Below are 144,179 nucleotides of genomic sequence, written 5' to 3' on the forward strand. Positions count from 1 at the left end.
AGTCTGTGATTTGTGTCTGAAAACATTCGATTGTCCCCACTCGTGTTCTCACTCACTACAGTAGTAGTAGTAGTACTAATAGAAGTAGTAATAGTAGTAGTATTAGTAGTTAATTATCATTATAGTGAGATATAGTTTTGTGGGATCAGAATACACTATTTCATCTAAATGACATTTTTATTTAATTTAAATAAAATAACTTCATTAATTTTATTTTCGGTAACGCTATACATAACAGGAAACTTATGAAAGTTCCTTTTACTTAACTTGGTCTTAATTTTATTGAATAGAAGAGTGAGTAAAGTTCTTGTTTGAAATATTCACTGTTCTAGCAATTAAGAACCGAATGAGAACTCAACAGTGTGATAAAAATACTTAAATGTTGTAATAAGAATTTTGAATGCCACATGAAAGTAATGAATAGAATATATACAGCAGAGATGGATGGTAGCTAACAGTGATATCCAGGACGTGCTTTTCACCCTTTACGAGACTCATCAGCTGGATGTAACTGCATTCCAGAGTTGATGTTCACTCTGCTTATAATGCTTGTGATTTAAGGCAATATCGAGGGAATCAGCACAGGATGCATACATGCTAATAGGAGACTGCTCGATTGCACTCCAAAACATCAGTGGGAAGATTTAAACAAACAATGCAAAAAGAACATATACGGGATTATAAAAGTTAAAACAAGGTAATGGTCAGAATAACAAGAAAATTAAATAATTTCAAACTACCTAATTAATAACACAACATGGATCTATATTGATGTGAAAAACAGATTAATGTTTTCCAAGTGAATTGTTTCTTCGATTTATAATTCACAAAGTATAATATGAAAGAGATAAAAAAAGAGAACGGATTGCCATATTTTTAATGCATGATTACATTTAATAATCATTGTAATTACAATGACTCCCACAAAAATCATATTTGCATTCTATTAGCGTAAAAACATAGTCCTCTACTAGAAAAGTCTAACTAACCTAATATATGATTAATTGTTTATTGCTAGTATATCATTTAAATTTATCAGTATTTAACATGAAGTTCAATGAGTTTCATGTTCCTGTGAGCACGGAGAAATATGACGTCTAACATAAAATAAAATATAATTGAATATTATGTTCTTCCTCATGAACAATAATGTAGATATTAATGAAATTTGTACATTTTGCAGTCAAATGAATTTTTATTTATCACAAAAGTCTAACGCTAACATATCTAAAAATGATTTCGATAATGTTAGGATATTTATATCCATAAGTTAATGGCTTTAAAGAACAGCGAATCAAACATATAATAGTAACTGTTATATATAATAGAAGGATTGTGTCTATCAGTGAATTCCTGGACGCGCGTTTCTTACTGTTTGGGAGACATCATATGGATGTATCTGAACTCATGTTACTGCTCACTCCAGGTCTCGAACGCAGTATATTTCATTTCTAACAATTAATATGTTATTCACTGATCGAATTTCATCCACTAATATCAACAAAGAGATTCTCTGTTTAACAATTTAGTGGTTATCTGGGCTTAGTAACTCAGCGGACAACGAATTAGGCATTTGAAGCAAAGGGGACTGGACTCAATTGCCACTATGAGCATAAACACTGATGCCAGTACATCCAACTGACACATCCCAAATAACACGAAACGTGTGTCCTGAATTTCACTCCTAGCCACAATCCTTCTATCCTACGTAACTTTTATCACAATGTTTATATCAAGGCATGCCGAACAGTACACAAATATGCCAAGTTTCAGTCTCTATTATCAACAACTAAATAACTCAAACTCTTATTATTAATGATATATTAGTCATTGGCTGTGGATCGTTAGCTCCTAACAACAAAACATCAACTTTAAAACATTGATCGACTACCTAACAGTAAACAATTTGTTCTTTACTCTCCCTTTTTCAGTTGAAATTATCGTCATTTAGTTTCCGATTTGGACTCGGTCCAATCCACTATGGTCTAAGTTGGATGATATAATTCTTCCTAATTAGGGAATGATAACTTATAGCATATAAATTTTTCAAGTCAATAAACATAAAATATCAAACATCCTAATCTTGATTCCACTAATTAGCCAAAAAGTGTTTAAAAATTTCATTGCTGCTGGACAATAGTCACATCAGTCCCTACAAAATTAACGAAACCTGACAACAACAAAACTTAGGTCAATGACTTCCTCCTGATTGCCAGTGACCACATAGTTTCAGTAACTATGACTGAATATTTATCTGAATAGTGTAATGAAAAGACGAAGATCATCAAAATTATGTGATATATTGTCATAATATATTCCAAACAATTTGATCATGAATATTTTTGTTAATCACATTTAAATATAAAATAAACGATCAACTAGACAAATGGAGAGTAAGAGGAAACAGAGATCATAAAGAAACAAATGTGAAACACAATATAAAGCTCACAATGGAAGATTAATTAGTGGCATACTTAACAGAATGGACTGGAAATTAATTAACGTGATTATCATTAATGCATGATTTTTTCAAGCTTTTTTCTAATCTTTTCCTTTGTTTTAGAAATGATAGTATTACAAAAATTGGTGAATTTAATTAGTCTCCCATTGTATTGTCTGCTAATGAAAAGAAAACACTTTCTCTTGATTTAATTTTTCTCTCCCTATAATGCAAATGTCTGATTTGGAGATCACTGCCCAATTTGAAAATTCCTACTATCAACTGAGTACGCTAGCCCCTAAGTCTTTAAATAATCAAAGTTGGTGTGAAGCTAAACCGGTAGATATAGCGCGGAATGAAGGTTGATCAGTTTTTGTGATAGTGACCAAACTCAATGTTTTCTCACGTGGATTATTTTCCCTAAACAAAGATAAAATTGGTGAATGATTAATAGTGGTTCTGTAGAAAAAAGAATAATACCTATTTGTTTAGGATCGCTCTCCTATTAATATATCCATCGTGTCGATTTTAGTGTAAATAAAGATTGTCTCTTAATCTGAACTCAAGACTGTTAAAACAACAACAGTATTAGAAACCACTTAAACATGATAGTTTCATGATTTGTCAAGTAAATTTATTTTCATCTTTAATTATATGTTCACTAGGTATGAAGACTCAGGTTATAAATAAGATTATGTAAGACCCTTACGTTGCTGATATTGGACAGTTTTTTCCTTGTCTTTGCTTTTAGGAACAAAATCGCTTTCATAATTCATGTAGAAGTAAATGCAGTGTTATTATAATATAAATGGCCAAACAAGTTATTTATCCAATAGATATTTATACGACGTCACAAGTATCAGCTGGAGAACCATTACAAATCAGGGAGCAGTAGACAGCTATTTCGTTATAGTCAAGATTTCCTAAGCAATACATACGACTCCATATTGAGTTGAAAAATATAATTTCTTTAAGCTAATGAGTTAAGATCCAGAAGTTTATCTATTTGTTATGTAGCTCAGTCCCGGTCTAACGTCATTGTTACTATTCGAGTTTTGAATGTTTTCTCTCATGACTTTATTTCTAAACAGAAACTTAATTCAACGTCTATGAGGTATGTTCATGCACCTAGCAAAATTACAAATTGAGGGCTGTAAGATTAGTTGTTATCTGATTTATAAATCGCTCTCTGTACAGTCTTTTTGCTGCAGATAACTTTATAAAATAGAACATCGTTATTTAGTCGATGTAATTTGGTAAACAGAACCTTTTAGCACAATAATTACATGACATCATATTTTTTATTGTACGCAAAAGTTAGAAATTTAAAAATTCTTCAAATTCATAACAAAATCTGAATTATTAATCTCAAGTTACATCGCTCACAGTACATAACCCAAAAACATTTGATAAACAACGCCAACCGATATGAAGGTGCAATATGCATACTATAATGCTTTTTAAGAGATCTCAAGATCTTTCAAATTTGATATCAAAAACTATTTTGATTTTGTAACTTCATTAGGTGTACTCGAATTCAGTTGGTTTTGTGGAAATAATCATTTAAGGCGTATTGCTAGGCAACCAAAGGAAGGAGTTAGCGTACATCTCCTTTTATGATTTGAAAAGGGTTTTTCAAGGTCAATACACATTTCTTTTCTTACACGATCGATAGTGACCATATGTAAATAAAGTTAAAGTACTTAGAATATCTAATCTTATTCACTCACGCTTCTACGAAAGGATTAACTCTCACCTTTTACATTTAGCTACACTAAATTGGGCCTGCGACCCTAGCTTTTGTATTTAAAAGACTTTACATAACTTCTTTTACTCCCCTGACCAGAGAAAACTTGACAAATGAACTTACTAGCTCTTAATAATCTTTGTGTCTTTTTTCTCTATGTCCTTAATATAGCTTGCTTACTTGCTCTGCATCTCAACTGATTGGTTACTCACTTCATATCCCGTAATTTTTAACGGCTACTATTTTAATAAGTTAGCCTTCCAAATGTTGAATACTAGTTCATATCATTCGGTTGTTTTATAATTATTATTATCATCATCATCATTACAATACCTGTCACTTTACTACCAATATTCACTACATATAATCTGACTCTCTATTATCACTTACTTACAAGCTGTTTTTATCGATTCAATCGATTTCATATATTTATGCTGACATTACTAGATAGTAAGTTAAAGTCTAAGGAGCATCTAACTGTCAGCGGTATTGTTCGTGTATATGTTACAAAGTGATTCTATTATTTTTTGCTGTTTAGACCTAATTAAAATATTTTATGTAACTATTTCCAACTAATCTAATAACATTCATCTACACACTAATTATTACTGTATTTGTTGTTCGTAAATTTGTAACAATTTTATTGTATGCAGAAAAACAACGAAGAACAGTGTGCGATTTACAATTAAACGGAATATACCCATTGAGAAATAAAATAGAAAAGACTGGTCCAGTGAAGAGTTCTCTTTTCAGCGAATATTGTAGTAATATTATTGCAGTTATTATCTTCTTAAAAAATAAGTATATATTTGCCACTGAACGGCTTTGAAAATGAATTTGTCGAAAAAAGAACTCGCTAAACTAATCTCTCCTATTTGTAATCATCGTCAGTTTTTAGACGCAATTTGCTAATTAATGTTAAAATGATTTGTAAATGTAGTCCCATATAGGGGTTTTGTGGAGATTGTTAGATTTTATCGTTAACACCACCTAATGATTCCATTTACGCAACCACTGGGAACCAGGAGGCGCTTGACATTTTGGTCTCAGCATGAGACATCTCAGCAGTTCTCACCAGCGATATATATATTCATATACTTTGAACATTTGGCTACCAATGAGTAACATTTTGTCCAAGTGAACGCTTAGAATCGAATACTAGAATAAATAATAGAACATGATTTGTCATATTCTGTCTTTGATTCAATCTTTCGCTCCTAAAATTTGAAAATATACAATTAAGTAGTAATTTACCACCATAAATTATGCATTAGATCTAAGCTGATTTATCTTATTACTTATTGCGATCTCTATTAAATAGTTTGTACGAAATATGAATCTCCAAGTAACTTGATATAAGTGTTTGTGACGAAAAAAGAATAATATTTTCGAGCGAAATTAGTAGTAAATAGTAAGATAATCTGCACTTTATTATGAGTTATTTTTTCATTATTGAGTAAATAAGACGAGATTTATAGTTGAGTAAAGTTAATGTCTTTTAATGTTTCCTAACTATGCATTTATCAGATCTTATCACTTTGTGAAAACTATACTCCAAAAAAGTAATTGGATTTTGAAATTGAATCATAAGACTTTTGAACACAGAAATTTTCGAGATAATTTTTTGAATATCTTTCTCAGCTCATTTATCTTATCAGCTTATTTGAACTAATTGGTGTATATCTTTGAGATCCTAAGATCAGTTTAGTGTACCATTAAAACAACCGAATTCATCAGCAAATAAACTATTGAAAACTATGGAGAAAGGCTTTGTTTCTTATAAATAATGAATAAATCAACCTAAATGTTGCTGTGGATGTACTGTTTCATTCAGTAGCTGAGTTAACATTCAGATTTTTGAACACTAGATATTTTTATTCTGTGAATAATTAGATAGGTTTAAAGAAAAACTTTTTTCATATCTTCAATAAAAGCAATGTATTTCCCGTGCTTTTGATTGACGCAGAAACTCAGGAGACAAATCAAAAGTTTCCATTCACAAGCATCTTTTGCCACTGATTAGATTAGAGTCACATTTACATGACGGAAATTCATATTAACACTAGAAGAAATTAGCTATGCAGTTAAACATATCCCAGGCATCATAATGTGAAGAACTGAGTTTACTTTCATTTGATACCAGTGACACATTTACTACGAAAGTAAGTAAATCTGAAATTGGTGAACATAGCAAGCCTTTCTTCGTCTAATAGTGCATGGTGTCTGAATAAAAATGTTTTGTTGATGGAATCTTCCAATTTTGAAAACCAATTTACAAATAATTATGATTGTATCCTGTGACTAAACATAAATTCAACTCATACGTTAACTGATTATGTAAAAATACCGGCTTTTCTTGTTTACATTTTCACATATACAGCCAGGCAACTGACCTAACCAGTAGGAAACAGTATTTTTATTATAAGGAAAGATGGATGGTGGTTAGCAGTGGAATCCAGGACGCGCGTTTCGTCCTATTTGGGACTCTAGTAGTCTAGCCTATCAGACATTTACTGATCAAATCGTTACTTCATAATAATCAAAATTTTAGATTCATAAGATGGTATTAATAGATTGTTAACTGTTTATTTCATTGATTTCAACTCTTTACAAAATAAATATGTCCTGTGATACAACAATATTATCATATTTAAGAGCAAATGAACAAGAATTAAGCATTAGCTTGCTTGTTAAAAAATTATTCTATCACTTAGATAATGAAGTTCCCAATTATCAACAAAGTAATGGACAAAAAAATAGTTCCGATCAAGATTTAAAAGCTAGTAAAGTAGAACTCAGGAATCGCATCCAAATATCCATTGAATACGCAGATAAACTCAGTTGGACCAATGTCCCTTAAAAGAAACATATTTAAAATGAAAGTTATATAAGTATATAGCCATGGAAATTCCATTCAAAATTGTCAACACAATGTAATGGAAAACCATTTGTGAGTCAAATAGCATTGTAATCTGTTTTCTTTTGTGTTGAGACGACTCAACAGTGAACATTCGCGACCCTAATGAGTTTAGAAATTTGACTGATACATCTCCGAGTTATGAATTATTGCGTACATCAATACTGTTTTTTAAATAGATATTTGGAACTCGGTTGCACCCAGTTATTAAAAATCTTCCAAATAATTTATGTTCATTGTTATTACTTTATCATATATATCAAATAATGAGATGTTAATTAACTGTATTAGTGAATTATAGCCTACTTAAGGCAACCTAAATGAATAATAAATATGTAAATAAAGGTAATTGAAGTTATCATGCTAAAAGTCATCTAAACAATGTGCTTAATCAGTATAAGGAACTCCATTATTATGAATACTAGGAAAGAACAACTTACGATGAATGATCAAAAATAAAGACTAAATTCAGTGGAAAAATATATATTGGGATAAGATGCACATTATTGATGAAGCCGCAGTGGTGGTCGTGAGTTGACCAAGTCTGGAATTATAAATAGCTCCATTTCGACTCTAACTTCTAGATAAACGTGCTCACCACGAGACCTTAATGTTCTGTGTTCTGAGTGTACACTGTTAAAGTGTTCTATACTAGGAGAAAACAACTTTTCAATGGTTGTCTGGCTTAAAATCAAAAAAATTTATTCCCAATTAAAATATAGAATATCAATTTAGTAGTGTTAATAGAATGACTGTCAGCTTGGACTAAGTTGTGAATTAAACGCAGACACAAAACTAATAATCTGGTACTTATATTTTCTCCAAATGATCATCTCACAAATCTGTTCATTTCGACGTTTAGAAATGCTGAATGTCCCATTATATTTAAAATATCAAATTCATTTCCTGTAATTAAAACTGGAATGTACTGGCCTTTGAAAGGAATTAAATTGTATTCCTAATTTATAAGGGATATTTGTGATCTTCTCATTATAGTCATAGTTGAGATCACGAGTCAACTGAAGCTAGACCACTATAGAAAACCTGGAAGCACTGGACAGTCGTTTCGTCCTATTGTGAGACTTCGTGAACTGCTAACATCTAACTGGCGAACACTCAACATTTATCGCAAGGGTCGATCAAGAAATGAGAAAAAGAAACTTGTTGAAATACTTCGTGCTGGTAGTTCTATATTTTACCAGAAATATAATATTGAGTAAAGCCACTGATAATAATAATAATTATTATTATAATTATTTGGATTTCTTACAAGTTTTTTTTATTGCAGCCAAGTTACAGATCAAAGTGAAAAATAACTAGTTCATACTGTTATTTACTTGGTGATATTCTTCGCCACATCAATGAAGAGCAAACTCATTTATAACTGTGGCCTTTAACCAGGAAAATCGCTTTTGAACACTTTTGAAATAACAGAACATTTGTGCATTAGACATACATTGATGTAAACTTTAGATCTTAAAAATGTATTTGATTAATTGTTGAGAAACAGAATACAAAAAGCGAACTTATGTGTATAAAGACAGGTACTACCACATACAGATAAAACTATGCTTATAAACAATTTACAAAAAATAGGCATAAATGTTCTAGTGAGAAGCCTTGACCAGTGGAGTTTAACCGTGTCTGTTGTTAGGCAGTTACTCACCGAAGACAATGGTGGACGGTAGCGTAATATTGTTGATTGATTGAAGTTAAATGTTGACACCGTTGGATGCCGGCTCAGTGGTCTACAGGTTAAGCTAAGGGTGTGAGACTGATAGGTCCTGGGTTCGGGTTCTGTGTGCGGAATCAAGGATTTCCATATTAGGAGGAAACAGCCATCCACTACATCCAGATTTTTAATGGTAGTCTAACATTTATCAATTCATGATATCAATTTAAACTTAACAATCTCCGTAACTCTGTACTGATAAATACACATATCTCTCCGAACAACTAATCAGTAGAACATAAAAAACATATTTGAAGCCGTTTTCCATAGTCCATATAAAAATATCTATTCTTTTCAGTTTTCACAAATTAATTTTTAATGGATTGTGGTAATGTTCTATTCGAATGAGAATCAGTTAGACGATTTTATTGATCGTAACTAAAATACAAGATTGGTTGTTTTGGAAAACCTTTGTTCTTGTGAAAGAAACGTTTGATATTTATATCAACATTGGTAATTTATATCGAATAGTGAAATAGTGAGTAGGATTAATCTTCCCTTTGTTTTTAATTTAGTTAATAACATATTAATATTATCAAGATTTTAGAAGTACTATTTTAACAGCTGATAAATAGCTTTACAGTAATCTTCACCATTTTATTTAATTTATTTGACAGATATAGTGTTAGTTCGATAAGAATCTTCTGATTAGTTAGGCAGTTGAAACAAGTTTCATTTGTAATGTTTGGAGATAAATGCGAGACTTCTTCGACTCGATAAACTGTCAGCTTGCTTTCACTTAAGTCTATTTCACAACAAAATGAAATCATTGATTGAATCTGTAAAAACCAGGAAGCATTAGACATTTGTTTCGTTTTATTTCATGACTACCATACTCTGTACGCAAACAACGCCACACGTGATCAATTAAGGAATTTTACGATTCGCACTGTTTATAGTACTGTGGACCTATGGAGATGAAATCCAATATTCTATGTTTCTCACTTTCAATAGTTTTTTTCTAAAGAGATACTTCCATACAATATGATTTATTTCTACTTACAAGCACAAATTATCTTTCCAAACTATTTTTAATTGTTCATGACACTTATTAGTTGTAGTAAGACACAAATTCTTATTGTCATACATAATTCTAATTACATAATCTCGACTGAAATGTTTTTTTTAAATTTAGTAACACTGGTCCTTTGGTATATAACCTGCTTTCGTCTTAATTATTATATAGATATTCAGACAAATATAATGTATTGCTCCACTGTGTATACGTAATATGAGATATTTGCCCGTTATGAGTTGTTACTAATCATAATCTGAATAAATGCCTCATTGTCAAAATAAATTCAGCATATTAGGAAGCGTCAGAATAACAAATAGACGACTGTTTCATAAAATGTTATACTACATCCACAGAGAAATATGCCTTGTTGTACTCGTATTATTAACAGGAAGGATAAATTCCAAGTGTATTAGAATGTAAACGAGTATTCAATGAAATCATTGGATACAGGATCAGTGGTCTAAAGGTGAAGCCCTCACAACAATACCTGAAAATTTTGGGTTCAGTCCTCAATGGAGTCGTTGATTCGAGCTGCTGAAGTGACTCTTACTAAAGAAAATTAGTTGTTCGGTTCTTCAAGTTTTCAATTAATGTTTAACTAAGGTCGGTTCATGATCTCAGTAATATTCACTAATCTCCACATGATTCTGTACCGATAATTACATATTTTTGAGCCAAAACTGATCTTCAGCTGATATTGCTTTAAACGCATCTAGTATAACAGCTCATAGGACTTATCCTCAAAATCCGTCCAAAAATCATGCACCACTTAAGTTTTATTGGTTTTATATAAAAAGCAAGCATTTACCGCTATTCATGTATTGATAAATTTGGTTGCTCATAACAAAGTCATGTATTGACTAGTACCAGACAGCTTCTAAAAGAATAATAAAAATATCAGCACGAGAAAGAATATTACAGAAGGCAGTTTTTTTAAACTGGTATTAAGGTTAAAGTGGATTCTGTGGAAAACATATAGATTGTTGTTTAGTTATCAGACCAACTATAAGGTATTTTTTGTATTTCTACTGCAGCCGTCTCTGATGAAGAAATTTTATACAAATACACAGTCTAACCCTGAAAATCAGCAAGATATTTTTCACCAGTAAAGGGAAAATAGTATTCTCTGCTTATTTATATCAATGAATATCAAAAAAAAATAAAATATCTCTCAACAACTGATTAATGAACCTACGGATTCGTCATTTGTGTCGACGTAAAAAATAATTTATATGAACGTACAATACAAAACACCAGCAGTACTGTACAAAAATTAATTATTGTTTTAACTATTAGCAATTTTGGTGGGACTACAATTTATGGATGACCTTTGAGCGACGTTAAAATGACCTTGAAAATATCCGCCTACTTACTAAAGTTAAATGAGGGTTGTAAAGCAGTGTGAAGTATAAGGATTATGATATAATATCGATGGTTAGGGTTAGGAATTAGATGTTTTCATCACGAACTGACACTAGCTAAAATGCCGAAACGCCGTTTAGACAAATGGCGGAATTTCACACCAAAATCTGAGACATGTAATCTTAAATCTGATTGGTTCGTCCATAAATTATAGTCTCGCCGACAATATTATCATTTTGAGTGGGTACAATTTAGGCTAACGCTTGGATATTCAGTCAGTGGACATTTGATTTTCTATTACATAACATACAACTTAGCAAAAGAGCTTGTAGTTGGATAAGCCAAAACATAACCAAAAACCTAGCTTTAAAAACTATTAGTGGACATTCTTCTCCTTTCAGCTTTTCACTTTTACATTCTATAAGTAATTGTTTCAATTAAAATGTAAGACTTCAACCTTTTCAATAGATTACCGTAATTAGTAATCACACACATACAATTCGTGTCTCTTGTGACAGCGTAAGTCGCTGAAATTCATTCAGTTTAAACTTTAGGTGTAGCCGTTTTAAATTGCATTGAATTAAGTCATTATCAGACTAAATCAGTATGATTTTCCAACCAACTACTAATTTCAAAATTTTTCGTAATTTAATAACTTTATCTCATACTGACTACCAATAATCATGTTGACAAATATATTGCGTTACTGTTATGCAATATTTATTGTTGTCGTAAATTCAGCTAGTATCTTATAGTAATAGTATGTTAATGGAAAAAAAACAACGAATCAATCGAAAGAATTCACATACCAGATTATTTTATTTAAACCTCAATTTAATACTGTTAAGCTGTTTAAATATTTACTCAGCTGAACAAAAACGACACCAAATAAAATAAACAATTCTTAATAATAATTATATTTTTTGTTCTATCCCAATGAGTATAAAAATTGTATTTCTGACGTTTCGTGACTTAATGTAAGCCACTTCTTCAGTGTAAATAAATAACCCATATTAAATTAACACATGTTTGAATAGCACAAAGAAAACAATGCTCAATTTATTTGAAATTATCAAGTCCAACTTTGGGATTGATATCTGTAAATAACTTCTGTCTTTTAAATAAGTTTTATTCAATCAAAAGTTTATGTACTACCAATGTAATGAACGAAGAGTTGGACAGGTGAAACATCCCCTAAATTATGAAAACAATGCACATCTTTCTTGATTTTTCTCTTACAAACTACATCGTTATTTCATTCCCCTTGTTATTTTGATTCTTTTCAGTTTTACTTTCTCTTCTTTTCATCTCTCTCTCCTGTCAGTAAGAATTCTACTTCCAATCCCCGGTGCATACTACCTATATTAGTCCATATAAGTAGCATACACCATAGTAACACATAACTGTTAGTAAGAATTACACTAACCTGAAAATGACATTCTACTTATTTTGAGTAAGGTGTGGATGTTTACTAATCATTTATGAACTGCATTATTGGTATTTGTACGCATAATTAAAGTAGTTGTGAATCACATTCATAGCAAATAGCTTTAATGAATATGCTTTACAGGCAGATAACTACTATTATTAATTCAGTGAACACACATACACGCACAGTCCATCTAAGACCCAACCTCCACTGCTATTCATGACAGTAGGAAGAATACTAGTTATTTTCATCATCACTGGGGAATTCTTGTATCTTTGAAAATATTTCTTTTCAGTTGTACCACAATAATTCTAATTAGTTAGGATTAGGTTAACTCAAATGTTTTACTTAGCAATGTGAGTTATTCCTGAACGAACTTATATCTAAACCAGTATGAAAATTTCTTGTCTAGTTTTTTAGACATATTATTGTATTTAACGAATAGTAGACATTTTCAAAGTATCGACTAATTATCTCACTGAATAGAAATTTATCATCCCGTTCAAAACATAATTTTAGTTTTCATGTAGCTATGACAACTCTAGAAGTAGTAGTTGTCAAAAAAACCAATCATTAGGTTCTCCGAACTTCCCTATTTCTGAATTTAATACGTATAACAAGAATCCAACAGTACTATTACATCAAAAGTTGATAGTTTAGGAGCAGTACGTTTAATTGAAAAACAACGGCCGCCATTTGGTGTTATCAGCCAAGAATTATTGAAATAATTCAATGTCATGAGTAAAACCTTAAAAAAGATTACGTGAAATAGATAACAATATCAAAAGAATGAAATAAGACAGAAAAATATCATATTCTCACTTTCTAAGCAGGTATCATAAAATTGATCGATTTTTAAAAAAAAATATCTGTCAAATGTATACTACAGAAACAGTAAGTATTATGGAATACAGGATACATGTCCCATTCTAGTTCTATACTCCTATTTTACATCTCTTTTAATTAAGGTAACTAATTTACCACAGGTTTAAAATCCATTGAAATATCTTTCTAAAAATCTAACTTATCCATCTCATGAAATGGAAATAAAATCGAGGAGAAATTAGTGTAACAGCAATGAAAATAATAGATTTACACCAACAAGAACTCCTAAGCAAATAAAAAAAATTACATCTAACAAAGAAGTCATGTTTGTTGCAAGTATAATAATGTTCTATTTGTTAAATACACAATTCCAAAATAACAGTTCATAATGGAGATTTGCTACGCAATAGAATTAAACGTATGAAAACTTTTGAAAAAAAATACTACGTGACACTGTGATGAACTAGTTCTTAGGTGAAAAATATACAATACGAATTAGAAATGGTACGATTATTTCAAAAAGAATTTGTTTCTCCGATACTGACTACTAACTAGAACTTGTCCTCCTAATATATTTAGTTGGTTATTGGTTTTAAATGACTGAAATGTTACTTCCAGAATGCATTTTGAAAAACCAAATATTTAGTGATCGACATGCAGTAAATAAGTACTTTTTGAAATTTAACTTGTATCACAATTAGTGAATCAATGATTAGTAAATGTCGAGTCAAAAACCTGTTCTGTGAAATTGATAACATATGAAGTAACAATGGAATATACACGGAAATATTATATATCTTAGAACACACAGTAATTCATGATACTTGATTAACTATGTGCTTCCACTCGAAATATCTATATAAACATAACGATACGTATCACAGGAAAAGAGGCGAGTCATGAACGCATTCACATAATTTCTGTGTTTCAAATAAATTATAAAAGTAGATAGATACACGGACTATATCTGCAGATTATATGAAGAACATATAAATATGTATCCCGTGGACGTTCACGTAAGTCATCGCATCAAGATTTACTTTGTGTTTTTTAACATTCAATTGTTTGCATTATCATTACACTAATATCAAATTTTGTATTTCTTTAAAACACGTAACCAAAAACCAGTTTTATGTGTAATTTGATCTCCTATTTTGAAGATAGTTTCTAACTTGCTATATATCTTGGTTGCTAACTCACATGTACTTCATTTTAAGTATTTTAAATAGATGTTCCAATCTAAAAATCTCTCATATTATCTGAAATAATCCATTCTATTTACCCGCGTTCCCGTTAGTGGGTGAGTTCATTCTCTCATGAATTTCAGAATCACCTTTTACTGTACTCTAACATATTGCGTAATATTTCCACTAAGATGTTATGTGAAGACAACGTTAGAAGCTGGAAAATGAATATAAAGGTCTTATTTACGGAAGTTGGGAAGATCCAATTCAAAACGGATGATGTGACTGGGTTTTCGGCATCCATTAAGAGAAAATGGCATATGGATATCCTCTGGCGACCTGCTACCATGGGAGTAAACCTTTTGAAATCCTTCCATTGATAAATGGATTAAACTATTAGGTTGACGGCATAGTGGCAGTATTATGCGTTAATTATTTGTAACTAGACACTAGGACAATGTTAAACCATATACAAGTTATGAAAATCGTAAGCGAATATCATGGAGGATTCCGTTTACAAAGAAATGTGTTATACATCTAATCATCCAGTTATAATCAAGTTCATTTTTAATCATGACATCAATACCCTGTAATCAGACATGGTTTCGCTTTGAATTGTATTTCCTCAGAGGCTTGTATGTAAGAAGTTTTATCCTCTCTAAGCAACCTTAGAGTGCTAAGTAGTTGCTTTCAAAAATTAGCACTCATTGGGGGACATGGTTTCATCTTCATAGTAAGTTATTCCTTATGAATCACAGTTAGTGTCACTCATCGTATCTAACCGATTTTCCATTCCACTTCAATGGCTATAAAATTACTTGACATTTAATATATATATGAACATACGACAGTAGCACAGATCCACCTAATATTCATCACCTTGACATTTCTAATTTATTTCAGCTTCTTGTCAATCCTTAGTTCTTTTCTAGTGATGAGTGGAATTAATGAGACCGTATATGTAACTTCGAAATTCGAAGTTGCATTGTTCCTATTGATGTGATCAAAGGAATTACAACAGGGCTGTTAGAATCATTAATTGTCACTGGAGTTAATGATAGATTTTGTTATAACGATACGTAACAGTTGATATTCTTATTTAAAAGAAAAATATGCCTTGAAACAAACTGTATTTGTGCAAGAAGTCCCTTGTGAAAATAAGACAAGAGATCAAATTGAAAACCTTCTCAATAAAAAGAACAAAGCAGGTAATAAACAACACAAGTGAAATTGAAAGCACTGTTAAACATTGGGAGAAAAATTATGAACAGGAATTTTTCAAATGTTCGGGTGTGTATCCAACACCATTGCACGATATGATTGAAGATTCATCATTTAATGTGGTTACTTCGAATTTAACCTACATAGAAACAGAATATATTTTGAATCTTAAGCACAGAAATATAAAAATGAAAAACATATACGCCTGGATAACAAAATACAAGCTCTTAGGCAAAGTGGATCATCTCAAAATAGGTACGATGATATCAATATCAGTACTCAGGAATCAAGATCTTAGACGGCGATTTCGCAAGTCAGAAATGATGACGCGATTAGAATTTAGACGAAACTGAAGCATTATATCTTAGTTAGCCGTTCTAGCATAGAATTGTATTTCATTCTGTTTGAGAATAATAAACTGTTACAAGAAGTTGTAGTAAGTATTCCCTGATCACAAAAGAATGAAAATCCATAAAATAAGATCTATGGATAAAAAAATCTCGTGTTAATGACAAAATTTACTTGACTGGCAATAGTTCAATTAGAACAATCATAATAAACCATTATTATGCTTTAAGATAGTGCAACTATGAATGGCAGTCTAATCACAATAAAAAAAATTAATCACCATCTATTGTTTAGATAAATGCCTGAATACCGGGGTTAAATAATAGCCAACAAACAGAAGTTCTACTGGACAGCCATTTCGTCCTATTGTGGGACTCTCCAGCAATGCGCATCCACGATCCCGCCTCGCGAGATTCGAACCCAGGACCTATCGGTCTTGCGGGCGAGTGCTTAACCTCTAGATCATTGAGCCGGCATCCAACGGTGTTAATGTCTAACTTCAACCAATCCACGAAATCTCATGGTGGTCTACCTTCAATTGACTCGTGAATTCAACTATAAAATTACTTAAATCTCCACGAAACCCCTTCTGATAAAAGTTGTACTATTAGCTTTTAATATGGAAATTTTAAGCGTATTATTCACGATACAGTCCCTTTACTGAAAGCTTAGAAATTTATCAGTTAATACATATCGAAAAAAACTTCACATCTTAAGAAATGAAAGATAATAAATTTACGTGATCTTTCGAAAACGGAGTAGTTTATTGGTGAAAGTTAACTGAAGCTCGCCGAACGGGCTCAAATGTGATATTTTTGTTTAGTTCCTTTCTACTGTCAAAATAAATGGACCGTAAGGTTATGGTCTGTTTTTCAATATATCTTCATATGACAGTGGGTAAAAAAAGTATATTCCATACCCCCATCAAGCTAATAATGGTGTACTTCTGTAAGACAGATCTAGATTGATAGTAACTGGTATTGTATTCGAAGTTCGAACCCCGTTTTATCTGCTTCATCATTATGGGTTCCCGAATAGTAATGCTAGTTTGCACTCACTCAAAGTATCATTCAAAATTTAACACACAAATTTGGGCTTTGTAACGTTCGGAATTAATGCCACATTTAATTAGCCAACTAATACAAACCATATTCATAAGTGTATTATAAAAATAAAAGTACTTACAGTGAACACATATTCATTAACAAAATAAGTATTAGAAGTAAACTTCTATATAATTAGTGTGCAGTAGTACTAAATAACTCACACCAAGTAAGTGCTCTGCAACATATATTGCAGTCTTTGTATGCAATGTCAACGGCCCGCACCGTATTTGTGAGTTTCCCTTAGCTAATGCCATAGGCATTATAAGCTATAACAAAATAAGATACTGTTAAAATAATACATCTGCATTATTAATGAGAACTAACATAATATAGCAAGTCAATCTAATTCTTGTAATGAACAGTTAACAATTTTGTGGGAAATTTTCAGATTTGACTAATTCTATTAAAATAGTGCACTCACAATCGAAATGTTCAAGATAAGATTAGTTTTTTCCCTATATTTATATTCAACAGAATTTTCTATTCCGTTTCAGTCAGTCAGTCACAACGTAGAACATTTGTACATTGATTCAAGTTGTCATACCTTATTAGCACAGAGAGATAAAATTGTCAGGTCAAATCCCAGAATAGTAGAGGTAGTAACAGTATCCGTTGCAATAGTAATGATTAGGCACGGAAGATACGATTCCGTCAAAAAAGTTGATGAACTTAGAATCTCAGACTTTGAGGGAAGACAAAGAACGGATGCACCTGGGCCATTGAAAACGATTTTGATCTACACCAAAGTCTCTAACCATTGGTTATGATAATCATGCGGACTCCAACCAGGTATTCCACACCTATTAACATGGCATAGTCCGACTCTTAGTGACTTTATGGACTGTTGACATGTTTTAGTTTGGCCACCGCTAGCTTTCTTTCAACATATTACTACACCAGACAAAATCACCCGTCAAGGTAGGAGAAAGCTGGGCATATGAAGCACATGTCTCGAATACAGGTGAATATTTACTGGCTGACCAAGTGATTTGCTATCTTCGCACAGTACCCTATTCCTGAACCAGGCATTGTTTACTCCGTGGTTCCACAATACGCGAGCAGTGCTTCGAAGGCACCTACGGTTAAATATTATGAACCTACGAATATCCTCTACTCTTTATGACCATGTTTCATACCCATAAAGAGAAAACTGACAGGTAGTAAACTTGTTCTTTGGTTGGGAGACGAACATCTCACCTACACCACAAGTGATGCAGGTTGGGAAGTCAATTGAGTCTTCTGAATCTGTGCCGAGATTTCGTCAGACATCAGAACTGATGAGAGTCCCAAGATAAGTGAGGCGGTTGTTGCGTTTAGCTACATTCCTCTCTATCATTAATATAGGCGCTAACGCATGTCAATCCTGAAGCAACACTTTGCATTTGGAGGGATAGAGTAGCATCTCAAATATGCTGGCATTGTTCCTTAAAATGGTCAGAAGACTATTTCTTTGATTTCTTGATCAAGCAGAACTAGATCTATGTATTTTAAGTCAACAAGTGAAGCTCCTGGTAGACCAACCCCCAAATTCAGACGATAAATGTTCTCTTTAAAACCATGCATATGACACAGTTAGGTAACAATGGGGAATCAGGATAACACTGGCGAACACCACTTGAGGCAACCGATTCTGACAACAGTTCGCCATAAGCTATGACTCAACCAGTAGTGTTCGAGTAGAAAGCCTGTACAAAATTAATGTACTTCTTCGGTACACCTTTCAATGATAGACTGCCGCAGAACCTCCCAATCAACAGAGCCGAACCCCACCTTAACGTGGAGGAATACAAATATTCCCAGATGCTGTAATGTATGTTTATGTTCCAAAATCTGCAAAGCGTGGATATTTGGTGCATACATCCAAGTCCAGGTCTGAAACCAATCTGGTTTTCTTGGGTTTGCTCTTCACAAGCCCTATTCAGACATCAAAGTATTATTGAGGTTAATATTTTAGACACTGTATTAGTTAAACTGATACCTTTGTGATTGTCATGAGATTTTTGTCCTTTCAGAGATCGAGACCAGTCAGATGGGATTATGTCCAGATCTCAGGTTCTAGCTAAGATTACAGTTAATCTAACTGCTGAAACCGGACCACCATCCTTAAAACTCTCAGGGGTTAGTCCATAAGGCCTTGATGCTCTCCCTCATTTTAGACCTCCTGTAGCCATTGCAACCCTATTAAGAGTTGGAGGACACACATCTCATTCATATTGATTGCAGATAGTGGGTAACTGAGGTGTGGTTGAAGGCCAGTTGAACTATTCCCTAAAGTGTTCTGCTCATAGGTTCAATCTCCTGGGTTATGAGTGAATAATAGTTCCATATTTTTCCGAGATAGTTTCACCAACAGACCAATTTTTAATATCGTTTCCTTGATAAGTCTGAACAGTTGTCTACTGTTACCTATCGCCGTTGCCTGTTTCATCTCTTCTGCTTTCGCTAACCACCACAACCCATTTTATTTGCAATGAAACAACAAGAAAAGAGCGTTACACAACCGACGATTTGAAAGTGTGTACAATCACACTAAAAATATCTCGAAGCTTTTGTTTTTTCCATACATGTTACACATATATAATTTAACTAAATGTATCAATTGTTTCAAGTGGATTTATGAAGATCGCACTGGATGATAGCCAACGGAGTTCATATTTGCCAATGGAAGTTATTGTGACCCTCTCAAAGAATAACTCACTACATAGGTATCAGTGCCCACGCTGAACTTGATAGTTTCGAATAAATTGAGCATTAGGGTAGAAAATTTGTATTTCTAACGCTTCATGACTTCATGTAAGCCTCTTCTTCGGAGCGAAAAAATAGCCGAATTAAATTAACATAACAAAAAATATATTTTTTAGTAATTCATTACGGATATAAATCCTATTATAGGAACTCACATATACAAACATCAGAATAATGATGAACATCTGAAAACATACAGTCGGTAACCCTAACAGTACATAAGATATTGTTTTTATACATGGAGTTAGACTCAGGTGAAAACACAGATTCATTGTCAAAAATAAAAAAGCGTCAGTATTGATAACAGAATACATGATTCTGAAGTTTATGTATGATAAACGCACCTGGTCTTGCATATAATCATCACAACATATTCCAGTTTTGGAATAATTATAAAGCGACTGACAGGCTTCTGAGACCATGTGCCTGTAACGATGACCTCGAGGATTAATAATTCCAGAAACGGCCAGACGGCAATCTGTTGAAGTATGTATAACGAACCTAGTGTAGACAGACAAAATTTTACATGAATACAAAACAAGTGTACCTTAACGCTTGCACATAAACATATCCTAATAAGGACTAACAACTTATCCTGTGATATGTGCTGAAGAAGAACCTGTTAGGATCTATCTTTCTGTTCAACTATCAATATAGGGTTGTGGAGATTGTTGAGCTGTAGTTATAATCATTAACTGATTAACGTTAGACAACTGGAAACCTGGAAGAACTAGACGGGCTTTTCGTCCTAGTATACGACTCCTCAGCGGTGTGGCAAGCTAATGTAAATCCTCCAACTCTTTACGAGGTTGAAAAAGCTATAGGAAATCTAAAGCGAGAAAGAGCAGCAGGCACTGACAGGTTCACCCCCAAGATTTTTAGGGATGGTGGTCCAGTACTAGCAGCGAAATTGACTGAAGTCTTAGGTAGAATCTGGGAACTGGACGTAATTCCATCTGACTGGTCCCAGTCACTGATTGTGCCAGTCTATAAGAAAGGACAAAAAACCTCTTGTGACAATCACAGAGGAATCAGTTTGACTAATATAGTGTCTAAAATACTAGCTTCAATAATACTTGGACGCCTAATCAAAGCTTGTGAAGACAAGACTAGAGAAAATTGGGCTGGTTTTCGACCTGGACGTAGTTGCATAGACCAGATATTCACTCTACGTCAGGTCCTAGAACACAGACACACATTGAGACGCCCCACAATAGTAGTAGTTTTTGATTTTAAGGCGGCACTTGACTCCGTTGATCATGAGGTTCTATGGCAGTGTTTGTCACTGAAAGGAGTACCAAAGAAGTACATTAACCTCATAAAGGCTCTCTACTCGAACACAACTGGTCGAGTTAGAGCCTATGGCGAACTGTCATCAGAATTGGTTACCTCAAGTGGTGTTCGTCAGGGCTGTCCACTCTCCCCATTCTTGTTTAACTTTGTCGTTGACATGCCTTTAGCGATAACACTTTCATCATCTAAATTTCCAGTTGAACTTTTACCGGGAGACTCACTTGTTGACTTAGAATACGCCGACGACATAGTTTTATTCGGTGAAGACGCTGACAAAATGTAGAGTCTTCTGACCACTATAAGCAACGATGCAGGCATGTTCGGGATGCGATTCTCTCCCTCAAAGTGCAAATTGTTACTTCAGGATTGGGTTGCATCGACACCTGAACTAATGATAGGGAGCGAAGTGGTTGAGCGTGTTGACCGCTTCATTTATCTTTGGAGTCTCACCATCCTTTGTGGTCTGGTGTGTGACGACATCTTAGCATGGATACAGAAGGCTCGCCTAGCTTTCGCCAACTTGCGTCACTTATGGTGTAGGCGAGATATCTGTCTACCAGCCAAAGAACGGGTTTATTGCGCAGCGGTTCTTCCCCATAAGAATATAGAATATTCGTAAGTGTCTTCCAAGCATTGCTCGTATATCCTGGGACCACCGAGTAAGTAATGCAGTTGTTAGAAAATGGGTACTAGTTAAGGATGGAAAATCGATTGATGAAGTAGTGAAGCTTCATCAGTTGAGATGGCTGGGACACGTGTTACGTATGCCCAACCACCGACGTGCAATGCTTTATGGTGTAGGAGTAGGTTGGAAGGAAGCTAGGGGCGGCCAGACCAAAACGTGGCACAAGTCCATGAAGTCATTGAAAAGTGAACTGAGCCAAGTTGGTAGGTGTAGACTACCTGGTTGGGATCTACGAGATGATAACAACCGAAGGTTAGAGACCTTGAATGACATGGCTCAAAATCGTTTGCAATGGCGAAGGCGCATTCACTCTTTATGTTCTGCCGAATTCTAATCTTCCGAATTCTCCATGTCTCTATCTTTTCACTTTCCAAATTTATTTCACTGGATTATACTGCTTGAATAACATCTTCAAATCCTAATCTTTCGGATTATTGCTTATACTCTTACCACTTCTACCACTATGAGATTTAAATCGACAATTGTATCTCTGAGCTAATGTGGTATGGCGACTCGAACTGATGCACGTACGTTATTTTATTTAAACACATAAATATTGGTACAAAGGGGCACCAAATACATATGCGCCACACAAATCTCATTTGATTTGTGTGAGGACTGTGATACTGCCCGGGTGCCCAAACCGAAGCAGGTGGTTTTCTTAGGAGGCCACACCCGGAGCCTTTGACCTAAAGGTCTGATCCACAAGACAGTGGAGCATCGTAAAGAGATGCAGTTCCATGGTGGCCAGTGACCAACGATTGATTCGTACGCCATTTGTCCCCTCAGGATCCTGGAGCTCATGTGCACCATTGGTTTGGAATCAAGGTTTTCCAACTCCCCTAGGTGGATGCGCCGTGTCCAGCAACCTGGTTAAAGCGCCGGACATTCGCTTTTCATCCTCTCAATTTCGTAAACAACACCGCCACGAGAAGACAGTGAGTAGGACTTTCCTGGCAGAGACTATATACGCGTGGCCGTGTGAGAACATTTCGAGAGAGAGAGCGAACTCTCCCCACTCTCGGCCGTACCATGGCATTTGGGAACATGTACGTACGTACAAAGTTCTGCGCTGTGACTGACTGACCTAAATCAAACATTCACGTCCTGGTATGAAAATAGTCTGATTTTCTCAGGTGGGCTACTCACAAACCTCGGTCAACTGTTTGATGACTACTGAGGGTGACACTTTAGACAGAATATTAACTAAAATGATTTCTCTGTGGTTATCACAGGAAGGCTTTTGTCCTACTTTGTATTCTGGAACGATTAGCGACCGAGGATAGTCAGATGGGATTACATTCAATTTACATACTGTAGTTAATAGTGCGGTCAACAAACTACAAAAACTGAACCACTAACATCAAGTATAACTAGAGTTAAATTATCATGGTTTGTTAAACTATTTCGTCCCAAGATTACATTTACTCTTTTCAACCTTTTTAAGATCTGGTGGACTTGAGTCAATTTCTCACTCAGTTTGTTTGGGAACAGAGGCTAATTGGAGGACGATTGAATAGTTCCATTAAGTGTTCAGCACATCTTTGTTAACCCTTAAATTGACAGTGAATAATAACTCTCTTCTTTTTTGAGATAGTCTCACTGACATGTGCATTTAGTACCTGTTTTCTTGATCAGTAGACAGAGTTGTATAGTATTACCTATCGACTGTCTTTCCCATCAATCTTGGTTTCGTTGCTCAATGCTCCTCAACATCGTTGTATGAACTTCTCGTTAGTTTATGCTTTAGTCTCTTTTGTTCTTTATCACTCTCAGAGACTGTCGAGATTGGTTATCGATTCAGCGGATTTCTTCAGAACATATTGATTTCTCGTAACCTTTTGGTTTAAGTTGTTGATAGATGTTATTACTGTATTAACAGCTACCTAGATATCTTTTTAGGCTTCTTCAAGGTAAACTGGTTCTCTATGATAGAATAAGTGGTTACACAATGTTTCCTCAAATGGATCATTGACCTTTTCATCTTTGAGCCGATATCTGAGGAATCCTCCTGTTGTGAGTTTCTAACGTCTATTTAGATGTATAGAAATGCGCTTCATCATAAAGGTAAGATCGGTGTTCAGGATTGTATTCTAGTGGGAGCGCTAGTCATTTATTGGGCGTCTCCAACGATGCTTAGTGGAGATATGGTTCATTTGTGCCAGTTGTTACGCTGGTGTCAGCAGTCGCCAGGTAAAACACCGGCTTTCCTGATGCTTACTTACTAGGAATAATCGGTCGTATGAGCAAAATTGTAACGGACGGTTACCGTTATCTGTTCGTCAGGCTGTGACGCCGTAAGACCTGACTAAGTGTTTTCTAGTTTAACTTATGCGACTTACTTGGACTCTACAATCCCCTACCACGTTTGGGCATCTTGCTTTCCGAAAGAGAAAATGAAGTTTCCTGCAAAACTTGTATTTTGCTGAATCTGAGCTGCATTTAGTGAGGGCATAAACAAAAATGACAAAAAGGTCATGATATGTCAAAACCTTTCCCAATTTTTACTGCATACTTGAGACGGACATCACAAGAGATTTTCGACAGTAATCTAGTCGGGAACTGCTTGTCCTGTTTTCATACTTGGTGCTATACCTACAGAAGCATGACCAAGAGAAGTTGGTAGCGTCTCCAGACAGACGAAAGGTAAGTTTCGTGGGATCTTTATGTTGGCTAATTAGGGTTGGATGAATGGACATGCTGGGATTCTGTATGCATGCTTCTAGAACACGGTATATATTAATAGCACGAAATTGTACAGTCGCGGCTAGTAACCTCAGTTGTCCAATTCGACACAAGGTTCAGACATTACAAGTTCTTATATATGGTTTGAGGTGCAGTTTTAGGAGACCTGTGATAACATTTTGTGACAGTTAACATTGGTAGCGCATGTTGAAGTTGAAGATATGAAGATTGATAGTAGAAGTAGGAACAATATTTGATAGTGGGGTTTGATCATAAACGAAGTGGCCTTGTGTGTTGTCAGAGTCCACACTGGAATTATGATTATCATATTCAATAAGCAACATCAGCATAAAGCTTGTGAACGTGTTATTGTTGCTCTTACTAACTGCCATGTATTCATAATTGGTGGAAAACATAAGTAATAATAAAATTATTTAAAATGAATGTCTAGCAAATCACAAAATAAAATATTTAGTGACGCACATAAATGCCGCAACGTCGCCCTGACAACGATCACCGCTTTCTTGGAACGAATCAATATTTATAGGACATGAGAAACATTTGCTGAGACAACGCAACGCTTCATCTTTCACTTCATGAGCAATCTAAATTAATTTGATCAAAAACAATAAATGTTCAAAGGATGCTAATATCAAGGTGCAACCAAACTCCGTAAGATTAATTTTACTGAGTAAATAACGACAGAACATTTTATAACTCAGCTTTTATGTGATCTGAAATAGTAAACGATATTTTTCAGTAAAAGTCACACCACTAACATTGCCACTGAATACTTATGCAAATGTAGCAGAACAATGTTTTGGGAAGACGAACACCTAAACACCGTAAGTTACACAACTAATTTCACATTAAAAAGACGTAAAATGGTGATAATTTGAATGGCGAACAATTTCTAAGAATGAAAGTAACGCTGTAGACTGGTCTCAAAATGCAAATCAACTTGTTACGTGCCAAGGATTTCCAAAGAGTGGCATAAATGAATTAATATGTGCTACACATCCAATGTATTATTTATTGAACTATGTAAAATCCGCGCACACCAATAACGCTTAGAAAAGGCCAACAACCACTACTACGTCAATACCACCAGCTGTAGATCTCCAAGTCACATGTTACAATGCTAGATGGGAATTCTAGGTAATTTATAGTCACCACGAAACCTATGTGGGTCAGAACTTGAATACAACTTTTGAGAATTAACAGTTGTCACCAAGCATATGTAATACATCATACACGTAAGATCACAAATCTTATTATCTAGGGAATCAAGGGCCACTCACATGGTCGTTATTGCGGATAATACAGATATTTAGCAAAATATTTGAAAATGCTTATTTCACATGGACAAAAAATTAACCACACATGTACCAAATAGGTCATTTTGAAAGTACAAAGTAAATTTTAGATTTAACAACAAGTGACATTACCTTTAGTGGAACTTTACCTGCAACAAGAAAATAACCAGTGACCGTCTCCACGGTTCCTGCATTTAATAAAGAAATGGGGGAAAGTGGCTCTTTTAAAGGTGAAAGCAGCACTTTGACAATCCCTCCACCTAATGGATAAAAACCCCTGCCTTCATAATCAACGATTGATAAGCACTCACCGTCGAACGATTTTTACCTCACAAACCAAACCCATTTTCCTAAAATAATGTGATGTTACCTGTCAAAATTTAGTCTTCGTATTTTTGTAAGTTACTTCAACCATGTAGCTGATCGGAGGTGCGAACGATGTGTCTGTACCACCACGCAACAGTAGTTCACTCGGACTGGATGCAAACGCTAACACTGGCGCTACAGCTTGTAGCATCAGTGAGACTGACCTTACGTAAAGCTTGTACATAGTTTTATTGACATACCCTGCCGTTTTAGCATCAGCTTCATACGAACCGGGAGAAATCTGACCAGGTATTAACCGAATTTTCGTAGATCCAATTGCACATGACGATAAACGACCACAACACACTCTACTAACAAGTTCGAGAGCAGCTGCGTGTTGACTTCTGGGAACGAAATCTACCATTAACAAAAATAACCACCTGAGACCTGGGTTCTGTCGGCCAGCTCGAATATTGTACACCTCGATGGGTTTTTTCGTTATCGCTGCTATTGAAACAGCGTTACGTAGGATTTGGCCGCCCTAAACGAAAATGATTCTCAGACTTTAGGTGAACATACACTCTCCATCACAGACCCATCAACTAAGGTTACATGAAAGCTATCCAATTCAGCCATCCCACTTGCGAACAAACCTGTGACTTTCGGTCTTAAGCACTTTGCGTTTAGATTGACGGCACTTTGTGTGTTGGGGGATTGTGTGGAGCAGCGTGTGTGAGGAAAACTGGTAAAAAGATGCGAGCAGAAGAATTTGAAAGCACATAGCACGCGCTTACATTTAAGAGCGAAAGCAAGTAGTAATGGTAAGTAGTTGCTTAAAACTACAACAAAGTGATAGACACGTCACCGTATCATGAGATTTCGAATTCGTAGAAAACCGTTTTTGTACGCTGCGCGAGCAACAAAAATTCCAATATCACTCCGAGGAAAGCAGGAAACGAAATTCTTTCAACTCCAAGGTTATAAGAAAAAGTCACTGAAGGTTGATCAAGCTAGACTAATAAATATACGCCAAAATGGCAAAAGAAACCTCGTGGAGATGGCTAGGAATTATCGAACAGATATATTGTAGCGCTCAATGAATTCCCAAAACAAATAGTTGTGTAGGTCGTCTACATTTGATCCTGAGCTCATTAGTTTGACTGGACACATCTAGCTGGATGTGCTCGACCACACTTCCCAATTTAGACCACCTGTGGGTACGCCGTACTACGCATCTCTTACAACCGTTAACCAGCTTAGATTGAACACTTCCCGTATATCGATATCCTTTCAAGTATGTCTTCAAACCCCTTCATTCTTGAATTCTGATTAGACTGTATTGGCACACTTCGAGTATAAAGATGTTACGTGTAAAGATTATGTCAAACTCCGAACACCTATTGCATGTTTAATATATTTAACGTTATCACATCGGCAAATTGTAGCGTAGATCAAAGTCACTGAGGTTCTCCCGTTCATTAAGTTGATGACTTATGCTCATCACGTATTGGTTCCATTAGAGAATTGGTCGGAGCCATGAGTTACGGTATGTTTGTATATTTCGTCCTCCATGTACGGCAGCATTACTATGAACAATGTCTTACCATGTTGAAATGTCATTGCAGTTGCTGAAGGCTTGAGATTAGTCACAGTTTTAGTAGATGATAAAAGCGGAACTTTCGGTCTTTTTCTCTGTCTATTTATTGGTACTATAATTATGTATTTTTACTGAGAAAACAACGCCTTTTATCATTTATGGTTAAGTTGTAGTCACTCATAGTTGATTTATGAGATATTTCAGATTAATTACTCATACTTAGCTCTCTTAAGTACTAGGCCTACTCAGATGAAAAGATTACTAGGATAGTTCGTGCAAATACACTTGACTTTTGTGGGACTGAATTTGTTCAATATAACACTAGTCACTGAAGAAACTCGTTAACCATGAAAATTTATCAAGTTGGGTTGTTTAGTTCGTAGGGGTAGACAAATCCCCTAAAATAAATAGTTCTATAAGTTTTCAACATTGATGCTGACCTGATTAGTTTTACTAGATATACTTTAGCTGAAGGAGCTCGGTCACTCAACCGTGCCAGATCACGAGTAGGTACCTGGCACTACGCGCTTCTGACAACTACTGGCCAGCTAAGATTAAGCGCTTCTCAGCATACCGACAAGCTTACAAATATATCTTCTAACCCATTCATCGCTGACTTCTGACGTCACTGGGTTTTTATCCTTCAATCATAAAGGTGTTTCGGACAAATGCGCTGTTAAACCCTGAATATCTGTAATATTTTAGGACTTTTCTCCTCTTGTCGGCCTAAGCTTGAAAATAAGAAGCGAAACATTTTCTGGTGCTATAGTATAAATAACACCTGTAGGCTCTAAACTTGCAGCTTGTGTAGTACAAAAAATCGGAAGGGTATGTTCATGCTGGATAACGTCACTCAATAATCCCCCCACCATCAGGTGTCAATTCTTCATCTTACTACTAAATTGCACCTGTGAGAACATTCATTTGGTAAAGAGGACGAACGAGACTGGATGAACGCTTGACAAAATGTTTTGTGCCCGGCTTCGTTAAGTTATGGAACTGCTTACCAGAGGCGATGGTAACGACACTTTCTACAGAGTCCAATAAAAGACGGTTAGATTAAGTTCCAAGTCGGTATTAATGAACTTATCTATGCTACTAGAATAATAAACGTAGTCGAAAATTCTGGACTACACAGTCTATCTGACCTTACGTGGAAGTCACATTACCTATACCAACTCACCCTACATAGCAGTCCGTAACAAATAGTCTGCTATTCCTACCTAGCAAAGTCCACAAGTTTGTTGTGCAGTGGATATGCACAATGTATGCTATTATAATGCCTTCGCGGATGAACTGACGGAAAACATCCAACAAAAGAATGCGCAAACGGATGTCATGCAAGTAAGTCAGTGAGTATCCTTCTTAGTGTCCTTTGGAATTGTGTCTCACTACAATATGGAAGCTAATAACTGCTGGCAATAGCTTGATCACCGTAATATCGAGGAACGTAGACTATAAAGTGATTTGTAGTCAATAATAAGCAACCACGTACGAGGTTATTTTATTACTCGTCTAACACAAAAATGAAGAGTCTAAGCGACAACATAGTATGAATGTAAAATTGATATTCCTCCATCAACTAAAGTCTCAATGACCGAAACTGTATTTCTGATTTGCTTTCGACTTACTATTGTTAAGTTTTATCGTAAAATAATGACATAACTACGATCAGCCGACATATAAGCGACCCCACAGTACCTAGTCCATATTTAATAAGTGATACCTAGAGCTGGTAAAGAAGCTGCCTGCCCTCATTTTAGAACTTCCTCATGTCAGCTGGCAGTCTGTATTAGACATAGATAATCTACTAAAACCCCAACTACTGACCGCTAGTTCCAAGAAGCATATAGCTGTTGTAAGAGGTAAGGTGAATAGGTAGAATTAGGTAGGAACTAGATACAGATTTTCTAACTCACGACACAGACTCGGTGCCATGTGTATACTAAAAAACGATGCACAATGACGAGACTTGTTGTGATACATGAAAATATTTGTACTTGTAAAACAAACATGGACTTCCGTAGTAATAGTCCCTCGAAGAGTTCAAAAGATCATCTTTACTCAAGTATAAGTTTTTACTTCCATCTCAGATTGTTGAATCAAACGACCATGAATTACCTAAACACTAAGCTTCAATGAAGCGAGTTATTTTACATTTCTCTTCTAATTCTCTTCTTCATTTCTAATCTGGCACAGCCTAATGTTTTTCAAGTAACTCAAAAAGTTTGAGGTAAAAAATTATTAGCGGTATATCATTTGGAGCTGCATCGTAATTGACTTTTCGATTAATGCGTACATTCTGAATGTAGTTAGTCTTTGATGGGGGTATTAATTGGCTGTATGACGAATGTTAAATTATAAGAGACCCTCGTATTTGTTTTACCTAAGCTCTGAACTCGATTTAATTATAGTTTTGGTATTGAACGTTTAGTTTAAAATTTTGTTATTTGTCCTGCAATCTGAGACCGAAAATCTAAATGTTGAAGATATTTATTAGACTGACCTAGTAAGTCAATCAAAAGCAGTCTAATGGGAAGGTCAGTCAATGGCAATCAGAAGTGACCTAAATGACAAGTACATTTCACTTTCTAGGCAATGGGTTAACTTCCTGAAAATCACAGTGGTATATCTTAATAAATATTTCTGTTCGGTAACCCGATTTCGGTGAAAACACAAAAAATTTTGGAGAAATGGCACACAAACCCCAAAATCTCCCTAAAAACATTGAAATTTTTGGGAAATCCCCCAAATTGCTGTGGAAATTTTGGCTCTCCCTTAATACCTACATAAAATTTATTCAGAATTTTCGGAAAATTTGGGGAAATCAATCTATGTTCTTCGACTAAACCCCAGTGGTTTATCGCATTTCGGGCGCACTACTCACAAGTTTCCGTTCTCTCTAATACTTTCTAAAACCTCAGGGAAACTCATTTACGTTCTTTCTCTAAAAAAACTCAACATGACCCATTTTTCAGGAAAGCATACGGACTCCAACTAATCGGTTGCACTTCCTTCCGTGAAATTACAAGCAATAATGGACAACTACACTAAATAGTAGCCTGCTCATCAATCTACAAAATTAATAATAATTCTGATAGAGTTTTGTGGAGAATTTAGTATTTTCATAGTTGAAATCATGAGTCAATTGAAGCTAGACCACCATCGAAAACCTGAATGCAATGGACGGCCGTTTCGTCCTATTATGGGACTCCTCAGCAGTGCGCATCCGCGATCCCGCACTCGCGAGATTCGAACCCAGGACCTACCAGTCTCGAGCTGGAGCCCTTAACCGATAGACCACTGAGCCGGAATCCAACGGCGTTAATGTCTAACTTCAAAATCGTGGATTAATAATAATTTTCATAAAAAAGCTATCTGTGTCCAAAAAGTGTTTTCTTTACTAAATTTTAAAAGCACATCTCATCTTCCGAATTCAAGAAATTGTTTGCCAGTTTTTGAGAAATTTTGGGGAAGTCTCTTCAGACAATTTTGGGGAAGTGGCTCAAACACCCAAAACTTTTCCCGAAACTGATAAAAATTCCCTCACAATGGGAAACTAAGTAGTACCACAGTCTTTAGCTCTGTTATGAGATGTGGATTTTATGTTTTTAACCGTTTTATTTGCTCCAAGCATACTGAGATTCCTAGGTTTTTTAATACAGTAGGGTGGAATTTCCGTTGGAGTAAATCCCCAAATGAGATCATTATTATTCAAAAACATCTTATGGGTACATAAGTGTTGTGAAGAAACCATTTGGGATTTCTTCAGAAATGCAATAATACACAAGTTTCAGTAATGTTAGCACTACGTTTGCCATACTTGAAGAAGAGAAAAGAAAGAAAATAAAATGAAACGATAATAATAGAACAATAATAATAAATCAGGTTCTGTACAACTGAGGATAATCAATATGTATGAGTCGTGTATGTATAGTGAAGATAAAAAAGTCTGAGTTCATTTAAGCGTAACCCAAGTTGTGTATATTCTCAGACCAGTCGGCTTCTTACTAACACAAACTGCCTACTTGGAGGTATTGGTTCAATCAATCAACCAATGATTTCAAAACACAAGCCGTTTCCATCTTACCGTGTTGCCAATTTTACACACCGCTACCTCCGAAATGTGTACTAACTCCCATAGTGGACTATACAGTCTTACTAACAATAATTTTCTAAGGTATGAAAATATATCCCCTGTTTCTATGACCAATGTCCTGTATAACACATCAACCTAATCGACTAACTTGTTGAGGTAAAACACCTGGCATTTGTAATAATTTGATCTTGCCTGTGAACTGGAATGCTTCATGCAATACATTGTTACTTGAGAATATATATATATATATATAATTACAGGCATTAAATGGACTCGGGATAATTCGGGATTTTTCCAAAAGTGTTCTATCCATAGCTTTTGCTAGATGTTGATGAGTGAATGGAACTTCAAAGTCGAATGTGCAAGCTTAGTTTAAGTATCTCTGTATGTTCATGGTCATACACAAGCCTGCAAACCAAGGAGGTCTGTGGTCTGTAAAGGCCTGACAGTAGACATTTTGCCAACCCATAAATATAGGAATTCTGAAAAGCAGAATTCTACACTGAATTTAACGAGGAATTAAAAGCATGATAAACATTTCCACTCTGTTGCTAGTTGATAGTCTCTGTACTATCCATACAACTCATATTTGTATCAAGAAAAATAAAGTCCCTGTACCCACGAAAGTCAACAAGATGTGACAACATTCGCCCCGTAGTCATAAAACAATGCATCGTCGGTACACTGATAGTTTACCTGTTCATATTGTTACTAGGGTTGTATCAACTTCTAATGAAGTGGAAATAGGGTTCTCTCCCTCCCAACCATAATACTGTCAAAATCTGCCAAAGGACAGATTGACAAACAAATGAGGAAATACATGAACAAGTGAGGCGTCCTTTACAAAGATTAACTGAGGTTTAAAAGAGACATCTCTTGCGTGTTAACTCTTCAGCATGGTTAGTTCATATGGAGGCACTGTGAATCACTTTCCAGTCGTCAATAGCGGTATTATAGGTCAAGCCAGCTTATCGACCTTAATCTATCGTGTCGACGCAAAGATATGGAAGTCGATGAAATTTGTAGAGGATTCACTCAAAAGTCTAAAGAACCTCACAAAAATAAAGGATTTAACAGCGAGCGCTAACCTGTCAAAATGATTTTATGAGCAGTCAGTCTCATGGGGCACAAACAACACACATCCCTAGCAATGACCTTTTTCCAAATATCTCTCAAGAGTGTAATCTAGTACCGTTAAAGGAAAGGAGCTTAAGATTTAGTGCAAGAAGCGCTGATAGTTTAACCATGGTAAATGGAACTCTCCATCTTATACGAAGACAGCTTAGTGCAATCACCATTTATTTATCCCTAGGATACGCATGTTTTCACCCCAAAGTCCATGATGTCATACCACATTGTTCGAAAATTCACAAAAATATCCTCAAAAATATTCTGTTAAGTCTAATTCTGTCTTTGAACGTGAAATGATATGTTTTCATATGTTTTCAGACTTTGCAAATATTTGATATGTTGTTTCCTATTGGTCAATATTCACAATCATTCTGACTGCATAAATATGTATTGTCTGTAAATTATCATTCTTCTTCTAACCCCATAAACAATTTCCATCTGATGCAGATGCTTGCCCAGACGCACATCTCTTCTTGAGTCCCATTTACACCGACAATCCTCCGATCAGTCAATGCCATTGCCAGTGGTATTTCACAGTTTCTTTATAATCCTGGCGCCAACATTATGTTTGATACTTGGTTCAAGCGTTATGAAGACCTCAAAGTTGACTTTTCTGACAGAGATGTTTCAGGGAGAAGGCGTGCCTTCTCCATCAGAAACTTGGTTCCTTTGCACTGGACAAGTATCGCAGCTTCGTTCTACCGCAAAACCCATGGGACAGTTCCTTCGATGTCACTATTGAATCCCTCATCCAAAATTTTGGTGATCATCATTCACTTTCCGATACTCGCTCTGGCTGGTTAAAACTGTTCATGAATGAGTCCGACGACTTCTTGATCCATGTTAGCGTTGTCAACCGTGAGTGAGGACGGTTCAAGCTCAGATGCCTTACTGACAACAAGTTCAAGTCTCTCGTACTCATATGCAGTTTTTAATCACCCAATTTCTCCGATATCACAACTCAGTTGCTTAACTGCCTTGAACAAGACCCAATGCTAACACTCACTGCGACCACCGACGAGTAGTAACGCATTACCAACCTGCATCGTGACACCACTAGTTCAATCTGGGGGCTAGGGAGGTTCAGAAGTTAACGCTACTGAGCGTCACAATAAATCTCAGAGATCAACAACCTTTGGTCCTTCGAACGTCAGTGTTGTTTCCGTCTCCGAATCGGCCTAAAAGAAGTCCCCTCGCCATGTTGGCACTGAGGTGTTTTGTCCATTCAAACAGCATGTATGTGATCGCTGTCAGAAAGTTGGTCACCAAAGCGGTTTTTGCCAGTCCAATTTTTTCAGTAGCCGTTAAAATGTACAGACGCAGCTTCTTTTTACCAAAAACCCGGTTGTCTGATCAATGAGTTTAGCATTAGTTTTCCTTACCCATGCCGCTACTCAACGCAAATTTCTGACCCTCTCAATCAATGGTCAGCCAGTTCGGTTGCAGTTGGATGCTGGATCAGATATCACTATTCTGTCGATAAAGACTAAGCAAACCTTTGGCCAACCGCCCATCAAACTATCCTCGCAGACAGCCGTCAGCACCTGTGGTGATCATCTCCGCCTTCATGGTGAACTCGGTTGCTGCATTTCGTTCAGAGGTAAAACCTTCACTGGAACGTGCTACATCACCAAATCTGCTCTTAACCTTCTGAGTTTATATTGGCTCAAAGAACTTGGTCTCGTCGATCTTTCCATCAGCACTATCTGCAATTAGGTACACACTGCTGCCACCACACAACAGCATGCAGCAGACCTCCAAAAACGATTCGCTGAACTCTTTCAGCCTGGCCACGGTAGCTGTTTTGAGACTGAAGCCAGAAGCTACTCCAGTTTTTCGTCCAAAATGTCCAGCCCCGTACGCATTTCTACCTTTGATTGACGTTGAACTTCAACATTTGGAAACTGATGGTGTTCTTGTATCTGTTTCTTATTCATCTTAAACTGCATCAAATTTGGTTGTTAAAAAATCCAACGGTTCCATGCGCATCTGTGTGGACTTCTGTACAGGACTCAACGCGGTACCACAACAGCATCACTATCCGGTCTTATTTACCGTTTCAAATGGTGGTACCTACTTTGATAAGCTGGAACTGGCGGATGCTTGCCTTCAAATTCCTGTCGCTCTCGAATCGACAGAGTTGTTGACAATCAGCACTCACCGAGGAATTTTTCAGTAAACCCGGTCACACTTTGGCGTCAAAACTGCTCCAGCGATCTTCCAGAAGATTACGGATACTATCCTGGCAGGTGTTCCTGGTGTTGCTAAATACATTGACGATGTTCTCATTGTCAGCCCAACTGCTGATGAATTGCATACCAGGACACACTCGGTTCTAAAACGCCTCCAGGACAATGGTTTTCGCCTCCGTCCGAAGAAATGCCGATTCTTCTTACGTTCTGTTAAATACCTGAGGTTTATCTTTGATGCTTTCGGATGACATTCTGGTCCTCAAAATACTCATGCAATTCAAAAGATGCTTGCTCCCATTGATATATCCGCACTGTGATCATTTTTCGGAATGGTTAGCTACTATTCAGTATTTCTTCCATCACTGCATGACGTACGATACCCATGAAATCATCTGCTAGAAAAGAATGCTATTTAGAATTGATCCACGTAATGTGAGTCGGCTCTTTCGAAACTTAAAACCATGCTTAGTCCCAAACTACTGCCAACCCACTGCAATCCGAAACTACCCAATGTGGTTGCTGTTGACGCTTTAACATATGGACTGGGCGCCGTACTCTGGAATGTCTTTCAGGGAAGGCGGTGTTGCATGCTTCGAGAACATTAACACATGCTGAGAAACGCTACGGCCAGATTGAGAAGGAAGCGTTAGCCCTAATCTTCCTATCCGGCGATTCCACAAACTCATTTATGGGCGCCCTTTCACTTTGGTCACAGATCATAAGCCGTTGTTATCAATCTTTGGATCAATGGAAAGCATTTCCACCTATTCTGCTGATCGTCTTCAACTTTAGACGGCGTTTCTGGGGTACAACTTCGGCATGCAGTATCGACATTCCGAAGACTTTGATCAAACGGATGCACTATCCAGACTTGTCAGTAACCATTCTACCACTGATGAGGACAAACTCATCAACTTTAACGAAAGAGGATTCTGGTGCTACACTGTTAGCGAATGCCGTTTGAGCAATGCCTGTTACCATTGAAGATGTTCGGAAAGCTAGCAGAGACGACCCGAGTATCCAAGAAGCGATCAGTTACGTTCAGAGCCGGTGGTCAGTTAAGAAGCAGTGTTGTTATGCAACATCTAGCTGATCGTTACAGTTCCCTCTTTGTTTTTGACCATTGTCTGATGTTTGATGACAGCGTAGTAATTCCAGCAACCCGACGTCACGTGGTCCTTTGCCAACTTCACTCCGGACACCTGGGGATAAACCGTATGAAATCCATCGCTCGGAAATATGCATATTGGCCGAACATGGAAAAGCGGATAGCCGACCTCTTTGAAAGATGTTCGAATTGTCAAACATCTGCAAAAATCCCTCTAAGTTGTCACCTTAACCCTGACTAAAGTCAGAAAAACCCTGGTCACGAGTGCACATTGATTTCGCCGGACCCCTAGATGATCCTGATTGACTACTTCTCCAAATGACCGGAGATATTGCCGATTGCACCACCCTCTACAACTCGAACCACCAAACACCTTAATCAGATTCTCAATCGACAAAGTCTTCCAGAAACAATAGTAACAGACAACGGTTCGCGGTTCACATCCAGCCAATTCGGAGAATTTCACCCGCAAAATTCGATCAACCATATTCTTTCTCTGCCATATTACCCGCAATCTAATGGACAAGCTGAAAGGTTCGTTCATACATTTAATTGAGTCATACTTAAAGTACGAGGGGAGGAACCCATATACGATATCATAGAACAATTTCTAGTTGTGTACCGGACGACTACACATTTCTTATTAACAAACTTCAAAGTCCTTGCTGAGGTGCTTAGGGGACGAAAGCTATGAACAGTTCGCACCCAAATGATTGGCGTAACAAAACCCTCAGATGCAGAATACTCGAATACCTTACGAAGTTGGCTCAAATGTGATAGATGTGATAGATGTATAGAGGGTGAAGTCACAAAGAAGCATAGGAAAGTCATGTATGATGTCACAGTGATTCGAGATATCTGGACCAGGCACCACAATCAATTAAGGCCAATGGAAGCTAAGGAGAAGTGTGAAATTACTAAACGCGTCCCACTCGACTTGCTGCTGGATAATTTTCACCTTCCACCAATACCACTAACAGAGACAACTGAGTCATCTACTCAAGTACTACATTCTCCAGGTCCCGGATTGTTACCTCGAATGTGGTCGGATCGCAAACGATGACAACCAAAGGAATTTCAGACAAAACCCTTCGTTGAAATGCTATTAACTTTTTCGAAATGTAGGTGTTAGGATATTCATAAAAATATCCCAAAAATTATTCTGTTAAGTCTAATTCTATCTTTGAACGTGAAAATGGTATGTTCTCACGTTTTCAGATCTTTCACAAGTCGTCTGATATTGGTCGTCCTAACTATATAAATATACACTGCCTGTAAATTATTATCATTCCTCTAACCCCATAAACAATTTCCATCTAATGGTTTGCTTTGTGATATATTGGGGATTGGGGAACAGTATTGCGGTTGTACTGGGATATCTGGAGTCGGTCAGTCGGTAGAGTTTCGAGTAGCCACATCACGGTTGACAATATACATCTCTTCAAGAAAGATGTAAATCTCTTTAAAAATTCAGAGACTAGTAAAACACTTGTCAAAGAACTGAGAGATAAATCTTGCGAAGATAGAGACAGATACTTGGGATTATTCCCTCTGGGCTGTAGAAGGATCATAGATAAACCGAAAACGACCTTGGACACACAAAGTATACTAAGTCACCTCAACGCGAACATCATACCCAAAACTCAACACCCCGCTCGGTGAAAGAACTCGCGATAAGTTCCACACTGAAGACCACCTTCCCTCATGGTGAGTTCCCCATATGGAATTCTCTCAGAGCCGAGGCAGTCACAGATTTCTCACTGAATAGCTTCGAGAAGACGTTCAACAATATCGTACCTGCACATCGGAAACCATCTCCCTCTTCGGCCAGTTGTTCCTGATACATTTCTCGCAACTTATCTACTGTTATTACTATCACACAACCTTGGCTTATCTTTACCTCGCTTTTTATCTTCATGAACCTATCATTTCTACAGCACTTCATATCCTCATTGTTGAAGTGGCAAATCAATTGTTTATAATATTATTCGATCTGTCTATCATGCCCCTTTGGTTCTTCTGTACCCAAGTATTGTACGTTTTCTTGACTCTGAATCCAACCGACCACCAGTCTTGTGAAGTGAAGGGTGCTGGTTTCTGAGACCTCACTGATCGGAGACAAAACACTCATTCAGATCACAAGATGCCAAAAACAACAAACAGCTACTAAACTGACTAGAGTTAGTAATTCGATTGCCGTCTATTGGTTATTTTCGAAGATCTGAATCCGTACCGTTAAAAGAGGCAAGCTCGGGGGTAACCAGTTGTTTTACAGAAGTTCATCGCGAAGATGTCGGTTACTGAACAGATTTTTGAGCAGTAGATGTAGACGTTGTTTTCATACCATGATCTCTCAAAGTCATGGGTTTGAATAAATTTTCCAGATGAAGGTCAAATACGTGGTACTTCGCACACCCAACTGCCTTCTTTGCAGAAAAGATTAGAAATCCGCTAAGTCTTAAAGATGTAGCGTGCCGACGACCATGTGAGATCTTAAGGATCGATTTGATATTGGTCAATCAAGGATGGTTCATCAGAATGCAGCTTCTGTGAACACTTTCAATACATGGTCGAATGGTAAAATTACACTGAATTTGGCTTTTAAACACCGTGAATGAACTTACTGTGACAAAATATCGTTCATATTTCTAGCTTCTTTATATCGTTAGTTCTTGTTCCATTTTGAACCCACCTTCTTCAGTATACGATTGACTTTGCGAATTTAAATTAATTTCAAGCTCACTAGAACATACACTGCCGTTTCTACTTCAGTTTTTAAATAACGGCGGTTCACAGTTGTGATGTCAGATATAAGAAGTTCATAAAACTACTTTGATTGAGTCTAAGAAATTTATTGTACTCTACTATCCATTTCTTTTCTTCGGATTGCTGTATACTCCTATAGTCTTAGGAGCTTCGAATGGATGTTGTTTGAAGATAGAAAAACATCATCCAATAAGACGAGAACATTTCCTCGTCGGTGGTATGAAAACAGCGAAGACATATCTGTCCATTAACTGGTACTGCTAGAAAATACTTTGTCACTACAGAAGTTAAAAGCTGATAATGGGTCAATAGGTGATTTTTTAGGTATCAAAGATGAAAAATAAAGTAAACAACGTAAAATCTAGAACTCGTAATCTTATATTACTTTATGAACAAACTTCAGTAACCGAAGTTACCCTACAATGCTTAATAAAGTGTCACGAGGCATGGCATGAGGTTTAGACTCTGAGAAAGCCAGAAGTCGTATAGGGCAGACGTTTTAACGGTTATATTCGGTAATTATTCAGTTATCTTGCAATTTTTTTCGCTGAGTGTCATGTTCAACTCACTTTCATGTTTCCCATGAAGTCATCTAATTTGGATCTTCTTTCAGGCAACGTCTTAGTTGTCAGTGAGTTTTCTACTTCGTTTTTGGTGTTGTTCGCTGAAATTGTGAACTAGCCATACGAAATGACGTAACAGGATAATGTTCTTAGCCAGTAATTGCGGATGCACATACAGGCCGTCAGATCAACCCAGTTTACAGTACGAATACTGACAAAATTCCAATGTCCAGCTAACGTCAAGCATCTTATGCACTGTAGCTTCTATTAAACAAGTCTCAGAAAATTTCTGTGGTAGGCTATTGCCATAAATAGTAGTTTTTCTCTTCCAAATGGTCGACCGATGAGGAAAAAACGTGAAATAATTACAGTAGATGATAACTATCAATGCATAGCTACTTTTTAAGACTTTAAGTGTGCGTTATCTAGATTTTAGATCAGTTACCTCCCAGAACGTTTAGGACCTATTGTGAGACTGCGTCTACTCTAAGTACTTTCGATATATTATATTTCGTTGGAAAACCTTCTTGACATCCCAGGACCCACTTTTCAAACTCACAATTCCTTAATAGCATTTAGTTTGTGATTCATTTCTTCATAAAGGTTCAACTAATAACATAGGGTATTTAAAAGCGAAATACTTCGTCAGTTAGCTAAATTTATACTCACATTTTGAACAATTTGATTCTGTGTTAATCGGGTGAACTTGTAGAATTATGGTCTATTTCGTTATTATTATTGCTCTAATAATAGATCTTATCTTAAAATTATAGATTTGTCATGATTTAACTGCCTAATCGATAAGATCTTTCGTGAAAGTCACATCATTATCGACACCGACTGATCGTATCGTAACAAACACCAATGTTTGATGGAAAACACATCTAGGCTGAAGATAGGACAATATTTTTAGTATGAATAAAAGGTATAGGCTGCACGAGGACGATCACGCCTTCGAAGACGAGCTATGCAATTCGATGACTTTGGATTCATCGACTTCATTCCTCCCGCCTTCCCAATCGTTGGGTCTTTCTCCTCGTTAAAAATTGAATACCTATTTTCCCGGTTATCTCGTGTTCAGCTTTGAGGATTATATGGTCAGGACCAAATGACACTACAACTTTTCGGTAAATTTCAAGACATGATAATAATCCATTTTTCAGGGAAAGGAATATTTCATATTAAAAATAATTTAACCTATTTGTTATTATCGAGGAATAAAGGTTGGATTTATATAAAAAGGGTCAGACTATTGTTGGAAATCAGGATTTAAGCAACTAATTAACATCGGGTATGATTCAAACGGTCAGATTTAGGCATAAATAGCTAACAAGAGATGTGTATTAGGATGACTAATCAGGTGTAGGGTATTAATCGCAAACTGATATTATGTATAATATAGGGATATCGCACACGCTTTTTTTGTCTACAAAATTGAAAAGTTATGGTTAAATTGTTGAGTCTGGAGTTGTAGTAGCGATTTGCAACAGTAGCAGGTATTTCTAGTGACTTAGCTGAGGGGCCGTATCGTATTTTCGGCTTGCTTGCATGGGAGAAAATATCATTTTCAAGCATCTTATGAACTAGATATTGGTAGTTTTCACTTTAGTCATAACAATATACAAGTCATTTCCTATTGTACTTTCGATTACGGAAAAATTCTTAAGGCTCTGTTCTAATCTTGATAGGTTTGGTCAAGGCCGATAGTGCAGGATACTATAGCCATCATTCACATCAAAGCTGTTATTCCACTGTTATTTTGTAGTTTTCATTGCTAAACATGGCTTTCTGATTGACCCATAAGACCTTCATGGTCGACAGTATGAGGTAATTTTAATGATATGTACAGTGGAACCGATAGGGATGAAAACAAATAATGATGATGCTTTAAACGAACGACAATCATCACTTAGAGGACTCATTTAACAACGATCTGACTACATGCAGATGAGAAATGTTTGCATCTGACTCTAAATCAAGTCGTGATAGAAAACTGATAGGAATTCAAACAAAGATCTTCAGTTTTCAGTAATAAGGTTGATGGATCTGTGTTAATCCTTACAGTTTGTTTTCCAGTGAAGGTGGTGCCTTAAGTAAGGCACTTTTGACCAGCATCCATCCAGATAGTTTCCCATTCACTCCCACTCTTTGTCTTCGGTCACACAATAAGTTTTTCAACTGTTCGTGTACAGCACCTGTTATTCTGAAGCTCGAGAAATTCTGCATACGACCTAAGCGTGAAATCTTGTCCAAGCCTTTGCTAAAGTCTATGAATATCACATCGACAGACACATTGTTATCTAGGACTGCTGTCTAATCCTCTTCCGCACTAAGTTGGTCAAGCATGAATAGTTGTTTCGAAACCCGTTTTGCTCTGGAATTAGTAAATCATGCGGATCTATGTGGCTTAATACATTTACCCGAATTATCTTCTGAAGTAACTTAACTACTATGCTGGTTTGACTGACAGGTTGGTAATCAGATAAGATCTGTCTCTAACCATCTTTAAATATAAGACGAACTATAGCATCTTATCATTCCCTAGGGAGTGTGGGGAGACGACGCGTGTTGAAGAGCATCGTGAGTGGCCTTAAGGTAATGTCTGCAAGAGATAACAACAGTCGTGGATGCAACCCATCAGGGTAGGGTGTCCTAATAAGTTTGAGGTACGTGGTCGGTTGAAGAACAGTTTCCTCAGTCAGATGTCCAGGTGCTATAGCTGGTATCACAGTGGTGTGGTTATGATATATATCGTTAACAGTACCCGTGGAATATACTTTTCCGAAATAGTTTGATAAGGTCTCAGCTCCAGCTAGATCTGATTCAACAAGCATGTGTGAATTTTCGTGCAACAGCGATGAGGATGAATATACCACAGGTATTGTAGTTTGACTACACGTTACCAGTAACACCTTCTACAATCGAATCGCGCCCACTCTGTGAAATCAAAAGTAAGAAGTGAGGAGATTGGAAGATATATTTGATAGATTATTAATATATCGAGAAGCGACTGATCTAAACTGGCTAGTGATCGCAGGAGACGTTGAACACGCCGATACAACTTGTAATTTGGTGCGGATGCATGATAGAGCGCCTTCAGCTAAGTGAGTCGATTAAAACTAATAACGAACACTTACAGAGCTATTGATTTTGAGGATTTATTTACCGCTACAAAGAGAAACCACCACTATGCTTTGCTATCCGTTTAATGTACGAAAACAGTCGTTTCAGGCAAGCGTGACTATCATTTGCCAACTGTCTTACATAAGTGGTTCGGTGTCCAGCTATGGTCTTTTTGCATATATTGAGGATCTTTCGGCATTTACACTTAAATGATTCGTGGCCTGTCTACAAGTCTTAGAAATGCTTTCTACGCTTCAGCAGCTTTCAGGTTTTCTTGTCAATCCATGGAGGGGAATGTGACAGCCTACATGTTGACCATGGAATGTACAGTGATGTTACGGACTCGAATATGCCTTTAAACCTATTCCATTTGTCTTCGATCGACTCATCTGCACCGACCGATCAGTTTGCTGGGACAGCACGGTTTCTGGTCGCCAGATATTGGGACGAGCGCAGCAGACGCGTTTTGTAAGAGGAGATTTGATAACCACCTGCTGGTGATGGAATGTCCTGAATGTCAATGACATCGTCATAGACAAGGTTCAGGAATGACGATTCATGTTCCAAGTCAATATATGTCGGTTTTGCGATACACTGCACAAGTGCACATCAAATAATAATAGATAGGAGGTTGCTACCGAAACATTTACCAGAAGTTGTAAGCTCTATACAGTTGATATACAGGGCGTTGAAGCCTTCAAGGACAAGACGACATTCGGCCATATATGGCTGAGTATATCCAAGAACCGATATGACTGAAGATAAAGTCATCAGCAAGACAACGTGGACCACGGTATATTTCTCCTATAGTCACCAACCCATATCTAGAATTATTTACACGACAAACCACTTTATATGTGACATTGTCATGAGTCTCTGATGTGATCGATTGTACATGAAAGTGATTCTGATATACAGTATTTTGCCTGGCGCATTCTTCAACGGATAACTGTGTAACAGTTGTGTTGTTGTTTCAGATCGCTGTTGCTTCCAAGTAAACGCTAATAGTACGTTCTGCAACTGATTGCCAAAATTACGGGCGGGAGTTGGGTTTAATTCCACCCTAACGTAAGTGCTTCCTATGCGCTTGTCATAACGTACTATTTATCTCCCAAATCTAATCATTCCATATATGTTTTGGCAGAAGAGATATATGTGTATAAGTCGACCAAATTTTGACGAGAAATTCATTCTTGCGTCGTAACTGACGTCAATCCTTAGTGAAAACCTACCAATCCATACTATTAAGTTCTCATTTCATGTTAAAACTCTTTTGATCATTACTCTTCATAAATCATTTCATAACCAGACAACATCCTCATGGGCTAAAAATTTGTCCAAGGCTTTCCACATGCTTTATTCAATCAAAGTGCGATGTATGCCGTTAAACATGTCTATTAGGGGAGATAAAGCCGTTTATTACAATCCTCTGTCAAAATGCGTGATAACTTTTTTTCTGTTGGTTCAGCCTAATACAGGAAGTTGATATCCTTTGACAATGTAACTGAAGAAAGTACTGTTAAATGATAGTGTTTTGACAGTTACAAACTTCGTGCCAGCATTTTTCATGCCAATATTTTCAAACAATTCCTAGAAAGTTCTATCGAGGTATTGGTGATCCACCGCTACTAGACACGGAAGCCCGTTAAGCGAAAGCTTCTTCTTTTCCGTCCACAACCATTTGAACCATTTATCGAGCTGGATTTCACTGTATCGAAATAAACTCTGAATTGTGAGTACCTAGCTTTTATGCTTTGCTTTTTAGGATAACCAGATTTAATCAGCACCATCTTGTCATGCATCCTGGTCTAGCTGTAGCTTCTACTTTTACTGTTCTAGGAAATGGTTTAGTTTGACTAAAATAAGACTAATTCAGCCCATAAAGTCATAACTGTTACTATTTGACCTGAATAAAGTTTTTGTGATCAGGTCCAGTGAGACGACTGGTGTCGATAAGTTGAAATTCGAGCTTGATGGTCTGGAGCTAGTTTCACCAATATAGTTTCACTTGCGAGTCATCTTAAATATGTGTGTGTTTATTAACATCAAGTGATCTTTGTCGAAATCAGTTGCAACAAAGCAGTTGTATTTTCTCTTTGTCTTTCACTGAATATGGGGTTTGTTATCTCATGCTTTTTATTATTTATTCCCGCTCGACCTTTTTTTAGCCACGCTTCTCATTTGGTTTGCTCCTTTGTTCACACTTAATGTAAGGTGCCAGAAAACATTAATGGCTAACTAGACTCCACTACTTATCATCACCCAAAATAGGATTTAGTGTATTTATTTTATCCGTTGTTGATATTGTCTTGTTGAGCTGGTAACAAAATGCTACAAGCAAAATATGTTTTTGCTGTCATATTTTATTTGTCTGTTTGGGATGGTGAATCCTTCAATATTGAATTTAGGAAGAAACCAATTTTGAAGTTCATATTAATTTAAGATAAACTGCTTTGACTAACTGCCAATGGGTTTTCATTTGTATCGATTTATTTGGTTTAAAGTTAGTTAATTGGTTTCAAGGCATTTCTATTTGTTATGCCCCGATATGGGTAATAAATGGTAACTTTGGGATCTATTTATGAACCAACACTGCTTTTTTATGGTACAGTCGCTAAATAACTATTCATATTCGTGTCCCCCTTATTATAAGCTTTATTTTGAACCATAAACTATCGTTATATGATTTACTATTCCTGAGTTATGCCCTGTCTACTATTTACTAGCTCCCCTATTCACATCCATATTTGGCTAAATCTTGTACATATGTTAGTTTTTATTTTATGGTACGATGTGGTCTGATTGGTATATAAACTCAGTATGTTTGAAATATAATGATTCATGCCGCAGAAGCTATTATGGACTTAACTGGCTGGGCTAGGCAGAAGCAGGACCGATACGTACTCCAGACTGTTCGTACGGTTTCCATGTGTCACTGTTCCAGTCGATAATTCGCTGTACTCTCATTGGCGGTCTTATCACGTCATACGTTAACAAGGCATCCACTCGGCCACAAGTTATAACACTATTGTGTTCAAAAATTCACTAAATATTGTACAAAGTGACTTGCCCAGTTTGATAATTGTAGTTAATAATCATATATTCGATGTAGTTGGATACAGTTGGGCATTGAATGATACATCTTTACAAGGTTTATCTTCTCCCTTTCGTTGTACCATGGATTATTTTTCAATCATTGTGTATTAGTTGTCTGGTCCATCCAGTTCTCATGGATCCCGTTTCGTATTAGAATCCTGTTGTTAGTAATTCAGAAATACTGACGCCAAACAACTCACAACACTCATTCATACGTTTTACTAAAGGTAAATATAGTTAAAAGTGATCAGTTTAGTCACCAGCATTTTGATACAACTGATCTTTTAAATCCAAATTAACCTTCATAGTAGCTCCTGGTTTAACGTGCGATGATTCGTCGTAAAGAAATACAGTTATTAATTTTTCCAGACTATCTGAAATAGTATTTGCTTCTTTATTTTTCCATTGGCTTAATATTTTAAATGGTTATTCAATTTCGATCACTTTTATCGATGTTCATTCTGTTATTATTTCCCAGAATTTTCTGGTTTGTTTATCTTGAGCTGTCGCCTAGCACATAGTGGTCTCTTCAGTTCAGAAGTATTTGGTCTCGAAATAACAATACAATAAATCGGTTTGTTTCTCGATGGTTGGCGATTGCAGGATTTTTATCTCACCAATAATTCTACTCCGTGTTTTGTGGGGACATAATGATTCTTTTACTTTTGGGACCTTTAAGTTAAATAAACAACTTATACATTCTTCTGTATGAGGAGCAAAAAGAGCCGTCATAAATTGGTTGCTCTCAACTTTCTATCCAATATATCTCTTGATGGGAGACATGAACATAAACCTAATGGGATCGGCTATCACTCTTCTGTCCCGTACATTTCCAGCGCTGGTAAGTATTTACGTTACTCTTCAGGCTTCTTTTAGAGATATATCAACCGAGTTACGGTTCCATTTCACAGAACCGAGTTCCCAAACGGTTACCTAGTTTTTCTCCGTAAACCATGTATCAAGACATACAACTACACAGATGCTAATGGTGTGACTTAAAAGTATCATTTCGTTCATGTCTTGCTGTGCGAGCATTGAGGGTCCTCTGATGGGAGTATGTTAGTCTCCTCAGATACCATTGGTAAGATCCTCAAATGCTTAACTTTGATCTCAGCGACCGATAAATAGCTGGAAAATATTTATTTCGCAACCAACTAACTTTTGTTTTAACCTATTACCTAACCAATACTCAGTACATACCAACGTCCTGGTTTGAATAAATACCTAACTCTTCAAAAGGGTTACACTGTGTACTGTAAACGCATGATACGCTCCACAGGATCTCGGACAACATAATAAGAAATGATTCTTACCTTTTATAATGAACAAGATTTGCTTTGTAGGTTAACGTTTTATAGGATGCTTGTTAAATTGATTCGTAATTGGCTTTTTAACTGAATAACGTATTTGTCAATTACACGAGAACTGCTTCTTTTGGTTGATTCATAGTTAATAGTTGCATGTGTTGACAGGTGAGCAAGGGTATGTAAATTTTTATTTATTTCTTTTTAGGACAAAATGGCACAAAAATTTCTCCAAGTAACTCTTCTTATGAGCAGCAAGTTAATGATACATTTCATGAAATATCTAAAGAATCAGTATCAACCAATTTTTCGGGAGTACCTAAAAACATCTTAAGTTCGGTGAAATGTACCCAAAATTATGCTTTATGCAATAGTTTCGTGGATACGCATCTACAAAACAATATATCTCAAACATTTCCTAAGGTTTCCATTCCAAATGTTTCCTCTTCATATGTTACAGATGTACAACTGGGTAGTGAAAAGTATGTTGAATGTTAGCCACTTTTCTTTATCTATAAAATCTTCTAAGTCTTCGATACAGATTAATTTTTGTCATTTTTCTCAGTTATGTTTTAAACTGCTCCAAACTATGTGGCTATATTTTCACTTTTATCCCACCCTGAAAACTATATTTGCTGTTAATTAGTGTACTAATTATTCACCTAATTGTCATTAAATGTAATTACTTATAGGTGTATGTGATCGTTAATCTAATTCAACTAATCGTAATTTATCCCTATCATATTTGTTCAGTCAGTACATCAAATTGTGGTTCATTATTATAGGCTTTCAGTTCACAACCACTTGATCTTGGGTACATTTTCTCTTCGTTTAATTTTAACAGGCGCAATGAACATATAGTCCCCAAATAATCCTTATGACTCAATGACCAGTGCACATATATGTACTTGACCACTGAACTATATTACTTGTAGTTGCAACTAATAATGTTTGAAAACTACTGATCAATAATAGGTTGACGTACTTAACTTTTAACCACTCGTATTACATGAGCGGTTAATATTCTGTCTAGTTCCCCGGATAAGAATCCGTTGAGCGGAGGATGGATCTGCGTTTGTGTAGTCAGAAGTTGAGTATTAAAACTGCCGAGTCACACTTGCAGTTGCATTGTTGTCACTGTCACTACTTCCCTAAAATATATCTTAAGTCGTGAATTATGTATGCTGGAAGGTGAGTTAACCTTTTTTGTTTACAAATCTTTGGTGCTTTAGGCGGGGGTGGTTTTTAATGTTTGAAGATCATAGGGCGTTAAAATAAGATTTGCTGATACTGTACCCCATCTTTATCTCTTCCAGTTTTTACCCACCATTTGAGGTATAATTTGATTTCATATGTACAGGAGAGGATGCTGTATAGTATTTCATTGCTTGTTGTGCTGGAATGGTATTAGATATAGTAGGTTTTGATCAGCTCGAAAAAGCAATTTCCATTCTCTGATTTATGACAAACTCCCCCCCAACTATCCTCCTATATTACTAGGTGACTTGTATTTTTAGGTTTCCAGCTAGTGTCACTATGTTTACTGAATAGGCATGATTGCGATCACTTAATTGATTGATAAGATTAATAAAGGTTTACAATAATCCGGTTAAGCAGTGCGGCTCCTGTCTGAATGTATTGAAATTGAGTACTGGTTTAACAGATTCACTAGGTTTCCTCATAAGAAACAACAGATGAACTTCTTCGTAGTATGATATGTTGGACGAGAATTGTTATATCCTAGTGAAGATATAAGTACAAGTAACTTCCGCGACCTATGAATGGACTATTATTCTATATATATTCCTATGTATGACTATTCAGTAACTAGATTGTGTATATCTATATTCCTCTTATCATAAGCTTCATTTTGACCTATTGATTATTATTACGTTTATTTATTTAAGCACATAAATATTGGTACAAAGGGGCACCAAATACATATGCGCCACACAAATCTCATTTGATTTGTGTGAGGACTGTGATACTGCCCGGGTGCCCAAACCGAAGCAGGTGGTTTTCTTAGGAGGCCACACCCGGAGCCTTTGACCTAAAGGTCTGATCCACAAGACAGTGGAGCATCGTAAAGAGATGCAGTTCCATGGTGGCCAGTGACCAACGATTGATTTGTACGCCATTTGTTCCCTCAGGATCCTGGAGCTCATGTGCACGATTGGTTTGGAATCAAGGTTTTCCAACTCCCCTAGGTGGATGCGCCATGTCCAGCAACCTGGTTAAAGCGCCGGACATTCGCTTTTCATCCTCTCAATTTCGTAAACAACACCGCCACGAGAAGACAGTGAGTAGGACTTTCCTGGCAGAGACTATATACGCGTGGCCGTGTGAGAGCATTTTGAGAGAGAGAGCGGACTCTCTCCACTCTCGCCGTACCAGGGCACGATTTGCTGTTCCTGAATTATACTTAGTTTATTGATTACTGTCTCCCACGTTCACAGCCACATTTTGACTTGATCTTGTACAAATATTATTTTCTATTTTATGGTGTGATGCGGTCTGTCTGTCTGACGTATAAAGCGAGTATGCTTGAAATAAATAATTCGCATAACATTAGCTGTAATTGATGTTCTGGACTCAATTGGAAGGGATAGGCGGACAAAGGACCAATAAGGACGCTAGACTGCTCATACTGGTCGAACGTCATTGATTTGGCACAGTGTTAAAATTGGATAAGTCGTATTTCGATTGGTGGATGATTCACGTGGTAAAAAGCCGGACATGAAATCACAACAAATTGGAGACAGCTTTCTTTTTTAAATTCATAACAAGAATTGGGTCTGACAGTCAAGACATATTTTAACTGACACTCGAGTAACTTGAAATCTGTACCTTCCAATCACTTACTCTTCAGTTGACTTGCGATCATACTTATTTTCATGTACATTTTGTGTACCTAAGCAAGCCATTCTACTAACCTGAATACCATGATACTACTGAGGCATTGGTACCAAAACTAACTGTTATCCTAAGAAAGCTATCTTTTAGTAGTTAACTAGATTCTCCATAAAAACGTCCCAACTCAACACTGTTTACTAATAGGGATAATAACTGTAATTTATGGACAATCAACTTCTGTTCAACGGGCCAGTGTCGTAATTTTTTCTCCCAGCCTAAATATATCTTTAAAATGACGTAAATATTCCGTGTGTCGTCAGTTGTAACTAACTAATATTTCTTATTCGTTTCTCTAGTCTGTCACATATTTTTCAAAAAGTATTCATTTTCTATTCCAGGCAAGAAAGCTTCACTGATAAACCATCTTCAAACAAACTTTCAGTCAGTGAGTGGGACATGTTCTTTTAATGTCATATTTTTCAAGCTGGTATTTTGTTGTGAAGCTCGTAAATACTAATTTGAGCTTCAGTATTGTGTAAGTGATTACCGATGGCATCTGATATATTGATTCAGCTCTATAGTGACTTGTCGAAAGAACGTTTTTATTGGTATTAAAACTTACCCACTATCTGCGATCAATATGAATGAGATGTATGTCCTCCAACTCTTAGTAGGGTTGGAATGGCTACAGGAGGTCTAAAGTGAGGAAGAGCATCAGGGCCTTATGGACTAACCCCTGAGAGTTTTAAGGATGGTGGTTCAGTTTTAGCAGTTAAATTAACTGAAATCTTAGCTAGAACCTGAGATCTGGACATAATCCCATCTGACTGGTCTCGATCTCTGAAAGGACAAAAATCTCATGACAATCACAAAGGTATCAGTTTAACTAATACAGTGTCTAAAATATTAACCTCAATAATACTTTGATGCCTGAATAGGGCTTGTGAAGAGCAAACCTGGACTTGGATGTATGGACCAAATATTCATACCACATATCTTCATTTTTACTTTTTATAGTCCTATAGACTTCTTTTGGGTTCGTTTATTCTGTCTTCTCGCACCATATTTTCACTAATAATTACTATTTCTGCTCATCTTGTCGTTTTAATATGATGTGTCAACTTGAGGTAACGTACATTTATTTCAGGCTATACGTTGATTATGATTGACAGAATTACTTCCTAGTGTATTACTGTTTTCTGATATTCAAAAAGATAACAATTGTATGCCTGCACCGTATTCTCGTAGGTATAGTAAATCTTCTAGTCAAGTATTTGCTTAATTTCACTTGGTTGTAGGTAATTGAGAACTAAAGATTATTATTCGTTCATCATTCGTTATAGCCAAATGTTCACGACAGTGGTTTAAAGTTTTACATAATTTTCATACAACGTTAAGTAACTTCTTCATCTTAGTGCGGGACTCACGTCATCACTATTGACATCGAGTGATTGTCGTATTATGTTTCGAATTCTCTGATGTTGGAGGTGTGGGTCATTGAACCCTAACGTTGTATGGTTTGTATTGTCCATCATTATGTTAAACCCACGTAACTTATTCTAGCTTCTGGACAGGTCAATTTATCCATTCTTCTTGAGTCATATTTTGACCTTGTTATTTATTCACTTATCAACCCTGACTGTTTTTATATTAACGTATGTGCGTGTACATTCTTATCCTGTGGATCACATGTCTGTAGTTTATTTTTATGTGACTATAAATATTGATTAACGCTTGACTAAATGGGGTTGGCTTACACGCCACTGCGTGTCATCTCACTTCATTCTCTTCACTTCGTTTCGTTTCTTCGATCGCTTGTCTAGATCAACATTTGTATGAAATACACGTATTAAAAATCCATTCTTGTATTTGGCTTATTTAATTCCGTTATTCACTAACGTGGATTAGGTCGATAATTTTATACGAGGATTGACGATATGTATATTTCAATAACATTCATTCGTACAATCTACCTGGAGTCAGATATAGGGCCACAAAAGTGGTGACCCCGTCGATAACATCGTCCGATCTAGTTGACGTCAAAATGAAGGTCCCCACTAAAGGTTTATAAGTATCATACTCATCCCAATACCTAAAAACTGGGAGTCTCATGGTCATTCATTCAGTCATAATCAGTGTAGAGCCTGGGACAAATATTCATCTAACATCAACTGACAACTGAAACTACTGAAGATGTCACGTATACGCAATGTTTGTCAACGCTACCGTCCGAAACCTCTGCTTAAACATAGATTCTCAAGGCAGTTAAATCAGAAGTAGAGAATGAAGGGATGCGAAGGTATACTCGAGTCGTTATCGGCGGGTGTCTGATCTAAGCTGACTAGTTGCCATGAGAGATGTACAACGCGGCATACGCTAGCCTTCGGCTAGGGGTATGTTCAGTACAATTAATGAGATCAACATCAATTTTGAATGCTTACCAATTTTATTTTATGAATTTATTTAGCACGACATTATTTTCAATTTGCTTGAACCAGTATCCCTATATTAATTGACCTAACGTGATTTCATATGAGTCAGCCTTATTTCACAACTTCGGTTGTTATTTCTCTTTTGATATTCTTATTTAGCTACTGATTTATCTAATCGAATCACTGAAGTGCAACCTAAGACTAATTTTAAAATTAAACTATCTCATGAATCTGGTAATATCAGTTTGGAAGATATAAAAGGACTGTGTAAAATAAATCCAAAATCAATGAAAACTAATTCGTTATCCATAATTTCTAAAAGGTATGTTATTATTTATTTACTTATTTATTTGAACACATAAACATTGGTACAAAGGGGCACCAGATACATATGGGCCACACGATAACAATGAGGTTGTGAAGAGATAGAGACTATAAAGTGTTTATAATAAAAACAACGAACAGAAATTAGTGTATGAGGGTGAAATAATAATAACAATGGGAGAGGCAGTTCAGTTAGGAAAAATACAACCGGAAAGAATTCTTTCAGTTAAAGGAGTTAAGTTCACTTTTATGATTAAAACAAAACAAAGTTACAGTGAGATCGTCACTGGCTTCTTTTCTGAACCGTGTGTGATTACGTCTCTAGCCCCTGTATTGCGCCATCTCTAGGACCACAACTAGGGAGTCGTAAAGATCCAACAGAAGACAGTTCTGTACATCTTTCATAACAGGACACCATATCATACACTGACCACCTCTCCGCTTTTTCCAACCGGTCCCAGCGTCGGCATATAATGCACGACGTGGAATTCTTTGGGATGACATTTGTAGGACATGTCCAAGCCACTTAAGTCGATGTTTCAAGGTAGTGACATTAATTGAATTATCGACCCTGTGCCCGAACACACTATGCCGAACTTCTGCATTACTAACATGGTATTGTCACTGGATGTCAGCAGTCCTTCGGAGACAACGGTGATCAAACACAGAAAGTCGTTTAACATCCTCAACTTGGAGGGGCCAGGTTTCACAAGCATAGAGTAAAACTGCTTCCACCGACGCGTTGTAGATTTGATGTTTTGTAGCCACACTAATATCACAAAGGCTCCAAGGATGGCCCAGATTGGCATAAGCCGTTCTGACTTCCATTATACTTGAATTGATCTCATTACTCACACTTTCACCAGCACTTAAGCAGCTACCTAGATACACGAACTTCTCGATCCAAAGTGAGTTCAGGTTCAGGGTCCTGCCAGTCTTGTAAAAGTACTTTGCACTTCGAAGGTGCAAAGCACATGTCATCCCTACAAATACTGATTGCCAACTGATTGAGTGCCGGTTGTGTGGCTGGGGTAACATCGCACAATATGACAGTACTATCCTTATACTCAAGGTTAAAATGTCTCCCCCCGAGCAACAGATCTGCACAACCATTACCTACAAACATTAGAGTTGTTTTCGCAATGCCGTTGATGACAAAGTCGAAAAGGAACAGCAAGATTGGGCAACCCTAACTGATCCTACTGCTTAAATAAAACAATGGAGAGAAGTGGTTGCATGCCGTCATTCTGTCTAAGGTATTTGTGTCTAGGGTCTTCAGGATGTTAATAAACTTCTCAGGAACGCCCTTCTTCACTAGATAACTCCGGAAAACAGTCCTGTCCAACGAATTGAAGGCGGCCTTGGTGTCAAGAAACACTATGATTGTTGGCCTGTAATACGTATGACGGTGTTTTAACATATGGTGGAGGGTGGAGATGTGGTCAATACATCCTCGACCAGAACGAAAACCAGCCTGCTTCTCACGAGCCAATTTTTCTCGTGTTTTGAACGATCTATGAAGTATGACGGAAGCCAATAGTTTGGACGAAACCGGACGTAGACTTATTCCCTGATAGTTGTTGCAGAAACGACGTGAACCCTTTTTAAATATAGGAATAACTATCGACTTATTCCACAATGTTGGAACACTCTCTAATTCTCAGACGTTTGTAAACAACTCAGTCATTTCCCTAACCAGAATGTCGCCATCGTCTTTATAAAGGACCGAAGGTAAGTTATCTGGGCCTGGCGGTTTGTGGCGCTTCAAGAGTTGGGATTCCCTGCGGACTTCCGCCTCGTTGAGTGGATCAGTCGTCACAAGCCATCTAGAGTAGGACAGTCCGGTCGATGTTGCCGGGGCAGCAGGCCAGTTGAACTGCTCCATGAAAAACACTTGCTATCGTCCAAGATGTCGATAGATGTTAATGATTAGGATCCCATCATCTTCACAGACTGTTTCACTCACACCAGACTTCTTGCTGCCAGTGACTCGGATGAGTTGAAAGAGCTTCCGGGAGTTACTAGATGCAGCTGCTGCTTCCAACTCATTAGCACGCTCCGACCACCAGGCTTCTCGGTCCTTGTGCAAACCAATGATAACTACGACTGGTATGTTAATAAGATTATATTCTATTAGGTTTGGGCTATTTTACCCATTTTGTTTCAGGTTTTTGTGAAATTTTATTGGTTTTTCTTTATTAGATATTCAAATTCTTCAGTGTTTATACCATTTTCTATATAGATAGTAAATATTCCAGTCAGAAAATAAATAATTGATAAAACTCAAGGATATATTTGAAGTGGTTATGCTTTTTATTTTGTAGATTTTTATCGTGTTAAGGTTCACTTGTCTTAAAATTATAAATATGTTCTCCGTTGTATTATATATTAATTCGTCCAGTCGATTTTAATTAATTTTCCTTCTTGACTTTTCTGGTTTTGACAGAGATTAGTGTGGATGGTTTTCCAGTATCTTTTTGATACTTTCGTGTGCTAGGCTAAATAATATTCAACTCCGACTTCAATGCGGTAAACGAAACTAATTCTATCATGTTCTTCTTTTCCCCCTAATTGGAGTGAGAATTTTAGTTTGTGTAGAAGCTTTGTTGATCAAGTCTCTGTTATGTCTTGACCTAGCCGTCGCCAATTGTTATGTCTTGGTCAAGGTTGTAGCCAATTATTGACTTGCTCAAGGTCGTCGCTAATTTGTTATGACCTTACAAATTAAACAAGGACGTAACTCGCGTGAATTATCCATCAGTAGAATACGACTTCTACGACCTTAACACTGTGACAATGACGTTCGATTAGTATGACTAATCTCGCGTCCTTATTGGTCCTTAATCCGCCTAGCCCGTCCACTTGAGTCCAGAACACCAATAGCAGCCTCGGCAATATGAATCTAAGCGAATCTGTGCGGATAGTTTATTTCAAACATACTCTGTTTATATATCAGACAGACAGGCCACATTACACCATAAAATGGAAAATAATATTTGTACAAAACCAAGCCAAATGTGGCTGTAAGCGTGGGAGACAATAATCAATAAACTGAGTATAACATAGGAACAGTGAATCATATAATAATAATCAATAGGTCAAAATGGAGCTTACCATAAGATGAATATAGATATACATAATCTAGTTACTGAATAGTTATACAATAGGAATATACATAGAATAATAGTCCAATAATAGGTCCTGGGAGTTACCCATACTTATGTCTTCGCCAGTATATAACAGTCTCCGAGACTAATTAATTTACATTCAAGTTATTCAGTGACATTTCTATTAAGTGATTATTAATTATAATGGTTTGTCAAATCGAATAATCATCATTGAATACAAAACTACAATAAATGAATCAATGCAAGTAAAAATGCATGTTAGATTGAATAACTAACTGTACACTGAATAATCGCTACAGGGGAAAACTGCAAAAGTTAATAAACAGAATTCACCATGAGGAAATTAATATAGCGAAAATGCTTTAAAGGTTGCTCAGATGAAAATCATCCTAAGTTGATAAGAGAATCTCAAGACTGATTTTCTCCCTTATTCGTTGTATTTGAGGATTTGACGTCACCAACACTTCCCCCTCTCTATTTGCATAATGAAGTGTTGATAACAACGTCGATGGGTCTTATAAAATCGTCTGTGACTTTATCACAGATTATTATGGAAGAGAAAGTAGAATAACGCAAATTTCTTTTACAGACCTGCTATACTCACAACGTGTTATGGATTTATATTCATGAACTGCTAACCTACAGCTCAAGTTACATGCGTCTTGTCACATGCAGACAGGTGGTTTCATTAAATTTACTATCACTATTGCTAAGGTTACAAGACTTTAGAATTGTTAAAGACTTTTAGTTTCTCGTAGTTGGTATTCAAGGTTCAATTGGTTAGTCCCGTATGTCCATCCTGAGCGGATTGTCTTGGTATAGCTTTATGCCATAAGTCCTAGCATATTTAATGCTTTGCTAACAGTGATATCTAGATTGAACTACTCACATAGATGTACATCCATAGTATTAGAGTTCACATTGAGACTCAGACCAAATACCTTTCATCTGCAACGCCTGAAGCGTTATACAATGAGCCGCTGAGGCAAACTGCTAAGAATGTACATGTGGCAACAAACACTGATCAACCGCGGTCCTGAATATCAACAACGGGAAGTTAACTCTTAATAACACCTCCATATCTCTTCGAGGTGAACGGTACCGTGTTCGAGTTCTATTATGGGAAGTAATACCGGAATCCGGGTATAGTCAACTGATGGGTCCAGAAAGGACGAAACATACATTATGTATTCCATTGCTAACCACATACCAAGTATACTAAAACTCTAGGATGTTTTATTATTTTGACTTAGTTTATATCATTTTTCACATTTATCATGTTTTCCAATCTCAGTTATGATTATTTACGGGCTAAAAACAATGTTGATCGAATGAAAAAACTAAAGGGCGACAAAAATGGTTTGTTTGCTATCAATCAAATGTATATATCATGTGACTGTTGTGTACAGACATTTTTTTTCAATTACATTTTTTGTACTTATTGTTATATGTAACGAAAGCAGGTCATATGTTAACTAATTTAGATGATTTTTTGAGAATTCTATACATGTAACATTTGAGTTGTTTTTGAAATATTTGGTACTTGATTGTTTGACGCTGACTTTCTAGCTACTTCACAGTCCTCCGTAGGTTTTCATTTAAACCCCTAGCCACTGATCCATCAGTGGTGTGAAAAAAGCTTTACTTATATATATTAATGCAAATTGTCACAGTATGCACATATGCCCATTAAGTGCAAAGGTCAAGTTTTTGAAGTTGAGCTTAATGGCTTCTGCTTCATAGAGGGGACATAAACCTGGGTTACTTGGCAAACTATTAGGGGCCTGTTATAAAACCGACAATCCCTCCACTAGTCTGATGTGATGTTTACTATCTGTCAAGTAGAAAAGGGACTTAGTTTTTAATCTTATAATCCGGTATCCTAAATTTCAAGTACTTGGGTCACTAAACCATAGCTCCATGCAACCTCTTTGTTCAGGGTGTGTGAATTCTATTATTCATATTTATTAAATTCTGGCTACATCTAAGTTGGTGAATAACTTCTACCTAAAGTAAACAGAGGTATCTTTTACAACATCAAGGTAGTTCTTTATATGTAATGTGTCTAGATGTGAATATCTTCACTCGCTGATCAATCCTAGCTTACAATTTAAACTAAATTGAAAATTTTGACTCAGTCACCGCAAGATGTGAATGTTTTGGGTTCGGTGACGTGTAGATTTATGGCTAAGCACTTCTGAAAAAGCGTAAATTTAGAAGAACTTAAAGTTCAGAGGTCCCCATCTTTATCTTATGTTAGTTAGTAGTGGTAAAAAGTTTGAAAAAAAAGAAAAACGTGATCTACATCTTGATAGGCACAAAAACAATGATTTGAACAGAATGACGTAGACAGGTTTCGTCTCTCAAGGTCCTCATTTTTAAGGTTACATGCATCTCCAAAAAAGAAGGACTTGGGTTCATTTCTATGGGCATTTTTTGGGACGGAATGAAGCCTACACAGTGCTGTATCAAGGCATCTCTTCGGAGGAGGGCAACAGGTTGATACTTTTAAATCTTTCAGAATAATAAGTGAACTCCAGTCTTCTAGAATTTGCGGAAACCATAGTTATCAACCATCCGAAACCGGATTTTCGTTTTGAAAAAGAAACTGGTGAATCGAACATAGCCTTGGTAATATCAGCCTTATTTCACTACGTCTCTTTTTTAATCCTTTTTCTTATTCTAGTTGCATATATTTTAATTATTTTTAATTTATAGTTCTACTTTTATCTAAGTAACCTCAACTCGTTGTTTTGAATCACCATTAATCTGTATTCAGCTATTTCATTTACCTAAGTAGTTTGTTCGTCCGCTGTATGATATTTTGTTAATATTTTCGGATTCATTCATGAATCCCCTCGTGCATATGGTATTCCTTTGCAACATTTTTTATTTCTGTTTCTACGATTCTCCTGATTACATTTAATCTCAATTTCAACATTTTATCTTATCATGCTGAGCCATCCTTTCCCAATGATAATTTCCCTATTAATTGATGAATATTTGAGCCATTAACATTCAAACGATTAATAGTTTCCCCATTGAAAATTTCTAGATACCTTTGCTTATTCTACCTCACTGTTACCATGTCTAACAGAAGTTTATTATCAGTATTATTGTAATTATTATCATCCTGAAAAATAAGTATATATACTTGCGATTGTACAGCTTTGAAAATAAATTCGCCGAAAAGAGAACTCTTTGCTGAATCAATCTTTCTTACTTAATGTTTTAATGGGTGTATTTCGTTAACGTTTTTTTTCAATCTTATAAATTTCATTTAAATCTATGCCGCACCACTTCGAACCAACTTGAGCGATTTTTTTAATTTTTATGCATAATTGTGATCTTAAAATACTAGAGTTTGTAAGAAACCGATAAAGACGTAGTGAAATCAAATAGATTCATGTTATTTTATTATAGTTGAAAGCGTGAGTTATTTTGTCGAAATCTTTTTTCATACTGTATATGATAGAAATTAATGTTTGTTCATAACTAACATGACTAAATAAACTAGTCTCTCTTTCATAGATCTAACGTTTCTTACTTTTTTCACTAATGGATGTTATTCCTTTCATTTAGTTACTTCTCATTCCATTCATATTTTTAATACATTTGTACTTTTTTTAAACTCCCGTAGTTCGGTAGTTCGCGTTTTAAATGTTCACAATTAATAACACTTTTATTCATCCTTACTTAAGTAAAATAATTTCCTTTTTTCCTGACATTTTTGCGTGAGTTCACACGTGAATCAATCTGAAAAATTAATGTCATGCATGCTTATTTCATGTGACTGATCAGTATTTTAAGCTGCGTGAATAGGGGTTCAATAAATTTATTTTAAAAATACCACTGGTCTAATTCATTTTTACATGTTAGTGTTTTGTGAACGATAACTCAAGTGGGGATAAGCAATTTATTGTTCAATACAAAACTATAGAACATCTTGCTAAAATATGAGAACCCTACACGGAATACTTCATTTGCGAATTCCCATAATTTGTCTCTTACATTCTGTTTGATTCTTCCAATTCACACTTCCCTTTTATCTCTCTTTCTTCTTCCTTCAATTCGGTCTTCTTAGCCTTCTTTTGTCAACCACTCAACTTTTGGTCGGTGTTACATACTACTTATGTCTGTCGACATCAGTAGCATGCAGCACTAGTGGACTGCTGGTTTTGTGCCTAAGCATTGTTTGGTCATAAAATTTATTTTGTCCTTTCTTGTTAAATAGAATATTGTTTTCTTACTGCAAAATAATTTTAACAATTTAATGAGAAAACAGGCTCATTTATTTAATACTATTGCACTATTGCATATTAGTTAAGGTTTTATACTGAAAGAGTGACCATTGTCTATGTAATTGTGCTAATTTTTTCACATGTAACTTATGCAACAATCTATATCTATATACATAGTGGTTTTTTGTCTTCTCTTTTTAGCGTATTTATACATATAAATTGGAATCGTTCAAATCAAAATATATTTTTATCTTTTGATGTTTGACTTGGTAACTAGATACTCAGATTTTTGTCATTTTAATATCTTGTAATACTATTGTATCAATTCATTTTGACTATTATCATTCTCTTTAAGTATAATTATATCTGTATGCAATCATAGTAGTTGTGTCACGAATATCTTCTTTGTTTAATTTCTATTCATCAATAAATGTATCATCATATCTGTAATGTAATCATGAGTAGTTTAGTGTACGAAGGACATATAATAAGTTGAATTATTTACGAGCAATAAGTGAACTTGGTATCCTATCCTATCGATTGGTGGTCATTTTCCAGAATTCTATACTATTTAGGACTGGTAAGAAAAAAATATTTGAAAGTTTAAAGAAACTTGTACTACACTAAAGCAATATTTGAACTTTTATTGTTTAGCAGTCTCAACTTATTTTGTCATTGTTTGACTTGTTTTAAAAGTGAAGACGTATGTATGCATACTAATATGATGAAAAAGACTTGCTTCATACGTACATATTGACTATTTCGGTCTCTTTTTAGTTATATTATTTATTTATCGACGATACCATAAAATTTTATTCACGACATTATTTATTGCTATTTTAAGTAACTCTCTTATTTGTTTTCTATAGATAATTAAGGGAGACAGTGTTATCCAAATTTGTTTATTTGTTTTTAATTTTATTTTAGAATGGCATTAAGTCCGCTAGGTGCTAGTGGGAAACCAGTTACTTTGTTTTCAGTCTTACCATATCATCGTAAAACAACAGGATCTCACTTCAGGTAACATTTCTTAAATTCAGTTGATTAACTTTAGTTATTCTTTATAAAGTTTTACAAACGTTTTACTATTAATCAACCAGTTTGTTGATACATGAGAGGATTCGTAGCTTAGCAGATCGATATTAAAGGTATTGTGCTCTCTGAGCTTTGAGTTTTGGTATCGTGAACCTTACATCGTCTTTCTAAACTATATTATCAATGCATACTTCTTAAAGAGCTTTAAAAAATATATGTTGATGTTATCTAGAAAGGTGGTGAAAACCTCAAGGTTACAGGTACCTGCTTTTATGTTCTTCAATCCTATAATACTGACCAAATTTGATTGATCAAGCTCTTTGTGTGGCCACTAAACCAAGCACTTTGGGATATCAGTGTAACATGTCTGATACTAAATGTCTCGTCGAAACTCAACAGGTAGCGTCTAATTTATCTCCTGCGCTTCTAGGCCTACCTGTAACTCTTAGGATGCGTAATTTCACACAAATCTGAACCTACATCAGTATTTAAGTCTGAAACTTTATCACTTAGTTGTTCCTAAGATGCAGTGAACTTTTATGGTTCTTGACGATGCTATACGTTTTTTAACAGATTATCTTATTTAGTAGACGGTTCAGTCAAGTAGTGTTAAATAAAGTTCATTCAGACAACTGTTTATATTGATAGTTAGATTAGAGAATAGGTTTCCTATGTAATAATCTCAAATTATTTTGTTTACTTTACTTTGATGAAGAAGCAGCTGTTGGTGTCGTTATGACGCAGTGAGTTGGGATCATGATAAACACGTCTTTTCTTGGGGAATTCGGAAAAGAATTTGCATCATTATTAATTGTCTCATCTATCCATGAACAGTGACAGCGAAGCTTAAAGAATAATTATTACAGCGCGGTTAGATCTTGGAAATATTTGTTCTCGCTTTTATGTTATTTTGTCCTATCAGTAGCATTTGATAACATTTTTATACTTAATCATTTGATAAACACTTTATGTATGATTCTTTTATTTAGAGTTGGACGTCGTCATATTCTTCCTCCCAGTTCCCACAAACTTTCTTCAGGTGTGCAACAGTTTCAGTCTCCCGCAAGTTCAGTCCGTCTACCACAGACTTCTATATCCACCGGTGTTACACATGTTAAAGATCCTAACCCTCAATCCAATTTTGTTCATAATGTGTTAAGTCTTAGCTCGTTTCGACCTGTTAATGGTGAGGTAAAGAAATTAACTTATAAACGTTTTATATGATTCTATTCAATCTAGATCGAAAATATACCAGATTATATTATCGTTATTAATTAACTGAGAAACTGTACAGATATGGTTATCTATCTTTATAGGCTTCATTCTGGTGTCTATGAGTTGCATTAACTATTCTGGTATGACCTACAAACTCTAAGAGTGTATAGTAGGAGTTTGATTGGTACTTATTAGCTCATGGTACCAGTGAGATTGACAAAATTTTCGGTTGTTAATTTAAGAGCTCAATAGTGTGTTTTACTTGACTGACTTTACAGCTGTTAGACTTAATCTCTGAAAGTAAACAAATCAAAAGGTGTTTGGTGTTTAATCGTAACTATCTATTAAGCAGGAAACTCTTGTGGTGAAACTACTAAGTGAATAAAATCCAGGTCAATTGTAAAGTATATCATCTATATAGATAGTTTTTTGAAACACAAATCCCTCAATTGTAACGTTTTATATTCGGATGGACATTGACCTTGCCTATATTTCCATGGGGATATAAATTATCCTTGAGTTAGGGTTTTATATTGTTATTGATTGTAAAAAAGCAAGCGTAGCTTACGTGTTATCCTCCTAGTATAAAGACTAGAGATTCCTAAGTAGATTTGATGAACAATCATGTGCACCTGTCAGTTAAGTGTGAAATATCATTTTGAGTCATTACATTTGATGTTATTTCATGACCATTACATGTACATAGATATATAAGAAAAAATGTACATTAATCTTATATAATAAAATTTTTTGATTATATTTGGAACGAAATGACGACCTATCTCATACACGTATATACAGTTTTTTATAATCTGGTTTAATGGATGTGGAATCTGAATTGTGATCTTCATTGGGGATTGACATCAGTTAAAAAATCATCAAAAACTTGCAAACACTAGATAGTTACTGTTTTGTTACTAGTTTGGGATTTCTCACCATTACACAGACAAATATATGGAGTGTTATATGGTTCTAGGTAGTCGCTAAGATACTTTGCACCTAAGTTTCCTGCTACTTATCACTCGTCAAAAAGGAGTATCTGCGGTCTTAAAGTAAGTAATGCTCCCTGGTAGGTTCGAACCTTGGTCATCCAGGTTCACAATGTGAGAGGTTACGACGGAGCTATTTATGGAGCGATCGACTTCCTGTAGGAGTCAGATATTTACACTGACTGGTCAGTGTCAATATACTCAGACTGGTAGCTACGTTGCAACTTGGTCGGTCTAATTCGACCAGCACTGAGATCTGGACAAACACGATTTTAGTCACTTCTCAGCGATCACTCATTGCATACACATCAGATCCGAATCGGTTTGGCACCGCCTGCTGATTTCATTAGTTTCTGAGATATCATGAGCCTCCATTATATTACTTATTATTAGTGATTATTCAGATTTTATTTGACAATTCATTTCAGGTAAATGTCATGAAATTTGTACTTGTATCTCCACGAACTATGTGTAGTCGGATAACATAGTCACTATATATATGCTGTACTATTGAGATAGTTCACAAGATATTCTCATAGTTCTTAATCTACTAATCAAAGCACAAAAAAGACCACTATAGTTTCTTGCATTATTCTGTCTTGTCCAGACTTGAAAAGCTGTCATAGTTATGTATATAAAATATAAGATTACAACACACTGTACTTAGTAAATGTCAGTACGTACATAATCAGGACATTCATGATAAAAAACCAAGTAGTAGGTTTGTGTATTTTTTTGGGTTGTCAAAAACACATCAGCAGTTGATGTGTTGAAAGAAAGCCCACAGTTAGAATATTATAAATTACCATAAACCGGTTTTTAAAAAAATGGAAGAAAAACATTTATGCTTGATACTTATTACGCTTCGATACTTAGACACTGACTTCCTAACCACTTTCTAGTCCCCAGAAATCTACTCATGATTATCGACCAGTAAAATGTGGGGAAATGTAAAAAGGGCTTTACTTCGACGATCCGTTCATTTACAGAAAACAACTGTATTCATAGAGTTATGCGTTATTTTAAGGTTCTCGAAACCTTTAGAAAACATGTCAAAATTAATAATAATTTGGGTAATTATCCAGCCAGGATAATGAAGACACCCTTTAGAATTTTTAAAAAGCACTTTGGTTGAAGTATTTTCAACATTTCCAGGTCTTGTGAAGACAATTTTAAATGATTTATTAAATGCTTCTAACAATACTGAATCTTCAAAGAAAAGATTTGAAAGTTTGACATTCGCAGTTATTCACTCTATATGAATCATTTTAAATTGTTGGGCTTAAGTTATCCTTTTCATCAATCAGTGATCTAATAATATTGGCTTATATTCACTAGTACTCTTACTAAAATTCTTAGTTAAATATCTTATTCTTTATAAGCATAGATAGATGGTGATTAGCAGTGGAAACCAGAACGCGCGTTTCGTCAACTGGATGCGCTTGCATCCCGGAGTTGATGTTCAATCTAGGACTCGAACCCAGTACCATTCGCTTCAAATAGCATCACATTATCCACATAGCTACTGAATCCTGATAGCCACTTGCTTGTGCAATGGGGTGAAGTTTAAATTCATTTTTGCTTATAATGCTTGTAACGTAAGGCAATATTGACGCAATCCACACAGAATGTACATATGCCAAAAGAGACTGATCAATTGCAGTCATAGACATCAATGGGAAGATTCAAACAAACATTACAAGATGAATTTGTCACATCCTTTTTTTCTCTCTAAAAAACCACCTTATTCACCTTATCCTTTAGCACACATGTAGTTTGGTCAGTGTTCTGTGCATTTTGATAATTTAACACATTATCGTTGCTAATTTTGTTAGTCGTTATTTTAATGCGAAACTGCAGAATCTGTATTGTCATAGTATTTTTTGTTTTCTGTATTTACAGACTATTTCATATGCTCATTTCATTCAACCAAATTGTCAATTACCAAAGAACACTGTAAAGGTTGGGCATACAATGGATACCGAATTGCTGTCACATATTCTACTAAATCCAGGTTTCAGATCAAATTGCGACCCGTTTACTCATTTTCACGAAGGTGAGAATAGGCCATTTAATAATCAGTGCATAATAATAGTAATAATAATAATAGTAATAATAATAATAAATGTTTATAGCAGCTCACGTACATTTGAGTTTGTTCACATTTAATTTGGTTAAGCCCTTTTGTTAATTTATCTATGTGTAATGGTTAAAAAGTACATTTTCAACTTTTTGGAAGCTCAAAATTTTGATGTGGTTCTTACATTTTCATTAGACTATAATTCAGCAAATTGTTTTTACAGTTATTAACAGCTACCATATTACTGGTTACCAAGCTGGACTCGGATAATTTGTATCGGTGAAGCAGTGGTTTAGCCGTTAAGACGAGCACCCTTCAACCACCAGGTCACAGATTAGAGATTCACTCCACCTATTTTAGTTTGGGTAGTCAGATAATATCACCAGGCGTCAAAGCTGAGTACACGAATCCGTACTTGGTGGGTTACTTCATCATCCTAAAAGCAACGTGTTAGATGACTAAACATTAGTTAATCATAAGCAAAGATGGATAGTGGCTGGCAGTGGGATCCAGGAAGCGCGTTTCGTCCTATTTGGGACTCGTCAACTGGATGTACCTGCATCTCAGAGTTGATGTTCACTCTGGGACGGTACTGGGTTCAAGTCCAACTTTTAGTGAATATAACTTCACCCCATTACACAAGCAGGTGGTTATCGGGACTCAGTAGCTAAGTATTAACTCCATGGCTTTTGAAGCGAACGGTACTACGTTCGAGTCCCAGATTGAACATCAACTATGAGATTCAGGTACATCCAGTTGACGAGTCCCAAATAGGACGAAACGCGCGTCCTGGTTTCCACTGCTAACCACCATCCATCTTTGCTTATAAAGCTCGTGACTTCAGGCAATATCAAGGCAGTCCGCATAGAATGCACATATGCCAACAAGAGACTGATCAATTGCAGCTCAAAATAACAATGGGAAGATACAAGTAAACAACAACAAGTAAAACTGGTTAATAATGTTTGAGATATTGTCTATTCAAGTGGAAAATCTCTTAAAAAATTTCAATGTAGTAATTATTTCATGAGACATAATCTTGTAGGTAACATATTTAGGAAGTGATTAACCACTACCTAGCAACTAACAGCATTTTGTCTACCTCTGAATTTTAATCCAATTTTATTGATCAAGTTTTCAGTGTGTGGTGTATTTTAATATTATGCGAATATTCTTTTAGTGTTTAGTAAAATATTATAGAGGACTCTATGGATCTCTGTTTCATACTTCATCATGAAGTCTTCATCCTTTAAGAAATACGTGCTTATTCGGGAACTCTGACTCATCTCACTTAGTGTCTTAGAGAAATTTTCACCGATCAATAGTATGCTCAACATCGGAAATACGTCTTGACTAGTGATTGTCTAGATTCAAGCTTTCTGAAGCAGTTAAATAATAATATTATTTATTCAGATGTTTTTTGTCACGGACCGACATCGTTTGAGGAACCAATGGAAACCTAAGCGTACTGGGTGACATGTCCCGAAAGTACGCATTTACTATTCAATCATAAATCCAATGAGTGGCTTTCAGATCTTGTAGCGAGTGGGTTATCAAAGACCACTGAGATGGAATCCAGTAGTTGTCTACCTTTCCTTTTAATCGGACTTTTATCTCTTCCTTTAAAGTGTTTCATATTAAATTACATTGTTATTCATGTTCATTAATCTTGTGCGTATGTATTTGTCAATTATGTTTTCATTAAGCGCGGAAGTACTACTTTTGTTAATTATCAGCGTAGATTATAAGCTAAATGAAGTGAAGATTGATCTATTTCAGTTTTTCATAGAAATAATTGGCTGTAAGTGCTTATTTTGACTAAACAAATTTGGATTTTCTCCTTTTTCATAGCTTCCGTTATACCTAACTCGAATTTTTCTCGACGTAGCTTCTTGAATAATTCTACAGTAATCCCTTCGACCAATACACATTGGCATCATTCTACGACGTCATTTAATAGACAACGCAATCCTAGTTCAAGCAGTACAAATTGTAACGTATTTGGTAATAATTTGTTTTTATTGTCATTTATAGCTTTAGGTTATCCAGATCCATTGTTGAGTTATAACCCATTTCTTTTGGATGATCCGGAATTATTAGTTTCAACAGGAAAACGTGTATTAAAACTTCCGAACTATTTAGTGAGTTATTTAAATTATTCGTATAATCTGTCAAGTATATCACTTCTATTTCGCTATTTCGTTACTGATGCTTACATGACCGATTGGATTGATGCAATTTAATAGTACTAAACAGTAAATTAAATTAGAAAAAATAAACCAACTCAAACTACAATTGATCCTACCCAATACTTAATGTCTGATTGAGCCTCACGAATTTTATGTGATGATAACTTCCTGTCTGGGACTGTGGCGGTATCGGTATCGATGTTTTTCAACTCTCTTAAGTTGACTCTATACACTGACCAATCTGGTTTAAATATCTGTTTACCTCTCACATTTATGGGAACAACTTTGTTAAGTGTAAGGAGAAAATAAAGCCTTTGGGAAATGTAATAATTAATTACACATTTTTTTACTCCGTGCTTGACCTAACGTTTTTTTTATTTTATTGAATGAAACTATACTTTCTTATACAAAAATTTTGACTGGATTGCGAATTGTGGAAAGTATTCTAACTAGTACAGACTAGTTGAGATCACTACCAAATGTTCTTCATAATCTTGCTGGTTAGATCTGGTTGACAGAAAACTCTGTATCTATGTTTCCAGCAGAACGAAGTAGCTGTTTTCGCATTTCCGAAGATTGAACAGTTATACTTTTGTAAGATATTCACTGTTTGTCAATGGTTATGTTTGTGGACGATGCTCTCCATTTGGATTAAGCCAGTTGCAAGCAACGTAGGAACCCTGGTAAATTTATGCATCGGTTCAAGTTCCCACACCATATGAAGCAAAGCAGTGAGATGAAATTATCATGATAAATGCCAAAATAGTAAAAGTGGTAACCATATCAGTGGTACTGAAAAACACTAAGCATAGGCTTTGTGATGCAAGAAAAAAAGATTTGTAAAACAGAAATATGATTTTAAAACTCTAAAAGTGAGAGAAGACCGATTCTGAGCCATTTCACCCAATGTCTACAATTATCGTTCATAGTTATCGCGTGGACTCCAAACACTTCGTCTGCACTTACCAACATTATTCAATCTATCAGTCAGCGACTTCACGAACTGATGTCACGTCTTCGTTTGGCCGCCCCTAGCTTTCTTACAGTCTGATTCTATACCAGCAAGCATCGCATGTCTAAGTAAACAGTGGCTGGTCATACGTAATACATATCCCAACCACCTCAATTGATGATTTGTAGGTTTGTTCTTTGTTTGATCTCATTTTAACAGTGATTCACTTCACACTGACTGATTCATTGATTGAATTAACATCATACTAACCTTTCATAACAAGTGTATGCAATCACTCCTGGTCAATTTCACCAATGTAAAGAATTAGTCATCTTTTCATACAGAAAACATTGTCTCTGGTGGCTTATGATTCTTCTTGATTTATAAGACTCAATATGTTTCACCAAATTATACTGCTATCATTATGATTTATTTACTGTTTTCCAATCTAATTATACCATTGCAGACTAGTGTTTTGGGATATATTCGACCGAATGAGCGTAAGCGTGAAGTCAATCGACAATTCCATGAAAGATTCCCGTCAATACAAATAACGTTAACGAAATTGCGTAGCATAAAATTAGTATTAGTACAAATTGCTCAACGCGTTAGTTGTTCTTTTTTTTAATTTCCAATTTAGTGGTGTAATTTGAATTTACTTTTTGTGGCTTATTTTTTTACCGAGGTACTGATATTCATTCAAATGAAATCAGGATATTTAAAAAAAATTCACACCTAACTGTTGTCTTAAATATCACTTCAGTTCACGGCAGATATTCCTTAAAAATTTGTCTATATCTTCTTCTCAAGAACCATCTGTGTCATTAGAATCCTTTAAAAAGTAGACTCTTTGTTCATTTGAGACATATTTTGTATATGCCTTATAATTCTAAATAAACACAATTCAGTGGAATTTAAGCTCAGTTCTTTTTGTGTATGTTGGATTCATTACAGTCTCGTAATTTTGTCATTATCACTTTCAATCACTTCCCATTCTCATCTACAATGATCGTCACCTAACAAGTTGACAATTTAAACCATAAAGCGTCTACTATAAAGTTATATTTTTGACTTTCTGTCTCTGTGTGCTTGTTTTTTCATCAGTCTAATGATTGATTTAGCCAGATTTTGTTTTCCTACTAATAGTAAATGAAACATACAAGTCTCACGCATAAAAAATAGATTTGTCACCTCAATAAATATTTTATGTGAATTCGTTCAACTGGTTTTTAAAAATGACATCGTTAATCCAATCCACAACTTTTAAGACTGAATTTATATACGTTATCATTTTATACTTTAAAAGTTGAGCTACTTATATTTTATTTAGTAGTAATATATATGTCATATGAAATTCTAATTTTCAGTTGTCTATGGACCTATGGATTGTTGCACATGCTCATGTGCTTTTCGAAAAATTAGTACTAAAGGTAATATTTTGTTCATTTTTGTATTGATTGTTTGAATCTTCTCATTGATATTCGAATGTCACTGATTGTTTTTCATTCAACATGAAAATATGTAAAGGGAACTAAAGGATTTATGCCAAGTTAACGGAAAACTATATTGCCTAATAGAAATTGACAAGTAAATATTAAGAGCAAGTAGTTATAGCATTTACTAGTTTCTTTGCATTAACGGCGAATAATGTTAATTGGACTTCATACTTATAACAAAAGGGAATAATTTCACGACAAGAATCACTATTTTTGGTTGGCAATATGAGGAAAAGAAAGTATGGGATGAAAGTAATATATAAATCCTACTTTTATTGAATATTTTAGTGATGCAGTCCTTTTGAAATTTTCAATGGAGGTTATGTTGTCGTTTGCTTTCCACTTGGTATTTAAACTTGGAGGTTTCTAAATAACTCATTCAGATTTTAGATAAAATTCTATTGTTTTGTTCGTTCATTATTGCTTGGCGATCCTGCTTAGTCTACGCAATGTTAATCGATTCTCATGCTTTGATTTTCGGTTTTAGTATCTTCGGAATTTCAATAGAAGTATTCCTCTCACACCCTTGTATGTTATACCTATCAAGTGTAAAATGATTCTATGTTGCTTATTTTAGAATCACATGAAAATCCCAGCTTATTTTCGGTTGTGTTATTAAATTATATTTGTTCTTCAAATTTTCGGTGATCAATTTTATTGGGAGTGTGTTGTATGGCAATAATTTTACATATTTTCTTCTGACAACTAATTCAAACTCAATATTCGCTGGCACATCCCCTATCATACGTCATGTTGTACCAACTTACTTATTATTCCTATTTTTACCTACTATTAAAATTAAGTAGAGGTTGTAATGTAGATCGTTCGCTTAGCTGCTGTATTGGTTTCTAATACCCACCAATTCTTTACATCGAACGTTCCCATCTTTAAAAATCACCTGTTTAGAGTATTGGATTTTGTAGAATGTCTACTTTCATAAATCTTCAGTATGCATACATCATCACGGATATATTTGTCCGGAAAAATTACATAGTTTACACCATAATATTCATTATGACGAAGATGTACAGAAATGTATTAGTATTTCAAATACTTTTAATGTCAGGTTTTTATATCAGAACTATTTAGCTTTTTACACCTTATTTAGATTTTCTTAAATAAATTTATGTATACAATTCATGTTTATCAATCTATTTAGACCGGAATAATTTTTGAAATGCTCTCTCCTGTCAGCCATTTACATTTTTCTATTTAGCAAATTGTGTAGAAATTTCGTTTCTCTCCCAGAAAATCCGTTTATTGCCTACTGTTTTCTAACATGTTTCTGATTGAACCTCCGCAATTCTTGATAATATTCTCAGAAGTACCATTTGTATATAAAGTAGACTTTGTTGTAATATGTGAATCTTAATATTCAAGTTGCGTATGAAGTTCTTCGTCAAATAAACTACATAATCAAACGGTTAAATTTAAAGATTTAGATTAAGTGCGTTCATTAAAGTGAAAAATCCAATAGTAGAAATCCACTGTAGAAATGTGTTATAACTTGTGACCGAGTGGATGCCTTGTTAACGAATGACGTGATAAGACCGCCAATGAGAGAGCAGCGAATTATCGATTGGAACAGTGACACACGAAAACCGTACGAGCAGTCTAGAGTACGTATCGGTCCTGCTTCTGCTTAGCCCAGCCAGTTAAGTTCATAATAGCTTCTGCGGCGTGAATCATTGTATTTCAAACATGTTGAGTTTATATACCACTCAGACTGACCACATCGTACCATAAAATAAAAAATAACATGTACAAGATTTGGCCAAATGTGACTGTAAATAAGGGGAACAGTAATTAGTAGACTGGGTGTAATTTCAGAATGGTAAATCATATAATAACAGTCTATGGGTCAAAATAAAGCTTATAATAAGGGGGACACGAATATGAATAGTTTAGTTATTTAGTAATTATACAATAAAAAATATATGCATAATATTGGTTCATAAATAGATCTCAAAGTTACCATTCATTATGCTTATTGGGGCATAACAAAATGCAGCTAAAGTTGTTATCTTTGTTGGAAACATTCAAAGGTAAAAAATCATTAATTGATTAATAATTGCTTATCTTAAGTGGAATAATCAGATTTATAGACTTCATTCGTGATGTGAGATTTTCAAATAAGGTTGGAGTTAATCCTAAAAATTCATAGGAATAGTTCAATGTTAAAATAATTTTAGGGACAAAATATTAATTGGTTGGTGTGCTTAGTGATCTATTTTCTGGGTGCTTGTTGAATACATTCTCTACCCCTCATCAATACTTCTTGATCCTAGTTAGCGGGGCCGGGGTCAACGGATTAGAATAGCCTATCGTGTCACTATGTCTTTGACCTTCGTTTCGTTTACCAAGTAAGGTGAGCTCGTAATAGCATCAAGCATATCATTTGTAAATTAACTCACAAGTTTATGTTTCTTCATGACCGTTAGTGATGGAATATAAATTCTTCAGTGTTAATGAGACTTCAATTATTGGGGATGAGGAGGGAGAAATCCTAGTCCTGTAGTATGGAATTTAATCATTGATGGTTGTGTAAATGAGTTCTTCAGTTGTAACAATATCTATTTCAAGAACCAAATTATCCTGTCTGTTAATTTTATGGTTCTTTGTTGTGTCCTTTGCTTCAAGAAGTAGAGAAAATTTTCATTGTTTACTGTTTTATCTCTTCCATTTCGGTTTATAGTTGTTTTTAACAAAATTGAATAGAAGATTATGTGCTTCAGCTTCACTCTTGATCAGTGCAAAGCTGAATGATGTAAAAGGTTCACAATTATATGGTTTACTCCAAGTAAGTTCTTGTATCTATACGTGGTTGATGTTCAAGGAATTCTTTAGATGTTCTTGTTTGACTGTGGTTTTAAATTTCTAGCACGAAAAATAACAGCAGATATCTCTATCGTTCTGTATTCTGACTGAAAAATATTTTTGAACACGATGAAAGTGAATAAGATCTTATCTGTACCCAATATTATTGGTGATAATCATTTCTGCATTAATTAGTAATTTAATAGTTGAATTCATTAGTCGATTTAAGCTAGACCACCATGGAAAACCTGGAAGCACCGGACTAAACCAAAAGTACTTGCCCGTACGACTGTTTTGAATAATGATAAGTTTTGCTTATAATGTGCTTAAACTGTCCTCTTACCTAGGTCCGATAATTCCAAATACTTCTACACGTTTACTTGAACACTAGAGAAAAGGCGCAACTAGCGAGTAAAAGTTTTACTCGAAGGTCATTTTATGTGCAGAAAGACGAGGGTATTTATAGAGTTACACACGACTGTGGGCCTCAGGAAACGTCTGGAACTATACTAAACATAGCAGTAGTAGTGTGGTGTGTTCCACTCTTGTCGACATATAAGTAGTATGTATCATCAATCGAACAATAGGTTGTTCATTTGCTCATATATAATATGTGTTTGTTGTTGTTGCAAGTGAAATCGTTCTTTTATATAGTTAAGATCATGAGTCAATTGAAGCTAGACCACTGCGGAAAACCTGGATGCACTGGACGGCCGTTTCGTCCTATTGTGTGACTCCTCAGCAGTGCGCATCCACGACCCCGCCTCGCGGGATTCGAACCCAGAACCTACCAGTCTCGCTCCAGAGCACTTAACCGATAGACCACTGAGCCGGTATCCAACGGTGTTAATGTCTCACCTCAACCAACCCACGAAATTGCGCGACCAACTTCCATTGTACTGAGGTAGATACCTGTCTCTACCTGACATGGATTAGCTCCACTGGACTCCACGAGGAGTTCCACAATAGGGCGAAACGGCCGTCCAGTGCTTTCAGGTTTTTCAGGGGTGGTCTAGGTTTGATTTCCTGTCTTTCTTTACCTTTTATTATTATTACTAAAATCTCCACAAAACCCCCTTGTGAAACCGTCCTTTTGTTCTTGTCTGAGTCATTTTGGTATGGAACTTCTTTTTTGTCTCATTCAACTATCATACTTTAATATTCTTCTTTTTGATAAGAGATTTGCTATCGCTTTTGTTGTTTATGGTCTTTTCAGCGTTCCTTTTTCTTCATTTCTTCTTTTTAGGAATTGGAGACAACGTTTCGTATCTCACGTCGTGATTTAATCAACACAGAATTAGATGTTGCATTGGGTTTAGAGTTTTCTCTAATTCCATCTGAATATGAAATTCTACCACATTATCAAAGGTTATATAAAAGTTTGAATTTAACTCTACCATTTCTACCAGCTGTGCTAACCACGAGTAATACCATTGGTGTTAATTGTTATGTTGTTACATCGACTAATATAAATAATAATATTGATGACGATAATAATAATAATGCTAATAATAACAATACTAATTGTACAGTGAATCGTGAAAATCAACCATGTCTTGTATATACTGCTTCATCAAATATTTACAGCCCACAATTGAATCATTCAGTTACAAATTTACCACTTAACCTATGTAATCGTGTTGAAATATGAGTATCTTACTGTCCTCATGGTTGTTGTTATTGAAATAGACTCCGGTTTTGGTAAACCTGTATATTTTGTGGGCTAGATTTATCGATCTCATATCTAGCGCAGGACACTACTAACAGGTTACCACTAACACTCTTCGCTGTCTTTTATTATTTATTCCTTTACCACTATTATGTTACATTTTTTTTTATGTTGTCACTACTTATTTATACAGTCATGGTGATCATCCATTCTAGTCTATCAAGTTTCTCCTTAGTTCCTTACTGATTTTCTTGTTTATCATTGATACTCCTATATCTGACTGAACAAAAATGATTATGGTCGTTCTTGGTTCGACTGTATCGGTGTTTTATTTGTTGCCTTTTATTTCACACTACTCTTGTTATTATTTCTTGTTCCTGTTTTATGGATATTTCAACGTATCCATGAGGATGTGAAAGATTACTACTAACTACATTTGTGTGTTTTTCACAGTGTACATTTCATGTACTTGCATACAATTTGTTTCCTATCGAATATAAATAATGAATTATTAATGTATTTATTTAGTTATGAGTTGTGTACATAATCCATTTTCTGTTATTATATGCTACATAACATATTGGTGAATAAATCTTTTCAATCAGACTGTGTATTGTGATCATGTCATGTATCAACCACCTTATTGATAAAAAGAATTGGTTTAAAGTTTTTTACTTATTAAGGTATACCGTATATTTGTCTCACTGTAAGTGGTTTTTATGATTTTCATTGAATTTGGTCGTCTATAGCTTGAACAAAATTTCCATGATATTTAGATGAGAACTACAACATATTAGAGTTATATGTAGTTTTAAGTCAACCATGAAACTATAAACACTAACCATCAAAGAAATCGAATTCAATGTAGATAAATCGTTTCCCATAGTGTTTAATGAATACAATGTCAATATTAAAGGATTTCTAAGTAACTCTTCAAAATTAGCTTGACCTTTGTGATTTACCTCATTAGTTTGGTAGGACGTGAATGAAGATAAGTGTTTCCCAATATCTTGGCATTTCGATCATTGTTCTATCAGTCCATAGGAGAAGAAGAAATCTACTCTAAGTAACTTTATAAACCTGTTGATATAAGAATCATTAACAATTTACATTGGATTGTGGATTAAAAAGTATATTATGTTATAAACTTGGAGTTCGCAAATATGAACACAGTAGTAACGCAGATGTTAATTAAAGAGCGCACACAATTTCTATTCAACACTATGTCCTTTATACACTTGGCTAAGACCGTGAGTACCAAGAAGACAAGAGGGACACGAAGCAACAACTCAATGTAAACAATGTGTTAATCAGAAAATGAGATTTGATTCACATATTTGCGCATGTGTATCAATAAACCTGCCGTTGATTTTATAGATCAGTCGTCTGATAACTAAATGGGTAATTTCTATCTTTTTGTCTAACCGACTTGTCATCTTCCACAAATTGCAGTGCCCTAGCAAACGTTACACGTCTGAATCAGTTCATCATATACATTATCTAGCCAATGTGGAAGTGCAACTCGCTGGTTGTTTTATACTTTGTACTTCGAGTAACTCTATAGTTTTGATATATTTTTGTCATGAAATAAGTAGGGTTTAACCTTTATATTATAAAGTCGAAGCTCATTTCAATTTGTTTAGAACTCGTGTGCTTTCACTTTCATAATAATTATGAATCGGTCTAATACACGAAGGTTTATTTTGCTGTAGAACCCTATTAATTGACAAAGAGACATTCAAAATGAAATATAGTCATGCTTATCCCAATAATCGATGGAAAATGATTTTTCTCTAATCGGTTATTCATCCATTCTTTCTTGAGTAAGATGAAGAATTGTAACGTATTGACTATCTTTTCGAATAGAAGTAAATAACTAAACCACCGATGTCGGATTACTTTGTTAAGTTAAATAATCTGGTTGACAACGTTTAGACGATCCTATCTTTTTCAAGCTTTATTGGTTTATCCAATAAAAGCACTACCGGCATGGTACGTTAGGAATCGTATTTTAGTTTGCCGCAAAGTATGCTCATTCATGGTGTTCCTGCCTATCATGAACTCCGTAAACTTCTTGGGGTGGAAGAATGGTATTTTCGAATCATTGAAATTTAATCACATTTTGGGCAGTGGACATGTATGTAGACCACGATTCTTTTCAGAATGCCCTGTTCATTAATATTAAGATGAGGTCACTTTCTCCCCGACAAATTGTCCGCTTATGTCCAGTTGTTCTTTATATTCAGTCACTGTTATCTCTGTAGTATCCCTTCCATTCAACAACAGTTTAGGTCACATAACGTTTATCTAGGTAGAGAAAGGCCGCTATTCAATCAGTAATACCATGTTGAAACACTAAACCCTTAGGTGTGAAAATAATTGAAATGCTAAATTGCAGTGGATTCTATTGCTTAGAGTTATTTTCTATCAAAATTGACAACCAAACAAGTTATGTTATGCCACCGTGTAACGAAGACAATCTATGTGACTTTATCATAACTCACTGAAAGCGGTTTTAGAGTTTACTCATCTCATTGGTTATCAAAAGTTATTTCAGTAACAAATCATCAATGAACATGTTACAGTTTATTTTTACAACGAAATGTACTTTGAAATGAATGGAATCTATCTTAACTGTTTATATTTACATTCCATCGTCTAATATTTAATTATGTAGATATTAAAGTTGACTAAATTTTATTCAATTACTATTTAGAGAAATGAAACAAATCTGCTGAATCTATCTTTTTTTAAATAATTTTCAACAGAGTAAACTCTTAAAGCTTAATTTACTTTAGTGACAATAAAAATAATAGTAATGGCTTTATCTATTACTACACACAATAAAATCACTCAGAATAGATTATGAGTCGTCACAACAAATTTCTTCTCTTGTGGAAATTTCTCATCGTGCGTATTTTTGTTTTTAAGCACAAATCGTTTCCCACTTTTTTTCGAAGAATATGTAAAAGTGAGAATATACACAGTAGATTAGTTAAAATGAATCTACATTATAATAAGTGTTTTTGTAATATTTTGCGCTATTAGAAAGTCAATGTGACTTAAGTTTAATTATGCGCATAATCAAAAATTCTATTTATACACAACCAAATCAGGATGAACAATGATATTTGGTGAATTATTGTTTTAGTTATCTGAGTTTAATGATTCCAATAAGAAATACTGCCACCAAATGCCCTGGTACGGCCGAAAATGGGGAGAGTCAGCTCTCCCTCTCGAAATGCTCTTACATGGTCACGTGCATACAACTCCTGCCAGGGGAATCCTACTCACTGCTTTCCCGCGGCAGGGGTGTTGTCTGCGAAATTGGGAGAACGAAAAGTGAATGCCGGGTTGGTGGACACGGAGGATCCACCTAGGGGAGTTGGAAAACCCTGATTCCAAACCAATGGTGCACATGGGCTCCCGGATCCTGAGGGAAAAATGGCGTATGAACCAATCGTTGGTCACCGGTTATCATGGAACTGCATATCCTTACGTTGCTCCACTGCCTTGTGGATTACACCTTCAGGTCAAAGGCTCCGGGCGTGGCCCCCTAAGAAAACCACCTGCTTCGTTTTGAACAACCGGGCAGTATCCTAGCCCTCACACAAATTGAATGATTTATGTGGCACATATCTTTTCGGTGCCTTCTTGTACCAATGTTTATATATTTAAATAAATAAATAAATAAAATAATAAGAAACATTTCATGTTCGAAATGCTTCGTGCGATTATAACAACTTCTTGTACCACTATGATCTACTGTTTATCGTGTACAAATATGCATAAAATGCTCTTTTAAACTATTATTTCTACTTAGTTTATAGTTTTGCCATTGATGTTGTGAGACCCGTGGTTCAGTAAGTGAAATTGTAATATTGCAATAGCTTTAATTGAAGATAATCTTGGCTTTGTTTCTATTAATTGTAATATGAATAAGTTAAATGAGTAAGTCTAAACAAATCACATAGTGAATAAATTATTTTACGTTATTGGTTTATGTGATCATTATCTGAAATTCATTGTGTTTATCGAGTCGAAAAATTCAAAGAAACTTATCAGTTAGTAGTTATCTAATAAAAGTTCCAATGTGACCAGAAAGTTCTAAGCCAAATGATGCATTATAAACGGTAGATTGTATCAAAAATTACTCGATGCTTCACTTGACAAGCTTCTTGCCAAATATCCTGTCAAAGTAATCCTAGTTTTTAGATTCTGAATTTTTCTAGTTAGTGAAGTAGTACTTTGAAGTCAAAACTTGCTTTCCTCAAAGGAATAACACAATAGGCTTCTTGAAGAGGTGGAACCTTTCACTTATCTGGGTATCAGCATCCATGAACAAGGAGGATCTGATGCAGACTTAAAGGCAAGGAAGGATTGGCAAAGCAAGGTCCACATTCCTACAATTGAAGAACATACGGAACTCAAAACGACTGTCAATTAATTTCAAAGTCAGAATCTTCAACATGAACATCAAGACAGTTCTACTGTATGGAGCTGAAACTTGGTGAACTACTACAACTATCATCAAAAACGTAGAAGTATTCATAAACTATTTTCTACGTAAGATACTGAATGTCCGTTGACTGGATACCATCAGCAACAGTCTACTGTGGTAGAAGACAAACCAACTTCCGGTTGAGGAGGAAATTATAAAAAGACGTTGGGAATGGATAGTACACACATTACGGAAATCACAAAACTACATCAAGAGGCAAGCCCTAACATGGAATCCTGAAGGGAGACAGAAAAGAGGAGGACCGAAGAATACACTACGTCGGGAAACACAAGCAGATATGAAAAGGATGAATAGCAACTGGAAAGAAGTGGAAAGGTTCGCCTAGTACAGAATTGGATGGAGAATGCTGGTGAGTGACCTATGCTCCGCCACAAGGGGTAACAGGCGTAAGTAAGTAAGTATCAACAATTCTGATTGACAAGACAATCATTTTGATTCATTTTCACTTTTCAAAAAGGTCATCTCTATTTTTTATAATGTAATGCCAAAAGTTATTTCCTCTCTTAGACTCATTTTATGGAATCGCAAATGTTACTGTTTCGCATATTTTCATAAGAAAAACTATCCAAATTTATCTATTTTAATTGTTTCTTTCATTTTAGTAGTAACCTAAGTACGAATTAGCTAAAGAGTGATTCTAAGCATTAACATTTCATTCTCTATGATTTAATTGTTTAAACCGCTACTCAGTTATTTACTCTTCTCAATATTTCGTGAATATTGTTAGCGAGCTTTACTTTAATTCTAAAGGATAAAAGTTGAAATTTGCACAAAGAACAATATTCATCTTAAAAATGCAAATACACCTTGTTAACATATATTAGCTGACTCGAAAACTTTAGTTCAACACTTCATTCATGAATCCATCTTTGCTGATTAATGCTTTATAGGGTAATAATTGTACATTCGGTTCATTTTATTTTATAAGAATTAACTTATCAAGCTTTGTTTAAATTCAAGCGGTTTTTTCATAGTTTGTTTTTTTTCAATACAAATTTCCAGCAATTTCTTTTTCATCTTTAAGCAGCTCTAATTAGCTTACAAGAAAAGAAACAAAATTAACATATATGTGTTTTTTTCAAAACAAACAATACCTAATGACTTGACTACTAAATTTCAGTGAAAATAATAAACCATTTTTGTATTTCTCAAAATAGATATTATCGGACCTTGGTATACAGCATTAAATGAACCCGTTGGTGATTTTATTTTATTTTATTCCTTTTCCATTGTCTCTGATAAATTTCCTTTATTTCGATGCATCAGTTAGATGCATTTGTTTTTATTTATAATAATTCGTTCGGTTTTGTTAAAACTATTTTTCTTTAGTTTAATCAATCATCTAATGAACTATTCAATCAACTAAATTAGTAACGATTTTATTGTAATAAAAGCTATTGTAATGTTTACTTACATTTCTATCCATGGTATTATCAGTGTTGAATTTCTTTTTGTCAGAGCATTTATACTATAAAATTTATATTTTGAAGATGTCTATAATTATTTGAAAAATATACGGAACCTATAAAAGAAAACAACTTTAAGTCATTTTAATCTGTTCAACTGATTGCTAGTTGCATCCAGAAATAAATAGATTTATGCCATTATGTTAATTGATTAGTTAAGTATTAAAATCAGTCATGATTCTTCAAGATCTTGATAATTTAAGTTGATGAATAACCGTATAAGTGCTATTTAACTTTATTTAGTTGGATCAATGTTTTTGAAGTAAATCTCCTCGTGTTTTCACCATACTATAGTTTTTATGAAACAGATGATCAATATGTATATGAAGGTAGAAAGACTTAACGAACTCAGATTATAAATTATTTGGTATATTAGCCTGAATATCTTTGATATTCGCTTTAGTTAAAGAAAGTTTTTCTGAGATAACTGATAAGGTATAAAATCTCCAAAACTGAGGAAAAATATCTATATTTTTATCTCTGAATTTGGGAGGAATTTTTTGCGATATCAATCTGTGACGACGACTGTCTACATATTCTAAATGATTAATCAAATCAACGGTTTTATCGTTGGTCATATATACCTTGTAGTTTATTGGTAGCAATCACTAGAAATGTTCCATAGTTACATTTCATGTGTGTTACTGTTTATTGCAAATTTATTCCCGGCTTTCAGATAACCGATACATTTTTTAAAGATACTAACTTTAGTTGCGTATCGCCTCACCTGAAAACACTGAAATTGAACTTTTGATCAGCGATTTATATAATAAAGGGCTAGGTTTATCACAGAATAGGTGTCACGTTGTCTAGTTCGAAGTACTGATTAAATTTTATTAAGAAGATATAGAGTTTTGTCCATAAACGATTGAACTCCATAGCCTCTGTCATTTCGTTTCAAGAATATATGATTGAAGGACAGAAAGCTATTTTAGTAACATTTTGTGTTAATTAATATTTATCCATTTAATATCATAGTAAGTAGCTCCCGTTCCTTACATCAAATCATAGTTATCAATTTATCCCTATAGTTTTATGCAATATAAAATTTGTGTTAATAATCTGTTGGCTTGTCATTTAAATTTTAATGATATTAACTTCGTGCATCAAAATGTATTTAATGAATTGAGAAATTGTTAGGAGAAAATCATCTTGATGATACCATTATAAATTGCTTTTATTCCTTTAAACTATCCATGTTAAAGTAACAAATGTGAATAAGTTCCGGATATAAATTTTTAAATCAGTCTTTCTTGTAACCAGTGTACCCAGTGACATTTACCAATCATATGATTTAAGGTAAAATTAATTGACACAAGATTTTGCCATTATCGTGAAATAGTGTTAATGAGTTAAACTCATTGTCTGATTAAGAGAAAAACAAAGACAACTCAAAGAAACTAGTCTTCACCTTTTCCATACAGCAGATGTATATATATATGTGTATATATCCTAAATAATCAAATATTTTTCCCAAAGATAGTGGTTTAATTAACAGTAGAACAGTACAAGCCAAACCTATAAATGAAAAATGACTTCATCTGTTATGAGAAATCTTAATAAAATTGGTGTGATTCCTTTGTAGTTCTCACATTTGTTCAGATCTCCTTTCTGTGGTATCTTGATGAAGTATACCTGTTTCCAGTCTGTCGGCACTTGTTCTTCCTCACAAATATTCTTGAAAAGAACATGGAGCATGTTTGCAATTGCTTCTATATCTGACTTCAGTGCTTCGACTGGTATATTGTCAGGTCTTGCTGCTTTCCCACTCTTGATTTGTCTGATGGTTACACTGATTTATTCGATCATTGTTGGAGTGAGATTGATAGGAAGGTTTTTGTGTGCTGCTTCTATATCCGGTGGGTTCAGTGGAGCTAGCTTATTCAAGAGTCTCTCGAAGTGTTTCACCCATCTGTTCCTCAGTTTTTGAATGTCAGCGATTGTCTTACCGTTTTGTCTTTGACCGAACTCTCTTATTTACGATATTTCCCTGCTAGTTTCTCCGTTCTGTCATATAGTTTTACATTTCCTTCTCTGTCAGCTTTTTCCTTTTTCGTTGCTCGTTCTCCCATGTATTTCTGCTGATTGTCCAGCTACCCAGTGTTTCTTTAGATTCAGTTTCATATTGGCAACAACCAGTTAATGGTGATCTGAAGTTACCTCAACTCCTCTCTTGGTTCTCAACTCTTCCATTGACCTTCTGAATTTTTTGTTGATACGAATATGATCGACCTTGTTTTTCATGGTATGATCCGGTGAGATCCATATAGTTTTGTGTATACGTTTGTGTGGAAATATTGTGTCGCTGATAAACAATTTGTTGAATGCACATAGATTTGAGGATCTCTCATTCCTTTCCTCCAGTCAGTCCATCTATGTCCCATTATATCTTCATATTCGTTGTTGTCCATTCCGACTTTGGTGTTTCGATCTCCCATCAGGATGGTCAGTTTGTTTCCTGAGCACTCCATATTTGATTGCAACCTCTCATAGAACTGATCTTTATTGTCGTCATTGCTATCATTGGTGGGTGCATTACACTGGATAACATTCGTTGTGATTCCCTCCTTCTTTGTTTTGAATGATGCTTTGATAATTCCAGATCCGTGAGACTCTCATCCTACAAGTGCATTTCGTGCTTCTCTGGATAGCATTAGAGCAACTGCCTGAGTATGTGGAGCATCTTCCTGTTCGTGATCGGAATACAGCAGCATTTTTCCCATATCTCTACTTTGTTGTTCAGCTCAGATCCAATGGGTTTCGCTGATTCTGAGAACCGCAAATTTGTATCTCCTCATTTCCGTTGTTATTTGACTGGTCCTTCCGATCTCCTACATTGTCCGGACATTCCATGTATCTATATTAATTGTTGTTCTGGTTGTTAGAATTGTCATCGGCCTCATGACTTTCGAAGAATCTCGGATTTCATGATGAGGCGTCATAGTTCTTTTTTCAACTCGGAGGGCAGAGTTTAAATTATTTATACTAGTTAGCTTTCTATTAGTGAGTTAGTTTTCTAAGGGATGTGGTCGCTAACCTCATGCCTAACCATTCCTCCTTTGTCCGGACTTGGGACCATCAGTAACTCTAGAAGATTTGCAGTCCAAATTTTACAAATATTAACCGAACTATAAATGTGGAAGTCAAATTTTAATATTAATTTGTAACAGTGGATTTTCTGTTCAATCAGCTGTTAAAACTGATGCAGTTTTGTGGTGTGGTCTACTTATATCCATATAAGTAGTATATGGTGTGGGTCAGACATACAATGTATTTTGGCAGAAAACCGATGACAAAAGAACTGAAATCAAGCGCAATCGTTTGGAAAATGCATGAGCGATGGAATTAAAGAAGAAACAGTGAACATGGAGACTATTGGTTGTCCTCATCTGTGTTCTCATTCACTACAGTTTAATTACCGGAAAATTGATCAACTTGAAATAGATTATTTAACAACTAATATGAATAAAGCAAATTTTGAGGCAGCTGATTTGTTTTCAGGCAATTATCAAATGTATACACTGATGATCAATAATAAGAACAGGCTGAACAATATTACTTAACTCCTTATTCATGCTGCTTATCGGTAAATTTTGAGACAGTAATAACTTATGTTTTTTTTGAAAGTATTCCAGTAAACCAGAGTAATAGATAAAAATGAATAAATGCGCATATAAATGCATAAACTTAAAGCAAACTTTTGAAATGATCGTTAAGATCCTTTTTTTGGAATATAATCTATCCTGATGATCTAAATTTCCTGTGAGTTATTGATCAAAGGGAATACAAACCTCAATATCCAAACACTGAGGTTTGATTTCAGACTTTATTGGATTAAAAACATTTTTGATGGCGTGGTAGTATTTTCAGCTGTTGCATATAAAATTATTGCTTAAAGTAGAACAGAAATTATAAATAGATAGTTCTATGTTGAAATTCTTTTCGAACTTGTTAATGTATATAGAAATTCGAATTTCAAACAGCTAACACTTCTTCCATGACAGTAAAGTTATACTATATTTACTCTTGGAAAAGAACTGAATTTCAAGCAGAGAATTGTTTTATTTCCAGTAAATTTCCAAAAGAGATGGTCGAGTTTTCTTCAACTAAAATCTTTATTATCAGAAAGGGATTTTGTGGAAATCTTAATTTCATGGCTTAATTTATGGGTCAATTAAAGCTAGATCACCATGGATCGTGGATACACACTGCTGAGGGGTTCCATTCTAGGGCGAGACAACCGTCCAGTGCTTCCAGGTTTTCCATGGTGGTCTAGCTTTAATCGAATCATGAATTCAACCATTAAAATATTTATGTCAATAGTGTACTCGTTTTCGTTTCAAAGTTAATTACAATCAACATTCCATAACTCCTTGGAATACGAAATAGAAATATATTTATCAACGAAGACAATTTCACTTATAAACTGATGTCAACTAGGTATTTACTAAGTAGTTTATATATTAATTTTACATTTTCATTCTTACCTCTATTTATTTTTTTGTTTATATTTACTTCAGAATAACCGACATAATGAAACATTGGTTTTAATTTGTGGAGCATTTACGGGGCATACTAAAAAATTAGATAGTTAATGGTACTGACATTTCATACTCCGAATAATAATGATAACTGGACTGCAATAGAAGAAAATTTAAAAAGTCTATCAACCTAGCAACCCAGCGTAGAAATATAGGTTTAGCAGAATAACCTACATAAATATAAAAATTCAAGTGACTAGAAACATTTGTACGTAATGTAAAGCAGAATTGATGTAGACAACACAATTTAACCATTTGACTTCGGACGTAAACATGTAGGACAGTTTTCTTATTAAGTTCAGAGTAAGAATAAATTAGAAATCATAGGAAAACTTACACAGTCACGAAAAATCTATGAGACATTCATAAATAATTGTGTCAAAAATAGACCAAATGGAATTTGCATATGTGAGTAATGGATATATAAGAAGTAGAAAATGATCCTCAACGCAGTAATTGCTTTTTGTTAATTGATATGTATTCATTTAGGCTTTGGAAGAGATGTAAAAATAGCTCCGATGACAAACACTACACAGTTATTCCACCTCATCAAAAAACGTGCTCTATAATCTCATCCATTAGTGAAAGAGCAGAAAAGATGTTGACTTTGAAATTGGACAACTGAAGAGGTAGGCAGAACTTTTTTATAGATAGTACAACTGAGTTTAAGCTGTTCTCCATTTACTCACTATTCTATAAACAACCAGAGTGGCAGATTGCTATAAACCCTTGAATCACAATACAAGTGAAAATATTATAACAGATTTGAATAGTTTGAATAAATGAATCAACTCTACATGTTTCTAAGGATAGCAATCTGACGCTTTGATTAGTGAATATTGACCGATCTACTGTTAGCTGGAAAAATTCTCATATGAACGGTAATGCTCTGATTCATTGGTATACTCACTGATAAACGGCCATAATTGTATTTCTTGACGTTAAGATGACATTAAACTTTGGTTACCGGCAAGTCTTTCGATAATATTTATCACTGAAAGGTAAACCGTGTAAGTCAACTTTTTGAAGGGTCTTTCCTCGAGCATTATAACAAAAATTAGAACTGATGATGCGATATGATCAGAAATGGGACTTTCCAAATTTTTTTCTTCCATCATAGATATGCTGCTAGTGACAACACATTTTACGTCTTCATTTCTGAAGAATGACTTTCTTCCTGTCGAAGTTAACGTTGACTTATAGTTGAATGATGACAAAGTGCTCTTTGGAAAATAGTTTGACAAAATTCAGGGTATTCTGAAAACCCCGATTGATAAAACAAAAATGCTTTGGACGAGGTTTGTTTATTCTAAATCGAAAATGTAGCCTCTGTATAGGTCCTTGTCAATCTGTTTTAACTTTTATGATGATCTTATCAACAAACATCATTTAATTTCTAGAAATAATCTACAATCAACTTATTATATGTTAATTACTAACATTAAGTAACATCATTTTTACGGCAATTAAAAAGCAAAGAGGTTGACTCAATGATTTTGTTTTAGTTTGAGACTAATCAGCAATGAGTACTAAGAATTTGAAGACAAACTAAACACTGGGTCTTTAGATCTTGCAGTGAACCAGAAACACTGAGTAAGAGTCCGAAGTCAATGTTCTACATAGTAATTCTCATCCGTTTATGTGAAATTTCCTTAATAGTTTGCAGACATTACACGGCAACAATTCACAAAACTGATGAATATTCCTAAAAAGAGAAGAGGGATATTTTGGAAGAAAACATTGCATGAAAGCTAGCAATAATGGCGTTGGCTAATGGTTAGTTGTTTCACCATTCCATATCTATAAGTAAACATCTATTGACGATGAGGTATTTGAGTAAACAAAATAACACATACAGCACCACTTACTCAAAACTTTATTATTGTGTTGATGAGTGAATTACAGTTGTCCATAATTTACCTCTCATACTATAAACAAACCGATCATTTTGAAGTATTTTCCCATAAATTTCTTATCGCAAAAATTAAATAAGTGACAATTTTAAAAGAATGGAAATACATGTCATTGTACAATGACTATAACTTTTCCAGAGGCATGCAATGTCAAGTCCTTTTACTAGTAACCACCTTGCAATTTGATTGATAGGATTTGATCAGGGCTAAGAAGAATGTGACTAACATGAGTAAGGTCACTACTCAGTGAACGATCAATTATAAAGCTATTTTACTCCATCCATATTCTCGTTCAGCAGATCTCTGATATGCTTGATAATAAAAATAATTGATGAAACACCGTAGTTAGATAAATAAAATGTCTTGTACAGAAAACAAAAGAAATTATTGTTACATCCTAGTGAAAGTCAAATTATGGGCAATTTCTGAGAAGGATTATTGTACTAATATCATACATATTTTTTCATGTATAGCTATTGAGTAACTAGATTATGTATATTTATATTCCTCTTATTATAAGCTTTATTTTGACATATAATCTATTATTATACGATTTACTATTCTTAAGTTATGCCCAGTTTATTAATTACAGTTCTCATAATCACAACCACTTTTCGTCGTGGTCTTGTACAAGTGTTATTTCCTACTTTACGGTGTAATGTGGTTTGTTTGATTTGTATATAAACCAGATATGTTTGAAATAAATGGTTGGTACAGTGGAAGCTGGTATTTGTATTATGGACCCAACTGACCGGACCAGGCAGGGAAAAGGACCAATAAGGACCCTAGTCTGCTCATACCGGTCGCTACGTTATTGGTTTGGCACAGTGGTAAGATTGTATAAGTCGTATTCCGATTGGCAAATAAGTCACACAATAATTAGCTGGGCTTAAAGGTCACAACAATCATGATAATTAGGAAAAGTTATTTCACACGATTGCAGAAACCATATATATATCATATCATATCTCAAATAAGACAGCCACAAGTACTCTAGAAGTCTACTTATGCTTTTACATAAAAGTTATGACAAATTTAATCATTAACTTTAGGAAATAGAATAAGATTTTCTGGTTTGTGGTGTTCGTTTACTACACAACAAATCTCAACTCATTCTCTCCGAGAATTCTCTGTGTATCCTTTTAGTAACCATTTTATTGATTCGCATTTACTAACCAATTTAATTTCAGGAACATTTATCATAAATAGGAAAAATTATCATTGGCATATAAATTGCTAAGCAAAACAAAGCATCGAGTAACTATTTCAGTGGAGTTTTTTAAAAGTTGGTTTGATAATTGTTTAGATATTAGGTTTAACATATTTCGGTAGTTTAGTGAACATTTTATTCAACTTGATGACATTGGCTAAAGAACCTTAATGAGTAAATGAGTACTACATATAATTTGTTCCTTTTTAGGACTTATGAATATTGTCCACATATTATCTTTATGGTCGTTACTTCTGGATGATAAACACGTTCCCGACAAACATCTCAATCAGAATCCGGTGGGTCAGATTTTCAAAGGAAGTTCTTGAATTTTACTTTGTGTAGATTTGTGAGTTGGACCTGATAAAGAGCCTGAGATATGTAAGGAATAACTAACCAGAGACTCTTGATTTTGGTAAAACTTCGGTTAACGCCAGTTAATGATGGTAACTACTGTATTTTCTTAAAGAGTGGGGGCCTTGTTCTAATTTCTGGGCATATCATTTCTTGCATAATTCATGAGCGAGGTTAAAAAATATGATACAATTTAGTCTCATCATCTCAGTTCTCCTGTCACAAAGACATTCTCCCTTGTCGATTACTCATATGTAACATTGACTATCTTTTTTGTAAATGTGTGCATGATAAAATGCATAAGTCTATTCAATTCCTGTTTTTTGCATAACCAATAGAAAGTAAGTCACCTAGTTATTCTCGAGTATTACCAAACTCCATTGTCTTAAACATTCGCTAGGTCGTTTATTACTTGTCTGTTATTCAATATTAAAACGTTTAAAGCATACGTAGCCTAAATACAACTTGTATCAATGTGGTTTGCCAGCAGAATGGATATTAGATAAATAAGAACTAATTATCTTCATATGTAATCGATATTAAACAAGGGTCAACAACGACCAATAAAAACTTTTATCTATGAGTGATATCGAATTATTTCTAATTTAATATTTGCACTTTTATAAGACACTAAAAATGTTTACAAAGACTAGACCGTATGACTAGCCTTCTGGGTGAGAATTATGTGGTATGTATTTTATGTAAACGTCCTACAAGATTTCTAGCTAGCAGAAGGATCTTATGAGTAGATGAGCAGGTAAACAATATATGGAGTGAAATTAACTTTACCGAGAATATCAAATTTGTTCACCAGAAGCTAGTATATCTAAATTTTTTGGTTGAAAGATGGCATAATAAGGCTACGAAAATCAATATCTTAGAAAAATTGATTTTCATAGAAGTAGAACGATTACAATTTCCCACGTAATTTATCAACGAAAGTTTTAGTAAACGGAAACCTGATAGGCAGAGATGATTATCTTATTACGATGATATAAGGTAAACAGGTTGAATTAAATTAATTCATAAATATATTCAAGCCACATAATTACTATAAGGATATTGTAAAAATGGTAATCATAATGAAAGAAAATTGAAATCAAAACATTGTAATCATCCTGTGCCATGAGGAATTGTCGGAGATCTGGAGGATCCTAAATAAATACCACCTATTAGTAAAAGCTATGTTGAAGAATTAACTCAAATAGACATTGGCTTTGTTAAACTTGTGTTTCCAAATATAAAATAGTAAAATAAGAAAGTAAATTGTTCAGTAAGCCAATTTTACATTGAAAATTAAATTCCAGAAGAACTATATGCATGGATGCATTTATTGTACAATCATCTAAGATAACTCAAGGGGTAGTAACTGTATCACTAATATTCGTAGCATCTGTTACGTATTACTTTTGATTCTACAGTCAGACCAGTATAACTGTGATAGAATGAATCTGAGCAGTGAACAATGAACAACAGGGCAGCGAATAACAGTCTCATATATATATACAAAATAATTGATACATAATAATAAGCATGATGCAAAACTGTTTGAAATGTAAACAGTTTTATGGTAAGAGCTTCTGTAGGTTATTTATTGAACGGTAAATTTACGGTTTTTTTTGTTGACTTCGCCTTTGACAATCAAATCTACTTCCATTTATAGAGTTGAGAACTAGGAGATCATTTTTATCGTTAGAAGGTGTTCGAAAAATTCTTTGGTCGGTCTTATGGCTTCTTATAAACAAATCACTACTCTATCTTCCCGAATTGAATTAAATTCTACAAAGATGGCTAGAGCGATATGATATTTTAAAGCCTGAATTTTCTCATCAGATTATTTAACCATAAGTTGGGTACTGAACAGGTCACTAGACTAAAATATAATGGTTTTCTAAATATGAAGTAATATAATTAAAAGCTAGCCTGTACACAAATGAATGGATATAAATACTTTGCTTTATATGGATTAATTATTTCCCAAAGTTATCAAACAGGTGTGAAGGAGAAGATGTCAGTAGAAAACTCAAGCATTCAAGGAACATTTTTATCAGTCTTTATGCAATGTAATAGACTAATAGTGGCCAAAGACATCTATAGAAGGTTTGTGTGAGGTATACACTAAAGCATTTCTACATACTTAGTTGTAGTAAATGTCATTGTTACTAAGAATGTCTGCTTAGAATACTAAATGTCTATTTGTATTCATCCACATAGGTGGTTATGACTTATTACTTATGTCTTACAACCACCTATCCCTACCCCGAATTCCTTTTGCAATATTACTTTCTACAATTGGACTACATCGTTGCCTATTAGATTTGAGTTTATTTCCTGTTCATCACTCCTATTTCGGTAAATTCCTTTCCATTATGTTCCAATTTGGAGAGTAACAACGTGTACTAATAGAAATTTTCACCAGGCTTTATAGTGATGATGACTGACTTCTTTCGGTTAGCTGGAGTTTGGACTTCATTTGGATCCTTAAAAAATTTTCGTTGAAAGATCATCAGTCCACATAGATATGAACAGCTGTGCTCACGGAAAAGAGATAAAACGATATTATCCTGGAACTATGGGCACACCAATAAATTTTGTCATTGATTTGAATGAGAAGGTTGTTTAGCGTTTTCATACTTTCTAGGTAATCAATGTAACACCGAAATATCAACATTTTATTAAATTTATTTATTCAAAAAATATGCATTTGTTACGTATAAAGTGTATTGTTGAGTTTTCTAGTAGAAACTACATTTTTATTTATATTACTTTATGACATTTTAACAGACGTTTTAAAGCACGACGAAATTTACGTGACATAGCATTGTACAGAATTGGATTGACAGCTGAATTTAGGAATGCCATAATACGTGAAAACATACGAAACCATAGATCATGATATCCATGAAGTGAGAAACTATTGTATACAACCATTGAACGGTATGGTAACCAGAAGGATGCAAATAACACTACAATAATCATTAACAGTTTTACTACCTAAAATAAAGAAAAAAAGGTAAAATGTCTTCATTCTAAAACACAGGGAAAGCATATATATAAACGACATAGAAATTACTGGACAGGAGTGGGAAAAGGAAGAACAACGAAAGAACAAACGTTTCATCTGACCAGTTATTATGCTGTTGAATACTAGGATGATAATATTAAAAGTAGTAACACGAAGATCTATGTTTTTATGTTAGATAGTTGCAAAAAGTTGGCAGCGATCCCTCTGGTCAGGTAGTCGAGTCAACATTGGAGCTCGATCGATCCAGTTTATTCAGGACGAAGACCAAAATATGAGACTGCCAAACACTTGGTGACCAGTCAGTGTAAACTAACGCTTTATATATTTCACTTATTACCAAAAAAAACTTACAACTACCTCAACTGCTTTGTTAATGACCATCTTCTAGTAATCCTAATTCTTTAATGCTAGATTTATATAAATTACAATAAATAATTATGTGAAAGGATTTTTCATGCAAACTAAACCAAGGACGAAACGACCATTCGATGCTTCCAGGTTTTCAATGGTGATCTCTCATTGATCGGTTCATAATTTCAATCAAAACCCAACAATCTTTACAACTCTATACTGGTAAGGTAAATCTAGATTTATCATTATCATCCTACTATTTACAGAAAATCATCTATGAGTAGCCTATGTTTCCCAAAAAAACTTTCAAACAGTATTCATAAGCTGGAAGCTCAAGATCGGCCTTTTGGTAAGTTTACATTTTCGAATGAAATTTTAAACATCAAAACTCAACATTTCGACTGAGGTTTAGCCATAAAATCTTTGAAAGATAACGTAGCAGACATTTACTACTGTTGTGCAACAGTATGCTTCTTCGTGATTATACGTTAATTTTGTTATACGTATATGAACAAAAGTAGTTAAGATGGCTTATTTTATCACTTGAATATCTTAATTTTGTTATCGTTAAATGGGAATAAAATAGCCGTAGGCTTAATGTTTTTTTTATCACATTTTATTGTTCTAATAGGTAGTATTTGGTTTCTTCAAACGTAAATATCACATTTTGATGTGTAAATGTGAGATAACTTTTATTTTATTCCAAAGTCTATAACAGATACATTATAGTTAAATCTGATTTCTTTTAGATAGAGCTTTACAGTTCTAATGAAATATCCCTTGGCTCTTTATCTCAGCGATGAAAATCTTCAATGAATTGAATAAATTGTTTAATTATTTTGAAATGAGAAGCTATTCTCTATAAGTGGTAGTGAATTATTGAAGAAATAAAATCAGAAAGCGTTAAGGAACAGATAAGCACGAGAGTGGATACCAATTAATAATTAGATGGTATTATTATCGCCATCCTACAGAAAATCAATTATGACCAGAATAAGTTAATCACAAAAACTTTTTTTAGTGACCCAAGTCCCACTGACCTTAGTAGCATCAGTCCGATTAAGGTTGTAAAAACATCTTGCTGACTAGTGTCAACTAACACGGAATCCAAGTCCTAGACTTTTTGTTGAGAGCTTCTAGAATAATAAGCCCATAGGTTTATCCATTATTCAAAAGTAAACAAATCGGCAGATAACGATCCCATGGGAATATTCAGGGAAAAGTGATACCAACTAGTCATTTAGATTTATTCAGGCAAATTCTGAATTATTCCGATAAACATAAAATTAAAAAGTATTGAAGCGTGAAAAAAGTCGTATAGCATTCGACTAGTGAGCAAATGTTCAACTTTTTGTTCTTTGTTCCCTTTTATACTGCAATAAAACATATTAAAGATAAGAACCAACTAAACTGGATTAGTCGTACACATAACACAGCTAGATCCAATGAAACAACACAATAGGTCGAAATGTTGTCGCTTTCCCAAATTAATAAATATAACCCTTTTTACTTAAACCTTCTATCCCATTTTAAAACATTTTTTACGGCAATTTCATATTTCAGAGGGGGTTTTGTGGAGAATTTAGTATTTTCACTGTTGAAATCATGAGTCAATTGAAGCTAGACCACCATCGAAAACCTGGAAGCACTGGACGGCCGTTTCGTCCTATTATGGGGCTCCTCAGCAGTGCGCACCCACGATCCCGCTCTCGCGAGATTCCAACCCAGGACCTACCAGTCTCGCTCCAGAGCCCTTAACCGATAGACCACTGAGTCGGCATCCAACGGTGTTAATGTCTAACTTCAACCAATCCACGATTTTGAGCGACCGTTCACCAATTGTCTTCAGTGAGTTGATATCTCTACAACAGACTTGGTAGAACTCCACTGGCCACTGCTTCCCACTAGAACTCAAGGACATATCTCTTGAAGTCAGTCACTAGTGAGCATATGATTATAGATCAGAGGGGGTTTTGTGGAGAATTTAGTATTTTCACTGTTGAAATCATATTTACTTAGAATATTACCATTTTCTTCTACTCTTACTTACATAAAGCATCAAGAGAGATTAAAATTACTTTTTATTCGAGATCAATAATCTGTAAACGAAAAAAACTAACAACACAATCCCTGTATTCGTCAAGTTAAGAACCATTTCCTGATAGTTCGCCATCTCATTTTAAAAAGATTAGCATTTTGTTAAAAAAACAATAACAAGTTCATTGCTTGGGGAAAGTAGTTTCTTCAAAAATTTTATTCTTTTCTTCTATTTTTACATGTTAAATTTATTATACCGTTTCGTGGGTGGTTTCTGTTTGTTCGCAATTCGAACATGAATACATATATCGAACTAGTTGGTTTATCATTGAGATTATGAGCATAAGACCACCATTGAAAACCTGGAAGCATCGAATGGTCGTTTCGTCCTTGGTTTAGTTTGCATGAAAAATCCTTTCACATAATTATTTATTGTAATTTATATAAATCTAGCATTAAAGAATTAGGATTACTAGAAGATGGTCATTAACAAAGCAGTTGAGGTAGTTGAAAGTTTGTCTTGATAATGAGTAAAATATATAAAGCGTTAGTTTACCCTGATTGGTCACTGGATCCCTCAGCAGTGCGCTTACACGATCCAGCACGCCAGGTTCAAATCCAGAACCTTCAGTTTTGCGTGCAAACGTCACTTGCTTGTCTCACTTACTAATCCATCAAGTAATGATTCAAATCATTAACAATGTTGACTTGCTGGACATTGTATTATTGTCTATATTGTTTGATGTTGATTCACTACAAAATTAAATGATCATTTCTTCTACTGAGTATCGGTTTGTCGCCTTATCATTGACCGTGATACAGGAGTTGTAAAGTGAGAGCACAAATTGTTGGTGAAATTGACGAGTTAACTGATACGTGATAATGACACCACAGTATACCGATTACTTTTAGCTGATATTACATGGAAACTATTTTCTGTCTGAATTGATTTCAATTCATCGATTGGTAGTCAGATTGTTTAAAACGTATTCATCAATCCTTAATTGTTATAGAGGAAGATTATTACATATGACAATGTTTTGATCTCAGTATAGAGAAAACAGAATGCCTGGAAAGAAAATTATATTAACTTTATGGTAAAATAACATGATTATGAACATGATCAAATTCATATAAAACAAAAGCCGATAAACTATGAAGAGTTTTTGTAGGTCTCCTATTAATCATTTGAATTATTACTTGATTAGTGACCTGTTCTTTTTACATCCTCACAATAATGAAGGTTTAGATTAGAATTCAAGAATAAATATCAGACAGTGTAACATCAATCGCTTTACTAGCAGGTCAATTTTATCTAGGGTAGGAATGACTTTAACTTGGAAGTTCTAAAATTTGTTTGTTTAATATCTTGGCTAGATTAGTTTTATTGGAATGTACACGTTTCATTTTAAAGCTGTTCCTTAAATCTTTTCCGTAACAAAACATTTTGTTTGCATTATATTATTAGGGAAAACAGATTAGTTGAGGTTCGACTTTGTGATTACTAGTAATCAAATATAATTGACCAGATCATTTCATATTCCCTACAGGACTACAAAGGTTCAACCACATTAGGAATGGTACAGGTATTCTAGAAAGCGAAAACAGATCACTACGCTGCATGTTTACTGAAGTTGTAAATGAAAACCTTTGTCTTCATAATCAATAATACCAACTTTACCGTAGTCATCTCAGAAGCTAAAAAACAATTCATTTAATCATATATTTTGTGTATCAGGAGTTCATAAACTCGTATGAAAACGTTAACACTGATCGATGCAGAAACCAGTATTCAAACTGAACTTAGCTTCATAGAAACTCAACTGAACAAATTCAGGTCAAGTTTTTATCCAATCTGCAGTTCATCTGTTCATAAATCTGTATTGCCAATATAAGTTCAATAAATACCGGTTAAATCTTTTAAATTTGAATAATTAAATTTTTACAAACGAAAAATAATTGATTTTTAATTTGTTGTGTAAAAATTATTTTTGGCCTAGTTATTATAAAAGGTTTCATTCAAATCCCTTACTAACTTACACCTCTTACCTCTCGTGGACGAGCATTGGCCTCCTACTATTATTCAGTGAAAATAAAAACAACTCAAGGTTAAAATATTTCAAAACGATTAGGCTTTCATAAATATAATACCAAGTGATTTATATTTACGTTCATAGTATATTAATAAAAGTATTTTCTTTAAAATCTTCAATTCAAACATGGTTAAACTTCTTATGGATAAATAAATTAAATAATAATCCAGAAGTTTAACTTCACTAATAATCAATTTTCAAGCAGTTAACTGAATTACCACTAATTCATGATAGTTCAGTATGTATGTATGTGACTGCTCCCTAAAAAAAGGGGGGGGGAAGAAAACAAAATTGGGAAACATCAGATTTTAGTCAGAAACTAGATATTGACTAATTTCTATATTTATTTATTTATTTATTATTTTAAGTAATACTTGTATATTTTATTTTGCATTAACCAATAGAACAACCGTACACTAATTAATTCGTTAATGATTATTAAAAATAAAATTATAGGAAAATAGTATTATCCAAAAATTGAAACATGTTCCTTCTTCCGCTTTATTTTTTCTCCATTTATTTGTCCTTGTTATTTTCTTTTTATAAATCAAGTTGTTTTTCTCTTACTTTTTTCTAATCTAGTTTAACAGTTTTATCTTCTTTTCATTTTGACTACTGGTAGGTGTATCTTTATTGATAGAAGTTTACTAGTTACATTTTATAAAACGACGACAACAACAACGACAACACGAATTTCAGATTGATGTGTACATGTAGGATTAAACCATAGATTAAGAAGAAATAGAATTTATAAATTTGTTTACATAAATATAAGCAGCTATATTATAAGAATCATGCAAATTAACTATAATAAGGAAAGATTTCCTTTTATTTTGATAACTAATTACTATTGCAATAATATCATTAATCATTATTCGATAGAACTCTTTTTGACAAACTAAAACTGAGTGAAGTTAAATAATATAAATCATAATAGTATCAATTCATTTAGTATTGTTTGAATCTTCCCATCGATGTGTTAGGACTGCAACTGGTCAGTCTCTGATTGGCATATGTGCATACTGTGTGTATTGCCTCGATATAGCCTTAATTCACAAACATGGTAAGCAAAGATGGATAGTGGCTAACAAACAATACTAAATGAATTTAAACTTCACCTCATCGCACAAGCAAGTGGTTATCAGGACTCAGTGGCCGAGTGGATAGCGTAATGGCGTTTGAAGCGAAAGGTACTGGGTTTGAGTCTCAGAGTGAACATCAACTCTGAGATGCAGATACATCCAGCTGACGAGTCCCAAATAGGACGAAACGCGCGTCAAACTGGATTCCACTGCAAGCCACTATCCATTTTTGCTTACCATAATGGTATCAATTTGTTGGTGAAATATTAACCCACTCATCTTGTCACTCACTGACTGAAAAACAATTATGATCTATCGAGTTGAGGGAAATGTATTTTGTACAAGATCTGAAGAAAATAGTTTTAAACTCGTGTGAGACTATATCAATGGATCGTAGACTAGGAAGAAACAATTATCCTTCAAATAAAATTAGTTCTTTCATTTATAACGAATCATTCTCAATTTTGTATATTATTAGAAAGAGTATCCATTAAAATGATTTATTTTTGATCAACAAAATTAAGTTTTGAAAAAAAGCACAATTCTGTTAATCAGCTAAACAGAAGATGAATACGCATTTAATGATTAATATTACTTAAATCGGATTAGTCAATATTCAATCATTAGGTGGGTTCAATTTGTGACATTCTTTAAAGTTGGTGATCTCTTTCATCATCTTAACACACATCTATGTTATGAAAGTACTGTAGGCGTACATAAAAATGTGGACTAGTCATTTAAATAAAGTTTAAATGAATCTATTTTTATTTTAGTACATGAAATTAAGTTTCACTAATTAACCGAAACTTGGCTCCTATTCGAAATGGAAATATACAGCTAATTAAAACTGTATATATATACTCCCGTATCGATCAAAAATATTGAGGAGAAAAACTGATTTTCAATTTTTTTTAGGTGAGAATACCATATAGGTAAATTCATTGAAACTTTTTTAAAATTCATGATGTTTCGAATGAAATTTTATCCTCATCTAAGTGTTTAGGTGTGACCATTAAAAACTATTTTACGAAGTCAGATTTAACGAAACAGTATTATGGGTAAGTTTAAAAATCAGAATATCATGAATATTTGGTCTACATTATTTTATGGAGAATACAAGATGACTACTTTTTTCAAAGTATCTGGACATTTTCTTATAGATTAACTGTTATATTAGGTTTCCCATACTTTACTTAGGAATACAATAGTCAAGAAGTCATTGGAAAGCCTTTACAAATAAGCCAAGTCAGTTTACATCATAATTTAAGCAAAACAATTTTCAAGACCATAGCAAGCGAAACATTACTTCTAACTTGATAACTCTGTTATTTAAACCAGAAGAAGCATAAATATATAATATGAACTAGTATGTCAGGTATTTTGAGTTGCGTTCTCAGGGTTTGAAAGCTTAACTGCTACCTATCTCTGTCGTTCTGGACGACATCGCTCGGGCTTACTTTGCGTAGAAATATGTTTTGTTAAGGAATTGTGAACACTAGATAATAAGCATAAAACTAAAGTTCAATGCCCGTACCCATATATAAGACACTATTTTCAATGTTGAGAGAACTTATGTTCATGTCAAGGTTCAAACACATGTTTTCTAGTTTCACAAACTGAAATGTTACTACTAAGTTATCCTTGTAGCAACGTATCTCATTCAATTGAATAAATATGCTACTCTTCATATTTAGTAATCGGATGAGATTTATTTCTGTGTTTGATTTTTAAATATTATTGAATTAGAGTTTGAGCGAAACTATATTTGAAGTTAATAGAGATTGGGTATGAATCTTTTATCTGTTTTGAACGGAATCAACGAATGAAAATTATGGGTAAAAGTTTTCATTTTATGAGAATTCCGATCTCGTTATTTGCTTATAACTATCTATGTCTATAAGTGTCCTCTGAAATAATGAAAATAAAAGACTAATCGCTTGCATGAAAAACTGTTGTAACGATGGAAATAGAGGAAAATGGCAAACTGAACAGCCCATTTTTCGAAAAATTGTTACTCATATTTTTATTTCTATTTATTACCATTTGGGTTACACGTTTCCTTTATTCCCTTAGTCTCAAGTTTTTGTCAGATCTTTAGGCTGCCGCATATCTCATTTTATTCTCGTACTATTGTAACTTAATCATGAGGTTGATATTTTAATTTATTCGCTGAATGCTCTTTTTTGTCACACACTGTATATTTTGTCTTATTGAGAGTCTTGGTGCATTTGTCTATTTATTCAACTATGTACCCTTTGAGTTAACACTGAACGTTTTCTAATCCAGATATACTGTTTTTCCACTACTATCATCTCTTCTCCTCCTAACCAGTGAGAGTCTGTGTAGTAAAATTGTTTCCACTTAAATGTTCTCATTATTCATAATCAAACTTACGCATTCTGTTTCACAGTAAGACTAAGCATCCTAGGATATTAAAGAACGTTTATTGATTCCGACATAAATAATTTTACACCTCAAAAAACATGGTCAATGCACAAACAAAGGTCATAACACTAAGCATAACTGACGAACAGTGATTAAGTGCGTCAAAACATATATTTAATCCAAAAGATCTGCAGAATCTAGATTAATCAGTCATTTATGGTAGATGGCGAGACTATAATTTATGGACAAACAATCAGATTTACGATAATAGGTCTTGGATTTTGGCGCGAAATTCACTCATCCATTGGACCGAATAGCGTCTTGGCATTTTAGCTGATGTCAGTTCGTGATAAAAAGCCGTAAATCTAATTTCTAACCCTAACCATCAACTATGAATCATAATCCTTATTCTTCAAACTGCTTTATAATCCTCATTTAGCCCTGGTAAGTAGGTAGACACTCTCAAGGTCACTTTGGCGTCGGTCGAAGGTCGCCCATAAACTATAGTCTCACCTGATAGATCACTATGTTTGTGCTAATGTACTGGAGGCTGCTATCTCCTTTTTTTCAAAAAATTAGAAGTTCTGGGTTGAAAAGCAGTACATTTATTCTTCTCTTCTTGCCTTGATATAAGCTCGAACAAAATATGCAAAGATCATACCACTTACCGGAGGATCTAGTTTCGAAGTATCGACTTACGAAGCAACCGTCAATGTCTATTGAAAAGATTAAATTATATTATATTCTTGTCATACAGTAAGCTAAAACTTTTAAATAATAAATTAATACACAGGCTAAGGTTAGATTCCGTGAAACCTCTTCACTTATAACCTCCTGCAAAATATCATTATTTCTAAGATTTATGATTTCCCAGATAACATAGATAGTTTAACTAACGTAAAATCATTGTTCTTGCTAAGCTTGAACAATGAACAAAATTATTTCCTTGACTAGTAATTATAAAATAATTATGTAAATATATATAAGAATATCATATTGTACTTATAATATTAATTTTAGAAACTCTGTATACAAATTAAAGCTTCGTTCTGTCCAAATGTAACGTTCCCGAACGCAGGAAATTGAGACAAATACATAATGAAGATTGTTTCTTCAAAACACTAGATCACATTGCTATGACTGTTTAGTCAGTTCGACAAAATGACTGCAATAAATGAGGTTGTCAATCTCACAATTAAGCTTAATGATTATGTACTTACCTCTAATTGGATTAATATTTAAAGCTACAAACCACTCTCTCCCTCTTTCTGACTGAATAGGTATGTATGCGATAAAAAATTATTAAGAAATTATATCCTGAATATGAGTTAGGTATCTGACAAAAATATTGATGATGAACAATCACGTATTGTTTACATCTACCAATCTTAATGATTTATACGTTACAATGTTATTTTCACTAATTAATATCTAAATTCCCATTTTAGAAAAATGCACACAAAGAAGAAACGTTAGTTTTCGTGATTGTTCAAAACCATTACATTATTACTTCCTATGATGAACAGTAGGTGGTTTTACGAATGAATTTTAATCAACGCCCACTTAGAAATACTCAAAGGTATACAAAAGTAATAATGATAATGACAGTAATAACAATATTTTTACTTATTACCATTATCTTTGGTTTACGTAAAGAATTTCAAGCCAAAATTATTCAATATCTCTACATAGTCTTGTCATTTTATTCCCCTATCATGTAAATTTTGTGAATAAGTACATAAAGCTTTATTCCATGAGTATTATCTGCTAATAATATATGTTGGTGCTATGAGATATTTAACGGCATATTATATTTTACAAAGGAATCCCATAGTTTTCTTATCATGTTTCTCTAAGAGGAAAAAAGATTCAAACTAAAACAACCATTTCGGTAGTTCGGCTTAAACCCTGGAATAAATTGCTTCACTACAACCCGTAGGCTTTTTGTAGAAAAGCATGTGTCAACTCAGCAGTAAACATAGTAAATTTATAAAAAAATAAATGTTGAATGCATAATGTACTGTAATGTGTGAACAGATTAAAAGTAGTTGGTCCAAACGTTTAGTCAAACTTCGGATACAAACGCAATATCTTTCTGGTATAACCGGAATCCCATTTACAAAGTAAGCACTGGTGTTACTACTGTTTGTTGATCTAGAACTCTCCAGGGACCACTATCAATCCATTAAGAACCCGAATTATGTGTAGAACAGTAGAAGTATTTAGTTTTACTGATAATTTATGAATCCGTCGTTCAGTGTTGTTTGTCACGAGAAAATTTAATAAGGGAGTACTTTGGTGAAATAGACAAACTTCGTATCCACAAATATTACCTAAGTCTAACTTCAAGCTAACAGTCACAAATGAAGTCGTAAATATAAAAGACCAAAGATGTAAGATGTTTGAGGAGTGTATATATATTACTCACAATAACAGCGCATCCAATGTTCTAAATCATCCCTGCTATATACAAACTAACTAAAAATATACACTCACTAAAAATTTAGAGATGAGTTCACTAACAACATTAGATCTACTAACGCAATCCATCAGAATGAATAAGGAAATGAAGTATGTTATAGTATATGCATACACTGATAAATCTATAAGCTACCAATTTAATTATCACGCATCAAAGAAAAAGGTTATCCAAGGAATTCAATTTCGAGAATAGATCTCTAGTTACCCCCCAAATGTATTCATTTATTTATCTGTAGGTGTAGCAACTCATACAGAGAGGAAATTATCTATATGAGTTTCAGGATATACCCCAAAAAATTTATGTTGGGTGGTAAAACACAAAAATTGTATCTATAATTCGTTTTCAGCAATCTACAGTATAATTTAATATATCTTCTGCATTATACAAATGGTGATATTAGGTTAAACCTGTTACGAACATTTGTTTGTGCAACTAAATATATATTCTTGATTGTTTGCGATACTTGAATTCCTTTTTGGAATCTGTTTATGGTAGAATAAAAAAATGTGGTAATTGTAAGGGATGATTGTTAGATAGGGTTCGCAAATTGTTTCTGAAGATATGCAGCTGCTCAGGCATATTTTTTCGCTGTATCTCGTATGGGCTCATAGCCAATATGATTTGAATTATGCTGGGTTAACCAAAATAAATTACTGTCGAATTATTTTTTGAGGTCTTCTCATCCATAGACATAAATAGGAAAAACTTAGGAATAAAAAAGGAAAATAATATAAATTTAATTATTTTTTCGCTTATTTTAAGCTGCTTTCAACGTAAAAAACTACATTTATATAATAAAGTGAGAAAATTTATTTATCTCCTGTTATCAAGCTAACATAAAACTGCCGACTAAAAAAAGAAATATAGTGTGATCATTATCATCTTCCTTGGATATTTCCGCTAGTAGTCCATCTGATATAAAAAGATTAATCTAGTAACTGAAAAAGAACTACACTACATGAATGTTTAACCATTAATTATTTCTACTGATATTTGTATCAACATTGAATTTTATCCAGAAGTGTCTTACCATAGTAAGATTTAAACGCAAACTTGAAACATGGGGTGAAATAGGACAGTACCAAAATATGTTTAATAGGTGATAATTTTCAGCATCGATTCATCCTTTATAAAGAAATAAACTGTAAAAGTTCTATTCATTTCAGTACTTTGAATTTATTAAGTGTCAATCATTGAAAATAAACCGAAGATTTTATGAAAATCTGAGGCTAAACACTTGATATAATAATAATTTCTTGATGTTTTCAACCAGCGCTAAGTTTCTAAATATATGCCATTTTGATATATATTTGAGACTCTTCTAAGAAAAGAGTTTTCGTGTAACTTTCTTTATTTAGACATATAACTTAGACGTATAAAATAACACGGAATTACCGTCATTTCTTAAACTTACATTTCCACATTTTCATTCATTCCTCTTGTCAATCAGAATAAAACCCCCCATATTTTCTTCACTTGCCTTTATCCCATAAATTTGAAGATGCAATTATAGAAACATTATTATACAGTATGACTTATAAAAACATCACACTAAACCTTTCATGTAACATATGATTAAAAGATACTTTGAACAATTATAAGTGATACATTTAGATACAATTATCTCATTTGAAAGAAACGTCTCGTTATTTACTAAGACTACAAAAAAACATCCATCCACGACGAAATTAAGTAAACGAAAATTTTATAAAAAGATAAATTTAATTTGTCTTATTCAGATATATTTTCTGTAATAAACAAAACAATCAATCAATTTGGTTCTGTGTAAAAAGATTTTTTTTCGGTTACGCAAAAAATGAAACGTTTTATTCTTAAAGATAATCAATAATGTGAGTGATAATCAATAAATTTCTTTTTTTTTCTACTTAAAATAACAAAATATATTTTACTAATTCGATTTTATTTTTCTATTTTTGTAATGACCATCGACAATATTGAAAAGAAAAATGTTGTATAGTTTGAAATGAAGTTGAGTTTTCCAAATAGTATGTTACATTTCAACATAATATTACACAATTAAACTAGTTAAAATGCATTCACGGTTTAAGCTTACAATGTTGTATAGTGGAATGTATATTGGAGTATTTTCTTGTATCGAATTTTTGCACAGGAGAGTTAATTTTGATCTGAAACTCAAGATTTTGATCTTATTGATTTGATAAAGTTTATATTTAGCTAATTGAATTACATATTAACGGAGTACCTTCTGTTATATCCCAACTAGAATTATGAAAGGTAACTCTTGAGAACTATTTATGGACCAATACGATACATATATTTTCATTGTATAATTATTAAGTAGCTAAACTATGCATATTCATGTTCATCTTATTATAAGCTATATTTTCACCTATAGACTATGATTATACAATTTACCATTCTTGAGTTATGCTCAGTCTATTAATAACAATGTCCCACATTCACAGCTACTTTTGGCTAAATCTTGTACATATGTTATTTTTTATTTTATGGTGCGATATGGTCTGTTTGATTTGTACAGGAACCAGATATGGTTGATGCAGTGGAAGCTGGTATTGGTGTTATGGACCTAACTGGAAGAACTAGGCAGGGAAAAGGATCGATAAGGACTCTAGTCTGCTCATACCGGTCGAGCGTCATTGGTTTAGTACAGTACAAGGACTAAATAAATCGTACTTTGATTGGTGGATAAATCACCTGGTAAGTACCCGGGCTTAAAGTCACAACAACAAGTTACAACGTCTCAACACTTAAAATATAGTCATTAATTGTTAGTACCTTTAAGCAACTTTACATTCCATTCGTAATTGAAGTTATTCTCTTACGAAGTACCTTCATCGCTCTAAGGTGAATTTTATTACACTGATAGTTTCAACAGATGTTACCTGGAAACAGTATTTCAATGCTCCATTAAAACATAAGATATACAACCTCGCGAGATATTAGAATATAATTAATATGATGTGATAGAGCCACAAATGTTGAGAGAGGTAACATGTATTTGACTTTTTTTTACAAATCTTATCCATTTTCTTTCATAATGACTTTATTATTCATATAGACATCTTTTCCTATGAAGGGTGTGATATAATAACATTCTGAATTCTTAAAAACCTCTAGTGTTTTGAAATTTATAAAAATGCCATATGAAGTTTTAGCCAACTAATATAAAAATATGAAAAAGAAACAATAGTGAAAACGAAATTATAATCAAATGCTTTTAAGAACTCAATGGATTGTTAAACCCATATGTCTAGCTCAGAAAGAAATGAAAAATTTCAGGTTGGGGAGACTGAAAATGTTGACTGAAGTGTCATTATTAGTTAAGGAATGAATAATTATTTATTCATTTAGACGGACTGTGAAAGACACTATTGATTAAGGAATGTCGCCAGAGAGAAAATCATCTAAAGCTTGGTAACATTTATTGGCTATTTTGTCAGTTTATACTGTATCATGACTGAATTTTGAAATATAGACTGGCGGGTTACAAAGACGTGGTTTAAAATAATATTTAGCCACATAAAGAGTGAAAGTACTGAGTTCAATCACACGCGGGTTGTTGCAATTCACTATCGGAGAGTCTAAAACTAATTTAAAAAGCAGTTCTGACTTACATAGTTTTAAGTAAGCCCTGTATCAAGAATTTCGTTTTCTCTCTCTCTCTCTATTATATATATATATATATATATATATATATATATATATATATATATATATATATATATATATATATAAATTCTGGGCGTGTGTGATCATGACGAGTGCAAGCGAGCGTAGTTGTTCTTTGTAAAGCAGAGTGTCGATAGACAATTCCAATTATATTAAAATCTGCTCGATATATCACAAGAATCAGTTACATGCTTAATGACTTCATTTATTATTTCCAATTCTCATTTAAACTGTATATGGCTTTGATATTGTTAAGTGCTAATCTTTTTTGAATTCTAAACATCTAAACGTTTAACGTTGTAGTATAGTATAGTATGGTAAAGAGAGTTATATTGTTTGATGCCGAAAGTGTTTCTATAAAATGGTATATCAAAGAAATGCTGTCAAATCTCATACAATTTTTAGTCAGGGACTTTAGGTTGTCGATTTGTTTTAATTATTCATTTATTTAAAATTAACGTTTTAATCAATTCTGTAGGCGAATTATTGACTACAATAGTTAAATTTAATACAAGCTTTGTGACGACATATTTCATTCCATGTTTTTAGTTAAATTATATATATACGATACTTTTGAAGACAACCGTTTTGAATTCTATGGAAATTTAAATGACAGACTAAACTGCAAAGTAGGGAATTCTGGATAGACATTTTGACCTAGTGTATGGTTCCTCAGTGATGTCAACAGTTGGAAACCTAATAAGTAAGTGTCGGTTTCATGTATTCCATGTTTAAACTACTGAGTTCAATAAGCAGGCAGTTTTTCAAGTAGAATAAACATTTACCGTAATTTAGTAACAGAATTCTTTTAAAAAATACGAAACAGAACAATTTTGTTCAAAATATATATCATATACAACACTAAAGAATTTCACATATCTCTTTGGGCTTTTGTTGGAACTGTCTGCCTGAATTATAGACTGATAGAGATGGTGGCTAGCACTGCAATACAGAATGCGCTGTTTGAACGAAATAGAATGAAATGTGAGCTCTGGATTTCACTGCTAGCCACTATCCATTACTGCTTATAATGCTTGTGACCTAAGCAAATTCTCAGGCAATCCGCACAGAATGCACATATATCAGAAAGAGATTGATCGACTGACATCTTAAACATCATTTGGGAGATTCAAACAATCAAAACAAATAAATGTCTGCCAGAATGCAGAATTAACAGAGAGTGCTTATTCCACTTTGTTATGGAAAACCCGTTATTAAAAATGGCCTTTTATACTAAATATAATAAAAGCTAATGAATGAAAGGGTTCTAAAGACCTGTTTCAAGTCATTATGTTGTCTAGCAATTTTCAGATTATTTTAAATATGACTGTACAGTAAATTTTGTTATCATGTCATATAAAAAGCATTTGATTAAGAATCATACATTTAGTGTATAGTCGATGTAGCTTCAATATTCATTTTAATAATATGGAATAATCTAATAACTATATTGTGAGTTGGTTAGATTTGCTCTTTACTGTAACACATCCTAGTATCCTCTTCGTAAGCATCTGAATGACTGTGATTCTAATAAATCCTACGTTTGGGGGTGGAAATGTATGTTCAGCACGAGTACTGGTTACATGTTTAATGTTTAACCACTTAGAAAGAGAAACAAATTTTAGTAGTTTACGAATGGTACGATATTGTGAGTATTGTTCAATTGTTAGAAGTGTAACTTATTTGATTAATTTCTACATTTTTAAGGAAAAGGTATAACTTTATGCTGAATATTCACCAAGTTGCAGTTATTTCTTTTAAAACCTGTCAGTAATTAGTAATTAATGTTTTCGAGCATACTAATATCTGTAAGTCGTCCAGAACTATGTAATAAAAATCTGATCAAATATTTAGGACATATCGATGGCATTTATTTCACACTAACCGAATGTACATTCGCACGTTATACAGGTTATACCCATATACATGTCAATCTAGTGGTCAAATGAATAAATGCCTACTAAAATTATTTACTAATGTCTGAGAACATATAAATAAATGAATAACGTTAGACACATTCTAGTGTCATTTATGATTGAGTATGCAGAACTAGAAAATTACAGCTACCATAAGTTAGTAAATACTTTTTGTTTGAAAGCTTTATCATCAGAATGGAGGTTTGAGCAGATTATAGTATTGTAACAGTTGAATTTATGAAATTATCTAAAATAGATGACAATTGAAAACCTGGAAGCATTGGACAACCGTTTCATCCTAGTATGGAACTCCTCAGCAGTGAGCATTCACGATCCCACACGTAGGACCAATCGAGTCTAATCTATGTCAAGTAAACACAGGTATCTACCTCAAACAATGAATGAATAGTTGAGCAAGATCATGGATTGATTAAGGTTAGACATTAACACCGTTGGATGCCGGCTCAGTTAGCAAGTGACCCCTAAGGCCCTGGGTTCTAGTCTCGCTTACGGGACTGTGGATGTGCACTTCTGAAGAGTCCCATGTTGTGATAAAACGGTCGTCCAGTGCCTCGAGGTTTCGAATAGTGATCTAGCTTAGATCGACTCATGTGTTCAACTGAAGGCTTTATCACTGACTACAATTAAACTACATATGATTAAAAATATGTCAGTTCTTTTTATATCTTTTTAGGTTTCATATATCAACTAATCACCAATGACGAAAAATGAATGAAAAGAAGTAGATGTAGAAAAAATGCATGAAATTTATATTTCAAAGATTTTAAAGGATCAAACACATACAGAATTCAGAAGGGGGTTTTTTGGAGATTTTATTAATTTTATATAGTTGAAATCATAAGTCAATTGAAGATAGACCACGATGGAAAATCTGGAAGCACTGAACGGCCATTTCATCTTATTGTGAGACTCCTCAGCAGTCCGCATCAACGATCCCGTCTCGCGCCTGAGCGTTTAACTATGGTAGTCTAGCTTCAATCTATTCATGATCTCAACTATATAACATACACAATTCTTCAAAGACATATATATTTTCTATTTACTATTATTTTTTTATTGTTATCAGTTTACTAACTAATATAGTGAATATAAAAAGAGATTATTTACAAAACAGATATACGAGTCAAAGATGCTCAACATTATTATTGATGCTATCATCAGTGACAGTAGTAAACAAAATATTTCTTTCTGGTATATAGATATATTACTCTCATTGTATCACCGATTATTTGTTGTTTACTCCATTTGCAAACAGTTTGAAGTATTTGTTAAACCTTTTATTTTGGATAAATATTGACAAATCTAAGTGGAAACAAAGTCATTAAATGAAGTTAATTTAAAAAAACGGAACAAATCTATCTATGTATGTATGTTGACAAATTACAATAGTATTGAATGATTCTAAATTGTTTTCTCCTTTTTTTTATTTTTTTATTTATTCAAAATCTGACACCTTTTAATTCATTGATCATTATAGAATTTAATAAACAAATGAATAAATAGCTAGTTGACATTATCAACAATAATGTGGTGGATTAATAACTTATAAAAGAATTATTTTATCTGTTTCAGATATATATCCTAAGGATGCTTTCGTTGATTTAGTTTCTAACTAACCGATTATAAAGCTGAGTTTTGTTAGATTATAGTCGGTAATAATTTTGGAGTTTTGATACTAAGTTGATTTTTTTTTAAAATAAAAAATGTGCCATACATTAAATTCACTTAGTATTGTTTGTTTGAATCTTCCCATTGATGTTTTAGGACTGCAACTGGTCAGTCTCTTATTGGCATATGTGCATACTGCACGTATTGCCTCGATATAGCCTTAATTCACAAGTATTGTAAGCAAAGATGGATAGTGGCTAGCAGTGGAATTTTGGCCTTGCGTTTCGTCCTATTTGGGACTTGTCAGCTGAATGTACCTGCATCTGAGAGTTGATGTCCACTCTGGGACTCGAACCCAGTGCCTTTCGCTTCGAAATGCGCGTCCTGGATTCCACTGCTAGCCACTATCCGCCTTTGCTTACAATGTGTCATACCTTAGTTGACAGTAATATTTCAACAAAAATATTGCTAGGTGGCAAGTGATAAACATTTTATTTCACAGATCTTAGAGAACCAAATCTGTTACATTATGTTCATAGAATAGTTCTTGATTTTCATCTTCTTAGTATCAACTTCATTAGTTGTACGTAAGAAATAAATATTTTCTATTACGGTACAAAAAGTATGATCAACTATTATTAATTTCAAGAATACCGAAAGTTTCACTGTTTTTTCTTATGGTTCATACGAAATAATGCTAAGCTCTATTATTGTTGTTTTCAGAACTGTTTTCAATGATAACAGATGGATATATTCAAATCAATTCATGAAATTTAAAGCAATTAGTCCGTTTGATAAATTTCGATAGTGTAATAAGAAGATGAAGATTATAAGAACTATGTTGTGATATATTAGCGCAATACATTTCGAACAATCTGATCACACATATACTTGTTTTTCACCAAGGCTACAGTCTAGTTGACCTTTTATTTATATATATAAATGTTCTTAACGGGTATATGTGTGATCAGATTGTTCAAAATGTACTGTGCCAATATATCACAACATAGTTCTGATAATCTTCGACTTCTTATTACACTATCGAACGAATATAAAGATCGTTCATAATTATTTTCAAATCAGTAAACCTTTTAAGTGCATAATAAAAATTACTTAACAACACATCTACTAACATATGATATTCACCGTTGTGACATTTCATCAAAGCTTTGAAGATATATAATAGCTTGAGAAATGGTTGTGAAATGCAAACAAGAGTTAAATATAAGTATTCTTGTAAGAAACAAAAATAGTTTCCGTGATAATACTTGTATATAACTTGGTTTTAAACAAACTAGAAACCTTTCGTAGACATAATAATAATAAGCTTCTATCAATGTATTATGACAATCAGGCATATAATATAGATATCTATGAGATAAAAGATTTTCATATTGCTAGTTAGAAGTGAAACTAAAAACGATGTCGTTAATCAACTTGGAATGAGCATCTCACTCGCCATATATATATATATATATATATATATATATATATATATATATATATCCATATGATTCGATAATTATGATGGCGAAAACATAAGTTTATGAGATTATTCATGTCAGTTTTCTCTCTTACTATGTAAGAGTGTTCAGGTTCTTTGTAATTCCCAAACCCGAATAATTTATTATGGTCTTCTTCACAGATGCATTCTCAGAGTTCTTTGGGACAGTGAATACTCGGTCAGGAAGTATTGGAGGCTTCAAAAGTCTTGGCATCTACCTTAACACAAATGTCAAATTTCTTCGTGACATTGAATTATACGGTCAGTCTCTAAGACCTCTACCTAAACCACTAGCCTTCTTAAACAGATGTTTCTTTTAATACAACATCTTCTGGAACAGCTCTATACATTACAAAAATTTCTTTGACCCTTTTTAGTTGTTTTCATAGAAGATTTATTATAGCTCATTTTGTGTATTTTTAGGATGGGGTAGAATACTGACTACTTAATATCAACCAGAGAAACTTTATTCAAGAAACGAGAAACGTTTTACTTTAAGGTATGTAATAAAAAACCAAATTAGAGTATGCTGTAAGAAAGCTTGTCATTCAAAATAAGAATGTGAGTTTTAACAATCTTATTATGTCCATTGAGACTAAGTTAATATTGTACAATTTTTAAACAGGGTCTTCAGCACTGAACTGAATAACTCTAGCTAACAACAATCAACTGATATGTAGAATGAAGCTTGTAGTATATAGGTTATGATCCATAAACGTTCGGCAGTTGTTTCAATAATTACAAAATTAGTAACATTATTTCACTTAAAAATGTATGACTGATGACATGAAATTGCTGGATGTAGAATGTACACCGATTTCCAGATAGTATCCATTGGTCACTCATAAAATCATTTAGAAATCGGATTATAAATACATATAGGTTTACCTGAAATGTACCGGTATAATGTCAATATTACTATTCTGGCAGGAAATTTAGAAAGCCTAGAGATAAATGAAGAAGAGTGTCAGTGAAAAAGTGGAATTTAATATAAAATTTATCCGGTGAAAACGTTTAAAACAGAATAGGAAGAGCAACTTGTAGAATCGTTTATGTAGACTTCGTTCAGCAAAACAATATGGATTATGATAGTTAGATAATCTGTTTTGCAAAATTATTTATTGAAATAATATCTGTACGAAAAGAGATGCTACAGTATTGTGTACCGATACTTGAATATAAAACTTTTATGCAACGTAAAGAAATTGGTTTGCTGTAGAGAGGAACTTCAGCAAATCATAAAATCTAGCTACATATAGAATTCAGTATACTGCGTTCTGCAATTCTATCATTCGTTTCATATTTGGCCATATTAGTAAATTTAAGGTATTTGTTTATTTACATCTCAATATTATATTATCGCATGTTTTTCTCTTTACCTTAAAATATATTATTCACTTAAATGATGTTTTAATCAATTATTTCACAGATAACAACTGAACTGGAAAAATTCATGATTTTCTTTCTGGGGAGGGGGAAAACATTTAGATTCTATCGTGTTCATTGCAGCTGAATATTATTAGTTAAACTGAGTTTGAAGAATAATTTGTCATATGTTGTGTATGACATGAAACACCAATACTGACCCTAGTTTTGGAAATACTCACTTTTAAAAGTTATTTATAACAAGAACTATTTATTAAATATAATATGGCAAGCTAATTTATGTACATACAATCCCGTAAGCTTCACTATTTTATAAGGGAGTCAATTAAACATGTAGTTAAACCCCAATACTGCTTTTACACTTTAGTTAAATAATAAGCTAAATGCTAGTAATACTTTATCTGTCACTGCGATTATTGTATGGAACTAAAATAAAATCATTTTGTCTGTAGACAAGAATGAGCCGTTTTTCCAGCAAAGTAATGTACTATATCTTCGGATGAATAAATATTTTCATAATTGAAATCATGAGTCAAATGAAGCTAGACCACCAAGGAAAACCTGGAAGCACTGGACTGCCGTTTCGTCCTATTGTGGGACTCCTCAGCAATGCCCATTCATGATCCTGCCTCTCGAGACTCGAACCCAGGACCTATCTGTCTCGCGCCAGAGCACTCAACCGATAGACCGTTGAGCCAGCATCCGCTGTTGTTAACGTCTAATTTCAACCAATCCACAAAGTTGAGCAACCGTTCACCAATTGTTTTCAGTGAGTTCCTATCGCACAATAGATGTGGTTGAACTCCACTGGTCACTTCTTCTCACTAGAACTCCAGTAAATATCTATTGAAGTCAGTCACTAGTGAGCGCACTGCTGAGAAGTCCCACAATAGGACGAAACGGCCGTCCAGTGCTTCCAGGTTTTCCATGGTTGTCTAGCTTCAATTGACTCATGATTTCAACTATGAAAATACTGAAATCTCCACAAAAGCCCTTCCGAGTAAATATTTGTTTGGTGTATTAATTTTTACAAAACTTTCAACTGAAAAGTACCAAACCACATAACATTTGCTTTAGCAGTTTGATTATATTATAATAAAACCTACTTGTCTTCTGGCCCTTGCTCTGTTAATTACTTTACGTAATTTCAAATTGTGTTGTGTTTCACTAATCGTAGCATAAGAACGTTCTGTTTTACCTGATGATATGATTTGATTAAAATTTATCTGTTGTCCAACAAGAGATATTCCTTTATTGTCTGTACGAAATAACCGCCAACTTATCTGACAGTACATTACTGATGTAATAAGTAACGGTAAAACATAAAATACTATTAAATCACACATATAAATAGCTTTATAAGCTGTTCGCTTAAATTTGAATGTACACGTTTCAAATGAACCATATTCTGAGTATTGTTTAACTGTAGTACTCATAAAAATCCATGGTATATTATATGTTAATGTAAAAATCCATATTCCAGTAATAATTTTAATTGCTCTTTTAATGGTACACATATAATGTGCACGCATTGGATAACAAATTCCAACCCATCTTTCAACAGAAAATGCACATATAGATAATGCTGAAGCATCTACACTTAAATATTGTAAACAAACACTTAATTGACAGGCAAAATTTCCTAGTCTCCAATGATTGTATGGTTGATAAAATTCTTGTACCATTAATGTTGTACTTGTCATTAAAACAAGTAAATCACTAGCTGATAATGAAATAAGATAACAATTTGTTGGTGTATGTAATTTTGATGATAATGTTAATACTAACATAACAAATATATTTCCAATAACACCGACTGTTAAAATAACTGATAATGAAATGGTACCTACTAGTTTATATGGTAAAGAATAAAGAATTAGAGGAATTAAGGAGATATTCTTATTCATATTTAATAATGTGAAATTAGTATCCATTTTTTTATTTATTATTTTTGTTTTAATTCTTTAATTTTAATTATTTTTAATGGTAGGAGTTTTGGACTTGGTGACAATGGTTAACATGATAAATTATTCAACAGATAAACGTAACTAAACGTTATTCATTGAAGATTTAAATTTAAAAGCTGAGGATAATTTTTATTGGTTATTTAATACAAAATTATTATGATTGGTTGAATGAGATATTTATAAAATTATTAAATAATAAATTGAAAAACAACCTTTGTTGATTTTTATTATTACATATATTAGAATGAATCCCTTGATGGTATAATACTAAAGTATGCTCTTTGATTTGCTGTTATGTAATAGTCTACATTTTTACAAAATTTATATACTTACTCTCCAGACGTTATTATCATATCGTTCCTACGAATAAACACTCGTTGCTCAACTGTCGTTCAACTATGTTTAAATGAACAAGGGATTTTGAAAGTTTTGTTAACCTTAGTTACAGTAAACGCTTGCTCACTGACGTAAACTTAGCTCATGAAATCACAGATACTTACATTAGGAAACAGTATCAACTCAAATACAAGTGCCACAAACCGTTATTCGTGATCAATAACGGTTTACCTTTTCATACTCACACAACCATGATAAAAACGAAAATAACAACTTTTGCAAATGATAGTTTATCTATATAACTTTTTTCCATAATTCGTGCTTACAACATAAAATATGAAAATAGACTAGAAGATAATTGTGGCGATGAATCGATTTTTGATGCACTGCTATAATTGAACATTTCTTTATTCAATTCATGACAGAGTATCAAAATGTATACTTCGCCCAAACAAACAGTTGACGTTCTGACAAAGCAAAAGAACAAAATGAGTATAGTAAAAAACAAGTGGAAAAGAAAAGTATGTAGTAGATGTAGTTCGGTTATACATAAAACTAAGAAGGACTTCTCTAATCAAATGAATTTCCCTTAACTTTTCATCGATTGTTGCTATTCTGAGTCATATTAGGTAACGTACAAAAGATTTTATGACATATTTTTCCGACTGTAAGGAGTTAAATACGTGTCAGGTAAAGACAGTTATCCACATCAGACAATGTACGAACGATCGAGCAAGATCATGGATCGATTGGGGTTAGAAATTAACACCGTTGGATCCTGGCTCAGTGGTGTAGAATTTAAGCGTTCGCAAGTGACTTCTAAGGTTTTGGGTTCAAGTCCCGATTACGGGATCATGAATAAACACTTCTGAGGAGTCACATACTGTGAATAAACGGTTGTCCAGTGCCTCAAAGTTTTCAATGGTCGTCTACCTTAGAATCACCTCATGAAATCCACTATTTAAATTACTATAATCTCCACAAACCTCATTCCGATCTAAAGAGTATTGTGTGTTGTTCTTCATTTTTCTGTCCTGATAAGCCAGTTTGTTCTGATGTGTAGCTTATCGCCGGTGAGTGGTCTTTTACACGGTAAGGGGCACATTCTGAATCGCCTCCGAGAAATTCAGTAAAGACATAAAAATGTATTAGGTATTTATCCTTGTGCTACTGTACTCTTTATTCGAAAGTCTGTGAATTAACTACAGCTCGTGTGATGTATTAATTGATAACTATAATATGCAATTCAAACACATTATGTTGCAAGCGAAATAAGGCTCATCTATATTGTTATATGTGAGTCAGATAACAAAGTGTATTTATTGAAAAATAAAAATCACTGAGTCTCGACCAGGATATCTAATTTTTAAGCTCTCAGTGTTAGAATTAATGACCCTTGGTTTGAGTTTTGCAAGAATTGTGAGTATCCATTTATCAAGAGTACCACAATAAAACGAAACAGCTATTTACTGTTCCATTGATTTCATCGTTACCCCAGTTGAGGTTACTTCATGACAAACCATACTAACATAATATTGATTTCTTTTACATATGGATAATTTGTTCATCACTTATTTCGTTTTAATATTTCATAAATAATTCATGTTCATACATCATATCACCTTTAATTAAATATTCCATTATATAAGGAAGTCCTTTCATATTTCCTTCATTCTGTGTGACCTATATTTATTACCGAATATTAATGTCACAACCTCAATCAGCCTACAAATTTTTTAAATTGTACACTACTTACTTTTACAAATCTCAACTAAGAAACTTATTCTAGCGAAAATCCACAGTTCCTATCTTTCATTTTATGAAATTTGTCAAAGGAATATTCTCTACTCAAATATCTTTGTTTTTATTATACTTGCTATGAAAAATTGATAATGAAAAACGAAAACGCCCTAAACTTCTTTTAGACTTGTTGATATAAATGAGAATAATTCAATCCCTTAGTAATCGAACACCATAAACATTTTAGCTGAAATATTGAGATTTGGCATATGCTGCTTGACTTGTCATATATCACATATGCTTTTTACAGCTTTGAGAAAACTGTGAGGTTGCTATAGGAGATATTTCCAACGTTACAGTAACTAAATGTTTTGAAAATGAAGTCAGTCTAAATGAATTTTCATTTTATAAACATAAGCTGAAAATTGGTGGTTCAATATCAGAATTCTAAATTAATTTTTTTTTAATTGTTTTAACAAAGTCACACATATTTTTGAATGCCTATGTGAAACGAATTGATGTAAACTTTCACCCACCATATGAACTAAACATTAATATAGTTAGATATTATTAACCCGAAAAATACAGTTTACATTCAGATTGACTTATTTTTTAATTCAAAAGAAAATCAACCAATTTTTATAAATATTGACAGACTTGACATAATAGTTTTCGCTCGACGTCACCAATATCCGAACCGAATGTTTTAATGTTAGTTTGTTAGTTGGGAGTTGAGACAATTACATCATATATCTGAAGCGTACTAAAGCTAATATTTCTGAAATTGGCTTGTCTGGATTTCATCTAAATTATTTCATTGATAATTTTACTAACATATGAAATTTTTAAATTAATTATACAGTTATTATGTTTAGGCATAAAAGTCTTTTATATGAAGAATTCTGTTTCTCAGTCGTGGTTTGATAAAGCAACAATTGCAGTATACATGAAAATTATCATTAAGATAATCAGTGATGTCTAGGAGTAATTTCAAATTCGTATAGCTGCTTGTTATCAACGAATCAGTAATTCTGACATGAAAAAAGTAATGGAAAATTTCAAATGTTTCAAAAGATTAAAATAGTATGTATGAAGAACGGTTGTTATTTTGCTTCCGTTTGCTAAAACGGAATTATAATTTGATCAATGAAATTTCTTAGTCCATGAAAGTCGGTTATCCTCAAGACATCATATATAATAAAATTATATTGTTCTATCGACAGTGAATATCAATAAATGTAACCTTAGTACTTTATACTTGTAATCATTAGTAATTATATAGACCTAGAAAACTAAGAATCTTCTGAAGTGTTGTGAAACATGATAATCTTCAAACCGGTTGCAGGTAAACACTTTGAAAAGTTGATGAAATAGAGGATATCTTTAAACGCAAAAGTCTTCATTTATTTAAGTCCATTCACACTACCTCTATATCTCTATATTATTCCCCACTTCTAATCCTGTATTCTATTCATTCAATCACGTAACTTACGAGGTCACTTGTGACATACATATCCACTATTATGTTGTTTGATTGATGTGAAAACGTAGAAATATGTCTGATACTTCGTTCGTGTGATGAACATGAGTGTTAAATTGCAGAATTCATAGTTAGATTCGTAGGCAAATACAATGTAAAAATGATTTGGGATCATTTTTCTAATGAATGTGATAATCTTGTATCAAGAATATTTTAGCTTCGAAAATACCTTTGTGAGGAATACTGGTATTTCGAAAATCATTTACTACTCAAATGTTCTTACTTTTCACTGGCTATTTATGACTAAAGATTAGTTTGAAGCATATCTTCGATAAGATATAAGTTAGTGTCGCATAGTAAAGCGTAAATCAGTTGACATTTCTCTTAATAACCTAAAAGAAATCCTGTTAGTTCAAATAATAAAAAAACCTAGTCAAGAATAGTCCTTGTACACGTTATTTACATCGTACTTTCCGTAATGCTACTGTAATGAGAATGCAGAAAATAACGCAGGTTGAATGGGTTAATTATGTACCAATATTTTTAGTGTCACTGTACAATAAAAAGCCTAATTATAGAATAGTCAAACTATTCCAAAACATTATAAATCTTCAGAAATGTACTTTATTTTGTATATATTGTACTTTTATCTCAGAGTATGGTACATCTCAGTAATCTCTGAAGACATTGATTGTCCTTTAAAAACTATTTAGATGGCAACTTTATAATGATAATGGTAGAGAACTCACTGCATTTATCGAGAATCAGCTGCAAGTTAAACACTTCCCTTCTAAATACAATAATTAATACAGTCTAAAGCTTTTGTGACTAATCCTATGTAATTTATCTTTATAATGAATTGAATTTTTAAAATGCCAAAAAATATTATGTCCCTTTTTTAAATTATCCACAGTAAAAAAATTTCCCAAATTTACTGGATTATTTTTTTGTCGTATTTCTCAGAAAAAAAAATTTCTTTTTCCTTTTTTAAATGGAACAATTTCATCTTTTCATCGTTTTTTCCTCCTTTCTTATTCATGTTTATTATATTTCCTGTTACATTTTTCATGATAAGAAAATGTTCAATTTGATAAGTGAACAAATTATCTTTCTTTTTCCTTAAAAAAAAGAAAAAAAAGAAAAAAAATATTTTCTCTCATAATAAATATAATTATTATTATATAATCGTATGGAGATAAGTTGTGATGACAATTTCTGATAAAATATGTTTCTATGATATAGAAAATAGATGCAAAGTATGATGTAAAGTTTAGATCGTAGCGCTGAACTGAAAATAGTTACGAATTGAAACATGTGATAATCGATATTTGTTTTCTTTTTTTTTGTGTGTGTGTTTAAGTGAAATTCCTACGAACATAAAGTTTTGCTTCTTTTTAATTAGTTGAATTCTGTATTCAAACTAACTAAAAAAAATAGATATGGTTGAAAATAATCTGAGTAACAATTTTTTGTAGAATACTTTGCTTTAAAATAACTATCCCTATTAATAATATATATATATATATATATTACTTTAGAATCACAGTAGCATCAAGTCCACTAACTGTGACATCATCGCTGGGTAAAGGGATTTAAATTACTTATTTCCTACATATCAAATAATCTAGTTGATACCTTTTTATAAAAAAATTCTTTTGATCCAAAAAAAACACCTTGACTTAGTTGTATCACATGGCTACTAGCTTTAAAAACCTAAATCTAAAAGTACCATTTATATTTTATTAGAATTCAAGAGGAGAAGAGTATAATAAATGAAATACTCAAAACAAATATCCTACTATTACTGTACTAGAACATTTTTAGCAAGCTTGTGTGGGGTTGTTTACCATACAATACAGGAAATTATTTTTTTATTCACAGTATAAGAACCAAAAACAATAGTCGAAAATAATCAATATCATTTGTGAACGGTGATCGGAGAAACTGGCGTGGTTTTTACTTTCAAAGCTGCTTTAACTCACTACTTAACACAAATATTTGAAAGTCTTTTTGATTCAGCTAGCGATAGCAGCTATTTCAGGTTAACTTATGCGTGTTCAGACATTTTAAAGTAAGACGCTATGTTGTAAATCATATTATTAAATAAACATTTCTTCGTTAACTGGTAAATGATGGTATGCTTTCTAATTAGATTAATGTTCCAATGCCTTAAGGCACACTAGTAAATGGTTAATCACGAATACTACATATGTACATATATATATAGTGTTATTATTTAGGAATTGTTTTAGCTTTTTATTTCATAGATTTATATTGTACGAAACCAATCCTAACAAATAACATTCAGGTTTTTGACTGCTCGTTTGGGAGTACTTGCAGTGTGTTATCTCAAATTGGTTCTAGCCTTGTAATCAGGTAATTATGTGATATTCCGTGTAAAACAATTAAAAATATTTTACAACTTGCCTGCCATCACACACTAATTTTCCAGTCTCACAAAAATATTTGAAGCTGTGGAATATGGAAATATAAAATAAAATGGGTTGACAATTAAACAATTCTTGAACTTTACGGCATGGCTCAAACTACCGAATGGTTCTGTTGCGAGCATCTCGGTAAAAGATAATATGGTAAGGCAGAAACAATTAAAGTTTATTGATCACTCCTGCTTTTTGGTTTATATTGTTCTCTATTATCATATCAGTCATACATAGCTTGATTTTCACCATATCACGGTTCCTTTATTATTTTATATCAGTCGAAGAAGATAACCATAGACTCACTAAAAATTAGGTGACACTTGACAACTTTTTCATTTTGGATTCCTATTGTACAGACAAGTACAAGCAAGTGTAACAAAAGAACGAATTTTAGGCTTTTAGTTTCCAACAGCAAACCCGTTACCGTTTGCGATTCATCCATAAGCATTACCAACTCCATCCAATCAGCTATACATTATGACATGGGCCTCATGTCACTGATGATGAGTAAATTCTTCACTTCCAATATTATTAGAATCTACATTTTACTAACACACTTTGTAAGTTTGTAATATATCTACAGGTTGTCATGCAATACATATTTTCTTCGTCATAAAATAATCTCTCTGATTTATCCAACAAACTAATAAAATTATTATCAGTTATTTTACGCAAATAACAGCAGTATTCAAAATCTTTTAAAACCTCAATGTGTTATGAAATATAGATGAGATTTTAAACCACAACTTTCTTATTTAGAGTATGGTCTGTGAAACAATTATTTCACAAAATCTTCATTCTAACTAAATTAAATCTTAAAAGTTGAGATCACTAGTCAATTGAAAGCTAGATCACCATGATAAACCTGAAACCACTGGACGGCTGTTTCGTCCTATTGTGGCCATTCAGTGCTTCCAGATTTTCCATGGTGGTCTAGCTTCAATTGACTAGTGATCTCAACTATTGAAATTACTATAATGTCCACAAAACCTCTTCTGATATTAAGTTAAATCTATTAATCCCCTTTTGGCTGAACTTATTAGTTGTTAAAAATCAGGAATGTTCCTAAGATAACGTAATTGATAATATTTCATACACTGAATTCAGATATGTGAACAAGATTTTTTCTCTTTTCTTAACTTTATCTTTGGTTAATTACTCTGCCATAATGACAAGACTTCTACTACTTCCTAGTTATTAAAACATGGTATTTTTTATAGAAGTTATTTGTAATTTATCTGATAAAGAAACATGAATAATTTAAACAGGCTTACAGAATTTGTTTCATACAAATTTATCTTAGTCATCTGCTAAGTTGTTTATTTTAACCAAAAAGAAGTGAAAGTAAACATTTAAAGGAATTTTTAAGAAAAGTTGTCACGCGACTAAATGATATTTATGAGGCAAAATTAATTTCTAACGATGTCGTTTTGATAAATGATGAGACTGTAGTTAAATGATTATTGTTATAACCTGTGTACCGAGGTGTCCTGTTAATATATAACTTGACGAAGCCTCCAATTAAAGAGCAGTGAATTATCGATCGGACCAATAACACACGAAACCCGTACGAGCAGTCTAGAGCATTTATCGGTCCTGCTTTCTGCCTAGCCCAGCCAGTTAAGTCCAAAACATCAATAACAGCTATCGCAATATGAATCGTTATATTTCAAACATACTGGGTTTATATACCAAACAGACAGACCGTATCGTGCCATAAAATAGAAAGTATCATTTGTAAAGCATTCAGTTAAATGTGGCTGTAAATAGAGGGAACGGTAATTAATAGACTGAGTATAACTCAGGAATGGTAAATCGTACTGTAATAGTCTATGAGTCAAAATAAAGCTTATAATAAAAGGAACATGAATATGAATAGTTAAGTTACTTAACAATTATACAATAGGCAATATGTGTATCATATTCGTCCACAAATAGTTCTCAAAAGTTACTATTTATAATTCCCTTCAGTATATAACAATTATCATAATATAAAACACAACATACAACTGTTCTGCATATTAATTATGTACACTCGCCTGTGTGTTACTAATTAACAATAATGTCTTAAATCATAACCGTTTTTATAAATAACATTACTCTATACTAAAGGGAATAAGTTGACATTAAAAACTGCTGAATTGCTGCTATGTAATTTAAATCTGAATGTTCTCAGTATTTCCGAGACAGTGCTCTTTACACTTCAGTTTCTTTTCTTCTACCCCCGTATTTTGATAAATATGACATAAATTTGAAATTTCGTCAAGATGATGTAAATTATTTCAGCTTAACCAGTTGAATAAATATGTAGAGGTGAATGTAATTATTATAAAGAGCAATGGCTGGTAGTGTAATCAATTCTCTCAACTGGCTAAAAGATAGGTGCTCGTGAAAATGTTTCCATAGAATCATCTAGAATAGAAACCGTTTCTGGAACATTTGCCCGTAGAATGCTAATTAATAAATAACTTAAATATTAAATGCTAGACTTGGTTTCTGACAGTTTATTTCCTCTGGTTAATTGTAGTATAATGCTTTATGAGATCGACCATTATAATTATGTATTTTATTAGAAAGTTACTATGTCTTATTGCATCGAATGCTTCAAGGAATGTAAAATTCTCTTTCTGAGATATAACAATGTGAGATAAATGGTGAACCTCCACACTTGTCTGTAACTATGTTAGTTAAACAATTATTAATAGTAGGCCTTTAGACGCCTTGCTCAACAAATGATCAGGAATAATACATCACATCCTCTTTAATACAATATTTACCAAGTTTAAATGCACAAGGAATAAAAGTCATACCACCTATTCAGTTGGTATTGATTAACAGGATACATCTGAATCACTTAATTATACCGTTTCCCATTGCAACCGATTTATTTATTTGCAATCAACGCTTAAGATTCTGACCATCAAAATGATAGCATTATGTAATTTTTTTACATTTTATACCCATTCTGTTGATTGTCCATCGGATAAAGATAACTAAACTGCATGAAGCTGAGAAATAAAATGTTCATATATTGCTCCTTTCAAATTTTTACTGATCAAGCTGCTCTTTGATAAATGAGTGAAGTATGGAAGTTCACAGTTAGCTAGAATAAATAAACTGTTGTATCACCACTTATTACATCGATCGCAGAAAGTGGATGAATACGACCTAGGTTTGATTCAACAATTATTCTAAAATGATTATTTGGAACCTCCGATGTGCAATTTGTTATTGAGAAAAGCTTAAACCAGGGGTCTCTTTTATAAAATAAGTAAATGAGTCTTCTACTGTAAAATAGTTCTCAGAATACTTAGTAATAATCCATGCATTTTGTTCAAATAGAACATTTTTTCAGAATATACAACTAACTTTGAAAATTGACGGAAATGTTATTGATAAAAACGTCTATTGTCTTAAAACTACTGAAAAGCTTTGTTGATGAGCGCCGAGATTCATAAGTCATAAGTTCAGGACCAACTATATATTGCCTTCGATTTCCTTATAATTAAACTTTGATACCTATCGGTTACTTCACAGTAGCATAAGTTAATCAAGTGTCAAAAACATAACAAACTCTCATTTATATAACTGCTATCTTTGAAATGATCAGAATGGGGTTTGTGGAGATCATAGTAATTTTAATAGTTGAATTAATGAGTCGATGTAAGCTAAAGAGAAGCCGAGACCAGTGGCGTATAATCCATCTCAAGTAAACACAGGTATCCACCTCAGAAAATGAATGAATGGTTGGGCAACCATTCATGGATCGACCGAAGTCAGATATTAACACCATTAGATGCCAGCTTAGTGGTCTAGAAATTAAGCGTTGTCGCGTGAGACCGAAGGTCATGGTTTCGAGTATAGCGTGCGGGATCGTGGATATGCACTGCTGAGGAGTCCCATACTATGGCGAAACGGTAGTCCAGTGCTTCGAGGTTTTCAATGGTAGTCTAGGTTAGATGGATTCATGAATTTATTTTTGAAATATCAGAAAAAAACGAAAATTAATAATATTCGAGTAATAATGATGAATTCGTTCATATCTTTTATTAGTACCCTCTTAATTATATATAAACTATCGAATATAAATATTTATCGGTTTAAAAAGGACGCATTTACTTTGAAAATAATCACCGAATAACCCAGATTGTTATTCCATATTTGTAGAAGCTAAGCTACCACAAATGTTACTCTTTCTTCTACAGAATGAAACTTTGAAATGACTCATTGCTGAATACTTCGGATGCATCATGAATTCGTTCTAGGTATTTGCAGTTAACATGAAACCTGCGTACATTATGACCAGTGAAAAACATAATTTGAGTTTCACAAGCAACTGAAAATAGAATTTTCTCACTAAACTATCATAGTTACAAAGAAACAATGAATAACATATACATTTCTTGACCATGGTCAGTGACTATCTACTATTGAAAATTCTTCTTTCATTTTATATTAAACAAGACTTTTATTGTTTATGTCTAAGTCATCATTTTCTAATAAATAATCTGTTATATGCAACCCCTTATGCTTCAACAATTACCATAATGTGAAGACAGATTATGTTAGTGTCGAACGGTTGATTTTAGTACTTGAATCCAAGTGTTCACTTTAGGTCCGGCACTTATACCCAATGATTTTCGCTTAAAGCGGCAACATGTTATCCAACTAGCGACTGAGTTCAGATAATCACTGGCTTTTAGGATGAAGATAATTTATAAATTAACTAATAGGGTTCGAATCTTGTCATTTGCTGTTGTTATGAAATGTAACTGATTAGTCCATTCTGGTAAGAGGACCATTTTGATATTTCAAGCAGTCACAAGCATTCTTGAGCATAATCAATAAATTTCTCCCATTTGTATTTTCATATACGTTTCATATTAATTTATTACAGACCATTTAAAACATTTTGTCTGCATTCATTCAATTCACTGGTAATTATCTTATAGCTAACGAACTTACAACATTTTTTTTGATTATCTTCATTTACCTTAAAGAATTCATTGTGAGTGAATAGGTAACAAAAAATTACGCAAATTCAATTGATTTTATTTTCCCAACAAATTCGTTGGGCTTGTTCGCGGTTTTAAATAATAATAATAATAATAATAATAACTTGAATCATTACCCCTTTATTTAATTTTTAGAAAAACAGTAACCCTAATCCTCGTTTATCTCTTTTACATATAATTACAATAGTTTGTGGCAGATAAGTAGTTTAAAAACAAAGTTAATTTACTAAGGAAATCGTTCAACGAGTAAACGCTTCATAATGAATATTGAAAGAAATATTGGAATTACTACTGATTTTCACTAAAAATATTATACAAATAGTATGTCTTCATATATTTTAATATTTTTTTCAGCTACATTAGTACAATTATTAGGTTAGGTAGTTTGAAGAAATCATTTTATATAGTTGAAATCATGAGTCAATTGAAGCTAGACCACCATGGAAAATATGGAAGCACTGGACGGCCGTTCTGTCTTATTGTTGGGAGATATCAACTCACTGAAGACATTGGTGAATGGTTGCTCAAATTCGTGGATTGGTTGAAGTTAGACAATAACACCGCTGGATGCCGGCTCAGTGGTCTAGTTGTTAAGCGCTCGCGTGCGAAACTGATAGGTCCTGGGTTCGAAACTCGCGAGGCGGGATCGTGGATGCTCACTGCTGAGGAGTCACGCAATAGGATGGAACGGCAATCCAGTGCTTTCAGTTTTTCCATGGTGGTCTAGCTTCAATTGACGCATGATTTCAACCATATAAAATTACAAAAATCTCCACAAAACCTCTTTCTTATAGAGATCAGTTTAGGCTGAATATAGTTTTCTGTACAGATTGCTACTAAATGGTGAATTATTCGAAACATAAATGGCATTTTATCATTTGAAAATGACTTTACACTAGTGTGCTCCATAATTTTACCAATGATATTGAGTTGATAATAAGTTTCGATTTAAAACAAAACAACTATTCAAAGCATTAGAATCGTGGACTGTCTCCTAAATACTATCATTTCATCAAATAAGGTTTCTTTAAAGATTTTTTAAAGCTTCGATTGATTTAATTCTCCAAAAAGTTCAAGGAAAAATTTGAAATTTCTGTAGAAAAATAAAACATTATTAGTAAATACGTTAGAATGAGAACAGTATTAGCGATAGTCATAGTAGCAAATGAAAACGGATAGGGTTTTTTTTTAAATGTAATAATAATTTCACTGTAAATAGGAAGTTAAACCTACTGAAATGCTTTTATTTATAGATACTTTGTTTATAAACAATCAAAATAATGCCTCCAGCAAGTTAATAATTTACCAAACACTCAATCATATATCTGTTTGCTTTATACTCTGAAGTCTATTCAGTTTAAATTGAGAATTAGTTTGGTAAACATTAATTTTATTATAAAAGTCGGGTAGAGTCTTTATGGTTTAAATTGTATGCATCAGACGTCTACCCCAATATCATTAAGGTTTTGTTTATGCTCCACATACATCTACTAAATTATAACATAAAATAGGTATAGTAATTTATAATTTTACGGTTCAATATATAATTTAAGTATCATTAAGCAAATTTCTTTAAGTTTTACAACAAACACATTATTCATTATAATTAATTACTAAATGAAACGTAAACTAGATCTAAATGTTGAGAATTATGAGTATGTTTCTGAAAGTGATCTTATACTTGTCCAATATTAATTAATAATATAAAGCTCAGGGACAGAATACTACTAAATTGGTAATAATTTCTTTAGTTATATTGAAATATTTAGTACAATATACATTTATAGATTTGTTTTAGGTTTGGGTTACAGATTGCTATCTCGTCAATTACCGAATTGATTCGTCGAAAAAATGAATTTTGGACTTGTTTTATACTACTTACCTACTTACTTATTTGCTTACTTACTTACGCACGCTTGTTACGCCTCGTTGAATAGCATAGAAAACTGACCAGAAATCTCCATCCAACTCTGTCTTGGGCATTATTTTATATTGCTAAATAATAAAGATGTTTTAAAGTCTTGCTCCTTGTAGATGTTAGTATTAAGATACATCCGTAGTGGACGATAATTTGTACATAGTATGTAACATTGAAAAGAGCTATCAAAATTAATTTTTCCTTAAGTAGAACAACCAAGTAATGTTAATTTCGAAATATTTCAGTGAACGGCTAATAGCGTGGATTTCTGGAAAGTTGAATGAACTAAATATTTTGAAGAAAATGAAGCCTTTATATTAGAAGTTGTATGCATCTTTCCCAAACTAAGGTTGATCATCAGTCTTGTTGTGAATGGTAAGACTGGGGACAAGTCACCATAGTAGTACCGCTAAACGTCATTTTGCCCACACAGAAATATACATTATAAAAGTATAGACTACAAGGAAAATCTCTACATACATATTCAGTATTTTGAGAAAAAAACTATTTATCATCGTAAGCTTAACCAACGAACAAAATTTCACTACCCGGGTTAAATCTTTCAAGTTTTCTCCGTAGAATAACTAAAATGTGTTTAAACCGATTACATGTAATAGCTCATTTTTAATACATCAATAATTTTGAACAACAACACAATCGAAAAAGGTGTCTTGAAAAGAAATTTTCGTAATAATTATGTTTTATTCATGAAGTAAAATTTTCACGTTATTATTCATTGTGGAAAGACTGAGTGTTTAAAAAATTCATTGTACAGACTGAGTAGTAAAACGCATATTCCACGTTTCGCAAGCATATTTAAACTGTTCTTTGTTTACAACTTCACTTTCTGTCTTTTATCTCATAATAATAACAAAATTATTTAATTACTTAAGAATGCCTACGTGTTGTAACAAAGTAAGTATGTTTGAAAAAGTGATCCCAGTTAAAACCTTTAAGTCAGTAAAAGATTCAGTGTTTTCATGTATCAGTTGGTTACTTATAATAAAAAGAGAAACGACACGCCTACTCTATTGTACTTCATAATGTCTTGGCATGAATAAATGATATTTCACTTCCCAGTTAACTCATACTATTCGGTCTGCAATTTATACAAATGGCAAATATCTTCCGTTACTAAACATTTTCAAACTATCTTTCTGCAATGTGATGGAAATAATGTAACTTGTCTTTTAATCTCCAACTGTTTAAATATCTTTTCAGTTATTTATATTTTGCTCTTAAGTAAATAATTCTGTTAAACGTACTCATTCTCACACTTGTCGTACAAGAATAGTGAAAAAGTTATAGCATGATAGTTCATTGAAACCTTATTTATAACAATTTTTACATATTCAATACGTCTAGACTCTGTTAATTTGTTGAGAAAGTTTGTTTGACAAAAACAAGTAACTGTAAAGTTTTCATTCGTTCTTGACAGAGAACTAGAGTTATTTAACAAATATAATTCAATAAACACCGTTTCCCCTCTCGAAATTAGCATTGTATTGATTACTACATGAAAACTTTACTTCCCTAATTTGTTTAATTCCCTTAAATTTAAGTTTGTAGGTTGTTTGAATCGTTAATAATTAGGCAGAAAAGAAATACTTTTGAGTGATGGATTAATCCTGTGCTCCTTTTATAAGTCATAAAATTGATTTTGGCTTATTATTTGCAGTCTTTAATATTCTTATATACACCAATAAGACTAATATTTTGCTCAGGTAAGACTTTTATCGGAAATTGCTTTTATTAGTTGTTAAGTAAACTTGGATCATTGAATCTTTGTTCAAATTATTCAAAACCCATATACTCATAACATAATTTCAAAATTATAGTTTTTCGTGATACACTTAGAAATACTGGAGAAATATATATATTAAGTATTGTTTCCTCAAAATCTTAGTGACTTTAAGCTTATTATCAAACTCTAGTTTTATATTTTCAGCTATGGCTATTACTGATGTAGTAAATATTTGAATACAGAATATGGATTTTTTTAAGTCTGTTTATTCCTTAAATGTCAGTCAGTATTTTCTTTCATACTGATACTTTTTTCATACGTCGGATTGTATAGTTTGAGGATTATTTCAGTTGGAAATCACCCGCATGATCAAGATTCGTTTTTTAGTTCTTTCCTCATATTTTGGTACTTCTTAGCAATCCACAACTACCACCTGAAACCCCATCTAAATCGGGATCTTAAGGTTTCTTGGCAGAAACATCATTTAAATAGACCATTGATTCGGAATTCGGTAGTTCGTGTTTTTTTTAGCTTCAGCCAATTTTTTCACCTTAGCTTGATTTGCTGCCTCGCTCTCAGTATAGTTGAATCCATTTATGAACTTTTCCGATCAAAACTTTGGCAAATCTTAGTTTGTAATGTACAAAGCAATATCATATTATCTGGTTTTCCTTCTGTAACAATTATCCGTCACGAATGAACATTTCATATATAATAGAAACTCATTACCAGTTAAGTAACGTTAATAACAGACAAAACTAAACAGTTAGACCTGTTTCTGAAACCAATGTAATTAGGTGCTAAATATATTAATTGGTAAAATAATGAACCAATAAATTCTTCATGAAAGTTACATGTGATTTTACATTCCCGGTAATGAGTTTCAGCATCCTCAAATATTGATTGTGTGCAAATAGGTCAACTATAAAGATGTAATTTGCACTGACTTGTACATGTTTATATTATATTCATAGTGCATATTAGATTCAGTAACAATATATCAACTAAAAAATACTTACTGATGATATATAGAACTTTATGCGATCAATAACGTATTGAATATCTTGAAAATATTTCCTTGATCACAATGTAGTAGAACTTTTTTAGACAAACAAGGAAAGAATACTATGTAGCTGCAAATAAATCCCCAAAATCAATAGCCTTGTAAGTGTTCGACATTGGATGCTGACTACATTAATTTTAGTGGACTCATTTAGCTGAAGGCGCTCGGTCATGCATGCGGACCAAATAACGTTTTGGAACGGCATGCGCAACATCTCCTGCGATCACTAGCCAGGTCAGATCAGTCACTCCTCGATACATTGATAACCCATCAAATATATCTTCCAACCTCTTCGCGTCTGACTTTTGATTTTACTGGGTGGGCCCGATTCAATTATAGATGTTACTGATAAAGTTTTATTAAACTACAATACCTGTGGTATCTTAAACTGTTTAATTCGCCTGAATTTAAATAAGCAATTTCAATCAAAAGAACGTGATGGACATTTTTAAAAATTATCTGTCATTATGGTGACTGAATATACTTTGTATATTATTTCATTAATAATAATAAAATCTGAACTATTGTCAACCAGATGAGAACCATCACTCTTTGTTCACTAGCATGAGTACCTGTAGTTGGACGAATGATGGAATTCCAAATTAACACACAGATAGTTTTGGTAGATATGGTTGACATCTCAGAAACCTTCGTGATGATTTTTAGGTATTTAGGGAACATTTATCTTATTAATCGAAACAATTACTTCATATAATTTAATGCCGCCAAAAAGAGGTGACAACAACCTATCTAGATACATTTTTAGGTTCGTTTTTATCAGCTGTGAAAAACTCTATTCTGACGCAGCTGACCGTCTTTCACAATATATTCTTATAAATACGCGAACCTATAGTGACCGGCTGGTCTCGATAAGAACACGATTGAAATAACAGAAACAATTATTATTATTGTAACCAATTGTACCAGAGATTGTTCTACTGCATTTGTTTAACTGTATCAGACTCACTTCTTGTTCCGCTATCCGCCTTGTTCGGTTCGAACTTTCTTACGCTCTGCCCATTTCACCTGTACTCGTTGGCACGTCTCGGTATTCTATCGATACCACGAGATCGCCAATAAATATACTTGATCTGGAGTAATTAAAGCCTTCTGGTTTACGCGTTATCAAAGGAACCAAGTCGTTTCTGGGCAAGTAATCGTACAGTAGTAGTGATCATAGTCCATCCTCGACTCGACCCTACTACAAACCATTAAACACAAAGGACTTGTCAAAAACTGATTAGTGAAGCCAGCAAAATAACGAAATTATCTGTTATAATCAAAACACGCAACCAAATAAAAACTCTTGGAATCATTCAGACCCAAATCACTGTGTGAAAAAATAGCTTGACATGCGAATCTTCACCGTCAAGTCACTTCGGTTCGTACTTTTTGCTTATAATGTCCAACATTAGAAAGAAGGTCCAAGGAACTTGGGAAAACTTCAACACATTTCAGTTGAACTTTACCCTTACAATATCATTTTTTCTGATTCTGAATTGCGACTGTAATCTTTCCCGATTTAGATTTCTTGAATTTTAAAGCTTTTTCGTTTGAAGTCTACTTGATCGACAGGCTGCTCATAGAATTATACAGAGTTTGTCTATGTCTGGTAAATTGCTTGTTGCCAACTAACTCAGGTTTGTGTCATATTAGCCTTATCTCATGATGGACCAATTATTTCAGGCTTTCGTGTTTACTCTCTCTTGACCTGACATAATCTTTCGTTTTTGATGAAAAGTAAGAAGTAAAAATCAAATCTTTAAGCAAACCATACTTTATGTCCGAACAAATCAACCTTGATAGTCATTATTTATTTTCACTTACTATTAGGAGAAATCGTAGTAAAAACGTGAATATTAAGCCTACTATGTTATATATATTTATATATATTAGTGTTGAGTTATCCGAGCTAGATGATTTGTTCCCTCATAGAACCATTCGAAAACAAGTACACTAGACTTCATGTTACAGGAGAACTAAAGACTTTTGCTGATTAGAAGCTTTTATATTAAATTTTATCAATTTCGCTGTGTCTTTGAATGTATTTGTTTTATTCAACTTCTAAACTTGTTTGTTTATATATTTATCTCCGGACATTTCGGTTGCTCTTTGTCCTTGGTTTGGTATCTGGAAGCTTATACACCGAGAACCTAAAAAAATGAAGGTTTGTTTCGTAATTGTTGTAAATATTTTAGGAACGATATTTGCGTCCACTATTTGTAATTTACGAATAAACTATGGTGCCTTAATTGAAGTTTGGCTCTAATGTTAATTTGGTTTCTTAACTTACTAGTAGATCGACATACCGTGCTTCAATAACGGACGAGGACAAAAACTTGGACTGAACACTTCATTTCTTACTGATCTTGTTTCGTATTTTATTTTTGCAAAACAGATTAATAGTGAGGCGACATCAGTATATGATTACCAATATCAATTACTGTATGCAGGTAACCATGAGTATGAATTCGACTAAAAATATGTCAAAGTTTCGTATCCAGGGACCAACAAGAATGTCAGAGATTTTCCAGATGAACTTCATTCAGATCGATTAGCAATCAACTGGCACATTGACAATGACTCGACCAACGAACCCGTAAGAAAGACATCAATTAGTCACAAGCTCTGAAGTCAACCTCCACAGACATTTAACATGAATTCAGATGTAAACATAGAGGACAAAATTCACGAAGGCAGCTAATCACGAAAATCATTGGAATAAGCCGATATCATTCCTACGGATAGCTATAAAACCCTATTCTTCATAACGTAGGCGCTGAAGATTCTGTATAGAATGACAATAAAGGTTCCTCAGTCAAATTATCTAGGAGAACCGAACACCATTAAACGTAGCCACTTGAGCTATAAATTTTTTTAATAACAGTTGCATACAATTTCAGTAAAATTTGAGATCATAGGAATCACATATCATTAGGGAAGAATATGGACTATTGATTGACTGAATTTTCCTATTGATGTTTGTGACCGCGATCACCTAGTCACCTTCTGGAAATATGCACCCTGTGCGGACTGTCCTAATAATACCCTGAGCCACAAGCATTATAAACAGTGACAGATAGTGGCTTGCTGTGGAATCCAGAATAGGCTGATGGATCACAAATAGAACGAAATTCATAACAAGCTAGACAATAGAGCTTAGAGATAAATCTTAAAAAGATAGACCTCAATACTTGAAGTTATTCTCACTGAGCTATTTTTATTTACTTATCTCCTTTTGCTTTAGGTCATGATCATGTAGCAGGTCTGTGCAAAGGCATTGTAACAACACGTCGAAAAATAAAAGGAATTCAGTGTATGGGATCGCATAAGCTCAAGTCGAGAAAAAATCATTTACACCATAAGTAGAGGTCTGTTTTCTGCTTGCCCCTTGCAGATTGATGACCGTATCTTATAGGCGATCGCTATTATTTGCAAGATAGACCTCAACTTCTCTAATGTCTTCGAGAAAGCGAACCTTCGTTATTATACTAGTAGGACAAAACAGTTGGCTAGGTTCACCACCTACGATTGTCACCGGCAAAGGAGCTTTTAAAAAATTAAGACATGGAATACTCTGGGTTTACGTGCGATTCCTGGAAGGCATGCCATTAGTTTCGTGGTAAGAACACCAATTTTAGTTGTTTATTGGTCACTGACTTATCTCAGACGTAAAAAAACATATAACACATAAAAAACATATAACAGTTCGATATCATCGAATGTCTAGCTTTATGTTTGTTGGTTGGGCCTCTGCACTTAAAGATAGCATACAGGACAGTTTATCATAGGAATTTCTTTACACCTGCAATGCAACGAATTAATCTCCTAATAAGATTAATTAATTCTTTCTTATGATTTTTATCTACTCTTCGTTTTTCCGCACTCATTTCTTGTTTTTCCCCCAAAAAACTGCAACCAACTGACTTAATGCCTGGTGATGTTAAGGCTGTTTGTCCTAGAAAGCCTACCGATCTGGGACAAACACTCAGAATTCAAGATACATAAACTAACAAATGACTACCGAACTAACTGGAGCCAGTACAGTCAAGTGACCACACTTTACGTAATTGAACACTGCTAAAAAAAACCTTGCTGAAGAAACAACAATTAAACCCAAAGAAGTTCTTTTGTTAGCACCGACTTATCACAAGGCTATTGAATATTGTACGTCTGAATGTTATGGTAACACAAACGAGGTGTTTTGAGTCGCAATGATTTGTAAGCCACCATTTGGCAGTATCACGGACAGGTTGACATTTATTATGTTCATGACACATATTTAGACAACGAGTTAACGTTCATCCAAGATGGATGAAAGAAATCTTGTCCACTGACATTGGTCCGGGTTGTTATGAATATGATGAATCACTGACACTGAAAAGAAACACCATAAATACTCCTAATTTAAAGAATAATATATCAGGCTGGAAAAGGGAATATGAAGTGCAACGTAATGCCACCATACCGAATTTATTCACTCGAAATCTAAAACTATCAAAGGAAGCTCAGGTAAATATAATTGTTTTAAACGTTTTGGTGAGATACATGTTGTAGGGCCAGTGAATGTTAACAGTGGTGTTACATTCAGATTTTGGGGTCTGAAGACATTTATATTACAACTTTTTGTCATGATTGGGATTTAACTTTTACGTTGTTAATTACTCCATGAGGAACAAAACTACCCAACAAACCTTCCTGTAGGGATTGTAGCTATAAATAAATCTTCAGGATTTAGTTGGTGGACCTATCATGTATATGGAGATAGTGGCAATCTGCTTATTTGATTTTACTTAATGATCGAGAGTAACGTAAATGGCTTTAATGATGTTTACTAAAGTTGCCCAGCAACAAATACTATTCATATGAACTCAGTTGGAAAACGTAAAAAATATAAAAATTTTAGGATGTAAGAACTCAACAGTATCCTAAAAGATTTGAGGTTATAAGATTCGATTTTTATCATCTTTCAAGATATCTAAATAGCTTACTTGAAGGGAATAATTGTTCCAGTGTTTGAGTTAGAATTTTTGTTGAGTTGTCAGTAAATGCTCTATATGCCAGAGGCACTCGAAGATATATTTAAGGAGCTATCGATATGTCAACAAGCATTTCGTCCAAGCTGGATAGCAGTTGCAAGGGGTGCGTAGAACGGCTCACGCAATCGAAATCTGGCGCGGATGAGTGACTGAGAGCACTCATCTAAGTTGTGTACTGTAACGTTTATGAGATCAGAACCAACGTCGAAGACTTACAAAACTATTTATTTTAGGGGCTTAGTTCCCCATACATGCTTATTTCAGCCAGATAGTTTTAGGACATACTTCGTTAGTTTTTGAACTAATCAACGCAAATCTTCAACCTTCTAAAATCAAGCTCTATGTACCTCACACAATTTATTTACCGTCGCAGTGCAAGCACAAAAGGTTGTAAATGCAATCCTTTTATTATTTTTCTTCATTAAATTTTTGTTTTGAATAAAACGACGGGTCATTAATCAGTCGTTTGTACAGTTAAATGAATTATGTTTGTATTATGTAAGACTATCAAAGTATTGAAGTCTAACATACCATCATTTAACGCAATGATGAAGCCTAATGAGACGGTGTTTGCTCGTCTTATTGGGTTTGGTTTGTCTAGTGACAGTGTGAATTCGTTCACTTATCATCAATGTAATTGATGTACATGAAATTTTCTGACCTGTACAACTCTATGTAAATGTCTCGAAAACGTTACTGAAGATCATTTCTAAGGAATACTTAATTTCACTCTTTATGAAAACATCAGTTGTTACCACTACAGGAAAACTACGGATTCTATCTGAATGGCTGATATTCTGCATAATAGTGATGTAGAAAAGCCATATGTACATTGTAGTAAAAGGTTTCTTCCTGTATTCAACGGTTTTACTGAAACTTCGGTAAGTGCAAAACCATTCATTGTTTAGATCCATTGAATTTATGGCCAAATAGCGAACATATTTACATTTGACATGCATACAGTATAACTTTGAGATCTCCCAGAGCTCTTAAACAACAACAGATCCTTGTCAAACTGACAGTTATATATATATATATATATATATATATATATATATATAGCGAAAATTCCCATTTCGACATTTGGCAAAAAGAACGAATAGAGCAAGTGAGTTTAAACAATTTATCTCCTTTCGCCATTATACTTTTGTGTTCTCAACACCCGTCTTTTGATTTTTACACAACTACTATAATACGTACCTTCTACCAGAATATTTTGTAAATTTCTTTTATATGTTATGTATTGTAGCAATCGTCTAGTTTTTCAGATAATTACCTTGGTTATTAGGATCTCCTTTCCTCTAATTACTCAATATTATATTATAACTACTGTGACATCATGTACTGACTACGTAACGCAGCTACCCCGTGAATATTATTTCATTGTTGTAAATCATATATATATATATCATGAAAAGCTAAATGAAAGGAAATTTCTTCGCTTTATTCGTTTTTTAGTTTTATGTGCAACATGAAGTTAATTCAACTTTTATATATATCATAATACAATGTTTTTTTGGAATAATTTTTTTAAAGCAAAGAAATCTTGGACCTGGTCGGTATAACCTATCAAGAGAAATGCAAACAAAAGGAACCTCAGAGTTCATAGGACCTATAAATACAACTTCAGCTCGCTTTTCGGAACTCAGAGGAGTAAACATCAAGCCTTTTAAAATTACCTTTATGAATTCTTTACTCAGAATGATACTCCAGGAGTGGGTACTTATGGTATAAGAGGTGATCCTTATCTTTATAAAGAAGTAATGGACGCGAAACACAAATCGTGTTGCACAAAGGGCTTATTAGAATGTGGTGGGGATGGCAGTCGTTCTTTACCGTTGACAGTAACTCAATTGATTGTTCAAACTAATGTTTATCAACAAGGGGTGTCATGTTGCACCAGGTACTTACGAACTAAGTGGTTCGGTACAGAAACTACTGGACAAAAAAACTGGGAAACGCGGACCTTATGATTTGATGACTGGACCGAGGAGTTTTACTTATGTGAGAAAGGGTTTTGATATTCTATTTCAAGTATATACTTATATTCCCATCGGAATTTTGTTTGCTGAAATTATACCTATCTAATATTTTTACCTCGTGACTGATACTTTAATAGTGTTTGTCTGTGTTCTAAGATGGGATTATTATTCTCCATATTTTAACTTGTTTTTGGTATTCCTGATTTACACAGTTGTGGAAAGCTAAGATAACAAGCATTTGTCGGGAACACTCGGGAAGTTAAGTAAAGAATGAGAATTAATTACATTGAACAATAATGAAAAACAGTTTGTTCGATATACTCATCCAAGCATATATATACGTAATATAATAAACAGGTATAGAAAGGAAATTATCTTGTTGAGCAACAACAAGGACTTCACCATGATTATTTCAAGTCCTTCGTGTGCAAATGTTTTGAAGATTAAATGCAGAAAATGTCCTATTTAAAAGCAGCAGATAGGAGCAAGGGTGTATAGAAAAATTGTCTTGAAGAAATATGGCTTTAGTTAACTTTGAAGTGTAAACAGATTATAAACCATTAAACTTAATTACTTTTGCTTTCCGTTTTGCACAACTGAGCTGTTTTATCCTTCAACAACTTTTCAGACTTCTGAATATCCAGAACCAGGAACCTATTCATTACCATCATTTACATCCAACCTTTTGCGGCCAGAAAAAAAGTATACAGGGATGTTTCGTAGACTTTTAGTTGATCAAAGAAAAATGGATCAGTGCTATTCTGCTAGGATGCAAAACGACCTCGTAAAATCTAGGGTAAGACTAATGTGCTTGGTAAATTCTTTTGGTTTTCCAGCAGTTGTTAAAATTTCTTAGTTGAATACTAAGCAATGAAAATGTATTCTAGATATGAAAATCTTAAATAAAATATTATTTTCGCAAACAACCGCAGCATAGTCAATAAAACTAACATGCGGATGATTCAGTTTACCGTGACACCAGATGATATTTTCAACCACATTAAGTCAGCTTACTGAAGAAGGTTCAACAGTTCAGAAGCTTATAACAAAGCCACAAAACTTCAACTATTCATTACTTATCAGCTTCCTTTACTTAATTGATCATCGCTTAAACAACGTAACATTCGCTTGTATGTCTTGTAAAATTTATGCAACAAGCTAATGATATTCATACAAAACAAGAGGATCATTAACCATATAGGGAATATAATACTTGAATTATGAGCTAGACTACTAGTTATAACATTTTTCCCATCATCACGTTTTATAAATATCACGAACCAATAATGACATCTAGTTATGTTTGTTGGGTTTCGCTTTATTTTTTTTAAAGATAGGACCAGGATATTATGATCCAAAATATCTAGATGACAAGGATAAAAGTTTTAATCATCAAGCCCCCCCATTTTTGTCCAGCGCCTCTCGTAATTCACACTCAATATTTGCCAGTAGACAGGTAATTGCTTTTTTATTGAACTGATTTCCTTACATATTTTAAGAGAAAAAGCAAACTGTTTCAAAAATCGGATACTGAATAAAAACCTTTACACTCTTTTTGTAATCTGCTTATTTTTGTACTGGCGCATCAGCGTAAATTTACAAGTAACCAGCTTTCAGTATTTGAACAAACAATTAAACGAAACTTCATGTTCCTCTTGTGACTTACAGTGTCGAATTCAGATACTGATATACAATCTTCCTATATATAGGCTCAACTGGCTATCTGGGCAAAAACACTGATAATGAGAAAGCAGTTTGCTGGTCAAACAGAAATTGGTATCCATGCCTTCTCGTATATATATATATATCCACTAATGGTGTATATCTCAATCTTTGAAAATGCAAACTAGTCAGTCATGTGCACCTATCATTTAGCCGATTTCTGATGAACCCACTGTATCAGTTAAACTATCAATACAGATCAAATCAGTTCTTCTAAAAACTGTTGGAACAGTAACCTTACATTTAATAAATATCTTAACAGAATATTCATCTGTGTCTTGAGTATAGTTAAGTAAAGCTCCTATTTAGTGGATACATAGTTGACGTTTAAAACACACATAAAAGGTTCAAGCACACATACTTCTGTACAGGTGATGTCGATTATCTTAATAAGGCACACATATTCAGAAAATATTTATGACCTTTTCAAAATACAACTTATAGGCTATTGGACGGTATTTAACTAGTCTATAACTGTAAAATATTTTTTTGTTTCCCACTAAACATTAGAAAACTGTAGATCAGCATTGACGGACTCAATATTTAAACAAGTTCATGTTAATCATTATACCTGAAAGCTCTGGGTGTAATCGGTATTCGTGAAACTTTATAAATAAGGACTTGCAATTTGAGTCAAAGTAACTGATCATTTATACTTGATTTTCACTGGTTTCTTCCGAAAGTCGTTGTACGATAAATGTAACTCAAATTATCAGGTAATGGATTACCCATATTGATATGGGCTGAAAATGAATATCTTTGTATAAGAAGCTACGAATTCATCAGTTGATTGTATGAGATAAGCTATTATACAGAATGAAAACCTACTCAATAAATAATCACGCAGATTATTAATTTACTAATGAGCAACGGTAATTATGAAGAATGAGTTCAGAGTATCCTGTTCACCGTTTGAGGTGATCTAAAGTTATTTTCCCTAAACTTCAAGTGTCTTTCAACATTAAATTCCTCCAAAAATGACACTGTATTATAAACTGAAGATCATTTTCTTTTTAATCTATTATTATCCGAATCTTTAGAATATATATATATATATATATATGTATAGTGATTTTTTCTAACCTATAAATATATGTGAGTTTGCATTTCACATATATGCGTTAATCAAGTTATAAAGATAAATATCTACTACCTATTAAATGAATAAGTGTAATTCGATATTGTAAAGAATATTATTATCTTCCTTTCCCAGAGTCCAGTAGGTCCTGGACGTTACAATTCAGAAAGTTATGATCGATCACGGTGTATATGGGGTGCTATGTGTTCATTTGACTCTACCTCGTCTGCACGTTTAAGTCTAAAAGAAACTTCACAATTAAGGTAATTGGTAATAGTTTTTCAAGTTATTATCTATTTTCATTGTGAAATTATTCACCAACACGTATAAGTGATTATTGTTCAATAATAAGGAAATAAAGAAGATATTATTGCACTGAGGCACAGCCCAGAAAAAGGCGTACATGGATGGAAAACGGGAAATTATGTTAAAAATAATAGAATCTAATAAATTAAAATGAAGATTGAAGAGATTTGACTGCTACTTACAGTCACTTTATGATATAATACAGTGCTTTTGTCCATAATATTGAAAGAAAACCATCAAGCATTCCAAACAATTCTACAAAACATTCGAGCCTATCCTGACGTACAGTGTTATACATAACATATAGAAAGCACGTAGAAAATTAAACAAAATAGAGATTATCAGTAAGCTCTGAGTAATTGCTGAGTTGTAACTGAGATCATAAACCGATCAATGTTAGGACACCGTTGAAGTTAGACATTAACACCGTTGGATGCCGACTCAGTGATCTGCAGCTTATGCGTCTGCGCTTGAGACCGAAGGTTCTGGGTCCGAATCCGGCGTGCGGGATTGTAGGAGCTCACTGGTGAGGAGTCCCACATTAGGGCGAAACGACCGTCCAGTACTTTCAAGTTCTCGATGGTGGTCCAACAGTGATCAGTTCTTTGGTCTCAATTAAAATGGAGATTATCTGAAAGCTTAATCCAAACTATTAATAAAATCTGAAAACAGCAATTCACGAATGAAAGCTATTAATATGAGTGAAAATCCATTTTGGGTAATCAACAATTTATATAGATTAGCAAATAAACTTCTGTCTTAATTTTCATAAACTTAACTGTCCGTCTGTATTCTATTATTTATTAGAGAGAGATTACGTCCACTCAATGTAACATTTAATGAAAAGTCACTTATCAACAACAACAGATCACGTGCTATTCCACTGATAGCTTAATTGTCAAAGCTACAAATGGAAGTAACGCACACTTTAAATTGTTATATTACATACTGTACTGTTTTAATCAACATAAATAAATAAACGAAATGTATTCCGAAAATCATTGCAGAAAATATTCCAATATTTCATCATTGTAGTGATCATTTTTATATTTGTAGATTCTACATTGATAATCACGTTTTGAAGTAATAACTTTAGTTCATTGTTTATTATTATTATCATCATTATTATTATACATGATAACCATGACATTCTGAAATAGATCGCAACAAACTTTGGTTCCTTTATTTGTTGCTAGTGACTTCATGAATAATATATTTTCACCCAGCCCATTTGTAATGCTCGAATGAACATTCTTTATCATATTTAGATTTTTAAATCTTTCCAAACATGTTCATTCAATTTCCATGGATTTTTACATCGTATTTAAGTAAATTTTATTAAACATTTGAATTAGATTGTTTTACCAATAGTTTCAAGTTAGTTTATAACTCTAACATGAAGCATAAGTCTACGATGTTAAGTAAATTTGTAGGCAAGCAAATGATCAACTCAGTAACTGTAAATATGCATTAATTTGTATGAATTTTCAACTATGATTTCTCATCGTATGTATTTCATCACGTAAAAATTATGATCTAGTTTCCAATAGTATCCTATCTGAAATCAGTATGTAATGAATACAACGTTCGAATATTATAATCATTATTATCACTTTAATATGCTAGAAAATAAGTATGTGACTTGTTAAATTTATGAAGAAACATTTTCATTTTATTTGCACATAATACTGATCACAAATTAGGATGAGATATATTTTGAATATTAATAATACATAAATTAAGTCAGAGTGAGATCTTTATGATGAACGGTGAATATAAAAGGTCGTTGTCTATCCCACAAGTTAGTTCTATATTTGTATTGACACGTTATAAAGTCGACTGATTGCGCAATACATAGAAATCAGTGATAATGACTAGTTTTAGTACTGTAGTACGTACGAGAGTGTCAGCATGGTAAGCGTTTGGCCTTTTTCTGATGACAACGAAATTTATTGTCCATGAGTTACCAAAATAATAAATAGCTTCATTCAATGAAAACAATGATTGTTATTTTAAGCCATATAGGAATGTATAACCTCCTGTTTGAAACTCATTTACAACCATAATTTGTAATTAGAGATCTAGGGTAACATAGTTTGAAATTCAATGAAGTGATGTACAAGATTTCACTCTTTGTTTGCTTACAAGTAAAACGTTTTAGTATTACCTTACACTTCTTATCTTTTGACTTCATGTACGCTTTTTGAACCATATTATCTGTTTACTTTTCATTACTATTAGTTTCGTTAATATCATTCTATTATTCTTGATTGTTATCTTATTTTTATCACCTCAGTCTTTACAACAAATACTGTGACAAGAACCGTTACAGATGTTTTACAGTGTTCCATGCAATTTGTGAATGATCAATTGATTACATTTATTAAATATATTTGTTTCGACCAGTTAATCATTGACTAGAGAGATAAATATGTTGCTAGATGAGTATGATGTTAATGGATCTAATCAAAAATGTAACAACTGGTTTTTTGCGGTAATCTATGTAGTTACTTATCGTGAGTTCTCATTCTTATTATATTATTTCGGTGAATGAAAATTATACTGAGACATTATTCAACGTGATGGCCTAATATTAAGTTAAGGTGATTTTCGGCATGGAATAAACAAACATCGTCTCATTGATATTTGTACACCCCGAAAACGCTAAAATTTCAAAAAAGGAAATTGTCATATGAAATGTTTTAATTTAATATAATAGAATATAACAGTTTCAAGGTCATGTTGTTGATGAAGAACTAAGTATTTATATCAATAAACTAAAATTAAAGCGAGTAGTGTAACCATTTTATAAGTAAAAAAAAACTATTCAACAGTTCAAAATGAGAAAACTTGTTTTCCTTGTTTTGAAATATTGCACAAACTTCTGGGTACGTAAAATATCTTAGTTTGAATAAGTTTACTAAAACAATTAGAGAAAAACAAATTACCATGAATAAACAAAATTAACTTTTAAAAAAGAACATTCAATTTTGTTATTAATAAATGGATATTTCAAATTATAAGCCATGTCTACATTAAGATTATGTACATTGTACATAATACGAATTCAAAGCTGTATAGACGCCTAGTTTCATATTATAACAGTGGTCCTAATTTACCTTTATTCAATAACACAAATCTGACAGTCTTTTTAATTCAAACTATTCGGTCTTCAAACATTTCTGATGGAATGTTCTTCACTTCTGGCTTCGAATTGGCCAAATCAACATATGAACTAATTAGTGATTGCTTTTTTAAAAAACTATTATACCTTTTCCCGAATTCAAAATAAAAGTAGGTTAAAACTATGGATTTTAAAAAAAATGTTATTTCATGCACGATTCACTTACACGTGAATCAGTGTAGTAAATTTTTACACGTATGCTTCCATCAAGCACAGTCTTATTATAGCAAATGTGTGAGTTCATCTTGTAGAATTTAATAGATGTTGCTTTTTGTTTCCTACATGCCTCTTACCCAGACTTGAGCTCGAAAACCATCGATAAATCTAGCTGTGGATCAATCAGCATGGTTTTGTATGCAGTTAAGGGTTGGAATTTTATTTACAGCTACCTAGGACATAGTATCCCTGTATCAAAAACAAACAACTAATAATTAAATAACCGATTGTGTCATTGAATAAAAATAAATAGTATTCAGCCAGGAAAATTTTCTCTTCGACGAAACCATATACTCAATGCGCAATTCAAACATAATGATGAATTTTATAAACAAGCAGATGTAGGTGCAATGGGTTCACCAATGGGTCACCTCTTGGTTGACTGCTTCATGGCTAATCTGGAAAATACGGTACTTCGAACAATAATTCAGAAATTTTATTTATACAAGAGATATACGTATGATACTTTCATTATTTGTGAGAAAGATATGAACCTTAATGAATTTTGAATCTTTTCGATAATGCTCAACCCTCATTTCAATGCATGTTGGAAGGAGAGGCAAATGAGGAATTGCATTTTCTTGATGTCCGGTTGAAAAGGTCAGACAATTTTTACGGGGAT

The 144,179-nt window shown here is 33.7% G+C and overlaps 6 protein-coding genes across 6 annotated transcripts in view; 3 read left to right on the forward strand and 3 right to left on the reverse strand.

Moving 5' to 3' along the window:
* Window positions 1-15,915: 15,915 nt before the first annotated feature.
* Window positions 15,916-27,007, reverse strand: Smp_134370 (putative rna 3' terminal phosphate cyclase; the record flags this gene model as incomplete). The annotated part of the gene is made up of 7 exons (XM_018788459.1): window positions 26,939-27,007; window positions 26,800-26,900; window positions 26,460-26,763; window positions 25,221-25,342; window positions 20,419-20,575; window positions 17,491-17,595; window positions 15,916-16,014 (listed from the first exon to the last, which is right to left on the reverse strand). The coding sequence occupies exons 1-7, from the start codon at window positions 26,993-26,995 to the stop codon at window positions 15,916-15,918; spliced, it is 945 nt and encodes a 314-aa protein (XP_018653999.1). The 5' UTR covers window positions 26,996-27,007.
* A 16,872-nt stretch (window positions 27,008-43,879) lies between these two features.
* Smp_134360 (hypothetical protein) lies at window positions 43,880-75,363 on the forward strand. Its single transcript, XM_018788460.1, has 10 exons — window positions 43,880-44,006; window positions 46,513-46,875; window positions 47,547-47,820; window positions 61,244-61,336; window positions 62,341-62,537; window positions 67,670-67,776; window positions 69,243-69,383; window positions 70,144-70,206; window positions 72,968-73,072; window positions 74,336-75,363. Exons 2-10 carry the CDS (start codon window positions 46,743-46,745, stop codon window positions 74,738-74,740), a joined length of 1,518 nt encoding a protein of 505 aa, XP_018654000.1. The 5' UTR covers window positions 43,880-44,006; window positions 46,513-46,742; the 3' UTR covers window positions 74,741-75,363.
* Window positions 75,364-109,064: 33,701 nt separating this feature from the next.
* On the reverse strand, window positions 109,065-114,260 carry Smp_134350 (putative thyrotropin-releasing hormone receptor; the record flags this gene model as incomplete). Its single annotated transcript, XM_018788461.1, has 2 exons — window positions 109,065-109,130; window positions 113,433-114,260. 2 exons carry the CDS (start codon window positions 114,258-114,260, stop codon window positions 109,065-109,067), a joined length of 894 nt encoding a protein of 297 aa, XP_018654001.1.
* Window positions 114,261-134,344: 20,084 nt separating this feature from the next.
* Smp_134340 (hypothetical protein) lies at window positions 134,345-135,710 on the forward strand (the record flags this gene model as incomplete). The annotated part of the gene is made up of 2 exons (XM_018788462.1): window positions 134,345-134,542; window positions 135,573-135,710. The coding sequence occupies 2 exons, from the start codon at window positions 134,345-134,347 to the stop codon at window positions 135,708-135,710; spliced, it is 336 nt and encodes a 111-aa protein (XP_018654002.1).
* Window positions 135,711-135,854: 144 nt separating this feature from the next.
* On the forward strand, window positions 135,855-141,052 carry Smp_022760 (hypothetical protein; the record flags this gene model as incomplete). The annotated part of the gene is made up of 7 exons (XM_018788463.1): window positions 135,855-135,950; window positions 136,770-136,913; window positions 136,954-137,103; window positions 137,680-137,847; window positions 138,385-138,507; window positions 139,987-140,114; window positions 140,965-141,052. The coding sequence occupies 7 exons, from the start codon at window positions 135,855-135,857 to the stop codon at window positions 141,050-141,052; spliced, it is 897 nt and encodes a 298-aa protein (XP_018654003.1).
* A 1,703-nt stretch (window positions 141,053-142,755) lies between these two features.
* Smp_198590 (putative kif1) overlaps window positions 142,756-144,179 on the reverse strand; it is a gene marked incomplete at both ends in the record, with an annotated part of 32,569 nt that continues 31,145 nt past the window's right edge. The window contains one exon of the mRNA XM_018788464.1: window positions 142,756-142,821. Coding sequence (XP_018654004.1) covers window positions 142,756-142,821 — 66 coding nt within the window. The remainder of the gene's footprint in view (window positions 142,822-144,179) is intronic.

This window comes from Schistosoma mansoni, chromosome W (genome assembly GCF_000237925.1).
Source record: "Schistosoma mansoni strain Puerto Rico chromosome W, complete genome".
Taxonomy (NCBI): Eukaryota; Metazoa; Platyhelminthes; class Trematoda; order Strigeidida; family Schistosomatidae; genus Schistosoma; species Schistosoma mansoni.

Excerpts from the sequence above, each read along its gene's own strand:
- Smp_134360 (XM_018788460.1), top strand. The coding sequence starts at position 46,743 with ATGAGGAGCAAAAAGAGCCGTCATAAATTGGTTGCTCTCAACTTTCTA. Across the intron at positions 62,538-67,669 it reads CTCGTTTCGACCTGTTAATG|CTTTAGGTTATCCAGATCCA; the intron begins GTGAGGTAAAGA and ends TGTCATTTATAG. Across the intron at positions 67,777-69,242 it reads TAAAACTTCCGAACTATTTA|ACTAGTGTTTTGGGATATAT; the intron begins GTGAGTTATTTA and ends ATACCATTGCAG.